The following is a 125,587-nucleotide window of genomic DNA, read 5'->3' as shown; positions in this document are numbered from 1 at the left end:
CAGCTCTGGTCCTATACATACAATGGGGGCAGCTATTCTCTGTGTCATCTCCCCAATATCCTTCCTCCTGGTCACTCCTGACCCCAGTCACTGGCCCCTATCACACAGACAGACGCAGCTCTGGTCCTATACATACAATGGGGGCAGCTATTCTCTGTGTCATCTCCCCAATATCCTTCCTCCTGGTCACTCCTGACCCCAGTCACTGGTCCCTATCACACTGACAGACGCAGCTCTGGTCCTATACATACAATGGGGGCAGCTATTCTCTGTCATCTCCCCAATATCCTACCTCCTGGTCACTCCTGACCCCAGTCACTGGTCCCTATCACACTGACAGACGCAGCTCTGGTCCTATACATACAATGGGGGCAGCTATTCTCTGTGTCATCTCCCCAATATCCTACCTCCTGGTCACTCCTGACCCCAGTCACTGGCCCCTATCACACAGACAGACGCAGCTCTGGTCCTATACATACAATGGGGGCAGCTATTCTCTGTGTCATCTCCCCAATAGCCTTCCTCCTGGTCACTCCTGACCCCAGTCACTGGTCCCCATCACACAGACAGACACAGCTCTGGTCCTATACATACAATGGGGGCAGCTATTCTGTGTCATCTCCCCAATATCCTACCTCCTGGTCACTCCTGACCCCAGTCACTGGCCCCTATCACACTGACAGACACAGCTCTGGTCCTATACATACAATGGGGGCAGCTATTCTCTGTCATCTCCCCAATATCCTTCCTCCTGGTCACTCCTGACCCCAGTCACTGGCCCCTATCACACAGACAGACACAGCTCTGGTCCTATACATACAATGGGGGGGGGGGGGGGCAGCTATTCTCTGTGTCATCTCCCCAATATCCTTCCTCCTGGTCACTCCTGACCCCAGTCACTGGCCTCTATCACACAGACAGATGCAGCTCTGGTCCTATACATACAATGGGGGCAGCTATTCTCTGTCATCTCCCCAATATCCTACCTCCTGGTCACTCCTGACCCCAGTCACTGGTCCCTATCACACTGACAGACGCAGCTCTGGTCCTATACATACAATGGGGGCAGCTATTCTCTGTCATCTCCCCAATATCCTACCTCCTGGTCACTCCTGACCCCAGTCACTGGTCCCTATCACACTGACAGACGCAGCTCTGGTCCTATACATACAATGGGGGCAGCTATTCTCTGTCATCTCCCCAATATCCTTCCTCCTGGTCACTCCTGACCCCAGTCACTGGCCCCTATCACACTGACAGATGCAGCTCTGGTCATATACATACAATGGGGGCAGCTATTCTGTGTGTTATCTCCCCAATAGCCTTCCTCCTGGTCACTCCTGACCCCAGTCACTGGCCCCTATCACACTGACAGACGCAGCTCTGGTCCTATACATACAATGGGGGCAGCTATTCTGTGTGTCATCTCCCCAATATCCTTCCTCCTGGTCACTCCTGACCCCAGTCACTGGTCCCTATCACACTGACAGACACAGCTCTGGTCCTATACATACAATGGGGGCAGCTATTCTCTGTCATCTCCCCAATATCCTACCTCCTGGTCACTCCTGACCCCAGTCACTGGCCCCTATCACACAGACAGACACAGCTCTGGTCCTATACATACAATGGGGGGGGGGGGGGCAGCTATTCTCTGTGTCATCTCCCCAATATCCTTCCTCCTGGTCACTCCTGACCCCAGTCACTGGCCCCTATCACACTGACAGATGCAGCCCTGGTCCTATACATACAATGGGGGCAGCTATTCTCTGTGTCATCTCCCCAATAGCCTTCCTCCTGGTCACTCCTGACCCCAGTCACTGGCCCCTATCACACTGACAGACGCAGCTCTGGTCCTATACATACAATGGGGGCAGCTATTCTCTGTGTCATCTCCCCAATATCCTTCCTCCTGGTCACTCCTGACCCCAGTCACTGGCCCCTATCACAATGACAGACGCAGCTCTGGTCCTATACATACAATGGGGGCAGCTATTCTGTGTGTCATCTCCCCAATATCCTTCCTCCTGGTCACTCCTGACCCCAGTCACTGGCCCCTATCACAATGACAGACGCAGCTCTGGTCCTATACATACAATGGGGGCAGCTATTCTCTGTGTCATCTCCCCAATAGCCTTCCTCCTGGTCACTCCTGACCCCAGTCACTGGCCCCTATCACACAGACAGACGCAGCTCTGGTCCTATACATAGAATGGGGGCAGCTATTCTCTGTGTCATCTCCCCAATATCCTTCCTCCTGGTCACTCCTGACCCCAGTCACTGGCCCCTATCACACAGACAGACGCAGCTCTGGTCCTATACATACAATGGGGGCAGCTATTCTCTGTGTCATCTCCCCAATATCCTACCTCCTGGTCACTCCTGACCCCAGTCACTGGCCCCTATCACACTGACAGATGCAGCTCTGGTCCTATACATACAATGGGGGCAGCTATTCTCTGTGTCATCTCCCCAATAGCCTTCCTCCTGGTCACTCCTGACCCCAGTCACTGGCCCCTATCACACTGACAGATGCAGCTCTGGTCCTATACATACAATGGGGGGGGGGCAGCTATTCTCGGTGTCATCTCCCCAATAGCCTTCATCCTGGTCACTCCTGACCTCAGTCACTGGCCCCTATCACACTGACAGATGCAGCTCTGGTCCTATACACACAATGGGGGCAGCTATTCTCTGTGTCATCTCCCCAATATCCTTCCTCCTGGTCACTCCTGACCCCAGTCACTGGTCCCTATCACACTGACAGACGCAGCTCTGGTCCTATACATACAATGGGGGCAGCTATTCTCTGTCATCTCCCCAATATCCTTCCTCCTGGTCACTCCTGACCCCAGTCACTGGCCCCTATCACACAGACAGACGCAGCTCTGGTCCTATACATACAATGGGGCAGCTATTCTCTGTGTCATCTCCCCAATATCCTTCCTCCTGGTCACTCCTGACCCCAGTCACTGGCCCCTATCACACAGACAGACGCAGCTCTTGTCCCATACATACAATGGGGGCAGCTATTCTCTGTGTCATCTCCCCAATATCCTACCTCCTGGTCACTCCTGACCCCAGTCACTGGCCCCTATCACACTGACAGACGCAGCTCTGGTCCTATACATACAATGGGGGCAGCTATTCTCTGTCATCTCCCCAATATCCTTCCTCCTGGTCACTCCTGACCCCAGTCACTGGCCCCTATCACACAGACAGACGCAGCTCTGGTCCTATACATACAATGGGGGCAGCTATTCTCTGTGTCATCTCCCTAATATCCTACCTCCTGGTCACTCCTGACCCCAGTCACTGGCCCCTATCACACAGACAGACACAGCTCTGGTCCTATACATACAATGGGGGCAGCTATTCTGTGTCATCTCCCCAATAGCCTTCCTCCTGGTCACTCCTGACCCCAGTCACTGGTCCCTATCACACAGACAGACGCAGCTCTGGTCCTATACATACAATGGGGGCAGCTATTCTCTGTGTCATCTCCCCAATAGCCTTCCTCCTGGTCACTCCTGACCCCAGTCACTGGCCCCTATCACACAGACAGACGCAGCTCTGGTCCTATACATACAATGGGGGCAGCTATTCTGTGTCATCTCCCCAATATCCTTCCTCCTGGTCACTCCTGACCCCAGTCACTGGTCCCTATCACACTGACAGACGCAGCTCTGGTCCTATACATACAATGGGGGCAGCTATTCTCTGTCATCTCCCCAATATCCTACCTCCTGGTCACTCCTGACCCCAGTCACTGGTCCCTATCACACTGACAGACGCAGCTCTGGTCCTATACATACAATGGGGGCAGCTATTCTCTGTGTCATCTCCCCAATATCCTTCCTCCTGGTCACTCCTGACCCCAGTCACTGGCCCCTATCACACAGACAGACGCAGCTCTGGTCCTATACATACAATGGGGGCAGCTATTCTCTGTGTCATCTCCCCAATATCCTTCCTCCTGGTCACTCCTGACCCCAGTCACTGGCCCCTATCACACAGACAGACGCAGCTCTGGTCCTATACATACAATGGGGGCAGCTATTCTCTGTGTCATCTCCCCAATATCCTTCCTCCTGGTCACTCCTGACCCCAGTCACTGGTCCCTATCACACTGACAGACGCAGCTCTGGTCCTATACATACAATGGGGGCAGCTATTCTCTGTCATCTCCCCAATATCCTACCTCCTGGTCACTCCTGACCCCAGTCACTGGTCCCTATCACACTGACAAGACGCAGCTCTGGTCCTATACATACAATGGGGGCAGCTATTCTCTGTGTCATCTCCCCAATATCCTACCTCCTGGTCACTCCTGACCCCAGTCACTGGCCCCTATCACACAGACAGACGCAGCTCTGGTCCTATACATACAATGGGGGCAGCTATTCTGTGTGTCATCTCCCCAATATCCTTCCTCCTGGTCACTCCTGACCCCAGTCACTGGTCCCTATCACACTGACAGACGCAGCTCTGGTCCTATACATACAATGGGGGCAGCTATTCTGTGTCATCTCCCCAATATCCTACCTCCTGGTCACTCCTGACCCCAGTCACTGGCCCCTATCACACAGACAGACGCAGCTCTGGTCCTATACATACAATGGGGGCAGCTATTCTGTGTGTCATCTCCCCAATATCCTTCCTCCTGGTCACTCCTGACCCCAGTCACTGGCCCCTATCACACAGACAGACGCAGCTCTGGTCCTATACATACAATGGGGGCAGCTATTCTCTGTGTCATCTCCCCAATATCCTTCCTCCTGGTCACTCCTGACCCCAGTCACTGGTCCCTATCACACAGACAGACGCAGCTCTGGTCCTATACATACAATGGGGGCAGCTATTCTCTGTGTCATCTCCCCAATAGCCTTCCTCCTGGTCACTCCTGACCCCAGTCACTGGTCCCCATCACACAGACAGACACAGCTCTGGTCCTATACATACAATGGGGGCAGCTATTCTGTGTCATCTCCCCAATATCCTACCTCCTGGTCACTCCTGACCCCAGTCACTGGCCCCTATCACACTGACAGACACAGCTCTGGTCCTATACATACAATGGGGGCAGCTATTCTCTGTCATCTCCCCAATATCCTTCCTCCTGGTCACTCCTGACCCCAGTCACTGGCCCCTATCACACAGACAGACACAGCTCTGGTCCTATACATACAATGGGGGGGGGGGGCAGCTATTCTCTGTGTCATCTCCCCAATATCCTTCCTCCTGGTCACTCCTGACCCCAGTCACTGGCCTCTATCACACAGACAGATGCAGCTCTGGTCCTATACATACAATGGGGGCAGCTATTCTCTGTCATCTCCCCAATATCCTACCTCCTGGTCACTCCTGACCCCAGTCACTGGTCCCTATCACACTGACAGACGCAGCTCTGGTCCTATACATACAATGGGGGCAGCTATTCTCTGTCATCTCCCCAATATCCTACCTCCTGGTCACTCCTGACCCCAGTCACTGGTCCCTATCACACTGACAGACGCAGCTCTGGTCCTATACATACAATGGGGGCAGCTATTCTCTGTCATCTCCCCAATATCCTTCCTCCTGGTCACTCCTGACCCCAGTCACTGGCCCCTATCACACTGACAGATGCAGCTCTGGTCCTATACATACAATGGGGGCAGCTATTCTGTGTGTTATCTCCCCAATAGCCTTCCTCCTGGTCACTCCTGACCCCAGTCACTGGTCCCTATCACACTGACAGACACAGCTCTGGTCCTATACATACAATGGGGGCAGCTATTCTCTGTCATCTCCCCAATATCCTACCTCCTGGTCACTCCTGACCCCAGTCACTGGCCCCTATCACACAGACAGACACAGCTCTGGTCCTATACATACAATGGGGGGGGGGGGGGCAGCTATTCTCTGTGTCATCTCCCCAATATCCTTCCTCCTGGTCACTCCTGACCCCAGTCACTGGCCCCTATCACACTGACAGATGCAGCCCTGGTCCTATACATACAATGGGGGCAGCTATTCTCTGTGTCATCTCCCCAATAGCCTTCCTCCTGGTCACTCCTGACCCCAGTCACTGGCCCCTATCACACTGACAGACGCAGCTCTGGTCCTATACATACAATGGGGGCAGCTATTCTCTGTGTCATCTCCCCAATATCCTTCCTCCTGGTCACTCCTGACCCCAGTCACTGGCCCCTATCACAATGACAGACGCAGCTCTGGTCCTATACATACAATGGGGGCAGCTATTCTGTGTGTCATCTCCCCAATATCCTTCCTCCTGGTCACTCCTGACCCCAGTCACTGGCCCCTATCACAATGACAGACGCAGCTCTGGTCCTATACATACAATGGGGGCAGCTATTCTCTGTGTCATCTCCCCAATAGCCTTCCTCCTGGTCACTCCTGACCCCAGTCACTGGCCCCTATCACACAGACAGACGCAGCTCTGGTCCTATACATAGAATGGGGGCAGCTATTCTCTGTGTCATCTCCCCAATATCCTTCCTCCTGGTCACTCCTGACCCCAGTCACTGGCCCCTATCACACAGACAGACGCAGCTCTGGTCCTATACATACAATGGGGGCAGCTATTCTCTGTGTCATCTCCCCAATATCCTACCTCCTGGTCACTCCTGACCCCAGTCACTGGCCCCTATCACACTGACAGATGCAGCTCTGGTCATATACATACAATGGGGGCAGCTATTCTCTGTGTCATCTCCCCAATAGCCTTCCTCCTGGTCACTCCTGACCCCAGTCACTGGCCCCTATCACACTGACAGATGCAGCTCTGGTCCTATACATACAATGGGGGGGGGGGGGGGGGGGCAGCTATTCTCGGTGTCATCTCCCCAATAGCCTTCATCCTGGTCACTCCTGACCTCAGTCACTGGCCCCTATCACACTGACAGATGCAGCTCTGGTCCTATACACACAATGGGGGCAGCTATTCTCTGTGTCATCTCCCCAATATCCTTCCTCCTGGTCACTCCTGACCCCAGTCACTGGTCCCTATCACACTGACAGACGCAGCTCTGGTCCTATACATACAATGGGGGCAGCTATTCTCTGTCATCTCCCCAATATCCTTCCTCCTGGTCACTCCTGACCCCAGTCACTGGCCCCTATCACACAGACAGACGCAGCTCTGGTCCTATACATACAATGGGGCAGCTATTCTCTGTGTCATCTCCCCAATATCCTTCCTCCTGGTCACTCCTGACCCCAGTCACTGGCCCCTATCACACAGACAGACGCAGCTCTTGTCCCATACATACAATGGGGGCAGCTATTCTCTGTGTCATCTCCCCAATATCCTACCTCCTGGTCACTCCTGACCCCAGTCACTGGCCCCTATCACACTGACAGACGCAGCTCTGGTCCTATACATACAATGGGGGCAGCTATTCTCTGTCATCTCCCCAATATCCTTCCTCCTGGTCACTCCTGACCCCAGTCACTGGCCCCTATCACACAGACAGACGCAGCTCTGGTCCTATACATACAATGGGGGCAGCTATTCTCTGTGTCATCTCCCTAATATCCTACCTCCTGGTCACTCCTGACCCCAGTCACTGGCCCCTATCACACAGACAGACACAGCTCTGGTCCTATACATACAATGGGGGCAGCTATTCTGTGTCATCTCCCCAATAGCCTTCCTCCTGGTCACTCCTGACCCCAGTCACTGGTCCCTATCACACAGACAGACGCAGCTCTGGTCCTATACATACAATGGGGGCAGCTATTCTGTGTCATCTCCCCAATATCCTACCTCCTGGTCACTCCTGACCCCAGTCACTGGTCCCTATCACACTGACAGATGCAGCTCTGGTCCTATACATACAATGGGGGCAGCTATTCTCTGTGTCATCTCCCCAATATCCTACCTCCTGGTCACTCCTGACCCCAGTCACTGGCCCCTATCACACAGACAGACACAGCTCTGGTCCTATACATACAATGGGGGCAGCTATTCTGTGTCATCTCCCCAATATCCTACCTCCTGGTCACTCCTGACCCGTCACTGGCCCCTATCACACTGACAGACACAGCTCTGGTCCTATACATACAATGGGGGCAGCTATTCTCTGTGTCATCTCCCCAATATCCTTCCTCCTGGTCACTCCTGACCCCAGTCACTGGCCCCTATCACACAGACAGACACAGCTCTGGTCCTATACATACAATGGGGGCAGCTATTCTGTGTCATCTCCCCAATAGCCTTCCTCCTGGTCACTCCTGACCCCAGTCACTGGTCCCTATCACACTGACAGACACAGCTCTGGTCCTATACATACAATGGGGGCAGCTATTCTCTGTCATCTCCCCAATATCCTACCTCCTGGTCACTCCTGACCCCAGTCACTGGCCCCTATCACAATGACAGACGCAGCTCTGGTCCTATACATACAATGGGGGCAGCTATTCTGTGTGTCATCTCCCCAATATCCTTCCTCCTGGTCACTCCTGACCCCAGTCACTGGTCCCTATCACACTGACAGACGCAGCTCTGGTCCTATACATACAATGGGGGCAGCTATTCTCTGTGTCATCTCCCCAATATCCTACCTCCTGGTCACTCCTGACCCCAGTCACTGGCCCCTATCACACAGACAGACACAGCTCTGGTCCTATACATACAATGGGGGCAGCTATTCTCTGTGTCATCTCCCCAATAGCCTTCCTCCTGGTCACTCCTGACCCCAGTCACTGGCCCCTATCACACAGACAGACACAGCTCTGGTCCTATACATACAATGGGGGCAGCTATTCTCTGTGTCATCTCCCCAATAGCCTTCCTCCTGGTCACTCCTGACCCCAGTCACTGGCCCCTATCACACAGACAGACGCAGCTCTGGTCCTATACATACAATGGGGGCAGCTATTCTGTGTCATCTCCCCAATAGCCTTCCTCCTGGTCACTCCTGACCCCAGTCACTGGTCCCTATCACACTGACAGACGCAGCTCTGGTCCTATACATACAATGGGGGCAGCTATTCTCTGTCATCTCCCCAATATCCTTCCTCCTGGTCACTCCTGACCCCAGTCACTGGCCCCTATCACACAGACAGACGCAGCTCTGGTCCTATACATACAATGGGGCAGCTATTCTCTGTGTCATCTCCCCAATATCCTTCCTCCTGGTCACTCCTGACCCCAGTCACTGGCCCCTATCACACAGACAGACGCAGCTCTTGTCCCATACATACAATGGGGGCAGCTATTCTCTGTGTCATCTCCCCAATATCCTACCTCCTGGTCACTCCTGACCCCAGTCACTGGCCCCTATCACACTGACAGACGCAGCTCTGGTCCTATACATACAATGGGGGCAGCTATTCTCTGTCATCTCCCCAATATCCTTCCTCCTGGTCACTCCTGACCCCAGTCACTGGCCCCTATCACACAGACAGACGCAGCTCTGGTCCTATACATACAATGGGGGCAGCTATTCTCTGTGTCATCTCCCTAATATCCTACCTCCTGGTCACTCCTGACCCCAGTCACTGGCCCCTATCACACAGACAGACACAGCTCTGGTCCTATACATACAATGGGGGCAGCTATTCTGTGTCATCTCCCCAATAGCCTTCCTCCTGGTCACTCCTGACCCCAGTCACTGGTCCCTATCACACAGACAGACGCAGCTCTGGTCCTATACATACAATGGGGGCAGCTATTCTGTGTCATCTCCCCAATATCCTACCTCCTGGTCACTCCTGACCCCAGTCACTGGTCCCTATCACACTGACAGATGCAGCTCTGGTCCTATACATACAATGGGGGCAGCTATTCTCTGTGTCATCTCCCCAATATCCTACCTCCTGGTCACTCCTGACCCCAGTCACTGGCCCCTATCACACAGACAGACACAGCTCTGGTCCTATACATACAATGGGGGCAGCTATTCTGTGTCATCTCCCCAATATCCTACCTCCTGGTCACTCCTGACCCGTCACTGGCCCCTATCACACTGACAGACACAGCTCTGGTCCTATACATACAATGGGGGCAGCTATTCTCTGTGTCATCTCCCCAATATCCTTCCTCCTGGTCACTCCTGACCCCAGTCACTGGCCCCTATCACACAGACAGACACAGCTCTGGTCCTATACATACAATGGGGGCAGCTATTCTGTGTCATCTCCCCAATAGCCTTCCTCCTGGTCACTCCTGACCCCAGTCACTGGTCCCTATCACACTGACAGACACAGCTCTGGTCCTATACATACAATGGGGGCAGCTATTCTCTGTCATCTCCCCAATATCCTACCTCCTGGTCACTCCTGACCCCAGTCACTGGCCCCTATCACAATGACAGACGCAGCTCTGGTCCTATACATACAATGGGGGCAGCTATTCTGTGTGTCATCTCCCCAATATCCTTCCTCCTGGTCACTCCTGACCCCAGTCACTGGTCCCTATCACACTGACAGACGCAGCTCTGGTCCTATACATACAATGGGGGCAGCTATTCTCTGTGTCATCTCCCCAATATCCTACCTCCTGGTCACTCCTGACCCCAGTCACTGGCCCCTATCACACAGACAGACACAGCTCTGGTCCTATACATACAATGGGGGCAGCTATTCTCTGTGTCATCTCCCCAATAGCCTTCCTCCTGGTCACTCCTGACCCCAGTCACTGGCCCCTATCACACAGACAGACACAGCTCTGGTCCTATACATACAATGGGGGCAGCTATTCTCTGTGTCATCTCCCCAATAGCCTTCCTCCTGGTCACTCCTGACCCCAGTCACTGGCCCCTATCACACAGACAGACGCAGCTCTGGTCCTATACATACAATGGGGGCAGCTATTCTGTGTCATCTCCCCAATAGCCTTCCTCCTGGTCACTCCTGACCCCAGTCACTGGTCCCTATCACACTGACAGACACAGCTCTGGTCCTATACATACAATGGGGGCAGCTATTCTCTGTGTCATCTCCCTAATATCCTACCTCCTGGTCACTCCTGACCCCAGTCACTGGCCCCTATCACAATGACAGACGCAGCTCTGGTCCTATACATACAATGGGGGCAGCTATTCTGTGTCATCTCCCCAATAGCCTTCCTCCTGGTCACTCCTGACCCCAGTCACTGGCCCCTATCACACTGACAGACGCAGCTCTGGTCCTATACATACAATGGGGGCAGCTATTCTCTGTGTCATCTCCCCAATATCCTTCCTCCTGGTCACTCCTGACCCCAGTCACTGGCCCCTATCACACAGACAGACACAGCTCTGGTCCTATACATACAATGGGGGGCAGCTATTCTCTGTGTCATCTCCCCAATAGCCTTCCTCCTGGTCACTCCTGACCCCAGTCACTGGTCCCTATCACACTGACAGACGCAGCTCTGGTCCTATACATACAATGGGGGCAGCTATTCTCTGTGTCATCTCCCCAATATCCTTCCTCCTGGTCACTCCTGACCCCAGTCACTGGCCCCTATCACACAGACAGACACAGCTCTGGTCCTATACATACAATGGGGGCAGCTATTCTCGGTGTCATCTCCCCAATATCCTACCTCCTGGTCACTCCTGACCCCAGTCACTGGCCCCTATCACACTGACAGACGCAGCTCTGGTCCTATACATACAATGGGGGGCAGCTATTCTCTGTGTCATCTCCCCAATATCCTTCCTCCTGGTCACTCCTGACCCCAGTCACTGGCCCCTATCACACTGACAGACGCAGCTCTGGTCCTATACATACAATGGGGGCAGCTATTCTGTGTCATCTCCCCAATAGCCTTCCTCCTGGTCACTCCTGACCCCAGTCATTGGCCCCCATCACACAGACAGACGCAGCTCTGGTCCTATACATACAATGGGGGCAGCTATTCTCTGTGTCATCTCCCCAATATCCTACCTCCTGGTCACTCCTGACCCCAGTCACTGGCCCCTATCACACACAGACAGACACAGCTCTGGTCCTATACATACAATGGGGGCAGCTATTCTCTGTGTCATCTCCCCAATATCCTACCTCCTGGTCACTCCTGACCCCAGTCACTGGCCCCTATCACACTGACAGATGCAGCTCTGGTCCTATACATACAATGGGGGCAGCTATTCTCTGTGTCATCTCCCCAATATACTTCCTCCTGGTCACTCCTGACCCCAGTCACTGGTCCCTATCACACTGACAGACACAGCTGTGGTCCTATACATACAATGGGGGCAGCTATTCTCTGTGTCATCTCCCCAATATCCTACCTCCTGGTCACTCCTGACCCCAGTCACTGGTCCCTATCACACTGACAGATGCAGCTCTGGTCCTATACATACAATGGGGGCAGCTATTCTCTGTGTCATCTCCCCAATATCCTACCTCCTGGTCACTCCTGACCCCAGTCACTGGTCCCTATCACACTGACAGACACAGCTCTGGTCCTATACATACAATGGGGGCAGCTATTCTGTGTGTCATCTCCCTAATATCCTACCTCCTGGTCACTCCTGACCCCAGTCACTGGCCCCTATCACAATGACAGATGCAGCTCTGGTCCTATACATACAATGGGGGCAGCTATTCTGTGTCATCTCCCCAATAGCCTTCCTCCTGGTCACTCCTGACCCCAGTCACTGGCCCCTATCACACTGACAGACGCAGCTCTGGTCCTATACATAGAATGGGGGCAGCTATTCTGTGTCATCTCCCCAATAGCCTTCCTCCTGGTCATTACTGACCCCAGTCACTGGCCCCTATCACATAGACAGACGCAGCTCTAGTCCTATACATACAATGGGGGCAGCTATTCTGTGTGTCATCTCCCCAATAGCCTTCCTTCTGGTCACTCCTGACCCCAGTCATTGGCCCCCATCACACAGACAGACACAGCTCTGGTCCCATACATACAGTACAATGGGGGGGGGGGGGGGGGGGCTTAGCGGCCAGAGTGCTGTAATCACATGCCAGAGCACGCGTACCGGCTGCTTCCATTGTGTATGCAGCTGATCGGTGAATAACAAAACAAACTAAGAACATAAAGCTGAAGTACGCGGTCGTTAGAATGCTAATTAGCCATGGAACAACACTCTGTCTATTAAATAGTTAAGTAGTCTGAATAAAATAATTTTATCTATAACAAATAAGACAACATGTAAGCGACTGCCCCTTTATAAAAATGTCCGACATCCCGCACAGCCGCCGAACACCGGTGTCATTACCTCTGTCAAGTGGCCAATTCTTTTTTTCAGTGTCACCCCCACATAACCTCACAATAACCACAGCAGCACTGCATCATGGGTACACAGTGTTACATCTATGTGGCTTTGTATGTCCAGTGCAGAAGTTACAGGAAGAAAGACGCGATATGATTGGTTGGTGTGGGCATCTTGGGGAACCGCGCACCATATGAAAAGAACAACAAAGGGAGAACGAACCTCGGGAAATGGACATTCTCTTTTTATTGTAGTGGTAATACTGAAAATTACTGACCAATGAAATTAAATAACAAAAATAAAATCTAACAGCAGCATTTTATGTACAATGATAAAGAAAATGATATAACTAATACAATTAGTGCAAAACATAATGAGTGGAATGTTACAGGAGCAGACTGGAGGGGACCGCCTAAGGTACCACGTTATTAATGCCGCATAAAAAGGTTTCTTTTGCTCTAGTTTAAATAAAGATTTATTCCAGTTTTTCCTACCAAGTCTGGCACAAATTATCTTCTTTTTCAAATCTCCCTGGATGGAATAGAAGTATGGCTGACAGCCATGTTGTGAGATAGAGAGTGAAGAAAAGGAACAATCTCATAGTGAGAACAGAGCTCAGAGGGTCTGCCACACAGTCTCTGCTCACTAAATCTTGTGACTGTGGTTGCTAAGGTAGCCATGTAGCATATGAGAAACCAGTCATTAATAGCAGTCTAAAGTAGAAAACAATGGGGTAAAAAGGTCATTATGAAGATAGAATTTCTAGACTGCCGCAGATTAAATAAGACCCCTCATATTCTTATCATGGGATTTCTGCTTTCCAAAGGCTGGCACAGAGATCTGTACAGGGCCAAGGGTCCTCAGGCTCCGGAGTATGGTGAGATGTACCCAAGCTTCTAAAGAGCACAACCAGAGAACTTGCCCATAGCAACCGGAGACTAGCTCTGACTTTATACAAAGTACTAGATAAATAATAGGTAGATGCTGTTGGCGCTATGAACACCATACGGTACGCCTCCTCCAACCATACACCACCGGCAATGCTCCCACTGGAGGTAACCTGCCATTTCACCAGTCCTGGGACAGGAATAATAAATAGATGATACAGCATACATACAGGATGGTCCAACAATACCAGACACCGGAACATACATACAGGATGGTCCAACAATACCAGACACCGGAACATACATACAGGATGGTCCAACAATACCAGACACCGGAACATACATACAGGATGGTCCAACAATACCAGACACCGGAATATACATACAGGATGGTCCAACAATACCAGACACCGGAACATACAATGACAACGCAACACACATACAGGATGGTCCAACAATACCAGACACAGGAACATACAATCACAGCGCAACATACATACAGGATGGTCCAACAATATCAGACACCGGAACATACAATGACAACGCAACACACATACAGAATGGTCCAACAATACCAGACACCGGAACATACAATGACAACGCAACACACATACAGAATGGTCCAACAATACCAGACACCGGAACATACAATGACAACGCAACACACATACAGGATGGTCCAACAATACCAGACACAGGAACATACAATCACAGCGCAACATCCATACAGGATGGTCCAACAATATCAGACACCGGAACATACAATGACAACGCAACACACATACAGGGTGGTTCAACAATACCAGCCACAGGAACATACAATGACAACGCAACACACATACAGAATGGTCCAACAATACCAGACACCGGAACATACAATGACAGCGCAACATACATACAGGGTGGTTCAACAACACCAGCGGAAAGGGATCATTCGTCAGACTGCATTTAGGTCTACAGTCATTAGGTCGACCCCACTAGGTCGACTGGCAGGAAGGTCGACCTGACTTAAGGTCGACATGGGCCAAGGTCGACATGACTTAAGGTCGAATTTGCATAAAGGTCGACATAAGGGAGGTCGACTGGTCATAAGGTCGACATGGGTTTTTCACTGTTTTTTGATCCGAATGTCGACACAGTCGACATGGACACAGTTGGCAATGAGAATCGGACCCTCGCATCGCTCGCGATGCTTCGGGCACGGTGCCTCGCTGCGCTCGGCACACTATTTTATTCTCCCACCACGCCCTAGTGGATGGTAGGGCATGAAATACCGCCTGTCGGCACATGTTGGCTCAAAAAACAGTGAAAAACCCATGTCGACCTTATGACCAGTCGACCTTCCTCATGTCGACCTTTATGCAAATTCGACCTTAAGTCATGTCGACCTTGGCCCATGTCGACCTTAAGTCATGTCGACCTTCCTGCCAGTCGACCTAGTGGGGTCGACCTAATGACTGTAGACCTAAATGCAGTCTGACGAATGACCGCATCCCATACCAGCCACAGGAACATACAATGACAACGCAACACACATACAGGATGGTCCAACAATACCAGACACCGGAACATACAATGACAACACAACATACATACAGGATGGTCCAACAATACCAAACACAGGAACATACAATGACAGCGCAACATACATACAGGGTGGTTCAACAATACCAGCCACAGGAACATACAATGACAACGCAACATACATACAGGATGGTCCAACAATACCAGACCCTGGAACATACAATGACAGCGCAACATACATACAGGATGGTCCAACAATACCAGACACCGGAACATACAATGACAGCGCAACACACATACAGGATGGTCCAACAATACCAGACACCGGAACATACAATGACAGCGCAACACACATACAGGATGGTCCAACAATACCAAACACAGGAACATACAATGACAGCGCAACATACATACAGGGTGGTTCAACAATACCAGCCACAGGAACATACAATGACAACGCAACATACATACAGGATGGTTCAACAATACCAGACACCGGAACATACAATGACAACGCAACATACATACAGGATGGTCCAACAATACCAGACACCGGAACATACAATGACATCGCAACACACATACAGGATGGTCCAACAATACCAGACACCGGAACATACAATGACATCGCAACACACATACAGGATGGTCCAACAATACCAGACACCGGAACATACAATGACAACGCAACACACATACAGGATGGTCCAACAATACCAGACACAGGTACATACAATGACAGTGCAACACACATACAGGATGGTCCAACAATACCAGACACCGGAACATACTATGACATCGCAACACACATACAGGGTGGTTCAACAATACCAGACACCGGTACATACAATTACAACGCAACATACATACAGGATGGTCCAACAATACCAGACACCGGAACATACAATGACAACACAACATACATACAGGATGGTCCAACAATACCAGCCACAGGAACATACAATGACAACGCAACATACATACAGGATGGTCCAACAATACCAGACCCTGGAACATACAATGACAGCGCAACATACATACAGGATGGTCCAACAATACCAGACACAGGAACATACAATGACAGCGCAACACACATACAGAGTGGTCCAACAAAACCAGACACCGGTACATACAAGGACAACGCAACATACATACAGGATGGTTCAACAATACCAGACACCGGAACATACAATGACATCGCAACACACATACAGGATGGTCCAACAATACCAGACACAGGAACATACAATGACATCGCAACACACATACAGGATGGTCCAACAATACCAGACACCGGTACATACAATGACATCGCAACACACATACAGGATGGTCCAACAATACCAGACACCGGTACATACAATGACATCGCAACACACATACAGGGTGGTTCAACAATACCAGACACCGGAACATACAATGACAACGCAACACACATACAGGATGGTCCAAAAATACCAGACACAGGAACATACAATGACAGCGCAACACACATACAGGGTGGTTCAACAATGGATGATCAAACACCAGAAAATATCAGTATAACTTAAGACAACATTTGTTTAAAGAGCCACCTAATCAGAAAAACCATTGTCTAACATTGGAGGTGGGGATAGGTTACACCCTGTCACCTGCCAGGCAGCGGTAAGGTAGAGATAGGATTCCCTGGCGTGTCATTTCAGAGACGTCTGGGCAGGAAGTTCCATGTGTACAGGGAAGACCTTCCCCCATCATCAGGCTCTTGCTGTAGATGCGCAGGAGGAGCAGCATTAGCTTTGGAAGCACGGACGACAGACCCCAGACCAGTCTTTTTAGAAGGAATATAAACATACAAAAAAACCGCACAAATAAAAAATGTGAGTTTCTGGAATTTTTACCAATAGTTTTGATGATGGGAAATGTGAAATTCATGAAGCAACCCCCAAAACAGAACAGAAGACAAAGGTCAAGCACCCAGCGGTACCCGGTCCCCAGAAGTGTCACATACTGTTAGCGTCCTGCTCAGCTGTGTAATAGTCCGTCCCACTGGTAGCTGCAGGGTCACAACCAACAGCGGACGCTGTACAACTCATACATTCCCCTATCAGGCTGTGACACACATCGCACACTAAGGACGGAACAGAAAAACACCACATTGTGTAAATGGCAGCGCAGATGATGGATATCGGCGCCCTGCGCAGCATGACAGCTACTCAGGATGACAGATTTCAGGGACATTTCAGTAAAAAGCTTCTGGTATTGGAAAAATAAATAAATCCTAAATGGATGGAGATTCCTATTCAGTGCCTTATCCATCACGTCTGCAGCCACTGTATAAGGAGAGGGGATTATGGAGAGCTCCGGTCTTCGTCATGGGCAGAAATAGATCACACCCTCTGGTTGCTGTGGTACTACAAGTTGCAGCATGCACAGTACAATTTTATAAGTGGAAACCCTCTAGCGCTTAAACATGAAAGATGGTACTTCCCTTTATTTAGCGTGGATACTTCTTTACAGACAGGTGTATGGGATTGTTCGTCCTTGTGATTCAACTCTCATAGATTTTTATAGTACATGTAAAAAATGGAGAGTACAGACATCAATATTCCACACTATATAATTGATTCTACACCCGTGCGAATGGATGGAGGCTGTGAAGTATTCTTTCTTCCACCCGACAAAGAAGGGGACAGACAGATGTAATCTGTAGGAGTGGTGCGTACCAAAACTCACATAAAAATGTGGCTGGTTCCACACATCAAGGTATCTTTAAATCTTAGGTGCGTACCCAACTCACAATTAGGAAGAATGATATCCTCACATAAAGGTATCTTTTAACCAAACGAAATAAAGAATTCTGTCAAAGGGGTGCGTACCCCAACTCACTGGTGCAAATGTTGTAGTACTCGCATCAAGGTATCTTTTGAGGCCACTCAGTTGATAGATCAGAAAGGTGCTTTAATAACTTCCACATCCAGAAGTGACAATATAAAATAAAATCAAACAGAGTGATCACTGTGACTGCCGTGTACAATAGAACAGTGGTGAAAACTTGGAGTCTACAACCTGGGGGGTCTTCCGGACGATCCAGCCAGGGAGTTGGTCAGTCAGAGTTCCAAGGTCCAGCAGTCATCCAGGGATCACCTTCCTCTCAATACACACAACGCGTTTCGATCCACTCTGGGATCTTTTTCAAGTGTAAAGAGGATCAACTCAGATGGGTTTATATACCCATGAACAGGAAGTGATAGGACTTCCTGTTTCCTGTGGTCCGCATAATCATTACAACGATTTACAATAATAAAAAGCATATAGTACATTCTTTCCTGTTACAGTCTTTAATAACATTAGCCCCAGGTCGATTATCCTATAAGAAATATTAATATAAAAGCACCAGCGTGCAGCAGACGCTGAAAGCCGCGATCCCGGAAGTGTAGTGCGTTCCACCGCACACACTTCCGCGTGTCAGCGTGGCCGGAAATTCGGCTGCCGCTATCCCAGAGCCAGAGACGTCATGACTCTGTTGTATGGATACGCGGCGCCCGCTGATGATGTGTGCGCTCCAGCGCATCACAACTGGGCTGGATATGCGGTTCAAGCCCACCTAGAATGGTAAAGCCGGCCGCGTCATATAGATACGCGGCGCCTGCTATTGATGTGTGCGTTCCACCACATCAGAAATATACGATAAGAAGTGTATGTGTTTATTAAAGCACAAACACTAGTCAAAAAGGTGCGATTAGGCACACAAAGTAAAGAGTAAATAAGTACAAAATATTGATAATTATTTATTAAAAAATTATTAAAAAACTGGAGATAAAAAATAGAGATAAAAAATCCTATTTGGAGAATTGACCATGGGCTGTACATAAAATACATAAAATCACATATAACATTTGATAATAACAAAGTGCGTTAGTGAAATTCATTAGTTCCTTCCAGATAGATGAAATGATATACTAGGGAAAAAAGAAAGGAGTTGAAACACATGCTCTGTCCGCCCATTTTAAAACTTCACATAATTGTTCCCCTACCTACATATCAGGTTTTTATGGGTTAAAAATGGTGAATTCAGATTTAAGAGATAAAGATGTGGCAAGCAAATTAGCAAAGGCGGAGATGGAATATATTTTCAAATTCAATACATTATCTCCAAGCGGCCACAATAGTGACTTTGAATTAAAGTGGTTTTTATGAACAGTTTCCATATTGTTTATGTGTTCATTATATGCATTCTGAGATATGTTTTCTTTTTTCCCTAGTATATCATTTCATCTATCTGGAAGGAACTAATGAATTTCACTAACGCACTTTGTTATTATCAAATGTTATATGTGATTTTATGTATTTTATGTACAGCCCATGGTCAATTCTCCAAATAGGATTTTGTATCTCTATTTTTTATCTCCAGTTTTTTAATAATTTTTTAATAAATAATTATCAATATTTTGTACTTATTTACTCTTTACTTTGTGTGCCTAATCGCACCTTTTTGACTAGTGTTTGTGCTTTAATAAACACATACACTTCTTATCGTATATTTCTGATGTGGTGGAACGCACACATCAATAGCAGGCGCCGCGTATCTATATGACGCGGCCGGCTTTACCATTCTAGGTGGGCTTGAACCGCATATCCAGCCCAGTTGTGATGCGCTGGAGCGCACACATCATCAGCGGGCGCCGCGTATCCATACAACAGAGTCATGACGTCTCTGGCTCTGGGATAGCGGCAGCCGAATTTCCGGCCACGCTGACACGCGGAAGTGTGTGCGGTGGAACGCACTACACTTCCGGGATCGCGGCTTTCAGCGTCTGCTGCACGCTGGTGCTTTTATATTAATATTTCTTATAGGATAATCGACCTGGGGCTAATGTTATTAAAGACTGTAACAGGAAAGAATGTACTATATGCTTTTTATTATTGTAAATCGTTGTAATGATTATGCGGACCACAGGAAACAGGAAGTCCTATCACTTCCTGTTCATGGGTATATAAACCCATCTGAGTTGATCCTCTTTACACTTGAAAAAGATCCCAGAGTGGATCGAAACGCGTTGTGTGTATTGAGAGGAAGGTGATCCCTGGATGACTGCTGGACCTTGGAACTCTGACTGACCAACTCCCTGGCTGGATCGTCCGGAAGACCCCCCAGGTTGTAGACTCCAAGTTTTCACCACTGTTCTATTGTACACGGCAGTCACAGTGATCACTCTGTTTGATTTTATTTTATATTGTCACTTCTGGATGTGGAAGTTATTAAAGCACCTTTCTGATCTATCAACTGAGTGGCCTCAAAAGATACCTTGATGCGAGTACTACAACATTTGCACCAGTGAGTTGGGGTACGCACCCCTTTGACAGAATTCTTTATTTCGTTTGGTTAAAAGATACCTTTATGTGAGGATATCATTCTTCCTAATTGTGAGTTGGGTACGCACCTAAGATTTAAAGATACCTTGATGTGTGGAACCAGCCACATTTTTATGTGAGTTTTGGTACGCACCACTCCTACAGATTACATCTGTCTGTCCCCTTCTTTGTCGGGTGGAAGAAAGAATACTTCACAGCCTCCATCCATTCGCACGGGTGTAGAATCAATTATATAGTGTGGAATATTGATGTCTGTACTCTCCATTTTTTACATGTACTATAAAAATCTATGAGAGTTGAATCACAAGGACGAACAATCCCATACACCTGTCTGTAAAGAAGTATCCACGCTAAATAAAGGGAAGTACCATCTTTCATGTTTAAGCGCTAGAGGGTTTCCACTTATAAAATTGTACTGTGTATCCTTGTTGTGAGGGGTGGTGACTCCTCAAATAAGTGTTTTGAGACCCACAAGCAGCTGCGCCCGAGGGTGATCCAAATTACTTCTTCTTTGTAAAGTTGCAGCATGCCTTTACCACACCAGCAGACCAAAGGGATACTTGAGGATATCCCTACACCAGTGGTAGCCAACTCCAGTCCTCGAGAGCTACCAACAGTGCATGTTTTCCAGCTCACCTCGCAGGTGCACAGGTGCGCTCATTACTGACTGACACATTATAAAAGATCCACAGGTGGAGCTAATTACGTCACTTGTGATTCTGTGAGGAGACCTGGAAAACATGCACTGTTGGTAGCTCTGGAGGACTGGAGTTGGCTACCCCTGACCTTGCCAGTACTTCCCATACACCCGGCCTCTGTGTAATCTTCCACACAACAGTCATTGGTGAAAGAACTAATGAGAACGGCTAATAGGCCTGATGACATGATGGACAACATGGAGCAGACATACCGTATGAATCAGACTGACAGAACAATGGGATGACATTTCCATGTCGTAACGTATCAGTCACAGCAGCACAGAGGACATCTGCAGGGCAAATGTTTGGGCATCTCTGGAATCAGGTACATCCTGAGTATGTGTCAGAAAAAAGTAGGAATCCCCCCTATGGTCCCCCTGACTGGTTGTGGTATACAGCACATGTACGATACACAGCCATTACTGCATACAGCACGCTGTAGTATCTATGGGCTGGTCTGGTGATGTCATACATGATCACATGTAATAATACAGCACATGTATGATACACAGCCATTACTGCATACAGCACGCTGTAGTATCTATGGGCTGGTCTGGTGATGTCATACATGATCACATGTAATAATACAGCACACGTATGATACACAGCCATTACTTCATACAGCACGCTGTAGTGTCTATGGGCTGGTGATGTCATACATGATCACATGTAATAATACAGCACACATATGATACACAGCCATTACTGCATACAGCACGCTGTAGTGTCTATGGGCTGGTCTAGTGATGTCATACATGATCACATGTAATAATACAGCACACGTATGATACACAGCCATTACTGCATACAGCACGATGTAGTGTCTATGGGCTGGTCTGGTGATGTCATACATGATCACATGTAATAATACAGCACACGTATGATACACAGCCATTACTGCATACAGCACGCTGTAGTGTCTATGGGCTGGTCTGGTGATATCATACATGATCACATGTAATAATACAGCACACGTATGATACACAGCCATTACTGCATACAGCACGCTGTAGTGTCTATGGGCTGGTCTGGTGATGTCATACATGATCACATGTAATAATACAGCAAACGTATGATACACAGCCATTACTGCATACAGCACGATGTAGTGTCTATGGGCTGGTCTGGTGATGTCATACATGATCACATGTAATAATACAGCACACGTATGATACACAGCCATTACTGCATACAGCACGCTGTAGTGTCTATGGGCTGGTCTGGTGATATCATACATGATCACATGTAATAATACAGCACACGTATGATACACAGCCATTACTGCATACAGCACGCTGTAGTGTCTATGGGCTGGTCTGGTGATGTCATACATGATCACATGGAATAATACAGCACACGTATGATACACAGTCATTACTGCATACAGCACGCTGTAGTGTCTATGGGCTGGTCTGGTGATGTCATACATGATCACATGTAATACAGCATACATATGATACACAGCCATTACTGCATACAGCACGCTGTAGTGTCTATGGGCTGGTGATGTCATACATGATCACATGTAATAATACAGCACATGTATGATACACAGCCATGACTGCATACAGCACGCTGTAGTGTCTATGGGCTGGTCTGGTGATGTCATACATGATCACATGTAATAATACAGCACACGTATGATACACAGCCATGACTGCATACAGCATGTTGTAGTGTCTATGGGCTGCTCTGGTGATGTCATACATGATCACATGTAATAATACAGCACACGTATGATACACAGCCATTACTGCATACAGCACGCTGTAGTGTCTATGGGCTGGTCTGGTGATGTCATACATGATCATATGTAATACAGCACACGTATGATACACAGCCATTACTGCATACAGCACGCTGTAGTGTCTATGGGCTGGTCTGGTGATGTCATACATGATCACATGTAATAATACAGCACACGTATGATACACAGCCATTACTGCATACAGCATGTTGTAGTGCAGAGGTTCTCAAATTCGGTCCTCAGTTTACATTTTCCAGGTTCACAGGTGCATTCAATACTCATTGACACATTGTAAAAGATCCACAGGTGGAGTGAATTATTTCACCTGGAAAATATGCCCTGTGTGGGGTCCCGCGGACCGAGTTGAGAACCTGTGTTGTTGTGTCTCCCGGGCTGGTCTGGGGATGTCATACATTGCTCACATGTAAACACACCAAGCGTCTCATCCCTCAGTCACTGAAGTGGTTATCGAGCAGCTGGGTCCATATAAAGTGCAGCGGAGGTCATCTACAAAGAGCGCGGGATACCCCACAAAAAGCGCGGGATACCCCACAAAGAGCGCGGGATACCCCACAAAGAGCGGACATGGCAGATGTGCACCTAGGTGAGAGCAGGAGTAAGCGCACCGAGCGCGTCTGCTTAGTCCAATGTCTGAGGGGACATGAAGGCTGCCTACGTTATTACACTGCCCCTAGGGGGCACACAGAATCACTTCTCCAGAGTGCAACCTGGAAACTAAACCAACGCCGCCGTTTACAAAGCGGCATTAACACTGTACAGCGGATGTTCCGCGCGTTGTAAACGACCTCCATATTAGGCAGCCATATTGTATCTCCATGATACTGCTAGAGTTGGTAGTGGCTTCCTCCGCTGTGGGAACATAAGAGGTTTACATTCTGCGTGCAGACCTGGCCTGCCAGCGGCTCCAGCTGTACCAGCCATGTGAGGGGGCGGAATGTGGCATCTGTAGGTGGCAGGGTCCATCTTACACGGGCATAGATGTCATGCTAATAGCAGCTTGCTCCCAGAATGCACAATAGCGGACACATGACCTTAGCGAGTACGAGGATGCAGTATTGGAGGATGGCATGACCGGTCCGGCACTGGGGTCGCCATGAGAACCCGCCTTCAACTCGGCAGAACTCAAGTTTGAAGTCTTTGGAAAGCTCAACCACCCAAATTAGGGCAAATGCGGGGTCATAGTTCATGGAGAGTCCTTAGGGAGGACGGTGGGATCAGGAGGTCATATAGTGCTGTCGCAGTCGCGCTTGTAGAGATTCATGGGTTAAATTATGCCGGGTTATAATGCCAACAATCTGTTACAGAAACAAAATCATCCATTAGTACAGAGCACACAGACTGTGCCACGGGAACATAACCAGCACCCGGCGAAATCATAAAGGGGGCAAACAGAATATATCTGCATGCAGGGAACAGATTGGCCACTTCTGTATTTAACTCTGCAATCATCATGTGAGCCACAGTGAGCATTAGGGCATTGGGATACACATAGGAGTTTGTCTCCCCCTCCTGGCCAACACTTTATACAGCAAGTCTGCAAATTCTCCCACAGCACTGATGATAAACGTATCATGCATTCACAGCGCTACACAGAGAATACACAAACCTTCACAGCAGTCCCTGCACCATAGGAATTGACAGTATAATCTCACTAACACACAGGGCCTGCATGCTATATACTGTATATAGCTGTGCATCAGTGGCATTCCTAGATATCACTGCCCACATGTACTCACCTCTCCCACTGCATTTACCACAGGTAGGTGTCTAAGCCCCATGGTCCTGAACAGGTTAAACACCTGCGAGGCATGCGTGTTAGGCGACACTGTGAATGGACATTGGTTCATGTAAGGAGCGACGTCCTGTGAAAGAGAGGAGACATTACCGCAAAATGTAGTGATGCAGAATCGTGTGACACTACACCCCATCATCACCAGGCTTCCCACACACCCTGCAGCTACTCTGTAATAGGCTGTGAGACTCTACACCCCATCATCACCAGACTTCCCACACACCCTGCAGCTACTCTGTAATAGGCTGTGAGACTCTACACCCCATCATCACCAGACTTCCCACACACCCTGCAGCTACTCTGTAATAGGCTGTGAGACTCTACACCCCATCATCACCAGACTTCCCACAGACCCTGCAGCTACTCTGTAATAGGCTGTGAGACTCTACACCCCATCATCACCAGACTTCCCACACACCCTGCAGCTACTCTGTAATAGGCTGTGAGACTCTACACCCCATCATCACCAGACTTCCCACACACCCTGCAGCTACTCTGTAATAGGCTGTGAGACTCTACACCCCATCATCACCAGACTTCCCACACACCCTGCAGCTACTCTGTAATAGGCTGTGAGACTCTACACCCCATCATCACCAGACTTCCCACAGACCCTGCAGCTACTCTGTAATAGGCTGTGAGACTCTACACCCCATCATCACCAGACTTCCCACACAGCTGCAGCTACTCTGTAATAGGCTGTGAGACTCTACACCCCATCATCACCAGACTTCCCACACACCCTGCAGCTACTCTGTAATAGGCTGTGAGACTCTACACCCCATCATCACCAGACTTCCCACACACCCTGCAGCTACTCTGTAATAGGCTGTGAGACTCTACACCCCATCATCACCAGACTTCCCGCACACCCTGCAGCTACTCTGTAATAGGCTGTGAGACTCTACACCCCATCATCACCAGACTTCCCACACAGCTGCAGCTACTCTGTAATAGGCTGTGAGACTCTACACCCCATCATCACCAGACTTCCCACACACCCTGCAGCTACTCTGCAATAGGCTGTAAGACTCTACACCCCATCATCACCAGACTTCCCGCACACCCTGCAGCTACTCTGTAATAGGCTGTGAGACTCTACACCCCATCATCACCAGACTTCCCACACAGCTGCAGCTACTCTGTAATAGGCTGTGAGACTCTACACCCCATCATCACCAGACTTCCCACACACCCTGCAGCTACTCTGTAATAAGCTGTGAGACTCTACACCCCATCATCACCAGGCTTCCCACACACCCTGCAGCTACTCTGTAATAATCTGTGAGACTCTACACCCCATCATAAGACTCCCCACACCTCCTGCAATTACTCTGTACAATAAGCTGTGAGACTCTACACCCCATCATCAGACTCCCCACACCTCATGCAATTACTCTGTACAATAAGCTGTGAGGCTCCTTACCACAATCATTCGGGGATTGAGGAGCGTCAAGTTAACATCATGAATGTCAGGGTAACGCGGATAATCCTCAGCCATCTCTGCTTGGGTGAGGCGAGGCTGGCTGGCGCTCTTAAGCAAATTACAAAAATACACATGAAATATAAACGATAAACATAAATTGATTAAATATTCTCTATTGAAGATTGAAAATAAGAACAATCCTTGTTAATCTGAGAGCATGAATCCAGGATAACGATCTATTACAGCGGTATATGGAGTACAGAGACACATACAGGGCAGTATTAATACTCTGTACAAACGTATGGCTGAACTTACAGACTGGTTCTCAGAGTAACACACTCCCCGAACTAGTAACGTGACCAGCTGGGAGCGGAGGATGAGACCGTGGAAGGTCAGAGGTCGGAATCGTTCCTCCATAGTCCATTCTTCACTAGGGGACTGGTCAGGGTATAGATTGGGATATGGGGTGTACCTGAAAGTAATGACAGGAAACAGATGACGTACAGTATGACGGTTCATGAGTTGTACAGAATGTGCTGTTTGCTTTACCTGCGCTCTAACATCTGCTGCAGCATGTCCTCTTTCTCGGCTGGTTCCTCTGTGGCCAGGTTCTCATCACACATATTACGGAGCTCGCTGGATGGATAGGACTTCATAGACTGACTGCGCTTCCTCTGCTCGCCTGCCCGGGTTAGGATGCTGGACTTCTGCACAAGAGAAGAACCCAATACTGTAATAAGGTGTCACCCCCAGACTGACCGCCCAGGGTGGACATGGGGCTATCCCTGCTAGCCTGCCCGGGTCAGGATGCTGGACTTCTGCACAAGAGTGGAGAACCCCATACTGTAATAAGGTGTCACCCCCAGACTGACCGCCCAGGGTGGACATGGGGCTTTCCCTGCTCGCCTGCCCGGGTCAGGATGCTGGACTTCTGCACAAGAGGAGAACCCCATACTGTAATAAGGTGTCACCCCCAGACTGACCGCCCAGGGTGGACATGGGGCTATCCCTGCTAGCCTGCCCGGGTCAGGATGCTGGACTTCTGCACAAGAGTGGAGAACCCCATACTGTAATAAGGTGTCGACCCCAGACTGACCGCCCAGGGTGGACATGGGGCTTTCCCTGCTCGCCTGCCCGGGTCAGGATGCTGGACTTCTGCACAAGAGGAGAACCCCATACTGTAATAAGGTGTCACCCCCAGACTGACCGCCCAGGGTGGACATAAGGCCTTCCCTGCTAGCCTGCCCGGGTCAGGATGCTGGACTTCTGCACAAGAGGAGAACCCCATACTGTAATAAGGTGTCACCCCCAGACTGACCGCCCAGGGTGGACATAGGGCTTTCCCTGCTAGCCTGCCCGGGTTAGGATGCTGGACTTCTGCACAAGAGAAGAACCCCATACTGTAATAAGGTGTCACCCCCAGACTGACCGCCCAGGGTGGACATGGGGCTTTCCCTGCTAGCCTGCCCGGGTCAGGATGCTGGACTTCTGCACAAGAGGAGAACCCCATACTGTAATAAGGTGTCACCCCCAGACTGACCGCCCAGGGCGGACATGGGCCCTTCCCTGCTCGCCTGCCCGGGTCAGGATGCTGGACTTCTGCACAAGAGGAGAACCCCATACTGTAATAAGGTGTCACCCCCAGACTGACCGCCCAGGGTGGACATGGGGCTTTCCCTGCTAGCCTGCCCGGGTCAGGATGCTGGACTTCTGCACAAGAGGAGAACCCCATACTGTAATAAGGTGTCACCCCCAGACTGACCGCCCAGGGCGGACATGGGCCCTTCCCTGCTCGCCTGCCCGGGTCAGGATGCTGGACTTCTGCACAAGAGGAGAACCCCATACTGTAATAAGGTGTCACCCCCAGACTGACCGCCCAGGGTGGACATGGGGCTTTCCCTGCTAGCCTGCCCAGGTCAGGATGCTGGACTTCTGCACAAGAGGAGAACCCCATACTGTAATAAGGTGTCACCCCCAGACTGACCGCCCAGGGTGGACATAGGGCTTTCCCTGCTCGCCTGCCCGGGTCTGGATGCTGGACTTCTGCACAAGAGGAGAACCCCATACTGTAATAAGGTGTCACCCCCAGACTGACCGCCCAGGGTGGACATGGGGCTTTCCCTGCTAGCCTGCCCGGGTCAGGATGCTGGACTTCTGCACAAGAGGAGAACCCCACACTCTGTAATAATGTGTCACCCCCAGACTGACATCCCAGGGCGGACTTGGGGCCTTCCCTGCTAGCCTGCCCGGGTCAGGAAGCTGGACTTCTGCACAAGAGGAGAACCCCATACTGTAATAAGGTGTCACCCCCAGACTGACCGCCCAGGGTGGACATGGGGCTTTACCAAATTACGGTAGGAATTAGCGTATTCTGACACGTATTCCTATTATTGTAATTTACTAATGTGAAATAACCTTCGTATTTTGTATTTTATGACCGTAACAAACTGTCGTATTGGTATTTTTTACAAAAGTAGGAATTAAAACACCATCGAAAGAACACGCCTTGAATTTAACATTACTATTTCAAAAACAGAACGTATACTAGCCATATTCTACTAGAAGTAAAAAAATACGCCTCAAAAATATGACTCCATACGGCATCGAAAAATACGACACCTTTGTAAATTAAGCTCCGTAACACGAATGTGTAAATGAAATACTCCACAGATAACAGTCGTATACAAAATAAGAATACGAATGAGACCGTCGTATTCTTAGTAAATTTTGCCCACTATATCTTATAATTGTTAGTGGTAACTCTCCACCCCCCAGACACTGACTTTGAACTTGATGTTGTTGCTAATCAGCTGGTTGCCTTTCATGAACTCCTTTTCATTTCCTCGGTTCTCAGTCACCACTGGGAAGGCGTGATGTGCGGTGGTGCGCAGGATGCTGACCAAGGACTGGATACGGGTGTGAGGGTACACATAGGTCAGATTGGGCTCCATGATGTCACTGGCTCTCAGCCTGCGGTAAGAACAATGTATAAGCAGCATGTTGTATATAGGGAGTACAGCAGCAGCGACACAGAGTGAGCTGTACAGACCCCAAAGCAGCTGGAAATGCTACAGGACACAATTATATTTCTACAGGCAACAACATGGTGTCTTCTCTGCAGACAACCAGTGCCCAGCGCATGATGCCTCAATACACCATGCAGTGCGAGATGCCTCATACATCCAGCCTCAGTACACCATGCAGCGTGATATACCTCATCCTCCAGCCTCAGTACACCATGCAGCGTGATATACCTCATACATCCAGCCTCAGTACACCATGCAGCGTGATATACCTCATACATCCAGCCTCAGTACACCGTGCAGCGTGATATACCTCATACATCCAGCCTCAGTACACCGTGCAGCGTGATATACCTCATATATCCAGCCTCAGTACACCATGCAGCGTGATATACCTCATACATCCAGCCTCAGTACACCGTGCAGCGTGAGATACCTCATACATCCAGCCTCAGTACACCATGCAGCGTGATATACCTCATAAATCCAGCCTCAGTACACCATGCAGCGTGATATACCTCATACATCCAGCCTCGGTACACCATGCAGCGTGATATACCTCATACATCCAGCCTCAGTACACCGTGAAGCGTGATATACCTCATACATCCAGCCTCAGTACACCGTGCAGCGTGATATACCTCATACATCCAGCCTCAGTACACCATGCAGCGTGATATACCTCATACCTCCAGCCTCAGTACATCGTGCACCGTGATATACCTCATACATCCAGCCTCAGCACACCGTGCAGCGTGATGTACCTCATACATCCAGCCTCAGTACACCATGCAGCGTGATATACCTCATATATCCAGCCTCAGTACACCGTGCAGCGTGATATACCTCATACATCCAGCCTCAGTACACCGTGCAGCGTGATATACCTCATACATCCAGCCTCAGTACACCATGCAGCGTGATATACCTCAAACATCCAGCCTCAGTACACCATGCAGCGTGATATACCTCATATATCCAGCCTCAGTACACCGTGCAGCGTGATATACCTCATACATCCAGCCTCAGTACACCGTGCAGCGTGATATACCTCATACATCCAGCCTCAGTACACCATGCAGCGTGATATACCTCATACATCCAGCCTCAGTACACCGTGCAGCGTGATATACCTCATACATCCAGCCTCAGTACACCATGCAGCATGATATACCTCATACATCCAGCCTCAGTACACTGTGCAGCGTGATATACCTCATACATCCAGCCTCAGTACACCATGCAGCGTGAGATACCTCATACATCCAGCCTCAGTACACCGTGCAGCGTGATATACCTCATACATCCAGCCTCAGTACACATGCAGCGTGATATACCTCATACCTCCAGCCTCAGTACACCGTGCAGCATTATATACCTCATACATCCAGCCTCAGTACACTGTGCAGCGTGATATACCTCATACATCCAGCCTCAGTACACATGCAGCGTGATATACCTCATACATTCAGCCTCAGTACACCATGCAGCGTGACTTACCTCATACCTCCAGCCTCAGTACACCATGCAGCGTGATATACCTCATAGATCCAGCCTCAGTACACCGTGCAGCGTGACATACCTCATAGATCCAGCCTCAGTACACCGTGCAGCGTGATATACCTCATACATCCAGCCTCAGTACACCATGCAGCATGATATACTTCATACATCCAGCCTCAGTACACCGTGCAGTGTGATATACCTCATACATCCAGCCTCAGTACACCATGCAGCGTGAGATACCTCATACACCCAGCCTCAGTACACCGGATGCAGCGTGAGATACCTCATACATCCAGCCTCAGTACTTTGTGAACACACTCAGAGAATCAGTCGCACACAGATAACACATTACCCAGTGCAGTCTCCTTATGTGACCTGGTCACACTGCGTTGTAACTAAGAAGCATTTTTGGATTAAAAAAATAAATATTCCTAATGCCAGAAGATTCAACAGCGCTGTGGCGAGCGGGAGGGTTATCTGCCTCGGCTGCAGCACAGATGTAAAACGATCTATCTCCTTATTATGTAATGTCATTAGTAACAGCTAGTGCCATACTTGTCCATTTCCTCCTCAGTTTCCCATTCCAACAGGGGCACGCCGCGGAGAACCACGTGGATATCATAAATGCCTTTGTTGAAAAAATCACCGGTCCACTTAGCCACCTTAATGGAAGAGATGAGTGGTTATTAGCGGCTTGTAGAACAGAACATGTATGCACAGGAGGGACACATATGTGACCTTAACACGGCACAGGGAGCAGGTGTCTTATACTGAAGGTTTTCAGACAACAGAAAAATGGTGGCAGAAGTTTGTCAGCATTATAATGTAATTCTATCCTAGTGGTCATAGAGGCCAATAATGTGAAAGACTCATGTCAACCGTAAGCTTGTGTTGACCTTCTGTCTATGTCGACCATTTCAAGTGCCAGCTCTGCGTATAAGTAGCCCTGTGTCATCTTCTCCGCGGGGCACACTGCAGCCGTCACCAGGGCATGTTTTATTCCTTACCATGAGCGTGATCATGATTGGTAATCCATACGAGATCTCATTGGTGGATTCAATGAGGATGACTGTGAGGCTGATGGTCATCCGCACTACGCCACCCAGGAATGCCGCCGCTCCAATCAGGGCAAACGTGCCAGAGTAGATATGAGTCATTCCCAAATAACTGGAAGAGACAAAAGGACGTCACACCCAAAGCCAACAACCCAGGAGGAACACTGGCTGGTACGGAAGCTACCTTTTCAGGAGGTTGGCAACCAAGCGACCAAAGGCTGCGCCACAAAGCAAAGAGGGCACGAACAGCCCGCTGGGCACAGAGATGCCGTAGGTCCAGCAGGACAGCAGGAAGTACATGCAGCAGAAGACGGACAGCGTGATGGGGCTAAACGTGCCTGGAACACAAGACACGTACAGATGCATCACATTACCGTCCTCCTGACTATCTGCCACCAGTAACAACAGCCAAAAACACACTGACCATCCTGGTGGAAGAGCTGCAAGATGGCCGACTCCTGAGGATTGAAGAAAAGGGTCGCCATGTCGTTGTAGGTGTCATTAGGACAGAAGAAAGTTCTGATGCTGGAATTCACTTCATCTGACGAGTAGACCTGAGGACACACAATGTACAATGAGCGACAGAAGGCAAGTCGTAGTTATGGGGAGAGCTAGCAGGGGAGGAGCATGCAAGCAGGAGGGAGGAGACAGTGAGACAGGCTTATGGGGAGAGCTAGCAGGGGAGGAGCATGCAAGCAGGAGGGAGGAGATCGTGAGACATGCTTATGGGGAGAGCTAGCAGGGGAGGAGCATGCAAGCAGGGGGGAGGAGACAATGAGACATGCTTATGGGGAGAGCTAGCAGGAAGGGAGCATGCAAGCAGGAGGGAGGAGACAGTGAGACATGCTTATGAGGAGAGCTAGCAGAGGAGGAGCATGCAAGCAGGAGGGAGGAGACAGTGAGACAGGCTTATGGGGAGAGCTAGCAGGGGAGGAGCATGCAAGCAGGAGGGAGGAGACCGTGAGACATGCTTATGGGGAGAGCTAGCAGGGGAGGAGCATGCAAGCAGGAGGGAGGAGACCGTGAGACATGCTTATGGGGAGAGCTAGCAGGGGAGGAGCATGCAAGCAGGAGGGAGGAGACAGTGAGACATGCTTATGGGGAGAGCTAGCAGGGGAGGAGCATGCAAGCAGGAGGGAGGAGACAGTGAGACAGGCTTATGGGGAGAGCTAGCAGGGGAGGAGAATGCAAGCAGGAGGGAGGAGACAGTGAGACATGCTTATGGGGAGAGCTAGCAGGGGAGGAGCATGCAAGCAGGAGGGAGGAGACAGTGAGACAGGCTTATGGGGAGAGCTAGCAGGGGAGGAGAATGCAAGCAGGAGGGAGGAGACCGTGAGACATGCTTATGGGGAGAGCTAGCAGGGGAGGAGCATGCAAGCAGGAGGGAGGAGACAGTGAGACATGCTTATGAGGAGAGCTAGCAGAGGAGGAGCATGCAAGCAGGAGGGAGGAGACAGTGAGACATGCTTATGAGGAGAGCTAGCGGGGGGGAGCATGCAAGCAGGAGGGAGGAGACAGTGAGACATGCTTATGGGGAGAGCTAGCAGGAAGGGAGCATGCAAGCAGGAGGGAGGAGACAGTGAGACATGCTTATGAGGAGAGCTAGCAGAGGAGGAGCATGCAAGCAGGAGGGAGGAGACAGTGAGACAGGCTTATGGGGAGAGCTAGCAGGGGAGGAGCATGCAAGCAGGAGGGAGGAGACCGTGAGACATGCTTATGGGGAGAGCTAGCAGGGGAGGAGCATGCAAGCAGGAGGGAGGAGACCGTGAGACATGCTTATGGGGAGAGCTAGCAGGGGAGGAGCATGCAAGCAGGAGGGAGGAGACAGTGAGACATGCTTATGGGGAGAGCTAGCAGGGGAGGAGCATGCAAGCAGGAGGGAGGAGACAGTGAGACAGGCTTATGGGGAGAGCTAGCAGGGGAGGAGAATGCAAGCAGGAGGGAGGAGACAGTGAGACATGCTTATGGGGAGAGCTAGCAGGGGAGGAGCATGCAAGCAGGAGGGAGGAGACAGTGAGACAGGCTTATGGGGAGAGCTAGCAGGGGAGGAGAATGCAAGCAGGAGGGAGGAGACCGTGAGACATGCTTATGGGGAGAGCTAGCAGGGGAGGAGCATGCAAGCAGGAGGGAGGAGACAGTGAGACATGCTTATGAGGAGAGCTAGCAGAGGAGGAGCATGCAAGCAGGAGGGAGGAGACAGTGAGACATGCTTATGAGGAGAGCTAGCGGGGGGGAGCATGCAAGCAGGAGGGAGGAGACAGTGAGACATGCTTATGAGGAGAGCTAGCAGGGGAGGAGCATGCAAGCAGGGGGGAGGAGACAATGAGACATGCTTATGGGGAGAGCTAGCAGGGGAGGAGCATGCAAGCAGGAGGGAGGAGACAGTGAGACATGCTTATGGGGAGAGCTAGCAGGGGGGAGCATGCAAGCAGGAGGGAGGAGACAGTGAGACATGCTTATGGGGAGAGCTAGCAGGGGGGGAGCATGCAAGCAGAAGGGAGGAGACAGTGAGACATGCTTATGAGGAGAGCTAGCAGGGGGGGAGCATGCAAGCAGGAGGGAGGAGACAGTGAGACATGCTTATGGGGAGGGCTAGCAGAGGAGGAGCATGCAAGCAGGAGGGAGGAGACAGTGAGACATGCTTATGGGGAGAGCTAGCAGAGGAGGAGCATGCAAGCAGGAGGGAGGAGACAGTGAGACATGCTTATGGGGAGAGCTAGCAGGGGAGGAGCATGCAAGCAGGAGGGAGGAGACAGTGAGACATGCTTATGGGGAGAGCTAGCAGAGGAGGAGCATGCAAGCAGGAGGGAGGAGACAGTGAGACGTGCTTATGGGGAGAGCTAGCAGGGGGGGGGCATGCAAGCAGGAGGGAGGGGACAGAGAGACGTACTTATGGGGAGAGCTAGCAGGGAAAGAACATGCAAGCAGGGGGGAGGAGACGTGAAACGTTTTTATGGTGAGAGCTAGCCAGCCAGCAGGATGATGGTAGATAGTGACATACTTATGGGGAGAGCTAGCAGGGGAGGAGCCGGCCAGCAGGAGGGAGGAGATAGTGATACGTACTTATGGGGAGAGCTAGTAGAGGAGGAGCCGGCCAGCAGGAGGGAGGAGATAGTAAGATGTAATTATGGAAAGAGCTAGCAGGGGAGGAGCATGCAAGTCGGAGCGAGGAGACAGTGAGATGTACTTATGGGGAAAGCTAGCAGTGGATGAGACGGCCAGCAGAAGTGAGGAGACAGTGAGAGGTACTTATGGGGAGAGCTAGCGGGGGAGAAGCATGAAAGCAGGAGGGAGGAGATAGTGAGAGGTACTTATGGGGAGAGTTAGTAGGGGAGGAGCCAGCCAGCAGGAGGGAGGAAATAATGAGATGTACTTATGGGGAGAGCTAGCAGGGGAGGAGCATTCAAACAGGAGGGAGGAGACAATGAGACATGCTTATGGGGAGAGCTAGCAGGGGAGGGGCATGCAAGCAGGTGGGAGGAGACAGTGAGATGTACTTATGGGGAGAGCTAGCAGGGGAGGAGCCGGCCAGCAGGATGATGGGGGAGATAGTGAGAGGAGAGGCACATATGGTATAGAACCAGGGATACAGGTGACAGCTAGGTAGAGGAGGAAGCACTAGTTACAGCAGATGGAGGCCATGCAAGATGAGAACTAGAGGATGGGTCTAGTGACAGATGATGGCCATTCTTGCTGGCAGGCGAGGATTTGCACTGTGCACATGGACTGGAGAAAGCAATGGAGCTAGAACACCACATAATTCCCAAACAGGAATCACCTGCGAGACGATGGAGCCATTATTCCAGTTAGTAGGAGGAGACAGCTTTCTACATTCTCCAAGAACCATTGATGACACAAAGACAATTACTGTGGTGACCAAAGAGACCAAGAGGCTTTCGCAAACCCTGGAAGACAGGAACTTTATATTACATAGGTGCTTGGGCCGAGACCCGGAGGTGGCGACAGGCCAAGAGACCCGGAGGTGGTGACAGAAATGCGGACAGAGACGTGGGCAGAGAGACCCGGAGGTGGTGACAGACGCGCAGGCAGAGAGACCCGAAGGTGGCGACAGACGCGTAAGGCAGAGAGACCCAGAGGTGGTGACAGATGTGCAGGCAGAGAGACCCGGAGGTGATGACAGAAATGCGGGCAGAGAGACCCGGAGGTGGCGACTGGCCGAGACCCGGAGGTGTCGACTGGCCGAGAGATCCAGAGATGGCGACAGGCCGAGAGACCCAGAGGTGGTGACAGACATGTGGACAGAGACGTGGGACGAGACACACAGAGGTGGCGACAGACGCGCAGGCAGAGATCCGGACAGACACGCAAGCAGAGACCCAGAGGTGGAGACGCGCAGGCAATAAGGGCAGAGGCATATATGTATGTTACTGACAGGAACACAGGCACACATACACGTATGTTACTGACAGGCAGATGCAGACTATTGTTCCCTCATTACAAACACACAGATACATGTAAGTTACTTATAGGCACATGCTATTATTCCCCAATTATACACACACACACACACACATACACGTATGTTGCTGACCAACACAGACAGACTAATTTCCTCAGTACACACACACACACACACACGTACGTTACTGACATTCCCTCATCACACACATACACGTATGTTACTGACAGGAACACAGACTATTATTTCCTCATCACATACACACGTATGATGTGTACCTGACCAGCTTGGGTTTGGGGTGCACATTCCTCATGCGGTACTTTGCCAGTCTCTTGTTCAGACAGTTGAACGTGGCTCCTAGCAGGCCCCCGATCACCCCCATGATGATAAAGAAGGCCAGGTCCAATACGGTCCACAGGTGACATTTCTTATCCGTGTCCGAGCACTGGAAAGTAACCAGCATCCCATATAATGAGAGGCCTACCTACAGTCACTGGTTGGCAGAAACACGCCATACGCCTACATCAGGACTGGAACACGCATGATGGAAAAGGCCTTTTATTTAACCCTTTGAGTGCCAAGTTAATTTGTCAAAATAGGTGTAAAAACTGCCCAGCAAACAATATGATTCATCATAATGTCACCGGTAATGTCACCTTATATAGGGAATAAAATCTGTATACATCATAATGACCTGTGATGTCACCTTATATAGGGAATAAAATCTGTATACATCATAATGACCTGTGATGTCACCTTATATAGGGAATATAATCTGTATACATCATAATGACCGGTAATGTCACCTTATATAGGGAATATAATCTATATGCATCCTAATGACCGGTAATGTCACCTTATATAGGGAATATAATCTGTATACATCATAATGACCGGTAATGTCACCTTATATAGGGAATATAATCTATATACATCCTAATGACCGGTAATGTCACCTTATATAAGGAATATAATCTTTTTACACAATATTCTTTTTACACAATATTATTTATTTGAATTTATATAACAAATGTGAGCGATGCTGGATTTTTTTGCTGAAATTTCAAATATCTCGCACAGAGATCTCAGCACTCAAAGGGTTAGAAAAAAATTCATAAAATTTGCTTTTTACACAATAATTTTCTAAATGATACAGATACGGACTATTATTTCTATAAGGCATACAAACCTTAAATTCCCCAAAATTGAGCAGTCCGGGCACTTGGAACGATCCCCAGCTTGAAAAGAGAATCCCGGAGCGGAAGAAATTGAGTGTGAAGGTGGCAGACATGGAACAGAAGAGCTGACAGTAACGGAGAATTAGCAGTGGTAGCGCCCTGTCCTACCCGTACATGCACGGATCATCCAGTACACGCAGTGTGACAGAGTAACACGGGATCACAGATCACTGGTGAGAAACCGCACAATGCTCTCCAACCCATTGTATGACACCGGCGAATAATGGTCTCTGGCCTGGATGCAGGACCTCAGATTCTGTCTGATACTGTAAATGTCTCCTACGTTATATGGGCACCAGAATAATAATCATTAGCGGGGTGTATATACACAGGACTCAGCTGCATTATGTTTTATACTAAATACAATCATCAGCTGCTTATATACCTATGACAATGGCAAACCAGTCAATCAGAAGTGAGCTCTTATATGTACAGCACAAGGCAGATAATAATAGCCGATGTCTCATTGGTTCCTGAGTCTGTACGGTGAAGCAATGTTAGTAAATACCCGTCATCGTGTCACTTTTATAGCTTTGTGGGAGGGGCAGAAACAGGAGCCCACATAGAACAACAGAGCAAGATGCCAGGTGCCACCGCTATGTCATCATTATCCTTCTCACCACTTTCCATGTCAGGCCCTGATTCCAGAAAGAGGATCCTTCTTCCAAGCTGAAGAGTGTCCCCCCGATAGGGGCCCCGAAGGCAGCAGCCACCCCAGCAGCAGCTCCTGCAGATACAAAGTCCCTCTTGTCCCTAAGAACAGAGCCAATAGCCATGGAGATGTTAGTACATACCCTCGGGTGCATTACAGTCCCACACGCCATTACTGCAACATCCAGCTGTTAGTGTACATTCAACTGCCGATAGAAAGGTGCCGCGACAGTGTTACACTGAGCCAATCAGGAGCAAGCTGGACGCTGACGTCAGAGGCTGGACATGACGAGCACAGTGGCTCCTGACAGTTCCTGCACTACATACAGTGGCACACGCAGAACCCCGCCACTGCCACACACAGCGCCATATGGGTGTATAGAGGTTATGGCACATGCAGAACCCCGCCACGGTCACGTACAGAGCCATATGGGTGTATAGAGGTTATGGCACACGCAGAACCCCGCCACTGCCACACACAGCGCCATATGGGTGTATAGAGGTTATGGCACACGCAGAACCCCGCCACTGTCACGTACAGTGCCATATGGGTGTATAGAGGTTATGGTACACGCAGAACCCCGCCACGCACAGCGCCATATGGGTGTATAGAGGTTATGGCACACGCAGAACCCCGCACTGCCACGCACAGCGCATATGGGTGTATATAGGTTATGGCACACGCAGAACCCCACAACTGCCACGCACAGCACCATATGGGTGTATAGAGGTTATGGCACACGCAGAACACCGCCACTGCCACGCACAGCGCCATATGGGTGTATAGAGGTTATGGCACAGGCAGAACCCTGCCACTGCCATGCACAGCACCATATGGGTGTATAGAGGTTATGGCACACGCAGAACCCCGCCACTGCCACGCACAGCACCATATGGGTGTATAGAGGTTATGGCACAGGCAGAACCCTGCCACTGCCATGCACAGCGCCATATGGTTGTATAGAGGTTATGGCACCCACTGAACACCACAATCTGATCACAGGTCATTTCAAGTCCTACCTGTCACTGCGGAAATACGGAAAGTCACAGCGAATCTTCTGGAAAGAAATACTCTGGAACTGAAAACAAATGTCACCGTAAGGAAAGGAACACGTCTGTCATTGAGTTTAGTTCTGGCTCAATACAAAGTCTGACAGTAAGTTATACCTCTGAGAGGGGATCTTATAATGACTAACTGCACAGCACTAGCACACGGACCTCTAGCAACATGGCTGCCATCCTGTAATACAGTAACTGCACAGCTCCAGCACATGGACCTCTAACAATATGGCTGTCGTCCTGTAATACAGTAACTGCACAGCTCCAGCACACCAACCTCTAACAATATAGCTGCTGTCCTGTAATACAGTAACTGCACAGCACCAGCACACCAACCTCTAACAATATAGCTGCTGTCCTGTAATACAGTAACTGCACAGCACCAGCACACTGACTTCTAACAATAGTGTAATACAGTAACTGTACAGCTCCAGCACACCAACCTCTAACAATATGGCTGTCGTCCTGTAATACAGTAACTACACAGCACCAGCACATGGACCTTTAACAATATGGCTGCACACTGCTGGACCATGTAAACCAGATATCTGTCCTGCACATTATAATTGTGCCCTGACCATTTGCTCCAGTAGGGACAAGTAATAAAAGCACAGATGGCAGGAGAGCAGGAAGATGGGTGTAATGCGTATTCCTAAACCCCAAAATACACAACCACCCCACACATGCAGACTGGATGCCTACCTGAGGTAACCCTGCTCCGACAACTGCCCCACTGTGGATCATCGGTCCCTCCTTGCCTACAAACAATCCTACCAACAAAAGAAGGATGAATCAGGTTACAGGTTCCACGTTTAGCGCCACGTCACAGGTTCCACGTTCAGTGCCAAGTCACAGGTTCCACGTTCATACTCACGCCTTCACACTCGTCCTGCTGTTGGCTATCAGGGTGGATAATCGCTCTTACCTGCGGACACACTGAACAAGACGCCCAAAGCTTTGCAGACAAGGGTCCTGAGCCGGACCACACCAGGGACCTTCACTCCATTCAGGTAACATTTAATCTCGGGGATCCCAGAACCACTCGCCACAGGCTAGATAATAGAAAGCAGATAGGGATTTGTATTGCCGCACTAGTAACCCTGCATACTGTATGCGCAGTGAATGTGCTTGTTCTCTGCTCAGAAGTCCATAAACAATACCTGAATGAGGACAAACAGGGTTGCGATGAATGCGAAAGTCAGGTTGAATCCAAGGAGTTCCAGTAAAGAGAGGGCAAGGCAGCCCCGGTCCGTACAGGCTTCCACAGCTGGGGTTACCGTGTCAAGGAAAGCCTAACTCCAATGTATAACAATGCAGAGACCGGTAATAAGGGACATGAGTGATCACAGGCACATTATGTCCACCTTAAATGTTAGTACCTATTACTTATGGACTCCCTAAACCAATGAGGTCTCCCTCTAGCATTAAACATGCCGAGCAGGGCTCTAGTGGGAATGCGGCTGCAGCCAGACAGACATGAAGGAGGGGACCATAGGAGCTTCAGTAACACACGCTCATGCTGGTCTTTCCTCAGGCCTACATAAGGAACACAAGACACAGGAATGTGTATACCCAGCACGGGGTGACAGGTGGCACCGTGGCCAGAAGGGGTGTAATTAGACCACCACCGCCGACAGGAAAGGATACAGCCTTGTACCACTCGGAACTTGAACTGGGAAAACAGGCGGACAAAGTAATCCACAAACAGCCCAACCTGGAGAAAGCAGAAAAACAGAATTACTCACGTGCGCACAATCATATGAAATACTCATTACAGCTCAGCTGACCCCCCCAAGCGTCATCTGACGTCAGCTGAAACCCCCCCCAAGCATCATCCGTCGTCAGCTGGTCCCCCCCCTAAGCATCATCCGTCGTCAGCTGATCCCTAGCGTCATCTGTCGTCAGCTGAACCCCCCCCCCCAAGCGCCATCTGTCGTCAGCTGATCCCCAAGCGCCATCTGTCGTCAGCTGATCCCCAAGCGCCATCTGTCGTCAGCTGATCCCCCCCCCCCAAGTGCCATCTGTCGTCAGCTGATCCCCCAAGTGCCATTTGTCATCAGCTGATCACCCCAACAGCCATCTGTCATCAGCTGATCCCCCCCCAAGCACCATCTGTCATCAGCTGCCCCCCTCAAGCACCATCTGTCGTCAGCTACCCCCCCCAAGCACCATCTGTCGTCAGCTGACCCCCCCCCCAAGCTTCATCTGCCATCAGCTGCCCCCCCCCAAGCACCATCTGTCGTCAGCTACCCCCCCCCCACCAAGCACCATCTGTCGTCAGCTGACCCCCCCCCCCCCCCAAAGCTTCATCTGCCATCAGCTGATCCCTCCCCCAAGCACCACCTGTTGTTAGCGGATTCCCCCAAGCGTCAGTGGCATACGGTATAATGCCGGCCATACATCAGATCAACTTTCCTCCAACCATACAACTAGTTGCTTGGATGGGATAAAAATCGGGTACTGTATGGGAGCAAATGTAATATTTACTTCAGAAATTTGCTCCCAAAATCTTGAAAATGACAAAAACTGTCGCTCAGACCCGGTACTGTAGTTTGATTTAAACAATTGGACTGAATGTTTTTGTCCATTTTCCTGGGTCTGTGAGCACATTTCTCATTGTCCTTTGCTCCCGTCCAGTACCAGATCTTTATTCCATACAAGCGACTAGTTGGACGGTTGCAGGAAAGTTGGTCTGATGTGTGGCCGGCAGAACAGAGGAGACAGAGAGAACGCCATTGCAAATGAAGGAATGAAATTCTCATTCTTTTATGGCAGCATTGACGGGATTACTGCAGCGCAGCAGGATCCCTATCACACCCAGGCGCCGTCACATGTACATTTTATAACCACCTGGAAGTAAATCAGGTTCTTACAAGCTTTAATAACATTGACTTTGGCAGGAGATTTATTTGTGTTACTCTGCAGCGCGCACCTGTGTTACACAAGTACCTGTACCACACGCTCCAAGTAGGTGAGAGGTTACCGCCAGCCTCCAGCGGCTAATGCACACAGGAGGAGGAAACGAGCGGGACACAGGAGCTGACAGACAGAACTCACACTGACCGTGCACTGCACTAGTGACATCAGCACTGCCGGCCGCACAGGTGTATGCTTCTACCTCTAATACACTGATGCAGAATAACAGAGTAATTACCAGTCCTGTGCACACAGGAGGAGGTAAGGAGCGGGACACAGGAGCTGACAGCCAGAACTCACACTGACCGTGCACTGCACTAGTGACATCAGCACTGCCGGCCACACAGGTGTATGCTTCTACCTCTAATACACTGATACAGAATAACAGAGTAATTACCAGTCCTGTGCACACAGGAGGAGGTAACGAGCGGGACACAGGAGCTGACAGCCAGAACTCACACTGCCTGTGACCGTGCACTGCACTAGTGACGTCAGCACTGCCGGCCGCACAGGTGTATGCTTCTACCTCTAATACACTGATGCAGAATAACAGAGTAATTACCAGTCCTGTGCACACAGGAGGAGGTAACGAGCGGGACACAGGAGCTGACAGCCAGAACTCACACTGACCGTGCACTGCACTAGTGACGTCAGCACTGCCGGCCACACAGGTGTATGCTTCTACCTCTAATACACTGATACAGAATAACAGAGTAATTACCAGTCCTGTGCACACAGGAGGAGGTAAGGAGCGGGACACAGGAGCTGACAGCCAGAACTCACACTGACCGTGCACTGCACTAGTGACGTCAGCACTGCCGGCCGCACAGGTGTATGCTTCTACCTCTAATACACTGATACAGAATAACAGAGTAATTACCAGTCCTGTGCACACAGGAGGAGGTAAGGAGCGGGACACAGGAGCTGACAGCCAGAACTCACACTGACCGTGCACTGCACTAGTGACGTCAGCACTGCCGGCCGCACAGGTGTATGCTTCTACCACTAATACACTGATGCAGAATAACAGAGTAATTACCAGTCCTGTGCACACTCCGATAGCAAACACCACGATCCAGCGCACCGCCTCGAGCCGCCTGGCTTTCTGTGAAGGACAGGACAACGTATATATATATATATATTATACATACACATGTAATAATGGGACACTCGGGCGCAGGGATTCTGTATGTTATGGAACAAGGAGGCAGCGATGTAGTAACACCTTGTCACCTAGGCCTCTGCACGGTATAGTGACATGGCCCCAGCATGGGACCAGCGCCTGAGGTAGGACATCGGCACTGAGAGATCAGATACATTGGCTAAAGCCGGGGCAGCCTGCAGCTCTGTCCGGTCTTCGGTCCGGAAACTGCAGAGCATTGTGGGAAACGGATGACATCAGCAACAGAGGAGAAATCTAGGTTATAATCAGAACACCTCAGTGAATACTTCTTTATTATTACTCCGCCCATAATACACTGAGCAGCAGGGAGGAAGATTATGCTGTCATTACCTTATGGCTAATGGCTTCCAGTACCTCCAGGTAAGGGTCATTGATGCATCGGTCGTAATCCAAACTCTGCATAACACACAAGATGGCACAGGTATTATTTATTACCAGATATTATATAGTGCACACATATTCCACAGCGCTGTACAGAGACTATTATTACCAGTTATTATATAGCGCACACATATTCCACAGCGCTGTACAGACTATTATTACCAGTTATTATATAGCGCACACATATTCCACAGCGCTGTACAGACTATTATTACCAGTTATTATATAGCACGCACATATTCCGCAGCACTGTACAGAGAATATTATTACCAGTTATTATATAGCGCACACATATTCCGCAGCGCTGTACAGATACTATTATTACCAGTTATTTATATAGTGCACACATATTCCGCAGCGCTGTACAGAGACTATTATTACCAGTTATTATATAGCGCACACATATTCCGCAGCGCTGTACAGAGATTATTATTACCAGTTATTATATAGCACACACATATTCCGCAGCACTGTACAGATATTCTATATGACCAGTTATTATATAGCGCACACATATTCCGCAGCACTGTACAGATATTATTTATTACCAGTTATTATATAGCGCACACATATTCCGCAGCGCTGTACAGAGAATATTATTACCAATTATTTATATAGCTCACACATATTCCGCAGTGCTGTACAGAGAATATTATTACCAATTATTTATATAGCGCACACATATTCCGCAGCGCTGTACAGAGACTATTATTACCATTTATTTATATAGCGAACACATATTCTGCATCGCTGTACAGAGAATATTATTACCAGTTATTTATATAGCGCACACATATTCCGCAGCGCTGTACAGAGACTATTATTATCAATTATTTATATAGCTCACACATATTCCGCAGCGCTGTACAGAGACTATTATTACCAGTTATTATATAGCGCACACATATTCCGCAACGCTGTACAGAGACTATTATTACCAGTTATTATATAGCGCACACATATTCCGCAGCGCTGTACAGAGACTATTATTACCAGTTATTATATAGCGCACACATATTCTGCAGCGCTGTACAGAGACTATTACCAGTTGTTATATAGAGCACACATATTCCGCAGCGCTGTACAGAGACTATTATTACCAGTTATTATATAGCGCACACATATTCTGCAGCGCTGTACAGAAACTATTATTACCAGTTATTATATAGCGCACACATATTCCGCAGCGCTGTACAGAGACTATTATTACCAGTTATTATATAGCACACACATATTCTGCAGCGCTGTACAGAGACTATTATTACCAGTTATTATATAGAGCACACATATTCCGCAGCACTGTACAGAGACTATTATTACCAGTTATTATATAGCACACACATATTCCGCAGCGCTGTACAGAGACTATTATTACCAGTTATTATATAGCGCACACATATTCCACAGCGCTGTACAGAGACTATTATTACCAATTATTTATATAGCGCACACATATTCCACAGCGCTGTACAGAGAATATTATTACCAGGTATTTATATAGCGCACACATATTCCGCAACGCTGTACAGAGACTATTATTACCAATTATTTATATAGCGCACACATATTCCACAGTGCTGTACAAGGACTATTATTACCAGTTATTTATATAGCGCACACATATTCCGCAGCGCTGTACAGAGACTATTATTACCAGTTATTTATATAGCGCACACATATTCCACAGCGCTGTACAAGGACTATTATTACCAGTTATTATATAGCGCACACATATTCCGCAGCCCTGTACAGAGAATATTATTACCAGATATATTATATAGTGCACACATATTCCGCAGGGTAACACCACAGGACACGCCTCCCCCACATCCTCACTAGCCAATGTGTAACCAAGGGGCAAAGTAACACCACAGGCTACACCTCCCACATCCTCACTAGCCACTGTGTAACCAGGGGGTAGGGTAACACAACAGGCCACGCCTCCACCACATCCTCACTAGCCACTGTGTAACCAGGGGGCAAAGTAACACCACAGGGCACGCCTCCCCCACATCCTCACTAGCCACTGTGTAACCAGGGGGCTGGGTAACCCCACAGGGCCACGCCTCCCCCACATTCTCACTAGCCACTGTGTAACCAGGGGGCCGGGTAACCCCACAGGGCCACGCCTCCCCCACATTCTCACTAGCCACTGTGTAACCAGGGGGCCGGGTAACCCCACAGGGCCTCGCCTCCCCACATCCTCACTAGCCACTGTGTAACCAGGGGGCAAAGTAACACCACAGGCCACACCTCCCACATCCTCACTAGCCACTGTGTAACCAGGGGGCAGGGTAACACCACAGGACACACATCCCCCACATCCTCACTAGCCACTGTGTAAATACTACCAATAGTGACCCAACCCACACTGAGCAGTAAAGCATTTGGGACACTTACTTCATAATCCTTACGTGGCAGGATCTCCTCATCCTCCTCACGGGTCTCCCCCAGAATGGTCTGCAAAACACACATGAAAGACACAGTGATTATTGATGTGTAACAATGTGCTGCTAGACCACCCCCACAGGGTCCATCTGACCCCCTATACCCTGTGCATGGTACAGGACCTGTAATAAAGGATCAGTATCCACCTTGTATTGGGGGGTGAAGATGTTGATCTCCCAGGAGGTCATGTGATCATAATAGCTGGATACAAGCTGGCACTGTGCGTGGAGTCCTGTGTTACACATTCCTCTAATACTGTACATTCCTTGAGAGGAAACGCTGCAGCTGCTGCAGAACGCTACCAATTTCTGGTATGTGTTTTGCATGTGTGTATAGAGGATTGTAGATGTTAACTCTGCCAGGTATGTTCTGTAATAAAGCTGCAAATTACTTGTGACTCGAGGGATCGAATCGAATGTCACGCAAAACACATTTGATCTGTACTACAGGTTGAGTATCCCTTATCCCACTGGTTCCCAAACTGTGTGCCTAGGCACCCTGGGGTGCCTCAGGACACTTGCAGGGGTGCCTTGGGTTGGTGGACCATGATCAATTCATATTATTTATGGTCAATGTACCAGGCAAAACCAGTGCTGGTGGCTGCCAATCATAATATATGTGGACAAACAGAAGCAAATCCTGTCCCTCACCAGATATATGTGACATATAAACACAATGCACTTAATAATATGTTTTTCCTGAATTTCTTGATAAGAAATATTTGGCCTAGGGGTGCCTTGGAAATATTTTGATGCTCTAGGGCGCCGTGATTCAAAAAGTTTGGGAACCTCTGCCTTATCCAAAAAGAATTTTGCATAATGGATTATTCCGTATTTTGGAATATTTTTATATTTTGATGAGGTATCTTGCAGTAATGTTGTATAAACACATGGAATACACATATATTTTATTTGTGCATAAAACAAAAGTTTGTGTCCTATCTCAGGTAACTGCATTTCAATGCCAAGCAATCATTTTCTTACATATATTTAGTGCCAGTTACACATCCTGTCCCCCCCAGTAGTGCCGGTTACACATCCTGTCCCCCAGTAGTGCCGGTTACACATCATGTCCCCCAGTAGTGCCAGTTACACATCATGTCCCCCAGTAGTGCCAGTTACACATCATGTCCCCCAGTAGTGCCAGTTACACATCATGTCCCCCAGTAGTGCCAGTTACACATCATGTCCCCCAGTAGTGCCAGTTACACATCATGTCCCCCAGTAGTGCCAGTTACACATCATGTCTCCCAGTAGTGCCAGTTACACATCATGTCTCCCAGTAGTGCCAGTTACACATCATGTCCCCCAGTAGTGCCAGTTACACATCATGTCTCCCAGTAGTGCCAGTTACATATCATGTCTCCCAGTAGTGCCAGTTACACATCATGTCTCCCAGTAGTGCCAGTTACACATCATGTCTCCCAGTAGTGCCAGTTACACATCATGTCTCCCAGTAGTGCCAGTTACACATCATGTCCCCAGTAGTGCCAGTTACACATCATGTCCCCAGTAGTGCCAGTTACAGTCCAAGTACCTTTTTAGCAAAACAAAAAAACATTACATTCTGGAAACTATGGATAAGGGGTATTTGGATAAGGGGTATTTGGATAAGGGGTATTTAACCTGTACATAGTTTTGCCTGCAGAATTTATTTTTCTATTTGATTTCAGTGCCGCTGGGCTGCGCATCCAGATCGAATCGGCATCGAATGCTGCTGGAAACCGTTCAATGTCCACTTGTTTCGGATTTGTTTTTTCTTATATAAGCAAAATCAACTAGAGAAATAGAGCAAATGGAATCTGGTGTATGAGGAATAACATGTACACATAGAGGCTGATCTACCTCTGTTCTACATGTATATATCTGCCCAGGGAGACTGATAGCCTGAGTACATGAGGGCGGACAGACATTCTAATGTCTTCAGGACAGGAACAGTGTGCTATCCTGCAGGAATACTGCCCAATCACTGGCCAAGAACTAGTGACATCACAGAGGCATGAGGCAGTGATGCACCTGGTGCGGTCTACGATGGGTCGCAGCCACTATTGCGGCAGATTCTTCTTGTCCTGCAGAGGCGGATGTATAGTCCCCTGTATGTAGCAATGGCCTATAGGGGACATACAGTATACTATAATGTGCAATTACCTTATAGGAACACATATACAGAGGTATGAGGGAAGCAGTCACCACATAGACATATATACTGCGATAACAAGAGCCTGACGCAGTGCGAGCCAAGGGGCGTATTCACACCTGACCGATACTGCGACCAGATAGCCCCCTGCCCTGTACAAGTCTGTTCAGCAAAGCCATTCACAACATACATCTAATGATTCTCAGTCTGGGCCAGTGTGCGTAACTCTGACCCACCCCATGCAGTTCCTGTTCCCTGCCTGGGGTGTCGCTGTCTGCTGTGGTGTTTCTAGCACAGGTCTAGTTTGTAGATCAGCGCTGATCCCGTGACAGCCAGGTGCTGAAGGTTTGGATGTACTCCCTGAGTAAGCAGGTCTGGATGTAGAGGCAGACGGATCGGAAAGGCCACCGTTGTCGCATTGTCCGACTGGACCTGCACAGGGCGACCCTGGAGCCAGGGTTGCGCCAGGCCAAGGGCCCGCAAGACTGCCGTCAGTTCTAGGACATTGATTGACAGTTGGGATTCTCATGCATTCCATAATACCTGGAAAGATCGTTGTAAAGTCACCGCTCCCCCAACCGCAGAGGCTGGCATCCGTGGTGAGAAGAGTCCACTGGTGAACACAAAATGGTATCCCTGCACTTCAGACCCAAATAGCAATAGCCACAAGGGTGGTTGTTCTACCATGGCCTCAGCTACCAAGCAGATGCCAGGGCAGGCCTAGCCACCGCACTGGAAGTGGTATAAATGAGGGGGAGCATAGCTTTACGACATGTGCGTCTACCCTGGGGGCCGTTTCCCAACGGACTCTATCCTCCTGAGGGAGGGGGTAAAGGGAGGCAAACCTTCTAGGAAGTGTAAACTCTCTATTGGACATCTCTCAGGCCTCTGAGAGGGTATCCTCCAAGTCCTTAGACTTGGAGAATACGGCCAGGGTCTGCTTAGGACATTTAAAATTAGGGCCGGAGGATCAGGGTGGTTCGGCTGGGTACTGTAAATTCAGGGGCTCTTTTACCGTTGTGACCAAGGCCGCCACACCAATGCGTAACAAGGCGTCCCCCTTGAAGGGGTATCCTCCTTGTCATCTTCCAGTTCCCCTTCCTCATCATCCTGCTCATCCTCCTCTGTACCTGTGTCATGATAAAGGAATCAGTAGCCCTGACTGGAACCTTGCTGTTAGCAGTCCTACCCTGTAAGACAGGGGTTCCCAAACTTTTTTGAATCACGGCTCCCTAGAGCATCAAAATATTTTCATGGCACCCCTTGGCCAAATGCTTTTTTTTTGAGAAATTAAAAAAAAAATTAAATGAAGTGCATTGTGTTTATATGTCACAGTTATCTGGTGAGGGACAGGATTTGCTTCTGTTTGTCCACATATATTATGATTGGCAGCCACCAGCACTGGTTTTGCCTGGTACATTGACCATAAATAATATGAATTGATCCTAGTCCACCAACCCAAGGCACCCCTGCAAGTGTCCTGAGGCACCCCAGGGTGCCTAGGCACACAGTTTGGGAACCACTGCTGTAAGGGTTTCTGGAGACCCTGTACAGAGGCAGGAAAACCACTTACCCAAGGGGGTTCCACCACAGGGGGAGGGGGGGGGGGGGCAATACCAGGGATGAGGGTGGCCTTACAGGCTGCTGTGACGGTGCAGTTGTGAGCTGATCTACCAGCTGCGCCATCATCTGAGTAAGAGACGTGGCCCAAGCAGGCTCCTGAGACGCGGGTGTAGCTGTGGGAGCGGTGCCTGCACATTTTATCTGCTTGCATATAAGCCGTCCTGGACATAGTCCATGGGGGATAGGCCAGCATTAAACAATGTACAAGACCTTAATGCAGGGGCCCCAGTGTCACTAATACTGCTATCCCTGGAAGACATTTTTACTGAGACCGGCAGCTTAACGGGAGACAGCTAACACAGTATCCTTCTGACAGGCAGTGATGGTGTACATACAGCAAGCATACAATGCATACAAGGCAAAGAGAAATGTCACTCAGCTCCTTAAGCAGCTACAGTATGGCTGACTGGAGCATAAAACTCTGTAACCTGTGTCCTGTGAGGAGGGGTACAGGGAGGACTGGCCCAGGCAGCAGATAACCTGACAATATCAGAGGGACTGAGAGGTCCCAGAGTAGTCTTGCGCTGCCTCCTCACCCAACAAAAATACCCTGAGTATTACCCATACCCTTATGTCAGGGAATTCGCAGGTGTGATCAGGGAGGGGCAGGTAATATGCAGGCGTGCCCAGGTGTGATCAGGGAGGGTCAGGGAATACGCAGGTGTGCCCAGGTGTGATCAGGGAGGGGCAGGTAATACACTGGCGTGCCCAGGTGTTATCAGGGAGGGTCAGGTAATATGCTGGCGTGCCCAGGTGTTATCAGGGAGGGTCAGGGAATACGCAGGCGTGCCCAGGTGTGATCAGGGAGGGGCATGTAATACGCAGGCGTGCCCAGGTGTGATCAGGGAGGGTCAGGGAATACGCAGGTGTGCCCAGGTGTGATCAGGGAGGGGCAGGTAATACGCTGGCGTGCCCAGGTGTGATCAGGGAGGGGCAGGTAATATGCTGGCGTACCCAGGTGTTACCAGGGAGGGTCAGGGAATACGCAGGCGTGCCCAGGTGTTATCAGGGAGGGTCAGGGAATACGCAGGTGTGCCCAGGTGTGATCAGGGAGGGGCAGGTAATATGCTGGCGTGCCCAGGTGTTACCAGGGAGGGTCAGGGAATACGCAGGCGTGCCCAGGTGTGATCAGGGAGGGTCAGGGAATACACAGGTGTGCCCAGGTGTGATCAGGGAGGGGCAGGTAATATGCTGGCGTGCCCAGGTGTTATCAGGGAGGGTCAGGGAATACGCAGGTGTGCCCAGGGAGGGGCAGGTAATATGCAGGCGTGCCCAGGTGTGATCAGGGAGGGTCAGGGAATACGCAGGCGTGCCCAGGAGTGATCAGGGAGGGTCAGGGAATACGCAGGCGTGCCCAGGTGTGATCAGGGAGGGTCAGGGAATACGCAGGCGTGCCCAGGTGTGATCAGGGAGGGGCAGGTAATACGCTGGCGTGCCCAGGTGTGATCAGGGAGGGGCAGGGAATACGCAGGCGTGCCCAGGTGTTATCAGGGAGGGTCAGGGAATACGCAGGCGTGCCCAGGTGTTATCTGGGAGGGTCAGGGAATACGCAGGCGTGTCCAGGTGTTATCAGGGAAGTCAGGGAATACGCAGGCGTGCCCAGGTGTGATCAGGGAGGGTCAGGGAATATGCAGGCGTGCCCAGGTGTGATCAGGGAGGGTCAGGGAATATGCAGGCGTGCCCAGGTGTGATCAGGGAGGGTCAGGGAATATGCAGGCGTGCCCAGGTGTGATCAGGGAGGGTCAGGGAATATGCAGGCGTGCCCGGGTGTTATCTGGGAGTGTCAGGGAATACGCAGGCGTGCCCAGGTGTTATCTGGGAGTGTCAGGGAATACGCAGGCGTGCCCAGGTGTTATCAGGGAGGGTCAGGGAATACGCAGGCGTGCCCAGGTGTGATCAGGGAGGGTCAGGGAATACGCAGGCGTGCCCAGGTGTGATCACGGAGGGTCAGGTAATACGCAGGCGTGCCCAGGTGTGATCAGGGAGGGTCAGGTAATACGCAGGCGTGCCCAGGTGTGATCAGGGAGGGTCAGGGAATACGCAGGGGCGCCCAGGTGTTGTCGGGGGATAGAATCGCCTGCCCCTGCAAGAAAGAGGCCGGCTCCATCTGTACATTGCATCGCATCCTCTTCCAGTGCCAAAATCACATGGCACCTGTAAAGTTCAAAATGAACAGCACATGAATACTGGTGCGTCTATGGGCACCTTTATTCAGATCTGATTGCAGTATAAATTTGTTTGGAAAATGGACAAAACCATGTGCTCTGCAGGTGGGGCAGTTAACATTAACTGTTGGTAGCTCTCGAGGACTGGAGTTGGCTACCACTGGTGTAGTGCGTATGCTCAATATCGCTAGTGATGTACTGCAGACACATAAAGAATATAGGCATGCTGCATGTCAATTTAATCAGCAGAAGCAGCTTGTGTGTTATATTTGTCTACTTTTGCAAATACGACATTTTAATGGTAAAAAAAAGCATAACAAAGTCAACGCTACCGAGTCATATGTATGATGTGGGGAGAGGGGAATACTTTGTAGGGAAGGGGGTGTAATTGGTGGGTATAAGGGGGTGGGGGATAAAGTGCGGGGAATGGGGGGGTACCACAAGTGGCAAGGGGTAGATGCTGGGTGTAATGAGTGGACAGAGGGTTATCACATGTGGGCAGGGGGGAGATGCTGGGTGTAATGAGTGGGCAGAGGGGTATCACATGCGGGCAGGGGGGATGCTGGGTGTAATGAGTGGGCAGAGGGGTATCACATGCGGGCAGGGGGGGATGCTGGGTGTAATGAGTGGGCAGAGGGGTATCACATGTGGGCAGGAGATGCTGGGTGTAATTGGTGGGCAGAGGGAACATGCTGGGTGTAATGGGTGGGCAGAGGGGTATCACATGTGGGCAGGGGGGAGATGCTGGGTGTAATGGGTGGGCAGAGGGGTATCACATGTGGGCAGGGGGAGATGCTGGGTGTAATGGGTGGGCAGAGGGGTATCACATGTGGGCAGGGGGAGATGCTGGGTGTAATGGGTGGGCAGAGGGGTATCACATGTGGGCAGGGGGGACATGATGGGTGTAATGGGTGGGCAGAGGGGTATTATGTGTGGAGAGATGCTGGGTGTAACAGTCCCATAGACCCGTGGTCCTCTCACCAGCTCCTCCGGGGTGCGGCTCTCCCGGTCCCCACAACAGCAGCAGCAGCATTGCGACCCCCCACATGCCGCCATCTTCCTGGCTGTCACCCCCGGAGTCGCCGGTCACATGACAACAACAGCCGCTGACTGAGGCAGCATCTGGCTGAACACGCCCAGCGCGTCACGTGTCCTCAATGGCACGGACTGCGGAGACATCGCCACGCCCCCGATGGGTGGAGCTGAGTGTGCGCTCAGGATCCAGCGCTGCTGTGAGGTCACGAGCAGATGGATGCGCGCACACGGCGGCCGGGAGCGCGGTTAGTTTGGGATCACCCTGATAGCGGCGACTACGGAGGAGGTGAGAGCCGGGACGGGAGCGGGAATCCCTGTGTAATCCCTGTGTGACCGGGGGACTGCTGTGTGTCTGTGGTGCACCCGGAAGCTGTGTCATTGCCGCCCTGCTGGGACATGTAGTGCTCTCACAGCTGGGAGACCACGTTGCTGCCAGTGAATGAATGAGCTGATGTATTTACGCTGTATCCCCTCCCCCTGTGTAACACCCTCCCCTGTGTATCGCTGTATCCCCTCCCCCTGTGTAACACCCTCCCCCTGTGTAACACCCTCCCCTGTGTATTGCTGTATCCCCTCCCCCTGTGTAACACCCTCCCCTGTGTATCGCTGTATCCCCTCCCCCTGTGTATTGCTGTATCCCCTCCCCCTGTGTAACACCCTCCCCTGTGTATCACTGTATCCCCTCCCCCTGTGTATTGCTGTATCCCCTCCCCCTGTGTATCGCTGTGTCCCCTCCCCTGTGTATCACTGTATCCCCTCCCCCTGTGTATCACTGTATCCCCTCCCCCTGTGTAACACCCTCCCCTGTGTATCACTGTATCCCCTCCCCCTGTGTAACACCCTCCCCTGTGTATCGCTGTATCCCCTCCCCCTGTGTAACACCCTCCCCTGTGTATCGCTGTATCCCCTCCCCCTGTGTATCGATGTGTCCCCTCGCCCTGTGTATCGCTGTATCCCTTCCCCCTTTGTATCGCTGTAGCCCCTCCCCTGTTTGACACTGTCCCCTCCCCCTGTGTAACACTGTATTTATTTATTTATTAACAGTTTCTTATATAGCGCACACATATTCCGCAGCGATGTACAGAGAATATTTGAACATTCACATCAGTCCCTGCCCCAGTGGAGCTTACAATCTATATTCCCTACCACATGTACACGCACACACAGACATTCTAGGGTTAATTTTGTTAGAAGCCAATAAACCTATCTGTATATTTTTGGATTGTGGGAGGAAACCGGAGTACCTGGAGGAAACCCACGCAAGCACGGGGAGAATATACAAACTCCGCACAGTTAGAGCCATGGTGGGGATCGAACCCATGACCTCAGCGCTGTGATGCAGTAATGCTAACCATTACACCATCCGTGCTGCCCTATAGCGGGCATCCCCTCCCCCTGTGTAACACTGTATCCCCGCCCCCTGTGTAACACTGTATCCCCGCCCCCTGTGTAACACTGTATCCCCTCCCCCTGTGTAACACTGTATCCCCTCCCCCCTGTGTAACACTGTATCCCCTCCCCCCTGTGTAACACTGTATCCCCTCCCCCCTGTGTAACACTGTATCCCCTCCCCCCTGTGTAACACTGTATCCCCTCCCCCCTGTGTAACACTGTATCCCCTCCCCCCTGTGTAACACTGTATCCCCTCCCCCCTGTGTAACACTGTATCCCCTCCCCCCTGTGTAACACTGTCTCCTCCCCCTGTGTGACACTGTCTTCTCCCCCTGTGTGACACTGTCTCCCTTCCCCCTGTGTGACACTGTCTCCCTTCCCCCTGTGTGACACTGTCTCCCTTCCCCCTGTGTATCACTGTATCTCTTCCACCTGTGTAACGCTGTCTCCTCCCCCTTGTGTAACGCCGTATCCCCTCCCCTTGTGTATCGCCGTATCTCCTCCCCTTGTGTATCGCCGTATCTCCTCCCCCTTGTGTATCACCCTGTCTCCTCCCCCTGTGTATCACAGTGTCTCCTCCCCCTGTGTATCACTGTATCCCCTCCCCTTGTGTAACACTGTCTCCCATCCCCCTTGTGTAACACTGTCTCCCCTCCCCCATGTGTAACACTGTGTCTCCTCCCCCTGTGTAACACTGTGTCTCCTCCCCCTGTGTAACACTGTGTCTCCTCCCCCTGTGTAACTCTGTGTCTCCTCCCCCTGTGTATCGCTGTATCCCCTCCTCCTGTGTATCGCTGTATCCCCTCCTCCTGTGTATCGCTGTATCTCTTCCCCCTGAGTAACACTGTATCCCCCTTGTGTATTGCTTTATCCCCTCCCCTGTGTAACGCTGTGTCTCCTCACCCTGTGTTTCACTGTATCCCTGCCCCTTGTGTAACACTGTGTCCCCTCCCCCATGTGTAACACTGTGTCCCCTCCCCCATGTGTAACACTGTGTCCCCTCCACCTTGGTGTGCAGGCAGGGGGTGGTGCACACCTCCTCCCTCATTTGCATTGCTATGGATCACATACGCTAGGGGCCACAGGTTCTCAAAGTCGGTCCTCAGGACCACACATGGTGGATGTGTCAGTCATTAATGATTGCACCTGTTGGTTGACCTGGAAACCTGAACTGTGTGGGGTCCTGAGGACTGAGTTTGAGAACCACTGCCCTAGGCTATTTTTAGCTGCTTATGAAATGCGATCCATAATGAATCTGGCCACAAAGTGCCAGCCGTTGCTCTCCACAGGCCTGGGGAAGCCAACTCCAGACCTCGAGAGCTACCAACAGTTCACGTTTTCCAGATCTCCTCACAGAAGTCAAGTAATTAGCTCCACCTGTGACTCTCCTAAAATGATTCTTTTATTATTATTATAATTTTATTTATAAGGCGCCACAAGTGTTTCCAGCGCCGTACAAAGGAACAGTACAGGGAGACAAAACTTGGCATAACACTGAATAAATAACAAAAATAGAGTACAAGTAAAGAGCACCACAGCTGAGTACACATTACAGCTTAAATATAAGTAGTGAGGACTCAATAACATACAACTAGAGGCTAGAGGCCAATGATGGAGATGAGTATGTGGACGAAGATGGTCACTGAGTGTTTGGGTATAGGAGAGTAATGAGTGCACCTGTGCAGCAGCTTGGTTGTTTGGAAAAGGTGACCCGTTAGTAGCTCTCGAGGACTGTAGTTGGCTACCACTTTGGGGCTCTTGGATATATGCCAGACTATGAATAGCCCTCGCGTGGCACAGATGTTCCTGGGACTGTTGCCCTAGTTGGCAGGGTGGACTGTTTGCCTTCAGTCAGCCTCATGTAGTGTTTTCTATGATTGTGCTATAAGAGGATTGGGTCTCCACCAATTCCCACATTATTATGTCATTTTCAGATTGTTCAGGGTGCGGCCTGTGCAATGGCCTATGGGTGCGTACTATGGGTATATCCTCTGTGCCAGGAGGGTATAACACCGTGCCTATGTCCCTCTGACAATGATAAGAGGTTACACACCACTAAGCTGTGGGCGAGGACTATGGGTATATCCTCTGTGCCAGGAAGGTATAACACCCTGCCTATGTCCCTCTGACACCGATAAGGTTACACACCACTAAGCTGTGGTACCATGTGCTGTGGGTGCGTACTATGGGTATATCCTCTGTGCCAGGAGGGTATAACACCCTGCCTATGTCCCTCTGACACTGATAAGGTTACACACCACTAAGCTGAGGTGCCATGTGCTGTGGGTGAGGACTATGGGTATATCCTCTGTGCCAGGAGGGTATAACACCCTGCCTATGTCCCTCTGACACTGATAAGGTTACACACCACTTAGCTGTGGTACCATGTGCTGTGGGCGAGGACTATGGGTATATCCTCTGTGCCAGGAAGGTATAACACCGTGCCTATGTCCCTCTGACACTGATAAGGTTACACACCACTAAGCTGTGGTACCATGTGCTGTGGGTGCGTACTATGGGTATATCCTCTGTGCCAGGAAGGTATAACATTGTGCCTATGTCCCTCTGACACTGATAAGGTTACACACCACTAAGCTGTGGTACCATGTGCTGTGGGTGCGTACTATGGGTATATCCTCTGTGCCAGGAAGGTATAACACCGTGCCTATGTCCCCCTGACACCGATAAGGTTACACACCACTAAGCTGTGGTACCATGTGCTGTGGGTGCGTACTATGGGTATATCCTCTGTGCCAGGAAGGTATAACACCGTGCCTATGTCCCTCTGACACTGATAAGGTTACACACCACTAAGCTGAGGTGCCATGTGCTGTGGGCGAGGACTATGGGTATATCCTCTGTGCCAGGAGGGTATAACACCGTGCCTATGTCCCTCTGACACTGATAAGGTTACACACCACTAAGCTGTGGTACCATGTGCTGTGGGCGAGGACTATGGGTATATCCTCTGTGCCAGGAAGGTATAACATCGTGCCTATGTCCCTCTGACACTGATAAGGTTACACACCACTAAGCTGTGGTACCATGTGCTGTGGGCGAGGACTATGGGTATATCCTCTGTGCCAGGAAGGTATAACACCGTGCCTATGTCCCTCTGACACTGATAAGGTTACACACCACTAAGCTGTGGTACCATGTGCTGTGGGTGCGTACTATGGGTATATCCTCTGTGCCAGGAGGGTATAACACCGTGCCTATGTCCCTCTGACACTGATAAGGTTACACACCACTAAGCTGTGGTACCATGTGCTGTGGGCGAGGACTATGGGTATATCCTCTGTGCCAGGAAGGTATAACATCGTGCCTATGTCCCTCTGACACTGATAAGGTTACACACCACTAAGCTGTGGTACCATGTGCTGTGGGTGCGTACTATGGGTATATCCTCTGTGCCAGGAAGGTATAACACCGTGCCTATGTCCCTCTGACACTGATAAGGTTACACACCACTAAGCTGTGGTACCATGTGCTGTGGGCGAGGACTATGGGTATATCCTCTGTGCCAGGAGGGTATAACATCGTGCCTATGTCCCTCTGACACTGATAAGGTTACACACCACTAAGCTGTGGTACCATGTGCTGTGGGCGAGGACTATGGGTATATCCTCTGTGCCAGGAAGGTATAACATCGTGCCTATGTCCCCCTGACACTGATAAGGTTACACACCACTAAGCTGTGGTACCATGTGCTGTGGGCGAGGACTATGGGTATATCCTCTGTGCCAGGAAGGTATAACATCGTGCCTATGTCCCTCTGACACTGATAAGGTTACACACCACTAAGCTGTGGTACCATGTGCTGTGGGTGCGTACTATGGGTATATCCTCTGTGCCAGGAGGGTATAACACCGTGCCTATGTCCCCCTGACACTGATAAGGTTACACACCACTAAGCTGAGGTGCCATGTGCTGTGGGCGAGGACTATGGGTATATCCTCTGTGCCAGGAGGGTATAACATCGTGCCTATGTCCCTCTGACACTGATAAGGTTACACACCACTAAGCTGTGGTACCATGTGCTGTGGGTGCGTACTATGGGTATATCCTCTGTGCCAGGAAGGTATAACACCGTGCCTATGTCCCTCTGACACTGATAAGGTTACACACCACTAAGCTGAGGTGCCATGTGCTGTGGGCGAGGACTATGGGTATATCCTCTGTGCCAGGAAGGTATAACACCCTGCCTATGTCCCCCTGACACTGATAAGGTTACCCACCACTAAGCTGAGGTGCCATGTGCTGTGGGCGAGGACTATGGGTATATCCTCTGTGCCAGGAAGGTATAACACCCTGCCTATGTCCCCCTGACACAGATAAGGTTACACACCACTAAGCTGTGGTACCATGTGCTGTGGGCGAGGACTATGGGTATATCCTCTGTGCCAGGAAGGTATAACACCGTGCCTATGTCCCTCTGACACTGATAAGGTTACACACCACTAAGCTGTGGTACCATGTGCTGTGGGCGAGGACTATGGGTATATCCTCTGTGCCAGGAAGGTATAACATCGTGCCTATGTCCCTCTGACACTGATAAGGTTACCCACCACTAAGCTGTGGTACCATGTGCTGTGGGCGAGGACTATGGGTATATCCTCTGTGCCAGGAGGGTATAACACCGTGCCTATGTCCCTCTGACACTGATAAGGTTACACACCACTAAGCTGTGGTACCATGTGCTGTGGGCGAGGACTATGGGTATATCCTCTGTGCCAGGAAGGTATAACACCGTGCCTATGTCCCTCTGACACTGATAAGGTTACACACCACTAAGCTGTGGTACCATGTGCTGTGGGCGAGGACTATGGGTATATCCTCTGTGCCAGGAGGGTATAACACCGTGCCTATGTCCCTCTGACACTGATAAGGTTACACACCACTAAGCTGTGGTACCATGTGCTGTGGGTGCGTACTATGGGTATATCCTCTGTGCCAGGAGGGTATAACACCGTGCCTATGTCCCCCTGACACTGATAAGGTCACACACCACTAAGCTGTGGTACCATGTGCTGTGGGCGAGGACTATGGGTATATCCTCTGTGCCAGGAAGGTATAACACCGTGCCTATGTCCCTCTGACACCGATAAGGTTACACACCACTAAGCTGTGGTACCATGTGCTGTGGGTGCGTACTATGGGTATATCCTCTGTGCCAGGAGGGTATAACATCGTGCCTATGTCCCTCTGACACTGATAAGGTTACACACCACTAAGCTGAGGTGCCATGTGCTGTGGGCGAGGACTATGGGTATATCCTCTGTGCCAGGAGGGTATAACACCCTGCCTATGTCCCTCTGACACTGATAAGGTTACACACCACTAAGCTGTGGTACCATGTGCTGTGGGCGAGGACTATGGGTATATCCTCTGTGCCAGGAAGGTATAACACCGTGCCTATGTCCCTCTGACACTGATAAGGTTACACACCACTAAGCTGTGGTACCATGTGCTGTGGGCGAGGACTATGGGTATATCCTCTGTGCCAGGAGGGTATAACACCGTGCCTATGTCCCCCTGACACTGATAAGGTTACACACCACTAAGCTGTGGTACCATGTGCTGTGGGCGAGGACTATGGGTATATCCTCTGTGCCAGGAAGGTATAACACCGTGCCTATGTCCCTCTGACACTGATAAGGTTACACACCACTAAGCTGAGGTGCCATGTGCTGTGGGCGAGGACTATGGGTATATCCTCTGTGCCAGGAAGGTATAACACCGTGCCTATGTCCCTCTGACACCGATAAGGTTACACACCACTAAGCTGAGGTGCCATGTGCTGTGGGCGAGGACTATGGGTATATCCTCTGTGCCAGGAGGGTATAACACCGTGCCTATGTCCCCCTGACACTGATAAGGTTACACACCACTTAGCTGTGGTACCATGTGCTGTGGGCGAGGACTATGGGTATATCCTCTGTGCCAGGAAGGTATAACACCGTGCCTATGTCCCTCTGACACCGATAAGGTTACACACCACTAAGCTGTGGTACCATGTGCTGTGGGTGCGTACTATGGGTATATCCTCTGTGCCAGGAGGGTATAACACCCTGCCTATGTCCCTCTGACACTGATAAGGTTACACACCACTAAGCTGTGGTACCATGTGCTGTGGGCGAGGACTATGGGTATATCCTCTGTGCCAGGAAGGTATAACATCGTGCCTATGTCCCTCTGACACTGATAAGGTTACACACCACTAAGCTGTGGTACCATGTGCTGTGGGCGAGGACTATGGGTATATCCTCTGTGCCAGGAGGGTATAACACCGTGCCTATGTCCCCCTGACACTGATAAGGTCACACACCACTAAGCTGTGGTACCATGTGCTGTGGGTGCGTACTATGGGTATATCCTCTGTGCCAGGAGGGTATAACACCCTGCCTATGTCCCTCTGACACTGATAAGGTTACACACCACTAAGCTGTGGTACCATGTGCTGTGGGTGAGGACTATGAGTATATCCTCTGTGCCAGGAAGGTATAACACTGTGCCTATGTCCCCCTGACACTGATAAGGTTACACACCACTAAGCTGTGGTACCATGTGCTGTGGGCGAGGACTATGGGTATATCCTCTGTGCCAGGAAGGTATAACACCGTGCCTATGTCCCTCTGACACTGATAAGGTTACACACCACTAAGCTGTGGTACCATGTGCTGTGGGTGCGTACTATGGGTATATCCTCTGTGCCAGGAAGGTATAACATCGTGCCTATGTCCCTCTGACACTGATAAGGTTACTCACCACTTAGCTGTGGTACCATGTGCTGTGGGTGCGTACTATGGGTATATCCTCTGTGCCAGGAGGGTATAACATCGTGCCTATGTCCCTCTGACACTGATAAGGTTACACACCACTAAGCTGTGGTACCATGTGCTGTGGGTGAGGACTATGGGTATATCCTCTGTGCCAGGAGGGTATAACACCGTGCCTATGTCCCTCTGACACTGATAAGGTTACACACCACTAAGCTGTGGTACCATGTGCTGTGGGCGAGGACTATGGGTATATCCTCTGTGCCAGGAAGGTATAACACCGTGCCTATGTCCCCCTGACACTGATAAGGTTACACACCACTAAGCTGTGGTACCATGTGCTGTGGGCGAGGACTATGGGTATATCCTCTGTGCCAGGAAGGTATAACACCGTGCCTATGTCCCTCTGACACTGATAAGGTTACACACCACTAAGCTGTGGTACCATGTGCTGTGGGCGAGGACTATGGGTATATCCTCTGTGCCAGGAGGGTATAACATCGTGCCTATGTCCCTCTGACACTGATAAGGTTACACACCACTAAGCTGTGGTACCATGTGCTGTGGGCGAGGACTATGGGTATATCCTCTGTGCCAGGAAGGTATAACACCCTGCCTATGTCCCTCTGACACTGATAAGGTTACACACCACTAAGCTGTGGTACCATGTGCTGTGGGCGAGGACTATGGGTATATCCTCTGTGCCAGGAAGGTATAACACCGTGCCTATGTCCCCCTGACACTGATAAGGTTACACACCACTAAGCTGAGGTGCCATGTGCTGTGGGCGAGGACTATGGGTATATCCTCTGTGCCAGGAAGGTATAACACCGTGCCTATGTCCCCCTGACACTGATAAGGTTACACACCACTAAGCTGTGGTACCATGTGCTGTGGGTGCGTACTATGGGTATATCCTCTGTGCCAGGAAGGTATAACACCCTGCCTATGTCCCTCTGACACTGATAAGGTTACACACCACTAAGCTGAGGTGCCATGTGCTGTGGGCGAGGACTATGGGTATATCCTCTGTGCCAGGAGGGTATAACATCGTGCCTATGTCCCTCTGACACTGATAAGGTTACACACCACTAAGCTGAGGTGCCATGTGCTGTGGGCGAGGACTATGGGTATATCCTCTGTGCCAGGAAGGTATAACACCGTGCCTATGTCCCTCTGACACCGATAAGGTTACACACCACTAAGCTGTGGTACCATGTGCTGTGGGTGCGTACTATGGGTATATCCTCTGTGCCAGGAGGGTATAACACCGTGCCTATGTCCCTCTGACACTGATAAGGTTACACACCACTAAGCTGTGGTACCATGTGCTGTGGGCGAGGACTATGGGTATATCCTCTGTGCCAGGAGGGTATAACACCCTGCCTATGTCCCCCTGACACTGATAAGGTCACACACCACTAAGCTGTGGTACCATGTGCTGTGGGCGAGGACTATGGGTATATCCTCTGTGCCAGGAAGGTATAACACCGTGCCTATGTCCCTCTGACACTGATAAGGTTACACACCACTAAGCTGTGGTACCATGTGCTGTGGGCGAGGACTATGGGTATATCCTCTGTGCCAGGAAGGTATAACACCGTGCCTATGTCCCCCTGACACTGATAAGGTTACACACCACTAAGCTGTGGTACCATGTGCTGTGGGCGAGGACTATGGGTATATCCTCTGTGCCAGGAAGGTATAACATCGTGCCTATGTCCCCCTGACACTGATAAGGTTACACACCACTAAGCTGAGGTACCATGTGCTGTGGGCGAGGACTATGGGTATATCCTCTGTGCCAGGAAGGTATAACACCCTGCCTATGTCCCCCTGACACTGATAAGGTCACACACCACTAAGCTGTGGTACCATGTGCTGTGGGCGAGGACTATGGGTATATCCTCTGTGCCAGGAAGGTATAACACCGTGCCTATGTCCCTCTGACACTGATAAGGTTACACACCACTAAGCTGAGGTGCCATGTGCTGTGGGCGAGGACTATGGGTATATCCTCTGTGCCAGGAGGGTATAACACCGTGCCTATGTCCCTCTGACACTGATAAGGTTACACACCACTAAGCTGTGGTACCATGTGCTGTGGGCGAGGACTATGGGTATATCCTCTGTGCCAGGAGGGTATAACACCCTGCCTATGTCCCTCTGACACTGATAAGGTTACACACCACTAAGCTGAGGTGCCATGTGCTGTGGGCGAGGACTATGGGTATATCCTCTGTGCCAGGAAGGTATAACACCGTGCCTATGTCCCTCTGACACTGATAAGGTTACACACCACTAAGCTGTGGTACCATGTGCTGTGGGCGAGGACTATGGGTATATCCTCTGTGCCAGGAAGGTATAACATCGTGCCTATGTCCCTCTGACACTGATAAGGTTACACACCACTAAGCTGTGGTACCATGTGCTGTGGGCGAGGACTATGGGTATATCCTCTGTGCCAGGAGGGTATAACACCGTGCCTATGTCCCTCTGACACCGATAAGGTTACACACCACTAAGCTGTGGTACCATGTGCTGTGGGTGAGGACTATGGGTATATCCTCTGTGCCAGGAAGGTATAACACCGTGCCTATGTCCCTCTGACACCGATAAGGTTACACACCACTAAGCTGTGGTACCATGTGCTGTGGGTGAGGACTATGGGTATATCCTCTGTGCCAGGAAGGTATAACACCGTGCCTATGTCCCTCTGACACCGATAAGGTTACACACCACTAAGCTGTGGTACCATGTGCTGTGGGTGCGTACTATGGGTATATCCTCTGTGCTAGGAGGGTATAACATCGTGCCTATGTCCCTCTGACACTGATAAGGTTACACACCACTAAGCTGTGGTACCATGTGCTGTGGGTGCGTACTATGGGTATATCCTCTGTGCCAGGAAGGTATAACACCGTGCCTATGTCCCTCTGACACTGATAAGGTTACACACCACTAAGCTGTGGTACCATGTGCTGTGGGCGAGGACTATGGGTATATCCTCTGTGCCAGGAAGGTATAACACCGTGCCTATGTCCCTCTGACACTGATAAGGTTACACACCACTAAGCTGAGGTGCCATGTGCTGTGGGCGAGGACTATGGGTATATCCTCTGTGCCAGGAGGGTATAACACCGTGCCTATGTCCCTCTGACACTGATAAGGTTACACACCACTAAGCTGTGGTGCCATGTGCTGTGGGCGAGGACTATGGGTATATCCTCTGTGCCAGGAAGGTATAACACCGTGCCTATGTCCCTCTGACACTGATAAGGTTACACACCACTAAGCTGTGGTACCATGTGCTGTGGGTGCGTACTATGGGTATATCCTCTGTGCCAGGAGGGTATAACACCGTGCCTATGTCCCTCTGACACTGATAAGGTTACACACCACTAAGCTGTGGTACCATGTGCTGTGGGCGAGGACTATGGGTATATCCTCTGTGCCAGGAAGGTATAACACCGTGCCTATGTCCCTCTGACACTGATAAGGTTACACACCACTAAGCTGAGGTGCCATGTGCTGTGGGCGAGGACTATGGGTATATCCTCTGTGCCAGGAAGGTATAACATCGTGCCTATGTCCCTCTGACACTGATAAGGTTACCCACCACTAAGCTGTGGTACCATGTGCTGTGGGCGAGGACTATGGGTATATCCTCTGTGCCAGGAAGGTATAACACCGTGCCTATGTCCCTCTGACACTGATAAGGTTACACACCACTAAGCTGAGGTGCCATGTGCTGTGGGCGAGGACTATGGGTATATCCTCTGTGCCAGGAAGGTATAACACCGTGCCTATGTCCCTCTGACACTGATAAGGTTACACACCACTAAGCTGAGGTGCCATGTGCTGTGGGTGCGTACTATGGGTATATCCTCTGTGCCAGGAAGGTATAACACCGTGCCTATGTCCCTCTGACACTGATAAGGTTACACACCACTAAGCTGTGGTACCATGTGCTGTGGGTGCGTACTATGGGTATATCCTCTGTGCCAGGAAGGTATAACACCGTGCCTATGTCCCTCTGACACTGATAAGGTTACACACCACTAAGCTGTGGTACCATGTGCTGTGGGCGAGGACTATGGGTATATCCTCTGTGCCAGGAAGGTATAACACCCTGCCTATGTCCCTCTGACACTGATAAGGTTACACACCACTAAGCTGTGGTACCATGTGCTGTGGGCGAGGACTATGGGTATATCCTCTGTGCCAGGAAGGTATAACATCGTGCCTATGTCCCTCTGACACTGATAAGGTTACACACCACTAAGCTGTGGTACCATGTGCTGTGGGTGCGTACTATGGGTATATCCTCTGTGCCAGGAAGGTATAACACCGTGCCTATGTCCCTCTGACACTGATAAGGTTACACACCACTAAGCTGTGGTACCATGTGCTGTGGGCGAGGACTATGGGTATATCCTCTGTGCCAGGAAGGTATAACACCGTGCCTATGTCCCTCTGACACTGATAAGGTTACACACCACTAAGCTGAGGTGCCATGTGCTGTGGGCGAGGACTATGGGTATATCCTCTGTGCCAGGAGGGTATAACGCCGTGCCTATGTCCCTCTGACACTGATAAGGTTACACACCACTAAGCTGAGGTGCCATGTGCTGTGGGTGCGTACTATGGGTATATCCTCTGTGCCAGGAAGGTATAACACCGTGCCTATGTCCCCCTGACACTGATAAGGTTACACACCACTAAGCTGAGGTGCCATGTGCTGTGGGCGAGGACTATGGGTATATCCTCTGTGCCAGGAAGGTATAACATCGTGCCTATGTCCCTCTGACACTGATAAGGTTACCCACCACTAAGCTGAGGTGCCATGTGCTGTGGGCGAGGACTATGGGTATATCCTCTGTGCCAGGAAGGTATAACATCGTGCCTATGTCCCCCTGACACTGATAAGGTTACACACCACTAAGCTGAGGTGCCATGTGCTGTGGGCGAGGACTATGGGTATATCCTCTGTGCCAGGAAGGTATAACACCCTGCCTATGTCCCCCTGACACTGATAAGGTTACACACCACTAAGCTGTGGTACCATGTGCTGTGGGCGAGGACTATGGGTATATCCTCTGTGCCAGGAAGGTATAACATCGTGCCTATGTCCCCCTGACACTGATAAGGTTACACACCACTAAGCTGTGGTACCATGTGCTGTGGGTGCGTACTATGGGTATATCCTCTGTGCCAGGAGGGTATAACATCGTGCCTATGTCCCTCTGACACTGATAAGGTTACACACCACTAAGCTGTGGTACCATGTGCTGTGGGCGAGGACTATGGGTATATCCTCTGTGCCAGGAAGGTATAACATCGTGCCTATGTCCCTCTGACACTGATAAGGTTACACACCACTAAGCTGTGGTACCATGTGCTGTGGGCGAGGACTATGGGTATATCCTCTGTGCCAGGAAGGTATAACATCGTGCCTATGTCCCTCTGACACTGATAAGGTTACACACCACTAAGCTGTGGTACCATGTGCTGTGGGCGAGGACTATGGGTATATCCTCTGTGCCAGGAAGGTATAACACCGTGCCTATGTCCCCCTGACACTGATAAGGTCACACACCACTAAGCTAAGGCCTGAGGTGTCACATATCAGGAGACATCAGGAATAGCAGCACCTCTCCCCATCCATATCGGGACTGTGGCTCTGTGGCTGGTAGAATGAGGCAGGATGGATAGTAATAATACTGTGTGTGTGTGTGTGTGTGTGTGTGTGTGTGTATATATATATATATATATATATATATATATATATATATGCAGCCATTTTGTGGGCAGAGCTCTGTGTGCAGTGACATCACTAGCCGCTGGCAGTACACAATATGGCTGCCTGCACTCTGTGCGTAGTGACGTCACTAGCCGCTGGCAGTACATAATATGGCTGCCTGTGCTCTTTGCGTAGTGACGTCACTAGCCACAGGCAGTGCACAATATGGCAGCCCACACTGTGCATAATGACGTCACTAGCCGCTGGCAGTACACAATATGGCTTCCCGCGCTCTGTGCGTAGTGACATCACTAGACGCCGGCAGTACACAATATGGCTGCCCGCTCTCTGTGCGCAGTGACATTACTAGCCACTGGCAGTACACAATATGGCTGTCTGTGCTCTGCTACCTGTCACCTATATATGAGGTGTACACCCTATATGCGTACTACATATGCATTCCTCCTTCTAGTAATGGGTATAGGTGGCTGTCACCCGTGTCCCTCTCTGCTACCTGTCACCTATATATAAGGTGTACACCCGATATGCGTACTACATATGCATTCCTCCCCCTAGTAATGGGTATAGGTGACTGTCACCCATGTCCTTCTCTGCTACCTGTCACCTATATATAAGGTGTACACCCGATATGCGTACTACATATGCGTTCTTCCTTCTAGTAATGGGTATAGGTGACTGTCACCCGTGTCCCTCTCTGCCACCTGTCACCTATATATGAGGTGTACACCCGATATGTGTACTACATATGCGTTCCTCCCCCTAGTAATGGATATAGTTGGCTGTCACCCGTGTCCTTCTCTGCTACCTGTCACCTATATATGAGGTGTACACCCGATATACGTACTACATATGCGTTCCTCCTCCTAGTAATGGTTATAGGTGACTGTCACCCGTGTCCCTCTCTGCTACCTGTCACCTATATATGAGGTGTACACCCGACATGCGTCCTACATATGTGTTCCTCCTCCTAGTAATGGGTATAGGTGACTGTCCCCCGTGTCCCTCTCTGCTACCTGTCACATATATATGAGGTTTACACCCGATATGTGTACTACATATGCGTTCCTCCTAGTAATGGGTATAGGTGACTGTCACCCGTGTCCCTCTCTGCTACCTGTCACTTATATATGAGGTGTACACCCGATATACGTACTACATATGCGTTCCTCCTCCTAGTAATGGGTATAGGTGACTGTCACCCGTGTCCCTCTCTGCTACCTGTCACCTATATATGAGGTGTACACCCGATATACGTACTACATATGCATTCCTCCTTCTAGTAATGGGTATAGGTGGCTGTCACCCGTGTCCCTCTCTGCTACCTGTCACCTATATATGAGGTGTACACCCGATATATGTACTACATATGCGTTCCTCCTAGTAATTGGTATAGGTGTCTGTCACCCGTGTCCCTCTCTGCTACCTGTCACCTATATATGAGGTGCACATCCGATATACGTACTACATATGCGTTCCTCCTTCTAGTAATGGGTATAGGTGACTGTCACCCGTGTCCCTCTCTGCTACCTGTCACCTATATATGAGGTGTACATCCGATATACGTACTACATATGCGTTCCTCCTTCTAGTAATGGGTATAGGTGACTGTCACCCGTGTCCCTCTCTGCTACCTGTCACCTATATATGAGGTGTACACCCGATATACGTACTACATATGCGTTCCTCCTTCTAGTAATGGGTATAGGTGGCTGTCACCCATGTCCCTCTCTGCTACCTGTCACCTATATATGAGGTGTACAACCGATATACGTACTACATATGCGTTCCTCCTCCTAGTAATGGGTATAGGTGGCTGTAACCCGTGTCCCTCTCTGCTATCTGTCACCTATATATGAGGTTTACACCCGATATACGTACTACATATGCGTTCCTCCTCCTAGTAATGGGTATAGGTGACTGTCACCTGTGTCCCTCTCTGCTACCTGTCACCTATATATGAGGTGTACACCCGATATGCGTACTACATATGCGTTCCTCCTCCTAGTAATGGGTATAGGTGACTGTCACCCGTGTCCCTCTCTGCTACCTGTCACCTATATATGAGGTGCACATCCGATATACATACTACATATGCGTTCCTCCTAGTAATGGGTATAGGTGACTGTCACCCGTGTCCCTCTCTGCTACCTGTCACCTATATATGAGGTGTACACCCGATATGCGTACTACATATGCGTTCCTCCTCCTAGTAATGGGTATAGGTGACTGTCACCCGTGTCCCTCTCTGCTACCTGTCACCTATATATGAGGTGCACACCCGATATGCGTTCCTCCTCCTAGTAATGGGTATAGGTGACTGTCACCCGTGTCCCTCTCTGCTACCTGTCACCTATATATGAGGTGCACATCCGATATTTGTACTACATATGCGTTCCTCCGCCTAGTAATGGGTATAGGTGACTGTCACCCGTGTCCCTCTCTGCTACCTGTCACCTATATATGAGGTGTACAACCGATATACGTACTACATATGTGTTCCTCCTCCTAGTAATGGGTATAGGTGACTGTCACCCGTGTTCCTCTCTGCTACCTGTCACCTATATATGAGGTGCACGCCCGATATACGTACTACATATGCGTTCCTCCTCCTAGTAATGGGTATAGGTGACTGTCACCCGTGTCCCTCTCTGCTACCTGTTACCTATATATGAGGTGTACAACCGATATACGTACTACATATGTGTTCCTCCTCCTAGTAATGGGTATAGGTGACTGTCACCCGTGTTCCTCTCTGCTACCTGTCACCTATATATGAGGTGCACGCCCGATATACGTACTACATATGCGTTCCTCCTCCTAGTAATGGGTATAGGTGACTGTCACCCGTGTCCCTCTCTGCTACCTGTCACCTATATATGAGGTGTACAACCGATATACGTACTACATATGTGTTCCTCCTCCTAGTAATGGGTATAGGTGACTGTCACCCGTGTTCCTCTCTGCTACCTGTCACCTATATATGAGGTGCACGCCCGATATACGTACTACATATGCGTTCCTCCTCCTAGTAATGGGTATAGGTGACTGTCACCCGTGTCCCTCTCTGCTACCTGTCACCTATATATGAGGTGTACAACCGATATGTGTACTACATATGCGTTCCTCCTTCTAGTAATGGGTATAGGTGACTGTCACCCGTGTCCCTCTCTGCTACCTGTCACCTATATATGAGGTGTACAACCGATATACGTACTACATATGTGTTCCTCCTCCTAGTAATGGGTATAGGTGACTGTCACCCGTGTCCCTCTCTGCTACCTGTCACCTATATATGAGGTGTACAACCGATATACGTACTACATATGTGTTCCTACTCCTAGTAATGGGTATAGGTGACTGTCACCCGTGTCCCTCTCTGCTACCTGTCACCTATATATGAGGTGTACACCCGATATACGTACTACATATGCGTTCCTAGTAATGGGTATAGGTGACTGTCACCCGTGTCCCCCTCTGCTACCTGTCACCTATATATGAGGTGTACACCCGATATACGTACTACATATGCGTTCCTCCTCCTAGTAATGGGTATAGGTGAATGTCACCCGTGTCCCTCTCTGCTACCTGTCACCTATATATGAGGTGTACACCCGATATGTGTACTACATATGTGTTCCTCCTCCTAGTAATTGGTATAGGTGACTGTCACCCGTGTCCCTCTCTGCTACCTGTCACCTATATATGAGGTGTACAACCGATATACGTACTACATATGTGTTCCTCCTCCTAGTAATGGGTATAGGTGACTGTCAACCGTGTCCCTCTCTGCTACCTGTCACATATGAGGTGTACACCCGATATGTGTACTACATATGCGTTCCTCCTGCTAGTAATGGGTATAGGTGACTGTCACCCGTGTCCCTCTCTGCTACCTGTCACCTATATATGAGGTGCACACCCGATATGCGTACTACATATGCGTTCCTCCTTCTAGTAATGGGTATAGGTGACTGTCACCCGTGTCCCTCTCTGCTACCTGTCACCTATATATGAGGTGTACACCCGATATACGTACTACATATGCGTTCCTCCTCCTAGTAATGGGTATAGGTGACTGTCACCCGTGTCCCTCTCTGCTACCTGTCACATATATATGAGGTGTACACCCGATATACGTACTACATATGCATTCCTCCCCCTAGTAATGGGTATAGGTGACTGTCACCCGTGTCCCTCTCTGCTACCTGTCACCTATATATGAGGTGTACACCCGATATGCGTACTACATATGCGTTCCTCCTCCTAGTAATGGGTATAGGTGACTGTCACCCGTGTCCCTCTCTGCTACCTGTCACCTATATATGAGGTGCACATCCGATATACATACTACATATGCGTTCCTCCTAGTAATGGGTATAGGTGACTGTCACCCGTGTCCCTCTCTGCTACCTGTCACCTATATATGAGGTGTACACCCGATATGCGTACTACATATGCGTTCCTCCTCCTAGTAATGGGTATAGGTGACTGTCACCCGTGTCCCTCTCTGCTACCTGTCACCTATATATGAGGTGCACACCCGATATGCGTTCCTCCTCCTAGTAATGGGTATAGGTGACTGTCACCCGTGTCCCTCTCTGCTACCTGTCACCTATATATGAGGTGCACATCCGATATTTGTACTACATATGCGTTCCTCCGCCTAGTAATGGGTATAGGTGACTGTCACCCGTGTCCCTCTCTGCTACCTGTCACCTATATATGAGGTGTACAACCGATATACGTACTACATATGTGTTCCTCCTCCTAGTAATGGGTATAGGTGACTGTCACCCGTGTTCCTCTCTGCTACCTGTCACCTATATATGAGGTGTACACCCGATATACGTACTACATATGCGCTCCTCCTTCTAGTAATGGGTATAGGTGACTGTCACCCGTGTCCCTCTCTGCTACCTGTCACCTATATATGAGGTGCATCCCCCGGGAGAGCGATGAGTCAGCGACTAAAGTCTGTTGGTGACACCAGCGAGGAATTGCTGTCATATTGCAGAGACGGTCCTGTTACCAGCAACAGCAGAGGACGGACCCTCCGCACACGGATGCTATGCAGGAGCTGCTCTGTAATATTACATGTATGTAGTGATATAAATGGGATGAGACTCGCTGCTGTTCCCAGTAGCAATAAAGCCGATTCCAGCTGTCATTTAACATTAAGGTTTGAATAAATGGCGGCTAGATTCTGGTTGCTATGGGCAATGTCACCACTTTCTTTTTCTTTTTCAGAAGGTTTGGTATATCATTCCCTGTAGTACAGTGGCCAATGTTGTGCTGTAACCCACATCAATCAGGTATGTCTGCTTTCTCTTGTCTGATTACATTGGTCAAAAGTAAAGTATAGGATTGCCATGGGCTACAGGCTGTGTAATGTGTGTGTTTGTGTGTGTGTGTGTGTGTATGCGTGCATGGGGGGGTGGAAAGATACATAGAGATATAACCCTGTACTGACCCAATCTTGTGGTTCCATGGCTGCTAGTGTGTTCTGTACAAATGTCATAGTGTAATGATAATCTGCGCCTGCTACTGATCCCATAGCCGCCCCACACCTACAGCTACAACGTGAACTGTGTGGGGTCCTGAGGACCGAGTTTGAGAACCACTGCTATAATGGAAAAGTAATAATGTGTTCCCTGGATTATTCTTTCCTTGAATGTCAGGAAAGTATAAGTGAGTTGCTCTCCGGATGCCTCCATATTTCCGTGACTGCACGTCCCGCACATTGATCCATACTGAGCCAGGAAGAATACTAAGATGTCACTGTGATACTACTTTCAGACCACAAATGCCGTGTCGCACACGGGATTAGGACACGGGTCCCATCCCCTGAGCAACACGGCATATGCAGTCTGAAAGTTCCGACACCAACACGGCATATTGCCGAGTCGGTGACGTCACATTGGGTGGAGCTGGGTGGGCGGCGCGTCATCGGGGGCTCTGGAGGAGGCAGTACTTGGAGCTGACAGTGCTGCCTCCTCCATACTGTGAACGGGACACGGGTCGCTCGACCCATGCACCCGTTCACACTGCACTTGACACGGGTCATAGCCGTGTTCAACCCTGGTCAATACCAGGGTTGAACACCCGTGTTGCTCGACCTGTGGTGGCCTTTTGTTTTCAGACCGCACCTTGACCCGTGTTGGGGCCGCAAAAACACGGCAATAACCCGGGTCTAGAGTGTGGTCTGAAAGCGGTATTATAGACCACTTGTTCCCATCCCCAACAGTTATGTCAGCGCCGGAGGCTGTGCACAGAATGGAGCAACACTTACATTTCCCTGTAGGGCGCCATCTAATGACCGACGGCACACAAAACACTTTATCCCCCCATAGAGGTGAGGAGCAGCATTAGCCTTGCACTATACAATGACTAATTCTCCATTCTCTCTCCTCTCCATAGAGTTTGCCTTACAGACCTCATAATGGTGAACGCCAACAGCACAGACAGCGGCAGCGCAAGCTGCAGTAGCACAGAGAACTCCAAGGAAAGCTCCCGATGCTCCACTCCCGTCCTAGACGTAGAGCGACATGAGCGGCTGCGGGATAAAATGCGTCGGCGCATTGAAGCTGGAGACAAGTGGTTCTCACTGGAGTTTTTCCCACCACGTACGGCCAGCGGCGCCGTAAACTTACTCTCCAGGTGGGTGGCGCATACAAGACTATGTATGACAACATAGAGGGTATTATGACATCACACCGGCGCAGGAATGGCCCAAATGCGACTTCACCAGCCCCTACTGTTACCTTGTCCTGTCTCACGTGTGTCTCAGGGTGTTACTGTTACCTTGTCCTGTCTATATGTGTGACGTCTGTCCCGCGTGTGTCTCAGGATGTTACTGTTACCTTGTCCTGTATGTGTGATGTCTGTCTCGCATGTGTCTCAGGATGTTACTGAGGGTATGTGTGACATCTGTCTCGCATGTGTCTCAGGATGTCACTCATGTTCCCGTGCATCTCACACGATGTCATGTTGCAGGTTTGACCGCATGGGATCTGGAGGTCCCCTCTTCATAGACGTGACCTGGCACCCTGCCGGAGACCCTGGTTCTGACAAGGACACCTCCTCCATGGTCATTGCCAGTACAGCTGTCAACTTCTGTGGGCTGGAGACCATCCTGCACATGACCTGCTGTCACCAGGCCAAGGAGGAGATCACAAAGCATCTTCAGAAGGCAAAACACCTTGGCCTGAAGAATATAATGGCTCTCAGAGGGGGTAGGAGCACACAATCCTGTAGTCTATATAATAAAATCTACTGCTGATAGAAATTATGTCAACACGTTGGAATGTAATGACCTCTAATGTGGAGAGCACGATCACATGACCTAATAAGAGCTGGAGCATTATACCATGGCACAGTATGAACAGGGGGCACTGTAATGTGGCATAATGTAAACGGGGCATTGTAATGTGTAGGGAACTACAATGTAACCTAATAAGAGTTGTGACACTATAGTGTGGCATAGTAGGTACTGGGGCACTATAATGTAACCTACTAAGAGTAGGTACTGAGGCACTGTAATGTTGCACAGTATGGACAGGGGTCACTGTAATGTGGCATAATGTAAACGGGGCATTGTAATGTGTAGGGAACTACAATGTAACCTAATAAGAGTTGTGACACTATAGTGTGGCATAGTAGGTACTGGGGCACTATAATGTAACCTACTAAGAGTAGGTACTGAGGCACTGTAATGTGGCACAGTATGGACAGGGGGCACTGTAATGTGGCATAATGTAAACGGGGCATTGTAATGTGTAGGAAACTACAATGTAACCTAATAAGAGTTGTGACACTATAGTGTGGCATAGTAGGTACTGGGGCACTATAATGTAACCTACTAAGAGTAGGTACTGGGGAACTGTAATGTGGCACAGTATGGACAGGGGGCACTGTAAATGTGACATCACGTAAACTAGGGCAATACTATGGGGCATAACATGAATAAATGCTGTGGTGAGGTGTGTATAGAAGTACTGGGACAGGAAATACTTCAATATGCTGCTAAGGAACCCATAAAGCTCCAGAGGGCAATGCAGAGGGGTGACTGAGATGTAGTACCCACCTCTAGAGGGCAGTGCACACAGGTGAGTAGTGCGGAGTGTCCACCTCTAGAGGGCAGTGCACACAGGTGATTGGTGCATAGTGTCCACATCTAGAGGGCAGTGCACACAGGTGATTGGTGCATAGTGTCCACATCTAGAGGGCAGTGCACACAGGTGATTGGTGCGGAGTGTCCACCTCTAGAGGGCAGTGCACACAGGTGATTGGTGCGGAGTGTCCACCTCTAGAGGGCAGTGCATACAGGTGATTGGTGCGGAGTGTCCACCTTTAGAGGGCAGTGCATACAGGTGATTGGTGCGGAGTGTCCACCTCTAGAGGGCAGTGCATACAGGTGATTGGTGCGTAGTGTCCACCTCTAGAGGGCAGTGCACACAGGTGATTGGTGCGTAGTGTCCACCTCTAGAGGGCAGTGCATACAGGTGATTGGTGCGTAGTGTCCACCTCTAGAGGGCAGTGCATACTGGTGACTAGTGCAGAGCGTCCACCTCTAGAGGGCAGTGCATACAGGTGATTGGTGCGTAGTGTCCACCTCTAGAGGGCAGTCCACACAGGTGATTGGTGCATAGTGTCCACCTCTAGAGGGCAGTGCATACAGGTGATTGGTGCGTAGTGTCCACCTCTAGAGGGCAGTGCATACAGGTGATTGGTGCGGAGTGTCCACCTCTAGAGGGCAGTGCACACAGGTGATTGGTGCATAGTGTTCACATCTAGAGGGCAGTGCATACAGGTGATTGGTGCATAGTGTCCACCTCTAGAGGGCAGTGCATACAGGTGATTGGTGCATAGTGTCCACCTCTAGAGGGCAGTGCATACAGGTGATTGGTGCGGAGTGTCCACCTCTAGAGGGCAGTGCACACAGGTGATTGGTGCATAGTGTCCACCTCTACAGGGCAATGCATACAGGAGATTGGTGCGGAGCGCCCACCCATAGGGGGCAGTGCATACAGGAGATTGGTGTGGAGCGCCCACCTATAGGGGGCAGTGCATACAGGGGATTGGTGCATGGCGTCCACATGTAGGGGGCACTTGTCCCACAGCCAGTATCACTAGGGGACAGAGACACCCTTTGGTGGCCGGCAGAGGTCCACGTTGCGTAGCTCCAGCACTTTCCTTCTATTGGGACCTTGTGTCTCTTTAATAACTGGCCTCTTTGTTCCATGGTAGATCCTATCGGTGAGGAGTGGGAGGAAGAAGCCGAAGGGTTTAACTATGCGGTAGATCTGGTGAAGCATATCCGCCAGGAGTTTGACGACTACTTTGACATCTGCGTTGCAGGTAATGAATGCGTTTCATCCACTTCCTGCCTGGACAGGTTGCTGGTGATAAAGGGATTATGGTGTGACGTGTACGTTGTGTCTCTGACCAGGTTACCCCAAAGGTCACCCCGAGGCCGAGAGCTACCAGCAGGATCTCCTGCACCTGAAAGAGAAGGTGGTCGCTGGTGCCGACTTCATTATCACTCAGCTCTTCTTCCGCTCTGCAACGTTCTTACAGTTTCTGGCGGATTGCAGAGCAATCGGCATCACCTGCCCCATCTTGCCGGGTATCTTTCCTATTCAGGTGAGCGCTTCGCCCTAGAACAGGGCTCCGACCTCATTTACATGTAAAAGTGGAAAGTAACATTCCCATGAAGTCTGCTTGTATAATTACCCAGAAGTCCATTGTTTGCCTTCTGCTATCCCATATGCCTCTATCTAGATCCATTGTTCTCCTGCTAACCCAAATAAGGTGCGATAATTCCCGACATTATATCCTCATTAGGACCGTGCAGAGGTCTGGAGAGGAGTCATGACAGATAGTAGAGAAATAGAACGTAGCGTCCGGCATTCGCATATCGTCATCCAGCATTCGCACATTGTCGCTCAGCGCCTGGCATTCGCACATCACCATCCAGCATTCGTACATTGTCGCACAGCGTCTAGCATTCGCACATTGTCGCACAGCGTCTGGCATTCGCACATCACCATCCAGCATTCGCACATTGTCGCACAGCGTCTGGCGTTCACACATTGTTGCGCAGCGTCTGGCATTCGCACATCACCATCCAGCATTCGCACATTGTTGCGCAGCGTCTGGCATTCGCACATTGTCGCTCAGCGCCTGGCATTCGCACATCACCATCCAGCATTCGTACATTGTCGCACAGCGTCTAGCATTCGCACATTGTCGCACAGCGTCTGGCATTCGCACATCACCATCCAGCATTCGCACATTGTCGCACAGCGTCTGGCGTTCACACATTGTTGCGCAGCGTCTGGCATTCGCACATCACCATCCAGCATTCGCACATTGTTGCGCAGCGTCTGGCATTCGCACATTGTCGCTCAGCGCCTGGCATTTGCACATCACCATCCAGCATTCGCACATTGTCGCACAGCGTCTGGCATTCGCACATTGTTGCGCAGCGTCTGGCATTCATACATCACCATCCAGCATTCGCACATTGTTGCGCAGCGTCTGGCATTCGCGCATTGTCGCTCAGCGCCTGGCATTTGCACAATGTCGCGCAGCGTCTGGCATTCGCACATCATTATCCAGCATTCGCACATTGTCGCGCAGCGTCTGGCATTCGCACATTGTCGCCCAGCGTCTGGCATTCGTACATCACCATCCAGCATTCGCATATTGTTGCGCAACGTCTGGCATTCGCACATTGTCGCGCAGCGCCTGGCCTTTGCACATTGTCGCGCAGCGTCTGGCATTCGCACATCACCATCCAGCATTCTCACATTGTCGCGCAGCGTCTGGCATTCGCACATTGTCGCGCAGGGTCTGGCATTCGCACATTGTCGCGCAGCGTCTGGCATTCGCACATTGTTGCGCAGCGTCTGGCATTCGCACATTGTCACGCAGCCTCTGGCATTCGCACATTGCCGCGTAGCGTCTGGCATTCGCACATTGTCGCGCAGCGTCTGGCATTCGCACATTGTCGCGCAGCGTCTGGCATTCGTACATTGTCGCGCAGCGCCTTGCATTCGCACATTGTCGCGCAGCATCTGGCATTTGCACATTGTCGCGCAGCGTCTGGCATTTGCACATTGTCGCGCAGCGTCTGGCATTCGCACATTGTCGTGCATGTGTGTGTAAGATAGCATGCATTTCCTCCTACATAACCTCCTAGGTTACACTTTCAGAGCTTGCTTAGTTGTATGGGAATTGCAGGCACAAATTGCGCAGGGGGAGGGACATTGCGCTGAGCAAGCTGATCTGGCCGTGTCTCATAGCGGTAGTAGGTAGTGCTGACTACGCAGCGCACCATGCCACTTCTGGTCGGACATATAGAAGAAGCTAATCATTGGACACATCATTTCATGCACTTTTGAAGCCTTGCACTTTGAAAGCAGCTGGGCACTTTACTTGGACGCACCTGCACTTTTCCTGGGGACATGTACAAACCAAGCCATCTGCGGTGGTGCTGCAGACTTACTATGGAAGTAAAGCCCACCGCAGCCCGTTTATATGGTGAGATAAATTGTCCATCATTAAATGTCTCCTTGAAAGTGTGATTTCATCTGACAAGTGTATACCAAGTATATGAATTTATTTCATTTTTCGTTTTCAAAATTGAATAAACCTGGGGTAATGTAACCAATCAGAGCTTAGCTGTCCCTTTCTAGAATGCAATCGAAAAAATGCTGGCTAAAATCTGATCAATTGCTACTGGCAACAACACCACTTGTCCCCCCGGTAATCTTCCGGACAATCATGGCGGATCTGAGGCTGGCTGTGATTGGACTGGCTGCCTATGGTCCCCTGTGCCCGTGTAACGCTTGCACATGTGCGGGAGCAGTTCTGCTATTGGGTGACTGTATTCTCCTCCCACAGGGCTATTGCTCCTCCCCCTGCGCCCGCGTAATGCTTGCACATGTGCGGGAGCAGTGCTGCTATTGGATGACTGTATTGTCCTCCCACAGAGCTATTGCCCCTCCCCCTGCGCCCGTGTAACGCTTGCACATGTGCGGGAGCAGTGCTGCTATTGGATGACTGTATTGTCCTCCCACGGGGCTATTGCTCCTCCCCCTGCGCCCGCGTAACGCTTGCACATGTGCGGGAGCAGTGCTGCTATTGGATGACTGTATTGTCCTCCCACAGAGCTATTGCCCCTCCCCCTGCGCCCGTGTAACGCTTGCACATGTGCGGGAGCAGTGCTGCTATTGGATGACTGTATTGTCCTCCCACGGGGCTATTGCCCCTCCCCCTGCGCCCGTGTAACGCTTGCACATGTGCGGGAGCAGTTCTGCTATTGGGTGACTGTATTCTCCTCCCTCGGGGCAATTGCTCCTCCCCCTGTGTCCGTGTAATGCTTGCACTTGTGCCGGAGCAGTTCTGCTATTGGATGATGACTGTATTCACCTCCCACAGGACTATTGCTCCTCCCCCTACGCCTGTGTAACGCTTGCACATGTGCGGGAGCAGTTCTGCTATTGGGTGACTGTATTCTCCTCCCTCGGGGCAATTGCTCCTCCCCCTGTGTCCGTGTAATGCTTGCACTTGTGCGGGAGCAGTTCTGCTATTGGATGATGACTGTATTCACCTCCCACAGGACTATTGCTCCTCCCCCTACGCCTGTGTAATGCTTGCACATGTGCGGGAGCAGTTCTGCTATTGGGTGACTGTATTCTCCTCCCTCGGGGCAATTGCTCCTCCCCCTGTGTCTGTGTAATGCTTGCACTTGTGCGGGAGCAGTGCTGCTATTGGATGATGACTGTATTCACCTCCCACAGGACTATTGCTCCTCCCCCTACGCCCGTGTAACGCTTGCACATGTGCGGGAGCAGTTCTGCTATTGGGTGACTGTATTCTCCTCCCTCGGGGCAATTGCTCCTCCCCCTGTGTCCGTGTAATGCTTGCACTTGTGCGGGAGCAGTTCTGCTATTGGATGATGACTGTATTCACCTCCCACAGGACTATTGCTCCTCCCCCTACGCCCGTGTAACGCTTGCACATGTGCGGGAGAAGTTCTGCTATTGGGTGACTGTATTCTCCTCCTTTGGGGCAATTGCTCCTCCCCCTGCGCCCGTGTAACGCTTGCACATGTGCGGGAGCAGTGTTGCTATTGGATGATGACTGTATTCACCTCCCACAGGACTATTGCTCCTCCCCCTACGCCTGTGTAACGCTTGCACATGTGCGGGAGCAGTTCTGCTATTGGGTGACTGTATTCTCCTCCCTCGGGGCAATTGCTCCTCCCCCTGTGTCCGTGTAATGCTTGCACTTGTGCGGGAGCAGTTCTGCTATTGGATGATGACTGTATTCACCTCCCACAGGACTATTGCTCCTCCCCCTACGCCTGTGTAATGCTTGCACTTGTGCGGGAGCAGTGCTGCTATTGGGTGACTGTATTCTCCTCCCACAGGACTATTGCTCCTCCCCCTACGCCTGTGTAACGCTTGCACTTGTGTGGGAGCAGTGCTGCTATTGGGTGATTGTATTCTCCTCCCACAGGGGTATTGCTCCTCCCCCTGCGCCCGTGTAATGCTTTCACATGTGCGGGAGCAGTTCTACTATATGGTGACTGTATTCTACTCCTACAGGGCTATTGCTCCTCCCCCTGTGCCCGTGTAACGCTTGCACATGTGCGGGAGCAGTGCTGCTATTGGATGACAACTGTATTCTCCTCCCACAGGGCTATTGCCCCTGCCCCTGCGCCCCGTGTAACGCTTGCACATGTGCGGGAGCAGTTCTGCTATTGCGTGACTGTATTCTCCTCCCACGAGGCTATTGCTCCTCCCCCTGCTCCCGTGTAACGCTTGCACATGTGCGGGAGCAGTGCTGCTATTGGCTGACTGTATTCTCCTCCCACAGGGCTATTGCTCCTTGCGACAGCTGGTGAAACTCTCCAAACTTGAAGTACCACAAGAAATAAAGGACGTTATCGAGCCCATTAAGGACAATGATGCCGCCATAAGGAATTACGGCATTGACCTGGCAGTGTCTATGTGCCGGGAGCTGCTGGACAGCGGGCTGGTGCATGGGCTGCACATATATACGCTGAATCGGGAGGTGGCCACTATTGATGTATTACGGCGCTTGGGAATGTGGCAGGAAGATCCGAGGTGGGTGATAGTTGTGTGCTGGGGTCATCCTTGTCCCTGCCTGCTGTATTTGGGAAACCTGTAGTAAGGCAGGCAACCGGCTGCTCTAGTACAATGCTGCTTGGGATGTCAAGTGGCCGCCCGCTGGGTGTCCTGACCGAAACATCAACCAGCATACCAGTAAGTGTGTATACTGAATAGGGCCCTCCGTGGGCATGTCTGTCCGGTGTGTACCCAGCCTTCGTATTTACACATCAAAATTAATTAAATGTTTTTAAGTGTATAAAAATTTACCAGCCTCCTGTCCCATCCCACCATGTGTCCCTCCAGCCTCCTGTCTCCCCATGTGTCTCTCCAGCCTCCTGACTCCCCCCACCCCCATGTATCTCTCCAGCCCCCTGACACCCCCCCATGTGTGTGTCTCCAGCCTCCTGACCCCCTTCTCCAGCCTCCTAACCACCCCATGTGTGTTTCTCCAGCCTCCCGACCCACATGTGTCTCTTCAGCCTCTTGTCCCCCCATGTGTGTCTTCCCAGCCTCCTGACCCCCCATGTGTGTCTTTCCAGTCTCCTGACTCCCCCCCCATGTGTCTCTTCAGCCTCCTGACTTACTTCACGTGTGTCTCTCCAGCCTCCTGACCCACCCCATGTGTGTCTCTCCAGCCTCCTGACCCCCCCCCATGTGTGTCTCTCCAGCCTCCTGTACACCCATGTGTGTCTCTTCAGCCTTCTGTCCCCCCCATGTGTTTCTCCAGCCCCCATATGTCCCTCCCCCCTTGTGTTTCTCCAGCCTCGTGTCCCGTCCCTGTCCCCCCATGTGTCTCTCCAGCCTCATGCCGCCCCCCCCCCCCCCCCCACACACACACACACACATATCCTCCTTACCTGTTACCGGTGTGGTTCGTAGTCCTCCTGCCTCTGCAGTAGAAGACATTGCAGATTGGGATCCATCCACACATATTGGCGATGGCACAAACCTTATTAATTTTTTAACAGGTTGTCTTGTGGTTGAGTGTCCCTTGTTGCTGATTGCTGAAGATTTGTGTTATTCTCCCATCAGGCGACCGCTGCCCTGGGCTGTGAGTGCTCATCCTAAGAGGAGAGTGGAAGACGTCCGCCCAATCTTCTGGGCCTCTCGTCCAAAGAGCTACATCCACAGGACTCAGGAGTGGGACGATTTCCCCAATGGACGCTGGTATGTCTCGTAGTCAAGAGAACCTCAGCTGGCCACACAGGAAATGTACACAGACACTTACGGGAATTTTTATGTTTTGTCCTTGCACAGGGGTAACTCTTCTTCTCCGGCCTTCGGGGAGCTGAAGGACTATTACCTCTTCTACCTGAAGAGCAAATCCGCCCGCGGTCAGTTACTGAAGATGTGGGGTGAGGAGCTGAGCAATGAGGAAAGTGTGTTCGAGGTGTTCACCAGCTACATAACCGGAAACCCCAACTGCAAAGGCCAAAAAGTAAGTTCTGTCTTGGTAAAGTCATTTCTCTTACACATTATTAGACCCTGTCCTACCCGTCAGCAGGTGCCCCGAGCTCTTACCTGGTATCCCTTTGCTGTGCTTGCAGGTGACTTGTCTACCTTGGAACGATGACCCATTAGCACAAGAGACCAATCTGCTGAAGGACGAGCTGGAGAAAGTGAATAAAAGAGGAATCCTGACCATTAACTCCCAGCCTAATGTCAATGGAAAACCTTCCACGGACCCTATAGTTGGCTGGGGGCCTAGCCGCGGTTACGTCTTTCAGAAGGTATGGAAGCCACTATACTGCACAACCTGTTCCGGCTATGTGCTTGCCGATATGGAATACCGGGGATGCCGGAACCCTATACAATTGGACCAGTGTATGTGTGTGGTCACGTATGTGCAGCTGGCCCATGTGTCATCCGTATATAGAATAATATATTACAGGAGACAGATTGGTATACACTAAGCTGATAAATCGAACACATCTGGGTCTGTATGCCGATGATAGAATTGTAGTGTACAATCCTGGGGTGGGGGATCACATCTAGGATTTAGTCCAAGGAGTCTAGTTACAACAGGTTGTACTTGATGGACCTTACCTACTATGTTCCAGTGTGTAGTCGCTGGGTGATGTCATTGCTATTACTATGTTCCATTGTGTATTCTGGGTGATATCACTGCTATTACTATGTCCTCTGTGTTGTTGCTGGGTGATATCACTGCTATTACTATATCCTCTGTGTAGTTGCTGGGTGATATCACTGCTATTACTATATCCTTTGTGTAGTTGCTGGGTGATATCACTGCTATTACTATGTTCTCTGTAGTTGCTGGGTGATAGCACTGCTATTACTATGTTCTCTGTGTAGTTGCTGGGTGAAATCACTGCTATTACTATGTCCTCTGTGTAGTTGCTGGGTGATATCACTTATATTACTATATCATCTGTGTTGTTGCTGGGTGAAATCACTGCTATTACTATGTCCTCTGTGTTGTTGCTGGGTGATATCACTGCTATTACTATATCCTTTGTGTAGTTGCTGGGTGATATCACTGCTATTACTATGTCCTCTGTGTTGTTGCTGGGTGATAGCACTGCTATTACTATGTTCTCTGTGTAGTTGCTGGGTGATATCACTGCTATTACTATGTCCTCTGTGTTGTTGCTGGGTGATATCACTGCTATTACTATGTCCTCTGTGTTGTTGCTGGGTGATATCACTGCTATTACTATATCCTTTGTGTAGTTGCTGGGTGATATCACTGCTATTACTATGTCCTCTGTGTTGTTGCTGGGTGATAGCACTGCTATTACTATGTTCTCTGTGTAGTTGCTGGGTGATATCACTGCTATTACTATGTCCTCTGTGTAGTTGCTGGGTGATATCACTGCTATTACTATGTCCTCTGTGTTGTTGCTGGGTGATATCACTGCTATTACTATATCCTTTGTGTAGTTGCTGGGTGATATCACTGCTATTACTATATCCTCTGTGTTGTTGCTGGGTGATAGCACTGCTATTACTATGTTCTCTGTGTAGTTGCTGGGTGATATCACTGCTATTACTATGTCCTCTGTGTAGTTGCTGGGTGATATCACTGCTATTACTATGTCCTCTGTGTTGTTGCTGGGTGAAATCACTGCTATTACTATGTTCTCTGTGTAGTGTCAGGGTTATATCACTGCTATTACTATGTCCTCTGTGTTGTTGCTGGGTGACATCACTGCTATTACTATGTCCTCTGTGTAGTTGCTGGGTGATATCACTGCTATTACTATGTCCTCTGTGTAGTTGCTGGGTGATATCACTGCTATTACTATGTTCTCTGTGTAGTTGCTGGGTGATATCACTGCTATTACTATGTCCTCTGTGTTGTTGCTGGGTGATATCACTGCTATTACTATGTTCCAGTGTGTAGTCGCTGGGTGATGTCATTGCTATTACTATGTTCCATTGTGTATTCTGGGTGATATCACTGCTATTACTATATCCTCTGTGTAGTTGCTGGGTGATATCACTGCTATTACTATATCCTTTGTGTAGTTGCTGGGTGATATCACTGCTATTACTATGTCCTCTGTGTTGTTGCTGGGTGATAGCACTGCTATTACTATGTTCTCTGTGTAGTTGCTGGGTGATATCACTGCTATTACTATGTCCTCTGTGTAGTTGCTGGGTGATATCACTGCTATTACTATGTCCTCTGTGTTGTTGCTGGGTGAAATCACTGCTATTACTATGTTCTCTGTGTAGTGTCAGGGTTATATCACTGCTATTACTATGTCCTCTGTGTTGTTGCTGGGTGACATCACTGCTATTACTATGTCCTCTGTGTAGTTGCTGGGTGATATCACTGCTATTACTATGTCCTCTGTGTAGTTGCTGGGTGATATCACTGCTATTACTATGTTCTCTGTGTAGTTGCTGGGTGATATCACTGCTATTACTATGTCCTCTGTGTTGTTGCTGGGTGATATCACTGCTATTACTATGTCCTCTGTGTAGTTGCTGGGTGATATCACTGCTATTACTATGTCCTCTCTGTTGTTGCTGGGTGATATCACTGCTATTACTATGTCCTCTGTGTAGTTGCTGGGTGACATCACTGCTATTACTATGTCCTCTCTGTAGTTGCTGGGTGACATCACTGCTATTACTATGTTCTCTGTAGTTGCTGGGTGACATCACTGCTATTACTATGTCCTCTCTGTAGTTGCTGGGTGACATCACTGCTATTACTATGTTCTCTGTAGTTGCTGGGTGACATCACTGCTATTACTATGTCCTCTCTGTAGTTGCTGGGTGACATCACTGCTATTACTATGTTCTCTGTAGTTGCTGGGTGACATCACTGCTATTACTATGTCCTCTCTGTAGTTGCTGGGTGACATCACTGCTATTACTATGTCCTCTCTGTAGTTGCTGGGTGATATCACTGCTATTACTATGTCCTCTGTGTTGTTGCTGGGTGACATCACTGCTATTACTATGTTCTCTGTGTAGTTGCTGGTTGACATCACTGCTATTACTATGTTCTCTGTGTAGTTGCTGGGTGATATCACTGCTATTACTATGTTCTCTGTAGTTGCTGGGTGATATCACTGCTATTACTATGTCCTCTGTGTAGTTGCTGGGTGATATCACTGCTATTACTATGTCCTCTGTGTAGTTGCTGGGTGACATCACTGCTATTACTATGTTCTCTGTAGTTGCTGGGTGACATCACTGCTATTACTATGTCCTCTCTGTAGTTGCTGGGTGATATCACTGCTATTACTATGTCCTCTGTGTTGTTGCTGGGTGATATCACTGCTATTACTATGTTCTCTGTAGTTGCTGGGTGATATCACTTATATTACTATGTCCTCTGTGTTGTTGCAGGGTGATATCACTGCTATTACTATGTTCCATTGTGTAGTTGCTGGGTGATATCACTTATATTACTATGTCCTCTGTGTTGTTGCAGGGTGATATCACTGCTATTACTATGTTCTCTGTAGTTGCTGGGTGATATCACTGCTATTACTATGTTCTCTGTAGTTGCTGGGTGATATCACTGCTATTACTATGTTCTCTGTAGTTGCTGGGTGATATCACTGCTATTACTATGTCCTCTGTGTAGTTGCTGGGTGACATCACTGCTATTACTATGTTCTCTGTAGTTGCTGGGTGACATCACTGCTATTACTATGTTCTCTGTAGTTGCTGGGTGATATCACTGCTATTACTATGTTCTCTGTAGTTGCTGGGTGACATCACTGCTATTACTATGTTCTCTGTAGTTGCTGGGTGACATCACTGCTATTACTATGTCCTCTGTGTAGTCTGGGTGATATCACTGCTATTACTATGTCCTCTGTGTTGTTGCTGGGTGACATCACTGCTATTACTATGTTCTCTGTGTAGTTGCTGGTTGACATCACTGCTATTACTATGTTCTCTGTGTAGTTGCTGGGTGATATCACTGCTATTACTATGTTCTCTGTAGTTGCTGGGTGATATCACTGCTATTACTATGTCCTCTGTGTAGTTGCTGGGTGACATCACTGCTATTACATGTCCTCTGTGTAGTTGCTGGGTGACATCACTGCTATTACTATGTTCTCTGTAGTTGCTGGGTGACATCACTGCTATTACTATGTCCTCTGTAGTTGCTGGGTGACATCACGGCTATTACTATGTTCTCTGTAGTTGCTGGGTGACATCACGGCTATTACTATGTTCTCTGTAGTTGCTGGGTGACATCACTGCTATTACTATGTTCTCTGTAGTTGCTGGGTGACATCACTGCTATTACATGTCCTCTGTGTACAGGCGTATCTGGAGTTCTTCACATCCAGCGAGATGGTTACTGCCCTTATCAAAGTCCTGAAGAGATATGAGCCTCGTGTGAACTATCATATAGTGAATGTGCAGGTGAGTTATCTGTGCATTGTGTGCACCTTGTTACTGCCACGTCAGCGGGGACCCAGCGTGGTATCATAGTGCCCCATATACATCGCCTTATGTCCCTCTAACAGCCGGAACTTTCCCTGTATCGGCTTACTGTGCCCAGCACCGGGTACACAGGTGGGGGCAGAGGGAGGCACAGCCATGGCTACCAGACTGGGGGATCCCTGTATGTATCTGGCAGCTTAGACCCCCCATGTGCAGTAGCTGCTTCCATTAGTTGCTGATTATGTAGCACAGTTTGGGGGTCTCCTGTATACATCCCTAAGGGACCAGTGACACCAATAAGATACAGTTCAGTTGAATTGGGGAAAGATGTTCAATGATGTATGTAACGTTCTCATTTGCTCCAGGGTAAGAACATTACGAATTCCGCGGACATGCAGCCGAACGCCGTAACGTGGGGAATATTTCCTGGGCGGGAAATCATCCAGCCTACGGTGGTGGATCCTGTCAGCTTTATGTATTGGAAGGTAAATAATGGGTTCTACCGAATTGATCGCGTGATGATCACAGACACTGAATGTTAGCGGCACACTATGGGTCCAATAAGTCACTGGGCAAATGGTGGCACTATTCCACCCCCCCCCCCTCTGTTATTGGGGCATTGCGTACACACCACAACGCTTGGTTATGCGTGGTACAACCATGTACAGTGTGTAGAAGCCTGTTGCGTGGTAGGGTAGTTGCTACGTGTAATATCTGTGGCCTTTTCTGCAGGATGAAGCCTTTGCCTTGTGGATCGAGCAGTGGGCGAAGCTGTACGAGGAGGAATCTCCGTCCCGAATGATCATTCAGTACATCCACGATAACTATTTCTTGGTGAACCTGGTGGACAATGACTTTCCCCTGGAGAACTGTCTGTGGCAGGTCATTGAGGACACCTTCCAAGAACACGATAATCCCACGGAGCAATGACAGACAGTGTCCTGCTGCTAATACCCACTACCTCGTGAAATATGGAACCGACCAGTGCCACCAGTCCCCCTCCCCCACTGAGGTGGGACATGGCACAGCAATGGACATCCATGCAATGGCCTCCGCACCTACTCCTGACTCTCATGTTATGTCCTCAGGATACAGTGTGGCTTCTGTGGAACTGGGACACATGAATAGATTTATAGATAGGTGAAGGTAACTGTCACAGTTTCTATTACTATATTATAGGGGCTTATTTTCTGCAAACCTATGTGTTGTCTCTGCCCTCTGTGTGGCTGGGTTTCTGGTAACTATATAACCATCACAGCCTGGCTGACCGACCACGTGCCCCCATGGCAAGGACACTGCTTAGGGGTGACTGAATACGTGTACCCCAGAGCAGACCGCACTCGTGTACCAGCAGTCTTGCAGCAAAATGTATTTATTAGGATGTTTTGTTTCGGTCACAGACTCCCAGCGTAAATGAGGATATGTCTGTGCTTTCCTGCTGAGCGGGGGGGTAGCAGTATGGAAGGTAAGGGTTGTCCATTTGTGTGCATCAGTCCATATACCATAGTGACCTTATGATGTAAGCTTCTGGAGGGAAAGGTATCTTTATATATATATTTTTTAACATGTTTTGTACAACATAATATAGCTGAAAGTTGTGACTTGAATGTAGGCCTTGGTGAAATGCGTGCTTTATGTGTAGGCATTGGTGAAACGGCTGCATACTGTGCTGGGTAGGCCTTGGTGAAACGCGTGCCTACTGTGCTGGGTAGGCCTTGGTGAAACGCGTGCCTACTGTGCTGGGTAGATCTGGTCAAAACACGTGCATACTGTGCTGGGTAGGTCTTGGCGAAACGCGTGCAAACTGTGTCGGCCCGATCTTGGTGAAATGCGTGCCTACTATGCTGGGTGGGCCTTTGTGAAACATGCCTATTGCTAACACTAAGAGAGAGGAATTCGGTTTAGTAGAGTAGCCCACAGGTGTCGGATAATCGTCTTTGCCATTTTTGTTTCCACCCTCTGTAGATGTGTGAGGGAATGTACACAAGCATTGGAATAGGCCGTAATGTGCACAGTCAGCCACCACAGGAATGTTTGGCAGCATTGTATGCATAATTTAAAAGTGACCCCCCCCCCCAAATAATGCTAAATAGTGGGGTATCTGGGTCATAGGCCAACCCTACTTAGGTACATAGTCAACAGGTCAAACCCATATGGCTCACACACATAGGATCTACAGTTGCAAAAGGTCGATATGCTATGACTCAACAGGAGCAAATGGCCAGCGTGACAATGGTTGTGTCATGGTTTATTTATAAAAATTAGATAATATACATTTATTTTTTATTTTTCACATTCTACCATCCACATGGACCACGAATAGGAATAGTAACCTGCCAGGCGTGGTGGGCGAGCGTGGTACACTTGTTGGGGTGTTATTGTGAAAAAAAATGGTTAAAAACCCAAACTTTAAAAAAAATTATTATCAACCTTTTTGTTTCAACCATTTTTATGTTGACCTAACTACCCTGTGGCCCTGTTGACCATGTACATGTCGCCAATTCTTGGTTGACCCATCCCCAGTGTCAGAGTAAAGGCCCCCATACACTGGGCCAATCTGTCCTCAGGACAATTCGGACCAGTTTGCCCAGAGCTTCCCGGGAGGCTCACATGCGATCTGGCACTTGTGCCATTTCTATGCATGTAATACTTCTGGGAAGATGCTGCGGGGGGCGGGCAGCGGGGTCCAGCCAGCTGGTGGTGGTGGTGGCGGTTCATCCGAGCAGCGGCGGCTGGGAGCTATAGTTTAGGCAATTTTTTTTGGGCAGCGGGGCGGGATGTGAATGCTGAAATTTTTAAATGACTAGACGGACACTGATTGGCTGAGAGAATTCTCTCAGCCAATCAACGTCCGGCCAGTCATTTCAAATTATTCAGTAGCCGCATCCCACCGCAGGCAAAATGTGGCTACAAGATCCGAACCCAGCCCCCGCCGTCGGACGAACCCTGCTGCCCGCCAGTATGAGTTGCCCGCCCCTCGTCACCACCACCACCAGCTGGCCGGATCCTGCTGCCCGCCGCACGCGGAGGGGGAGGTCAGGTGGTCGGACAGCCAGCAGTTTTGACCACCAGCTCAGGTCCAATGCGCACAGGACCGCACATCGGAACTGAGGGGGCATCAAACTGAGCTGATTTGGGTCAATTTCACGTTCCAATTTGTCTAAATCAGCTCAGTGTATGGGCACCTTTAGGATTGCATCACACTCTTCTATACACTTCATACTACACATACATTGTATCGTGGATAAACAGTGACCCCTACAGGCAATAAGCAGTAACACCCGCCACGGATCATGTAGCGCTACTGCCTTGTGGCCCAGTGTGGGGGCATAACCTGTGTCGCCGCTCTGATGTAGGGGCGCAGATCGTGTCGGATAAATCATGTTTTTGTTATTTGATGGAAAACTGATGTAATGGGGAAAATTTGGGATACGATTTAATGAGAAGTTTCTACAAATAAATGTGTGAAGAGATTTTATTTTATTTGGCTGTTTGTGAATTTACTTTCATCTGCGCTAATTATCCAGCTCTGCCGACCGTCAGTAAATTTACTGTCCATATCTCAGTCCATCACTAAGGCACACGGATGCAGGATGGATCTGAGATCACATGGTATCCCTTCTGGGCACCATAATGTGCTGAGTGTCAGTAAATAATGTCAGGTCACAGAGGAGGCCGCCTGGTCTAGCCCAGGCTACAGGTGATGAATCTGCACTGCAGAACTCTTCTTCTTCATCCTCATCATCCTTCTGGAGAAGTGAAGGTTGTTTGGCAGATGGCATCAGGATTGGGGCACATGGTGGGAATCCTCTTCTTCATCACTGGTGGAGTCCATGGTCTTCCTCTGGAGGATGGAGAATTCCCTGTGCTGCCTGGACGTCGGAAGTTCCATGCCCATGTAGAGGGCATGGAACTTTGAGCTGAAAGATAGTGACTTTCAGCTCAAAGTCGCCCAGTGTGTATGGGCCTTAAGTATAATCACACAGCGATGGTTTCCAGTGTAATAATGATGTAAGTGTAATACCTCCTTCTGGCCAATAGATGTCAGTATCCCACACTACACCATATACAACCTCTGCTCACATTCCCACTCTGATGCTGGCCACACATCAGGGATACGGTCCCTAGATTCACCACTAAATGACGACAGCGATGGGTGGTTGACACAAGCATTAGGTCAGAAGGTTGGCGTGAGTTTTTCACTTTTTTTTTCTTCAAAAAATGGGGTATTTCATGCCCTACCATCCACTAGGGCGTGGAGGGAGAATAAAATAGTGTGCTGAGCCATGCGAGAGGATGGGGTGCACTTTTTTAGTGTCCATGTGGACTGTGTCAACATTTGGGTAAAAAAAAATAGGATTTTGGGTACCTACCGGTAAATCCTTTTCTCGTAGTCCATATGGGATACTGGGTTGTATACTATGGGGTAGAGATCCTCCGCAGGAGAGACAGGCACATTAAAGCTTTTAGTGTGGGTGCACTGGCTCCTCCTCTCTACCCTCCCTCCACTAGTCAGTTAATGAAAAACTGTGCCGAAGGAGAGCTATGTGAGGAGGTATGTGAACAATAATTGTGGTGAGATTCTCACAGCACACCCAAACCAAAATTACAAAAGTAGGTGAACCATAACAACACTTCTGGGATCACCAATAAACCTTATAGAAGGTCCATATATATATATATATATATATATAGATATATATTGACAAGGCAACAAGCCTGAACAGTGTAAGGAACAGAACCATTACAGCAGAAAGCCGCACAGAGGCGGGCTCCCAGTATCCCATATGGACTACGAGAAAAGGATTTACCGGTAGGTACCCAAAATCCTATTTTCTCTACCGTCCAATGGGATACTGGGTTGTATACTATGGGGAGGTCCCAAAGCTACCAGAACGGGCGGGAACGTGCGGAGTCTGCTGTAAACCCGCTTGTCCGAACTGGGAATCCTCCCTGGTCAGGGTGTCAAATCTGTAAAACTTGACAAAAGTGTTACTCCCCAACCAAGTTGCGGCCCTGCACAGTTGCATGGCCGAGACACCTCGGGCAGCCGCCCCAGAGGTCCCAAGAGATCTGGTGGAATGGGCCTTTAATGCTTGGGGAAGGGCCAAACCAGTCGATGCATAGGACAGTTGTATGGTGCAACGAATCCAACGGGCTATGGTCCTGGTAGACGCAGGAGAACCCTTCTTTTGCGCATCCTACAAAACAAACAGGCTATCCGACTTGCGAAGTCTAGCCGTGCGTTTTACATACGCCTTAAGAGTATGCACCACATCCAAGGAAAGTGGAATGCACCACATCCAAGGAAAGTGGAATATCAGGATGTACCGCGCTGGAAGGAACCACAATGGGTTGGTTCAAGTGGAAAGCGGACACAACCTTTGGCAGGAACTGCGGCCTGGTCCTGAGTTCAGCCTTATCCTAGTGGAACACTAGGTAAGGACTCTGACAGGACAATGCCCCAAGCTCAGACACACGCCTGGCTGAGGCAAGGGCCAAAAAGGACAACAGTCTTCCAAGTAAGGTGTTTTAATTTCACCTGTTCCAAGGGAACAAACCAGGCAGACTTGAGAAAGGTGAGGACCATATCCAAGTCCCAAGGCGCGGTAGGTGGCACAAAAGGAGGCTGAATCCTCAGCACCCCCTGCAGGAAGGTGTGGACCTCCGGCAACAGCGCCAGTTTCTTCTGAAAGAATACTGACAGAGCCGAGATCTGTACTTTCAAGGATCCCAACCAAAGGCCCCAATCCAAACCTGCTTGAAAGAATCTTAACAATTGTTAAGACGAAGTACCGCTGGCGGCAAGGCATTTCTTTCACACCAGGCTATATACTTCTTCCAGATTCCATGGTAGTGAGAAGCCGTGACTGGTTTCCTGGCACGCGTCATGGTTGTGATAACAGAGGGATGCAGGCCCTTAAGGCCTAATATCTGCCGCTCAAACTCCAGGCCGTCAAACGCAGCCGCGGTAAGTCCTGGAAGACAAACGGTCCCTGAAGGAGAAAATCTTCTCTTTGAGGAAGACGCCACGGGTCCTCGACCAGCATGGCCTGAATGTCCCCGTACCAGGCCCTTCGAGGCCAGTCTGGAGCCACTAGAATGGCTTCTACTTTCTGGTGCCGAACCCTTTTTAGCACCCTTGCCAGCAAGGGTAGCGGTGGGAACAGGTACACCAACTGGAAGTCCCATGTCCAAGTCAGGGCAACCACTGCTGCTGCTCCTCGGTCCCTGGTCCGGGCACCGTACCTGTCCAGCTTGTGGTTCGACCGAGAGGTCATCAGGTCGATCTGAGGGAGCCCCCAAAGATCTACGAGGTCCTGGAACACCTGATGGTGGAGTCCCCACTCTCCGGGGTGGAGATCGTGACGACTGAGGAAGTCCGCCTCCCAGTTGTCGACTCCTGGAATAAAAATTGCCGACAGGGCCTTTACATGGCGTTCTGCCCAGGAGAATATCCTGTTGGTTTCTCTCATACAGGGCATGCTCCTTGTCCCTCCTTGGCGGTTGATGTAAGCAACCGTAGTTGCATTGTCCAACTGGACCTGTACCGCCCTGCAGCATAGGCTCCGCCTGTAGGAGGGCATATTGAACAGCCCTCAGTTCCAGGTTGTTTATGTGCAACCTGGCTTCCATCGGAGACCAACGGCCTTGCAGGCGAACTCCCTGTATCACGGCTCCCCAACCCCGAGGCTGGCGTCCGTGGTGATCAGGACCCAGTCCTGTATCTGGAAGCAGCGACCTGCCAATAGGTTCTGCGAATCTAGCCACCACTGAATGGAGATTCGGGTCTGTGCAGACAGGCAGATCCTTCTGTGCATCTGCTGAGGGGATCCCGACCACTTCGTGAGGATGTCCAGCTGAAAAATCCTGGAGTGGAACCTGGCATACTGGATGGCTTCGAAGGAAGCAACCATCTTGCCCAAGAGCCTCAGGCACAGGTGCACTGAGACCCAAGGACTTGATAGAACCTCTCTTACCAAGTCCTGCAAGGCTGAAGCCTTCTCGGGCGGCAGGAACACCTTCTGCTCCTCCGTGTCCAGAGTCATTCCCAGGAATACCATCTTCCGGCTCAGGATCAACGAGGATTTTGGTATATTTAAAATCCAGCCATGTTCCCTCAGCCCTGCATCGTCAGAGCTAACGCACTTCTCAGGGCCTCCTCCGAACCTGCCTTGATCAACAGGTCGTCCAGGTAGGGTATGACATTTACCCTCCAGAGCCTGAGAAGGAGCATCCTCTCTGCCATGAGCTTGGTAAAGATGCGCAGGGCAGTTGACAGCCCGCAAGGTAGCGCCTGGAACTGGTAATGGCTGTTTCCCAAAGAAAATCTTAGGAAGACTTGATGGGGAGGCCAAATTGGGACGTGTAGATAGGCGTCCTTGACGTCCACAGCAGCCCTCTTTCCAGGGAGGTAATCACCAACCTGAGGGACTCCATTTTGAATCTGAACACCTGCAGAGAAGGGTTCCGAGACTTTAAATTCAAAATGGGCCTTACTGAACCATCTGGTTTGGGGACAAGGAACAGATTTGAGTAATAACCCTGACCTTGTTCCTGTCTTAGTACGGGTATTATGACCTCGGACAAGAGGAGCTTTTGAATGGCCCCCTGAAGGAGCGCCTGATCCTCCAATGAGGCTGGAAGGGCCGACTTGAAGTATCTTTGAGGAGGAGGCCCGGCAAACTCCAGCCTGTAGCCTGCTGAAATTAGATTCCTGGCCCAGGAGTCTAGGCAGGAGGCATCCCACTCCTTGCTGAAGTGCAACAGACGGGCCCCCACCTCGAGATAGTCCCGTGGTGGGTGTACCCGGTCATGCTGCTGGCCTGGAGGCAGCAGGGGCGGTGGAACGGTCCCGATGGCCTGAGGGGTTGTGCTTTCTGAACTTCCCTCTTGTGCCTCTGCTAGCGTTAGAGGCGCCTCTGGCCTTAGGGCGGAACTTGGACCCGCGAAAGGACTGCTGGGAGGGTCCAGTGAAAAGGGCGTTTTGCAGCCGTGGGGGCTGATGGGAGGAAGGTGGATTTCCCTGCTGTAGCCTTAGAAATCCAATCATCCAGCTCACTGCCAAAGAGCCTTTCCCCGGTGAAGGGTATGCTTTCCACACTCTTCTTGGAACCCACATCAGCCACCCACTGGCGCAACCACCGAGCCCGCCTAGCCGACACAGCCATAGCAGAATTCCGCGCATTTATAGCGCCCAATTCCTTTTGCGCTTCGCACAATATCCATGCGGTATCCTGAATGTGGCGCAGGTTTTCCCCAATCTGAGCCACGGACATGTCCCCCAACAAACCCTCTTGGATCTGCGTGGACCAAGTATAAATGGCCTTAGCCATCCAGCAACTTGCCAGCACCGGGCGTTGTGAAGCCCCGCTGGCCGAAAACATAGACTTTTGCATTGCCTCAAGTCTCCTATCTGCACCATTCTTGAGTGTGGACACCCCAGGGACAGGTAACAGCACCTTCTTGGAAAGGTGTGAGACAGAGGAATCCACCGCTGGCGGTTCCTCCCTTTCTTCCTACCAGCAGGATCAAAAGGACATGCATTAGTGAAGCGCTTTGAAAGCTGGAATCTCTTTTCAGGGTTCTGCCAAGCACTCTTAAAAGCACTTTCTAACTCAGCCTGTTCTGGGAAGTACACCGGCTGTTTTCTCTGGGTCATGAAGGAGTCTCCCTCAGAGGATTCCTCCATAGGAAGCGCTAACGCCTCCCTAATGGCCTTAATCAGAGGCAAAGAGCCAAGAGCCAAAGACTGCTCCTGAACAATCTCTTGTTCATTCTGCTCCTCTCCCTCATCAAGGATGTCATCATCGTCAGAATCAGGGGCCATTGCAGTAGCAGGCCGCTTAGGAGGCTGAGCAGGGGGAGGGGTGAGGGTATCAACCCTGGCAGACAACATGGCTAACTCCCTTTGTACCCTCTGCGTCTGCTGTGTATTGGCAGAGAGCTGGGAAGCAGCAGAGTCCATCAGCGTTTTTATGCTGCTGGCCCAGGCAGGCTCTTGACTATCAGCCTGAGACCCATCCACAAGTTGTGGGGGCACCCCACTGACCTGAGAGGTCACTCCACTGGGTTGTGGAAGCATACACGGCTCACAGGTGACCTGTGACTGTGAAGCTGGTATAAACCTTGTGCTGCACACCATGCATGTTAGCTTTTTCACCATGATGAAGCAACAGGACACCCCCAGCAGCGTACCCACGCATACACATCAACACTGAAACTGATGTACTGTAATCTATCACAGTATAAGTGTAATGCAGCCTTGTTTAAAGACTATGTATGTGGACAAGTGGTTAATTAGCCAGTGGGGAGACTCAGAGCAATATTGAGGGGACCAGTACACCCAAAACCTTAACTCACGGATTGTAGTGAGCTGGTAGCACAAAACACACAGTGATATATATCAACACAGTGTAATAACAGAGCTAAGCAACGCTGCTGCGCTGTTAAACTTGCTGTCTCTGCCGCTGCTGCAAGGATCACATCCAACCACGCCGCTGAGGTGCTGTAATGGCGACCTCTGGAAGCGTGAAGAAGCAGGCAGCAGAGACAGAGCGTGCCCAGCAGAGCCTGGTCCCGCTCTGAGTGAAGCCCCGCCCCCTTTGCACGGAGCTGGCGCTTCCAGTATATTTATACTGGCATATGCATCGTTTTTCACATAAAATGCATCGTTTTTCACATAAAATGTTATAAAAACCTGCTGGGCATCCCTGGTGGTCCAGCGGCATTACCCTATGCCAGTCTGATGAGGGGGTTTCGCGCGGTCCCTGCGAGAGGGCCGCCGCCATCTTGCCGCACGGAGCAGTTGGGGTGTCCCCATGTGGGACCCCCAACCTGTACTCACCACAGACGTCTTCGGACCAGTCAGGGGGTGTGCGGCAGCTGGGGGGCCTGCTCGCTACAGCGCAATGCTGTGCGGTGACAGGCCCCAACTCAGGACAGATTGTCCTGCAGCAGGGTCGTCTCTGACCTTAAGAGGTCGTGGCCTGACCCTTCCCCTGACACCCTCGAAGTAGGACAGCTGCCTGGTCAAAGCAGCGCCCCAAAATAATAAACTAAATAAAACTTTGAAGAAAACTCTGGAGCATCCAGAAGCACTGCCTCTCCTGAGGCACATTTTTCTAAACTGACTAGTGGAGGGAGGGTAGAGAGGAGGAGCCAGTGCACCCACACTAAAAGCTTTAATGTGCCTGTCTCTCCTGCGGAGGATCTCTACCCCATAGTATACAACCCAGTATCCCATTGGACGGTAGAGAAAAGTGAAAAACTCCATGTTGACCTTCCCCATGTCGACCAAATGCTGCTGTCCACCTAATGACCATGTCGACCTTCAAGCATGTTGGCCTAGTTGCTGTCTGTCCAATGATCCATACCCTATATAAGAAGTGATTGGACCTGGACATCTGTGATGTCATTTGGGACCTTCCCTCTCACTGCGCTGTACAGAGCTATCGCGTCCTTACACCGTGGACAGTCGCTGCACCCATTCTAAATACGCCACTGGCCTGGAGAGCGAGAGCCGGTGATGCCGCAGCAGCCAATCAGCTGCTCACTGTCATGTCACTGGCTGGGGTGGTAAAATGACAGTTAGGAGCCAAGTGGCTTAGTACATCTGCCCCCTTAGAATTGTGCCAGTAACACAGGACACCAGCAGATGCCTCTGTATTACATGGAGGGGACTGTTATCTTCTTATTCCCACACCCAGCGCTGGCATCTGTCACTGCACAGACAAAAGGGACAATGACCCCTGTATAATGTCCCCAGCTGGGCCAGGACTCTACACCAGCCAGTAACTGGGTGCGATGGCTTCATTCTCTGTGTACTTTTACAATACTAATTATTGGGAAGATGAAGTTGGTTTAATTCCATTTACTTACAGTTAAAATGATTGCGCCGGCCATGTGCAAACTAGGGCTTCTGCTATTGCTAATGTAACATACATACATATATATATATATATATATATATATATATATATATATATATACCTTCCTGAGGCGGCACTCCGTTCGGCTTAGGGAAGAAAGTAGGAATAATAGGCTGGTGCCTTCCAAACAAAGGAGCGGTGACCCGGTCCCTGGATATAACAGGTAGATGGGGGCGGCGGCACTCAGCAACAATAAAGACGATAAAACAGCAAGTGACTTGCCAACGTTTCAAAGCCGTGTGGCTTCTTTATCAAGGCAACTGTGAAGAACTGTTCTTCACAGTTGCCTTGATAAAGAAGCCACACGGCTTTGAAACGTTGGCAAGTCACTTGCTGTTTTATCGTCTTTATTGTTGCTGAGTGCCGCCGCCCCCATCTACCTGTTTATATATATATATATATATATATATATATATATATATATATAATCGCAGCCAGACGTCAGGGCGTTGCTGCAGTCTTGCTTGCTGGATTTAAAGGGACAGTAATACTAAATAGAAAATGGGTGTGGATCGTTTGGTCTACAACAACTAGGTCGACAAGCATTGGGTCGACACCACTAGGTCGACATGGGTCTAGGATGACACAAGCATTGGGTCGACATGGGCTAGGTAGACAGTCAAAAGGTCGACATAGGGTTTTTCACTATTTTTTTTTACCTGAATGTCAACATGGTCACAGTTTGAAGTGCACCGCATCCCCTCGCATCGCTCGCAATGCTTTGGCCACTATTTTATTCTCCCACCACGCCCTAGTGGATGGTAGGGCATGAAATACCACCTGTCGGCACATGTTGGCTCAAAAAACAGTGAAAAAGCCCATGTCGACCTTTTGACTGTCAACCTAACCCATGTTGAACTAATGCTTGTGTCAACCTATTTCCATGTCAACCTTCCTGCATGTCGTTGTTGTAGACTTAATGACTGTATTCCATAGAAAACATATGTGGTATGTATACCGCAATTACAATCCATAGCAAATCTAGGGACAAGACCTAAATCCCCCCCCCCCCCAAATTGTGACCTCTTACGCAGCTGGTACCTATGTATCCCAGCCTGGATGTACCCCCGCAGGTTCTAACGGTTCCTTATTCACAATAGGATCATTGTAACACTAAAACCTGCTCCCACAGCTTAGATCTCGCTGCCAGCATGTGTATGTTCCTCGTCTGGCTTATATTAAGCACACGGTGCAGTACATGTACAATATTTCATATTTTTATTGTTCCTTAATAAATGTTATTTTTAATTGATTAAGGGGCTTATTCTGATTTACTCGCCCCCCTGCGCTTTCGTGTGGGGGACTGATGTTTGCTAATGTGCATGAGCATCTCTGCACAAATGCTGGGTGCGAGCGGGCACGTCGAAATACTAGTTCGCTATCCCATTCGCAACGACCAGTGTCGACGGAGGGTGTGGGGTGGCGGCGAAGGGACAAATGTCCAGCATTTCATGGGCGTTCCCATAGTAATGAGGCAGTGATGCGGCTGCCAGGGGCGGGCAGCTTATATCACCAGATGCCAGCTGCCCGCCCTGTTCCCGTACAGGGAACACGCGAAACAGAGGCACCTGAGAGTTTCTTAGTTTTGCGAGTACGCTCCAAATTATTCAATGGTCAGCGATTTGGTCCACGCACCCAAGGCTCCGAATGGATGTTTGTACAAAAACCACAGCGAGTGGGGGGTGGGCGGCTGAACAGGTGGCGTTAGAATCACACGCAGCGCTGCAAAATGTGCAGCACTTTGTGTGAACCTGAATAAGGTCCTAAATCTGCATGTTGAATCCATACTGTTAATGAAGTGGGGTTAGCCCATTGTGCACAGTATAGCGGGTGGCATTGGCATTGTTCCCTGTCTGGAGGGTCCCAGAGCTGTCAGAGTATTGATTTATGTCCCCAGCACAACCTTATCAGATGCTCAGCGCCAAGTGATGTCGGGCCTCTACACAAAGCAGTGTGATATGTGCAGCTGCTGACACTGCTCCTGCATAATGAGACCTCACCCCTCCCCCCCAGTGTCCCCCACCTACACTGATAGTGCTCCTGCATAATGAGACCTCACCCCTTCCCCCCCCTCCCAGTGTCCCCCACCTACACTGATAGTGCTCCTGCATAATGAGACCTCACCCCTTCCCCCCCCTCCCAGTGTTCCCCACCTACACTGATACTGTGCCTGTATAATCAGTCCTCCCCCACCTACACTGATACTGCTCCTGTATAATCAGTCCTTCTCCCCCAGTGTCCCCCACCTACACTGATAGCGCTTTTGTATAATCAGTCCTTCCCCCACATACCTCCCCAAGTATCCCCCACCTATACTGACACTGCTCCTGTATAATCAGTTCCCCCCACCTACACTGATAGTGCTCCTGTATAATCAGTCCTTGTCCCCCCACACACACCACCCCCAGTGTCCCCCACCTAAACTGATACTGCTCTTGTCCCCCACCCTGGCCTTCTGGCTAGGGTATCTTTATTATTTATTTCTCTTCCCCCTCTCACGTTTGTCACTTTTCACGTTCCTTGTTTTTTGTAGTTTTGTCACGTTTTTTTGGGTAGTGTGGTCGACCCTTTCGGGCGTTCCTTTTTCCCAATGTGCCGAAGCTCTCGCCTTTTGGGGAGAGCTTCGTGCCCCCCGAGGACGACCCCGAGCCGCAAGGCGGAGGGAAGTCTACTGAGGGTCTCTCCAAACCTTCGGGTGCGGAGGACCCACTGTCCTAACCCTTCCGGGGGTTGAGGAATGAGGGTCTCTCTAAGCTTCGGCGAGGAGGACCCACCGTTCCCTATTTTCCCCTCTTCGGCCTTATGGTTGAGAGGGGTTAGGGGAAAAACGGGGCCCTGTCTCCTTCGGGAGACGGACCCACTTCGATCGCACGCCCCCCTTTGCACGTGTTTAGGCACAGCACTGGTGGTAGGGAGCACACCTCGGGCTCCTGAGTTTTTTCAAACTCATCAGTCCTTCTCCCCCAGTGTCCCCCACCTACACTGATAGCGCTTTTGTATAATCAGTCCTTCCCCCACACACCTCCCCAAGTATCCCCCACCTATACTGACACTGCTCCTGTATAATCAGTCCCCCCCCCACCTACACTGATAGTGCTCCTGTATAATCAGTCCTTGTCCCCCCACACACACCGCCCCCAGTGTCCCCCACCTAAACTGATACTGCTCTTGTATAATCAGTCCTTAACCCCCCCCCCCCCCGCATCTACACGGATACTGCTCCTGTATAATCAGTCCTGACCCCTCCCCCCAGTGCCCCCCACTTACACTGATACTACTCCTGTATAATCAGTCCTGACCCCCTCCCCCAGTGTCCCCCACCTACACTGATACTGCTCCTGTATAATCAGTCCTGACCCCCTCCCCCAGTGTCCCCCACCTACACTGATACTGCTCCTGTATAATCAGACCTTACACCTCCCCCAGTGTCCCCCACCCCAGCTTCACTGACCCTGCTTCTGTATCAGACCTTACACCTACAGAACAGTAATTATTTTACTTTCAGTTTCGTTTTTATTACAATGCATTTTCCTAAGCGCTGCACTGCCACCTGTGTAGTTTAATGGCACCCGATATATCGGCTGATATATCAGATGTGATATCGGCCAATATAGCGATGCGAACCGAACCGATTTTTGACCTGTTCATAACCCCACTATCCACTATGCATGGAGTTGATTTTATATAGTGTGGCGAGCCACCGAGCCCAAAGCGTGGCGAGGGGACGCGGATCACTGTGCTAGCCACATTATATAAAATAATTATGAACAGGTCAAAAATCGGTTCGGATCACATAGATATATTGGCCGATATTGCATCTGATATATCGGGTGCCGTGAAACTACACAAGTACCGGCAGCTGAGATGTACTAACTCTACAGAATGAGTCCCTCCTACCCCAGCTACACTGACCATGCTTCTGTACAGACAATCAGACATTACACCCCCCATGTCCCCTCATCTACACTAACCCTGCTTCTGTATAGACAATCTCCCCCCCCCCCCCAACATCTGGAGGGCGGCCACAGGTTGAAGACCCATGCCATAACCCATCACATGTGTAGTCAGCAGACAGCACATATATGGCAGCATTGTGGAGGCACAGAGTGATGGGAGGAGTCTGATATACCATAACCCATCACATGTGTAGTCAGCAGACAGCACATACATGGCAGCATTGTGGGGGCACAGAGTGATGGGAGGAGTCTGATATACCATAACCCATCACATCACACGTGTAGTCAGCAGACAGCACATACATGGCAGCATTGTGGAGGCACAGAGTGATGGGAGGAGTCTAATATACTATAACCCATCACATCACACGTGTAGTCAGCAGACAGCACATACATGGCAGCATTGTGGGGGCACAGAGTGATGGGAGGAGTCTGATATACCATAACCCAACACATCACACGTGTAGTCAGCAGACAGCACATACATGGCAGCATTGTGGGGGCACAGAGTGATGGGAGGAGTCTGATATACCATAACCCATCACATCACATGTGTAGTCAGCAGACAGCACATACACGGCAGCATTGTGGGGGCACAGAGTGATGGGAGGAGTCTGATATACCATAACCCAACACATCACACGTGTAGTCAGCAGACAGCACATACATGGCAGCATTGTGGGGGCACAGAGTGATGGGAGGAGTCTGATATACCATAACCCAGTGATTTTCAACCTTTTTACCTTGCGGCACACTAAATAAGACTTTAAAATTGCCAAGGCACACCACAAGATCCCCACAGGGCAAAACACATTGGCCACCACAGGAGAAAAACAAACCTATTGGCCCCCACATTAAAAACAATCATACTGGTCCCCACAGGTAACAAAAATAAAATACATTTGCCCTTTACATGAAAAGAAGAGACCAGTAAATAACAGTTGAACTGGCGGTGGCTGTAAATGGGTTTGGGCATCTCTAGATGTGGGGGCACACTAGAGAACAGCTCAAGGCACACTAGTGTGCCACGGCACACTGGTTGAAAAACACTGCCATAACCCATCACATCACATGTGTAGTCAGCAGACAGCACATACATGGCAGCATTGTGGAGGCACCGAGTGATGGGAGGAGTCTGATATACCATAACCCATCACACCACACGTGTAGTCAGCAGACAGCACATACATGGCAGCATTGTGGGGCACAGAGTGATGGGAGGAGTCTGATATACCATGACCCATCACATCACACGTGTAGTCAGCAGACAGCACATACAACCTGTGGCCCTCCAGATGTTGTGAAACTACATGTTCCAGCATGCATTGCCACATTTTTTCCTATTAGAGAGCATGCCGAAACTGTCAGGGCATGCTGGGACACGTAGGAGCCCCTGGATTGGTGAGGCGCGGAGCCCCTGGATTGGTGGGGCACGGAACTCCTGGATTGGTGGGGCACGGAACCCCTGGATTGGTGCGGCTGGGGTGCGGAGACCCTGGATTGGTGGGGCGCGGAGCCCCTGGATTGGTGGGGAGCGGGGCCCCTGGATTGGCACACTATTACATCCTGGGTCACACTCACTAATCTCATCACTAACATTGTTCCTTTAATATTTCATTCCATTCCTCACTTCTGTATAACTCTCTGTACATAGCTTCGGCTTCCTAACACTTATATTTGTTAACCCTTTAGTTCTCTCACTGGACTTTCTGGCTTATGCAGATTTTTGGGGTGCCACATGCTGCAATTAGCAATATTGACCTCCAATACTCAGAGAAGTATTGACGGACAGCTTGGGGCTTACCTATGGATTTGCAAATGTAACCAAGAACTCGGAATTCTATGTATAAAAGTGTTTTTTTCTTACTTTGAGGATAATGACGACTTGTCACACACTAGGCGTAATCACTACTGACATGGCGTGTGTTTGGGGAGGGGTCATATTTGGAATCTAATGCCTCCCCCAGTTCCTCGGTACTGTCAGGGAGGACCCCAGGGAATAGGGGGATTTTCGGCCTCAGTCCTACTATACTAATTATGATCTAATCTCTGGCAGAGGTGCTGGGAGACCTCGCTGCGTTCCTCCCTCTGTGTGCGGGAAGGGGTGTAATGAGCACTATTATTCTGCTTTTCTCAGAGGCCTGACAGCTGACGGCTGAGGGAAACCATGAGTGGCCTTATTATTTTACCTCCTGATCCCAAAGCCTCTCCAATGTCCTGCAGGTCAGAACCAGTGTGTGACAGTTATTAGCAGGACAGAGCCGCCGTGAGACGCAGTAATTAGCAGGACAGAGCCGCCATGAGACGCAATAATTAGCAGGACAGAGCCGCCGTGAGACGCAGTAATTAGCAGGACAGAGCCGCCGTGGGACGCAGTAATTAGCAGGACAGAACCATTGAGACGCAGTAATTAGCAGGACAGAACCATTGAGACGCAGTAATTAGCAGGACAGAGCCGCCATGAGACGCAATAATTAGCAGGACAGAACCACTGAGACGCAGTAATTAGCAGGACAGAGCCGCCGTGGGACGCAGTAATTAGCAGGACAGAGCCGCCGTGGGACGCAGTAATTAGCAGGACAGAACCATTGAGACGCAGTAATTAGCAGGACAGAACCATTGAGACGCAGTAATTAGCAGGACAGAGCCGCCATGAGACGCAATAATTAGCAGGACAGAGCCGCCGTGGGACGCAGTAATTAGCAGGACAGAGCCGCCGTGGGACGCAGTAATTAGCAGGACAGAACCATTGAGACGCAGTAATTAGCAGGACAGAACCATTGAGACGCAGTAATTAGCAGGACAGAGCCGCCGTGGGACGCAGTAATTAGCAGGACAGAACCACTGAGACGCAGTAATTAGCAGGACAGAGCCGCCGTGGGACGCAGTAATTAGCAGGACAGAGCCGCCGTGGGACGCAGTAATTAGCAGGACAGAGCCGCCGTGGGACGCAGTAATTAGCAGGACAGAGCCGCCGTGGGACGCAGTAATTAGCAGGACAGAGCCGCCGTGGGACGCAGTAATTAGCAGGACAGAGCCGCCGTGGGACGCAGTAATTAGCAGGACAGAGCCGCCGTGGGACGCAGTAATTAGCAGGACAGAGCCGCCGTAATTAGTAGGACAGAGCCGCCGTGGGACGCAGTAATTCGCAGGACAGAGCCGCCGTGAGACGCAGTAATTAGCAGGACAGAACCGCCGTGGGACGCAGTAATTAGCAGGACAGAACCGCCGTGGGACGCAGTAATTAGCAGGACAGAACCGCCGTGGGACGCAGTAATTAGCAGGACAGAACCGCCGTGGGACGCAGTAATTAGCAGGACAGAGCCGCTGTGGGACGCAGTGATTAGAACGATCGGGAGAGTTTTCTGCTCTCAGCGAACACTTATCCTCTGGAGAAACGTAACAACGTGTAACACAAAGCAGCCATTAAATATTCACGTCCAGTAACCAAATATTCTCCTTACGCAGTAGATTCTGCATCATTACACGCCGCTCAGTTCTGCGCACACCGAGGAATACGAGCAAGAAGGAAACAGGATGAGTGAGGTCTACATATAAATGTAACATTTGTAAACGGGTTACTATTACCACAGCTGAAATGTGCGCGGAATACACAACATTTCCATAATGACTGGCGCAGCGCATACGCTATTTCCATATCGACAGACGCAGCGCTGCACATGCGCCATTTCCATAACGTCAGACGCAGCGCATGCGCCATTTCCATAACGACAGACGCAGCACATGCGCCATTTCCATATCGACAGACACAGCGCTGCACATACGCCATTTCCATAACGACAGACGCAGCGCTGCACATGCGCTTTTTCCATATCGACAGACACAGCGCTGCACATACGCCATTTCCATATCGACAGACGCAGCGCTGCACATGCGCCATTTCCATAACGTCAGACGCAGCACATGCGCCATTTCCATAACGACTGACGCAGTGCTGCACATACGCATATGGGAGCACCAGGGCCAAGCCCACCAACCCTCTGGCTGGGAGCATCAGGACTGCCCCTGGGCGGGGCGGGGGGGGGGGGGGTGCAGCCTCAGTAGGCACATTTCCAGCAGACATATTTGCTACCCACTTTCTCGCACCCACCTGTAAGTGATACAATACAGTAATTTCTATCAAAGCGTTTTTTTAATCCTTCAAAAGGCACAGAATATATTATATATCAAAGTACAGAATATTCTCTTATAATACAGACATAATACTGCAGCGAACATTTACACACAGGAATAAGGCCCAGGGAACATTGTGAACAATTTATATCCCATTACATTACAAGGCAAGAAGATTGGCTACAGTGAAAGCTGCAATGTCATGAGCCGCTAACTAGGTACAAGTGACATCACTGACACCATCTAGACTGAGCTGCCGTGTCATGAGCTCCAGCCTATCAGCTAACTACATACTAGTGACATCACTAGCACCATCTACACTGAGCTCCATGTCAGGAGCTCCAGCCTATCAGCTAACTACATACTAGTGACATCACTAGCACCATCTACACTGAGCTCCATGTCATGAGCTCCAGCCTATCAGCTAACTACATACTAGTGACATCACTAGCACCATCTACACTGTGAGCTCCGTGTCATGAGCTCCAGCCTATCAGCTAACTACATACTAGTGATATCACTAGCACCATCTACACCAGATATTCCCAACCACGGTCCTCAAGGCACACCAACAGTGCAGGTTTTTGTGATATCAAGGCTTCAGCACAGATGGTTTAATCAGAATCCCTTCAGATACGAATTAAATCACCTGTGCTCAAGCCTGGATATCTACAAAACCTGCACTGTTGGTGTGTCTTGAGGACCGTGGTTGGGAATGCCCTATCTACACTGTGAGCTCCGTGTCATGAGCTCCAGCCTATCAGCTAACTACATACTAGTGACATCACTAGCACCATAATCGGTACTGTATGTCCACACTTACATATTCCTTTCACAGTACTGGACGCACAGGGTGACTGAGTGGCGTTGCAGCTCCTAGAACATGGTTGCGATGCTTTGTCATAATGATGGGGTGGGGGTGGGGGTGGGGGTGGGGGGGGGACACTATAACTATGTACAACTACTTATATACAGCCTGGCTTTCACATTAGTCAGCTGCAGTTATTATGACTGTACAGTAATTAGCCGACAATGTAGAATCTTAACGGGATGCGGTCACCTGTAACTGTACACAGCACATGAGGAGTAATATGCATAATCCGGAGTAATCCAGGCGAGTATCCAGATTCCAGCCGATCACATTTCTGGGGTCTCACATTATATAAATTACAAAGCAGCACCTCCGTGTAGAGGTGCACCGGGCACCGTCAGTACAGGGCAGAGGCGAGGCACGGCAATGTCACTAGTTCCTGAGTGTGACTGCTACTGTACTGCGCCCGCTGCTGGTGAAGGAGATGGCGGAAGAAGAGTCTAGATGGGCAGCATGGGTAAAGGCACCACACCGGTACAAGCATGGGTCCAGAGCTCAGGCTGGCCGTGCGGGGTCAGTGCCAGAGGCTGCATCGTTCAGCTCTCAGTAACGAGATGGCATCTTGTCTGGTTCAGCGGCTGCGTCTGGATGATCAATCGTTTGGTAATTGCTGCGATCTCGGGACACCGTGAGGAACCCTGAAGGCAGGAGAGAGAGAGCACAAGGCAAGATGATCAATGCCAAGCACACACTGTGGGGATTATTCTGATTCACTCGGAAAGGCACAATCACTCTCTAATTGACAAAACCATGTGCACTGCAGGTGGGACTGATGTAACATGTGCAGAGAATTAGCTTTGGGTGGGGGTATACTTCAAACGGATATCTATATTGCAGTGTACAAATAAAGCAGTCAGTATTTACCCTGCACAGAAACAATAAAACACCCAAATCTAACTCTCTGCACATGTTACATCTGCCCCACCTGCAGTGCATATGGTTTTGTCCATTAGAGAATGTCACACACACACACACACACACACACAAGGATCCCGCCCGAGTATAGAAGTACATCTGTAATGGAGATTAATTCATGGTAACAGTTCCTAGTAATAGACTACTCGCACAGTGGTTCCCAAACTTCTATAAATCAAACGCCTTGAACAACAGAAATTCCATGTGTACAGCCATGGCTAAAGTTTTGAAAATTATACAAATATTAACCTTTGCTGCCTTGGAAATGGAAATTCATATAAATTGCAAAGTCCCTCTTTGCCATGACAACGAATTTGGGGCCCGATTGACAGTTGATCACGGATGTGTGAATTTGCAATCCATTCAATAACGGAATAGCAACAATAGCAATCAAATAGCAACAGAAGTTTTCTAATCACAATTCCCTCACAATTTTCTGAGCGTCATTAAAAAAAAAACGCAGTCGTTTTAAAAACGTCCACACCTGGTTCGGTCAGCCCGTCTCTGCTGCAGAGTTGTGGACGGGACAGACGTGAATGGTGTATGGATGTCCGACGGGATTGTGGATTGCTAACTTTTCTCTATTCACTTGCAGATTTGCATGGGGTGGGTTTTCATCCTGTCTGGGCGGCAACGAACTACTTGCAGCAATAAGGTCTGAATTAGGCCCTTAATCCCACAAACAACATTTTTACTGCATTTCAGCCTTGCCACAAAAAGGACACACTGGCATCATGTAAATGATTCTATCATGGACAGAGATGAGAGTGCCGACGAGGACAAGGCTGAAGAACATTTGGTCATGCTGATTGAGTTAGAATAATAGACTGGTAGCTTTAAAATATAGGAGGTGCTTGCAATCATTGTTCTTCCGGTTATCCATGGCGACCTGCACGGAAACATGTGCAGTCATTATTGCTTTGCACAAAAAGGGCTTCACAGGCAAGGATATTGCTGCTAGTAAATCAGCCATTTATCAAATCATCAAACTTCAAAAGGAGAGAGATTAAAATAGTTGAGAAGGCGGCTTGAGGGCGCTCCTAAAGTTGATTCAGCTGCAGGATCTGGACACCACTACTGCAGAGCTTGCTCAAGAATGGCAGCAGGCAGGGGTTAATACATGTACAAACACAGTGAGGCAGAGACTTTTGGAGGGTGGTGTGGTGGAAATAGGCCACTTCTCTCCAGGAAAAACCATCAGGGGCAAAGTGATAATCTCTAAAAAGGTACAGGGATTGGCTGCTGAGGACTGGGGTAAAGTAATTTTCTCTGATGAATCCTCTTTCAGATTGTTTGGCGCATCTGGAAAACCGGCAGATGTTACACAGGTAAGTGTCAGGGGGGAGAGAGACACTGACACAGGTGATAACTGGTACCGCTGACATGGGAGTCGGCCGGCAGATTTTACACAGCCAAGTGTCAGATGCGGGGGGAGAGAGACACTGACACAGGTGGTAACTGGTACCGCTGACATGGGAGTCGGCCGGCAGATGTTACACAGCCAAGTGTCAGATGCGGGGGGAGAGAGACACTGACACAGGTGGTAACTGGTACCGCTGACATGGGAGTCGGCCGGCAGATGTTACACAGCCAAGTGTCAGATGCGGGGGGAGAGAGACACTGACACAGGTGGTAACTGGTACCGCTGACATAGGAGTCGGCCGGCAGATGTTACACAGTCAAGTGTCAGAGATGTGGGGGGGGGGGGGGGGGGGGGGGAAGAGACACTGATGTCCAAAGAGACAGAAGCAGGGATGAGAGCGGGACTCCATAGTCACGCAGATATTATATGGTCCCCTATCAATGGTGTCCCTGTATTACCTGGTGACTGATCAGCGCTTACAGGAGGTATAAATACAGGAGCAGATTATCGGGCGCCGGAGATGGGATTCACCAATATGTTACTCTCCTGTGTGTAAGGTGAGGAGTTACACCAGGGCTGGGAAATTGCGGCCCTCCAGATGTTGATGAACTACACATCCCAAGATGCTTTGCATTAGTTTTTGCTATGTGGCCATGCTGAAACTGATGCAAGGCATGCTGGGATGTGTAGTTCAACATCTGGAGGGCCGCAATTGCCCAGCCCTGAGTTACACAGTATAGGGGAATGGATAATTACTCTCAGGGACGCCACCACAGAAACAACTTACAGTCAGGTCCATCAACAAAATTCTCATATTTTGGGCTGTATACACCACAATGGATTTGAAATTAACCAAACAATTGAGGGTATTTACATCCAAATCAGGTGACTGGTGTAGGAATTACAACGGTTTCTATATGTGTCTCCTACTTTTTAAAGGGACCAAAAGTAATGGGACACATAAAACAATCCTAACTCAAACTTTTACCTTTTAATACTTTGTTGCAAATCCTTTGCAGTCAGTTACAGAAGTCTGGAACGCATTGACACCACCAGACGCTGGGTATCATCCCTGGTGATGCTCTGCCAGGCCTCTACTGCAAAGGTCTTCAGTTCCTGCTTGTACTTTTATTTTCCCTTCAGTACTTTTATTTTCCCTTCAGTTTTGTCTTCAAGTGAAATGCTCAATGGGATTCAGGTCAGGTGACTGACTCGGCCATTGCAGAACATTCCACTTGTTTGCCTTCAAAAAAACCTCTTTGGTTGCTTCTGCAGTATGCTTCGGGTCATTGTCCACCTGCACTGTGAAGCCGTCCAATGAGTTCTGAAGGATTTGACTGAATATGAGCAGATAATATTGCCCGCAACACTTCAGGATTCATCCAGTTGGCAGCCATACATGCCCACGCCATGACACTACCACCACCATGCTTCACTGATGAGGTGGTACATGTTGGATCATGAGCACTTCCTTTCCTTCTCCATACACTTCTCTTCCCATTAATCTGGTACAAGTTGATCTTTGTCTCATCTGTCCATAGGATGTTGTTCCAGAACTGTAAAGGTATTTTTAGATGTTGTTTGGCTCACCAATGGGTTACATCTTGTGGTGAACCCTCTATATTCCCTCTTGTGAAGTCTTCTCTTGGTTGTTGACTTTGACACAGATACGCTACCTCCTGGTGTGTGTTCTAGATCTGGCCAACTGTTGTGAAGGGGTTTTTCTTCACCAGGAAAGTAATTCTTCTGTCATCCACCACAGTTGTTTTCCATGGTCTTCCGGTGCTGCATTTTTAAGAATGTTCCAAACAGCAAAAACATTAGGTGTGGCCAAAGCAACCATCTGAAGGATTTCTTTAGATTTTTCAGCCCAATGATGGCTTCACTGATAGTGACAGCTCTTTGGATCCAGTATTGAGAGTCGACAGCAACAGATTCTAAATGTAAAGGTAACACCTGGAACCAACTCCAGACCTTTTACCTGCTTCATTGATGATGAAATAACGAGGTAATAGCCCACACCTGTCCATGAAATAGCTTTTGAGTCGATTGTCCCATTACTTTTGGTCCCTTAAAAAGTGGGAGGCGTATATATAAACGGTTTTAAATCTTACACCATTCACCTGATTTGGATGTAAATACCCTAAATTTAAACGAGTCGAAAGTGGTGACTGAGCTGCTTTAAACGGTTATAGGTGAAATTACAGTGATCATCTTCCCATAAAATGTGTGTAAAAAAAATTTAATAAAAAAAACTTCCCTTATATTGCATATCTTCACCTAGAACAGGCTTTCCATATTAGTCATGGGTAGAGGAACCATACATTACAACAAAAAAAAAAAAGTCACAATTACAAAAACTCCAAAACCACACAAATGGTACAGATGGGATTTTACCAGATGTTGGTGGATAAAAATCACCTGTAAGATTATCTTTGTGAGGTATCCTGGGTTCTCCGGAAGAAACCACCTCCAGGTCCTTTTTAAAGTACACCAGCACTGGAACCCTCCTCTGTAATTTAAACACTCCAGTCCTTAGCTGGACATCTGGTAAATCCCATCCGTACCATTGGCGTGGTTTGGGAGTTTTTGTAATTGTGAAAAATTTCTTATGGTGTTCAATAAATGTGTGTTTTACCCTATTGTAGTATACCTTATTCAATACCGTATCTTTTTGATACGGTTCCTCTACCCATTACTGATACGGAGAGCCTGTTTTAGCCGAAGATACAGTACGCAATATAAAGGGAAGATTTGGTTTACACATATTATGGGAAGACGATCACTGTAATCTCACCTGTAACAGATTATACCAGCGCACAGTCACCTGACTTTCTATTCATTCACGGTTTCAAGTTACCTGGAGAGTAACATTAGGTACGAGCGCTGCAGGTATAGAAATTCATTCAGCGCCCAGAACTCTATATTATACCGTCAAATTAAAGCTGAAAGGCTGCAGTTTTTTTTTTTTTTTTTGGGGGGGGTTTAAATACATTTTTATTGAAAAGATTTTCAGGTGTACAATAAGTAAGACAAATGAAATACATTTTTTTCGAAGGAAGCGTTGTCTGATCAATGGAGAAACATTGGTAATAAACAGTACAACGTGTAATTGGCGGTATTAAAAAAGAAAAAAAATAGACATTTGGGAGTAAACAGCAGCATAGTCAGGTAGAACCGTTGGCTTATCATTAAGAGGCTATGAATTGAAGAAGGTGAGAAATACGATTTAACACACACACACACACACACACATATATAGAATATGGGAAGGTGGAAAAGTGTATGTGTGTGGGGGAGGGGGGGGGGGGGGGGAGGAGACAAGACATTGAAGACTGACAAAGAGGGGTCTGAATGAGTCCAGTGAACTGTATCGGGGGTTGCGATTGAACTAGTTGATAGTAGCCATTATCAGATTTCCATGTGATCTCTAAATGCTGATATAATTGGTCTCTTGGTAGCTGAAAGTCTGCAGTTAGAGCACATCTTGTTTGTTTCATTTCAAACCCATTGTGGTGGTGTATAGAGCCCAAAATGAGAATTTGTGTCGATGTCTCAATATGGTCCTGACTGTATATATTACATGTTGCTTATACACCACGAGTGCGCCATGAAGTCACTAGAAGCTAGTGACATCACCGAGAGCTCAGTCACTAGTAACCAGTGACTTCACTGAGAGCCCAGTCACTAGGAGCAAGTGACATCACAAAGAGTGCAGCCTATCCATTCACTAGGAGCTAGTGACATCACAGAGAGTCATATTAAAACCAGGCATGTCCACACTATGGCCCTCCAGCTGTTGTGAAACTACACATTCCAGCATGCCTTGCCATAGTTTTAGCATTCCCTAATAGTAAAACTGTGGCAATGCATGATGGGACTTGTAGTTTCACAACATTTGGAGGGTCATAGTTTGGACATGCCTGTATTAAACCTTCCATGAACCCAAATGGCAGGAGCCCAATGCCTCTGACTGGCACTGTTCAGGAACCCCCTCCAAAGCGAATTGCCTTGTAGACCGTAGGTGTCTGTGTACATGTATGTGGGCGTGTCTGTGTACATGTACGTGTGTACACATGTGTGGGCATACGTGTGTGGGAAGAGGTTGGCAGAGCCTGCTCCATTGGTCACTCACTGCCTACCCTCCTTTACAGCGTGAGTGCACGCCTGTGTACAGCTACAAGCCTTGGGGTGAGTAAGCTCACTTACCTAAATTGATGGTGCAGTCTCCTCCTCGCTCTACATACATGTGGTATGTGAAGAAACAGGAGAGGGGCTTGAGTATCAGACTGAGAATCGCCATACCGCCACTAAAACGAAATAGGTCCCGCGCTGGGGTCTTTTCCGATGCAATTTCTGCAGCCGTAAAGTAAAGGGCAAGGAGCAATATATCCAGGACCATGGTGGTGGCCAGCCCGACCAGGAACTGCAGGGGAGACACTGGTCAGTACAGTCATGTCACAGCCCAGGGCATGAAGGAAGTGGGGATTCTTCTTACCATAAAGATTGCGTCCACCGAGTCTCTCTGCATGATTGCCCAGATGCCCATGGCCAGGACCGAGAAGTTCGCCAAATAATAGGCATTCGGAAGCCACTGGTAAATACAGGCACTGTGGAACACAAAGCAAATCCTTCTGAAGATGCATTGCCGCAACCACACGAAACGTTCCAGCATCGCCACAACCACACCACGCAAAATGTTACGGCATCATCACAACCACACCACACGAAACGTTCCAGCATCGCCACAACCACACCACGCAAAATGGTACGGCATCATCACAACCACACCACACGAAACGTTCCAGCATCGCCGCAGCTACACCACATGAAATGTTACAGCATCACCACAACCACACCACACAAAACGTTCCAGCATCACCACAACCACACCACATGAAACGGTACGGCATCGCCACAACCGCACCACACAAAACATTCCAGCATTGCCACAACCGCACCACACGAAAAATTCCAGCATCGCCACAACCGCATCACACGAAATGTTACGGCATCACCACAACCACACCGCATGAAACCATCCAGCATCGCCACAACCACACGAAACGTTCCGGAGTCGCCGCCATATGAAGCGTTCTGGCATCACTGCGAGTATACAAGGCGAGTCTCCCATATTCATTGTGTAAGATGACAGCGGCTGTGTGTAAGGTGTATATGACACAAACACACAATGTAGTTAGGCTGGGTTCCCTCATCACAGTAGGCAAATACAGACATATCTGCAACACTTCTGACACCAGCGTTTTGGGAGACTCCGCCGGTCCTTATGTATGTAACATGAGGTGGTGCAGGGGGCTTATTTACTAACACCCAGCGCATCTGATGTGTGATGTGCAGGGAGGGCAAGGATTTCACTAGCGTGCGCGCGCACACACACACACCCCTGGCACACGTATTGGGAATCCGTACCCATATACTGCATGTCACGGTAATAGGCACATATTGGCAATGTGAGTGCCCTGTGGTATTGCCCGACCCCACCCTCCGCCACCATTAGCAACGACACGAATGCCCACAGTAATATCACCATCCACGCAGGCATTCTGTACAGGACAGGACGGGAGCGGTACTTACAATACTGACAGCAGCCAGTGCACGAAGACAATCGCCTGCGGGGGGAGAAAGGTTCAGGTTACAGAACAATACAGCGCAATGTCTCTTCCCTATGCAGCCTGATTATCCCTTATCAGAAATGCTCGGGACCAAAAGAATTTTGGATAACGGATTATTCCGTATTTCAGAATATTTTTATATTTCAATGATGTATCTTGCAGTTATGTTGTATAAATACATCAAACGCATGAAATACACACAAATATATTTTATTTGTGCATCAAACAAGGTGTCAAAACATAAAACAAAGTTTGTGTCCTATCTCAAGAACTGATCTTGAAAGCTAAAAGGTGCCCATACAGGGTGCGTTTTCACCGTGCGATGCGCGCTGCCGCGGGCATCTCATCGCACAGTACAAAAAGTATGTGCTGCACAAAATCGCATTGCACGCAAAACGCATGTGATGCGATCCATCCCTTAACGGGTGCGATCATCGCACCGTGTGTGTGGGCACCTTACACATCATATACCCAGTAGCGCTGTTGCAGACGCCCCCCAGTAGCGCCAGCTACAGACGCCCCCCAGTAGCACTGTTAGCAAGAAATTTTTTTGTCACTTTCTGGAACGTCTGGTTTTTGGAATAATTTGGATGTTATTTTGGACAACCTGTACCATGCAAATCGCCTAGTATGTATGGGCCATAAGGCCAGCGGGGGTCAGAGATAACCAATCACAGGAAGCGCCTCATTGTGCTGCGGAATATGTACTGATAACAGCAAACGCTGACTGGGAGCAGAGCAGGAAAACCTGGCCCTGCTGCTTATGTGTAACATATGTGCTGCCTTGTGGTTGATCACCCGGACCACATGACAAATCTGCAGGGGATTACTCACCATTACGCCATCAGTCTGCAGCAAGAACACGGATGCCACTATTGCTGTACTCAGTTCTCAGCTACACAAGGAGGAGACAGCGGACGGCTGCACAGGAGGACACAGTGGACAGGCTGCACTGCCTGCCAAACAAGACTCTGAGGTCTATGTACTAAGTCTAGGAGAGAGATAAAGTAACTGCCAACCAGCTCCTAGCTGCCATGTTACAGGCTGCGGGGTCTATGTACTAAGCCGTGGAGAGTGATAAGGGGGGGTAGAGTGATAAAGGGGGGGTAGAGAGATAAAGTCACAGTGAGCGCCATTGTCAGCTCTATCACACCGGAGAACATTAGTGACAGGCATGCCATCTCCCCTCCTGCGGCAGAAGTGCGGATAGGCGGGAGCATTGCTGGGGGGCACTGCCACCACCCACTCACAGGTAGTATCTGTGTGACATAACATGTGATGTCCCGGACATTCTGTAATGGAGTCTCATTTCCCCTATTGTGTGCAGTCAGGCACTAGGGGAAGTGACCCCACAGGGTGACAACACAGTTCTGCTATATCCTACTTACAGGCAACTATATACAAAGCGCACTCTGGGGCAGACGTGCTAAGCGCTAAACAGTGATAGGAGAGTGATAAAGTAGCAGCCAAATAGTTCATATCATTTATCAAATGCAGCCTGTAGTAGGGAGGAGTGAAATGGCTGCTACTTTATCTTTCTCTCTCTCTCCAAGATTTAGTATATATCGACCTCTGCCCCTGTACACACATACGTGACACCCTGCATGGTCTCCACACAGGATAATAACAGTGTCACCTGCACGTCACACATTCCTCCTGCACCAGGAACACCTGAGCCACCCTCACCTGGGGCCTGCAGCACTGCCAGTATGTGTGCACCAGTGCGCCCTCATTTATATACCGACAGCATACGTACCCACTACACCCCCTGTCCCTCCAGTGTAGCCCCCCCTCTCTCCCCCTCCAGTGTAGCCCCCCTCTCTCCCCCTCCAGTGTAGCCCCCCTCTCTCCCCCTCCAGTGTAACCCCCCTCTCTCCCCCTCCAGTGTAGCCCCCCTCTCTCCCCCTCCAGTGTAGCCCCCCCTCTCTCCCCCTCCAGTGTAGCCCCCCCTCTCTCCCCCTCCAGTGTAGCCCCCCCTCTCTCCCCCTCCAGTGTAGCCCCCCCTCTCTCCCCCTCCAGTGTAGCCCCCCCTCTCTCCCCCTCCAGTGTAGCCCCCCTCTCTCCCCCTCCAGTGTAGCCCCCCTCTCTCCCCCTCCAGTGTAACCCCCCTCTCTCCCCCTCCAGTGTAGCCCCCTTGTCCCTCTTTTCTCCTCCCAGTGTAGCCCCGTCTCCATCTTTTCCCCAGTGTAACTCCCTGTCCCCCAATCTACCTGTCCGCCTTTCTCCCCCAGTGTAGCCTCCTGCCCCCCCTCCAGTGTAGCCTCCTGCCCCCCTCCAGTGTAACCCCCTGTCCCCATATATTCCCCAGTGTAGCCCCCTGCCCACCAATCTACCTGTCACCCTTTCTCCCCCAGTGTAGCCCCCTGCCGCCCTCTCTCCCCCCCAGGCGTAGCCCACCTGCTCCCTCTCTCCGGTGTGGCCCCCCTCTCTCTCTCCCCCCGGTGTAGCCCACCTGCCCCGTCTCTCCTGTGTAGCCCCCGCCCCCTCTCCCCGGGTGTCTCACCTTCAAGTTCACCGCCGGCAGCTCCATGTCTCACTCTCCACTCTGCGCTCTGCGCTACACCGCTATAGCCCGCCAGGGGGCGGGGCCCGGGATCATGTGACAGTGCGAGTGCAGTCATGTGACACCCGAGCGGGGGACTCGTTGCTATGTTACGGCGTCCGGTGTGTAGTCAGTGGCACTACAAGTCCCAGCATGCGCTGCCACATGGAACCTGTAAAAGGTGGGGGGCAATATTGTGGTCCACTGACCCCTCCCTTATACCCCCACCGGCCCATAGTTACCCCCCCCCCCACCCCCTTCTATACCCCAAGCAGCCTGTATACATACTTCCCAAAATGACACAATGCTGTGCTCCTGGTCCTGGACTTCCCTCGTCATTCATTGGTATAAGGATATAAAACCTGTGTGACAACAACAACATTCTTTTCAATTAACCTATGGAAGTCCAGGAACAGAGCATTGTGTCCCTCCTGGAGAGGGTCATGTTACTTATTCCCCTGACCCACCCTGATACCTCCACCATTTCTGCCACCTAATTACCGCCTCCCCTACCCACATTAGGCAGAGACAGGGCAAGTGATAGGGTACTTGAGATCCCCCTGCAAACTAAAATGCTTTTCTGCAAGAATTAAAGTGCAGGGCCAATGTGGATGTTAAAATGTTCCAGGCTTCCAGCTCACCATGGGCCTTATTCTGGTTGCGGCGGCTAAACGTACGTACGTTCCGTATCAGCGTACATTTACCGTACGCGGACGTTGAGCGAAAGTCCACCCACAAAACATCCGCATACGGACGGCCACAAACACCGACAAAGGGGAGTGGCGTACACTTGAGCATACGCCACCGTACACGGACGGATCACCGCTTATACACAGACAACTGGCGTACAACAGAGCGTACGCCACCGTTTACGGACGGGACTCGCCTGTTTTCAATGGAAAACTCAGCGTATGTCACCGATCGTGAGAGTTAGCGTACGTCCGTGCACACTGGCATACCCTTCACATATATGGCCCTCATAATCTAGCCTTTCAACTATGATTAAGACAATTAAATGATTTATTCTTATTGTTGTTCAATTATTGTTTTATGTATTTTTATCAAAATGGAAAAAAAATTGTTTGTATTCGAGTGAAAACGTTGACACATGTCGACTTGTGTAGATTGAGTATGCTGCTGTTTAAAGTATATGAAAACACTTACTGAATGTGTGTAAATGGTTACCAAATAACTACCTTGGCATATATAAGCAGGTCTTAAAAAGAATCTTAACTAAAATGAAACCAACCTTTACATGTAGAGAAGTGTAGAAAGATATGCTTCCAATGTGTTTGAGGGCTGTGTGTGTGGCTTGCATGTAGTGAAATAATGGTTTGGACTTAATAGGCTGCAGCATTGCTTATTACATTCAGGTGTATGTGTTTGAGTAGTAATCAGCGTTAATTAGCAGACCCAGGCGACCGCTCTCATGCGGTATCTCTAGGGGTGGTCAGGAGCAATCTTTGGCGGCCGCCTGTTTTGTGTCCGAAATGCACGTTGCTTTCGCCGATCGAGCGGTAGTAGCACCGTACATTTTTTGTGCACACCCCCGTGTACGCCCATGTTTACGCCCAGTTTTCCTCATTATTTCGGCCGCTCCCCTCAACACGCCCCTATGCCACCCACAATGACCGTACTCTTGCGGACAGGTTTTTTTGCACGGAAAGAACTGTCCGTGAGCGTTGTGGAGTCATCTCGCCTGCGCATTGCGGAAGGTACGCATGCGCAGATAAAAAAAAAAAACAGAACGTGCGCTTACAGCCCAGCCGCCCGAACCAGAATAAACCCCCATGAGAGGTGGTGTCCCCGTTCCCCCTCAGTTTAACTGCTGCCCCTGAAAAATAGACCAACGTTTCGGGGCCAAATGCGCCCCTTTTTTAAAGGTCAACAGGTGACTTCTATATATATTTATATCGTCTCCTCCCCTGCATTTACCTCTATATATATTTATATTGTCTCCCCCTGCATATATATATATTGTCTCCCCCCTGCAATTATAACACATAAACTTGCCATCGGTAATCCTTATGCCCCGCCACTTTAATAACTTATCTAAACTTAACTAACTTATACTAAAATAAAGAGACAGACACAAGTGCTGGCGTTTCAATATGAATGTCAAATTTATTATTGACAACTATTTATATATATTGATCTTATAAAAGAGGGTGGCGGCCCTAAAGAACGGTCATAGAGAAAAGAAGGGTAAGATGACATCACACCATTCACACAGCGTTGGTGTTCAACTCTCCCACGCAACCCACCCGTGCGGATGGTGCAGCCCATCCCCTGTCCAAGGGGCATGGGCTCGTGGCGTATCATTGAGGGGAGAGCGCACCCCACTATCCTCATATCAGCATTTGAACAAGGACCGTTCTTTACCGCCGCCAAGAAGGATAGAAAAATAGGGAGGGAGGGTGGGGAAATTCGGACCAGAGAGGCAGATCACCTGACCCTCTGGCTATTCCTAACTGCAGTAACTCCTCCCCTGCTCCCTAATTGGCTATTTGCTGCAGCATCATAGCCCCCTTAACAAACACAACTTAAAGTGCAGGCATCTGGGATTCCTTCAGCAGTTTATGGCACCTCTAGCTTAATCAGCCCTCGGTTCTCTTAAACTTGCCATCGGTAATCCTTATGCCCTGCCACTTTAATAACTTATCTAAACTTAACTAACTTATACTAAAATAAAGAGACAGACACAAGTGCTGGCGTTTCAATATGAATGTCAAATTTATTATTGACAACTATTTATATATATTGATCTTATAAAAGAGGGTGGCGGCCCTAAAGAACGGTCATAGAGAAAAGAAGGGTAAGATGACATCACACCATTCACACAGCGTTGGTGTTCAACTCTCCCACGCAACCCACCCGTGCGGATGGTGCAGCCCATCCCCTGTCCAAGGGGCATGGGCTCGTGGCGTATCATTGAGGGGAGAGCGCACCCCACTATCCTCATATCAGCATTTGAACAAGGACCGTTCTTTACCGCCACAAGCCAAGCCTTAGGCTGCAGCACCGCCACCCTAACGCTCAGCACTTCTACCTAACAACCATAACTTCAACTAAAAACCTCTAAACAGGTCGTCCAGGAATATCTCCATTCCTTCGGGACTTAGATGGACACCGTCCGGCCTATACAGGGAACCCCGCTTATAGACGATGGAGTCATGCCTGATGACACCACCGCTATTCGCCAACAGGTATCGCTGCACCGCAGCATTGACCTTTCTCCGTGCGCCATCCAAGCGGGGCCCTGACCTGGCTGTCCTCCAGACCCGCCTGGGGATCATGGAGGACCAGACCAGGCGGCAGCAGGGGAGCGTCTGGGCTATAATATGCAGGTCCCTGATAATAATTGACCGCAACTCTAAGGCAGTGCATCGGCCTAGATCGTTTCCGCCCAGGTGCAAAATTAGCACCTCAGGGACTCCAAAGTCCCGCACTGACCGTAGCAATAAGCCCTGCAACGCTCCCCAAAGCATGCCACGCACTCCCAACCATCGAACCATTCGAGCTTTTGCACGCATACTCCCACTCAAACTTTCACACGCTTTTGATGCCCAGTGGACAAACGAGTGTCCCATCACCCACACCGTCTTGACGTCCCTGCGACCTGCAAGATGTAAACAGGTTAGGACGCATGCCATTACATCTCGCCACTCCCAACAAATCAAACACACTGGAGAGGGAGAGAAGAGAAAGGAACCGTAGCCGACCAGACCTTGAGGCACACTGCACAGAAAACCCCCGGAGTAAACTATCCAGGACGCCATGTCAAATTGTAATTCAGCCGAATTGTGCCCCCGGGGGAAAGTGGACCACCTCAAGACTCCCGCTAAAGTGAGACGAGTACTTATGCGTCCAGTCGGCTACAGTCACGCAGTTGGACAGTTAGACCAGGCCGAATGTATCTGCGGAATGCTGCCGAACGCCATCGACCCAGAGACTGTATCTCTGCGTCGGATTGACCCCCAGCAGCGGCAGATGTGGCCGCCCCAATCCGAAAAGAGTGTGTTCCAAACTCCCTCGGATCAAGGCCAAGCGAGACCAGGGCACGCCCCAAAACATGGCAGAACTGGTATTTGGTCAACGAGGAACCATCCAAGTGCATTAGCCACGCCCCCGGGCAGTCGGGCCGCAACAGGGCGTAGGAACTTGCCATCGCCACTGGGCATATCCCTTCCACCGGGCACGGCTGCAATGACAGCCATTGACCTCTCCCAGCCTGGTCCGTCTTGGAACGCCGGACCCGGCACCAAACCAAGTCGACCTGAATCACTACGTCCTCTATCGACAGAGGCGAAGGCCGCTGCCTTGACGGGGCTACCAGCTCGCCAACCCTGAAAGCTCCGTGGAAAGCCATAGCATATGCTAGGCGAAACAGCTGGACCTCATAATCGGAATGACAGATATCCCTCACCGCCCCCAATAAAGGAGGCAGCAGGGACACGTCTATGGGCCGCCTGCTATCCGGAGCCACAGGGCAAGCGCGGCGCCAGCCCCTCAAGGCTCTAGACACCACGAAAGACCGGCCGGGGTCCGATCTCCCATACAGCGATGAGAAGAACGACACACCGGCCAACAGCCGTCTCACGGCCGACACAGTCTGCCCCCCGGAGTACAAACTCCACACAAAAGCCGTCATTGCATCACTCGGGGCCTTACCTGCTTGGGATGCGGACAGTCTGAATTGTTCCCATTCCAGCCAGCCAGCTTGGTAACAACGCAGCGTCCTGGGGGCAATAGCCCGCATGGCTAGTTCCTCCATGCCTGCCTGATGACCTGCCAAACATAAGGAGGACAGAGCTCACCATTCAATTCGGCCCCTGGCGCCAGGGACCAAAACCTAGCCCAGTCACGTCTGGACAGGGCATCGGCAATCGAGTTGTCCACCCCTGGCACGTGCCTGGCAACAAAATGCAAGTTAATCTGCAAACATTTTAAAACAAGGCGGGCCAACAAACGTACTACCGGCAGCGAAGACGAGCTCTGCTTATTGATGGCCTGCACCACCCCCAGGTTATCACACCAGAAAGTGATGCAGGCATCGCGCAAGCGGTCGCCCCAAAGTTCTAAGGCCACCACTATTGGGAACAGTTCCAGCAGTAGCATGTTCCTGGTGAGCCCTTCCTCGGCCCATTCGTCCGGCCATGTCGCAGCGCACCAGGATCCATGCAGGAACGCGCCGAAACCAATACCCCCCGCGGCATCGGTGTATAGCTGCAAATCCCTACTGTTACTTGCAGGGCTAGGCCACAACAGTACCCCGTTGAATTCGCGCAGGAAAACTTCCCACACTCTAAGGTCTCTCTTGAGCTCTGCGTTCAGGCGTACAAAGAACTGGGGCCTATTGGGGCCGGACATGGCGAGTTCTAGTTTTCGGCAGAAGACCCGGCCCATGGGGATAACCCGGCACGCGAAGTGGAACAGTCCCAGTAGGGACTGGAGCTGGCGCACCCTGAGCTTGCCAGAGGCCAGGGACTGGGAGATCGCCCCCCGCAGCCGTGCAAGCTTATCGGAGGGCAACCTGCAGCACCCGGCCTGCGTGTCAATCTCAATACCCAGGAAAGACAGGCACGTAGTCGGCCCCTCTGTCTTGTCTGCCGCGATGGGGACTCCGAAGTAGCCAAACAGCTGTTGCATTGCGTTCAGGAGAGCCCCGCAACGTGGGGAATCAGCCGGGCCAACGCACAGGAAGTCGTCCAGATAATGGGCGACCCCTGTCTCGCCCGAGCTCTCCGTGACACACCAATGCAGGAAGCTGCTAAAGCATTCGAAGTAGGCGCAGGACACTGAACAGCCCATGGGCAAGCAACGATCCACGTAAAACCCGGAAGGCAGCTTGAACCACATGAACCGAAAGGAGTCGGGGTGCAGGGCGAGTAATCTAAATGCTGACTCCACGTCCACCTTGGCCAGCAGCGCCCGCTTCCCAAAGCTGCGCACTATCGTCAAAGCCTCTTCAAAGGATTGGTATCGTACATGACACAACTCCGCCGGAATTGCATCATTCACTGATAGCCCCGGGGGGTGGGATAGGTGTTGTATCAGACGGAACTTGCCCTGCTCTTTCTTGGGCACCACCCCCACCGGGGACAGGACCAAATTCTGAACCGGGGGTTCAGGAAATGGGCCCACCATCCTCCCTAGGCTTACTTCCTTTGCCACCTTCTCTAGGACTACGTGGGGCATATCGATGGCAGATTTCAGGTTTCTAGGACACCCAGATGCCACCTCTCCACGGATGGGGAGACGGAATCCTTGCGAGAAACCTGTGGCCAGAAACTGTGCCTCCTCCCTGAGGGGGTACCGCTCCAGCCAAGCGGCCAGGCGGTCACCCCTCACCGGAGAAGGAGCCTTACTGAGGAGGGGCTGGAGCCGGGGCTGCTCCAGCATTATTCCTGGCAGCCCCGCCTGCTTGCTTGGAGCGCGGGCAGTCCTTGACCGAGTGCCCTCCCCAGCACTTGGAGCATTGATGTTTAAATCTGCAGCGAGCACCCGCTGCGCATCCTGCCCCATTAAAAGCAAAGCATCTCCCAGCTGCCTGCCCTCCACCTGCGCCCCCGCGAAAGGACGAAGGGCCCCTGCGCGGGACCGCCGGCGCTGCCGGGGCCGCGGATGCAGCAGTCGCGGTGGTCGAAGCCGATGGCTTCTTACCCATCCAGACCTCGACATCCTTGGCCCCGAGAGCCATGATCTCGCAACCCGACTGCTTTCGCCGGAATTGCTCATCATAGGCCCGCCATACGCTCTCGCCATCATCCATGTACATGGCATGCATCATGTGAATGTACCTTATCACATTCATATGTTCCTGGGGCCTGGTTTCCAAATAGCAAGCCGCGAACATGAATAGTCCCACTTGCCACCTCTGGTACGTGCAATAAGCAGCCTCCCCTATGCCCCCTCTGCGCTTCGCTACGCGATAATCTTTCTCATCTTGGGCAGTCATGGTGAAAAAGCTCACGTACTTGCCCTCCCTGATGCGGTCCCTGACGCTACGCCGCAGGCCTCTCAGCACCGCGGTATTTTCGCAATGTACTACCTGTCCCCTGGGGAACAGCGGGGAGCCTGAGTCACCGCTAGAGGACTGGGATCGCCTGCGGCGTCTCCCAGAACGGCGGTGCCTGCGTCTGGACCTATGACCCCCTTCCTCACCGGACGTCACTGATTCGGACCCCGATGACGAGGAGGTATGAGAACGTCTACGCCTGCGCTTTTTGTGTGTGCTAGAGGACCCACCTGGAACAGCTCCTGCTGTGGACGCTCCTGTGGACCCCGAAGGACCGGCCACCTCTGTCGGCCCTGCTGCCTCGACACCCGCCAGCCGTTGCGGTGTCACTGCTGGGCCCAGGGACCGCGGAAGGAATGGAACCCGTTGCCGCGGGTGAAAAACCAAGGGCAGCCATCACGTGAGCAGCAGGCCCTCCGTCAGCCATACTACCAGCAGAAGGGATAGCGGGGGGAAGGGACCCCGGTCCTGTCCCGGTGGGTGGTGCCGGCAGCTGACCCGCCTGCGGTGTCAGCATAGCCACTAGCTGTCGCACCACAGCCATGTCAACAGCCGGTGAAGACATTTGCGCAGTGGGAGGGGCTGGAGCAGCGATGTTAGACTCCGCACCCTGTGATGGCCTATGGCCCTGTGGCAACAGGCGGGCCCTGCTGAGCCACCTCCTTCTAGCTCTCTGCAGGGGAGTCATGGGGGGCCCCGCCAGCAGGCGCCGTGGGGTTGCTGGCAGTGGAGCTGTAGCTCCATCAAGCGCTACGCTGATAATGGCAGGAGCTCCCTGCGCCCCCCTCCCCGCCG

At 50.1% G+C, this 125,587-nt stretch overlaps 3 protein-coding genes and 1 long non-coding RNA gene across 8 annotated transcripts in view; 2 read left to right on the top strand and 2 right to left on the bottom strand.

Annotated features, from left to right (window-relative positions):
- Window positions 1-21,271: 21,271 nt before the first annotated feature.
- CLCN6 (Cl-/H+ antiporter 6) lies at window positions 21,272-53,569 on the bottom strand. 3 transcript variants are annotated; one of them, XM_083163457.1, is made up of 23 exons: window positions 53,411-53,569; window positions 46,458-46,517; window positions 44,007-44,072; window positions 43,533-43,598; window positions 41,225-41,291; window positions 40,738-40,844; window positions 40,503-40,629; window positions 40,280-40,347; window positions 39,539-39,597; window positions 38,488-38,620; window positions 37,819-37,932; window positions 36,908-37,074; window positions 35,988-36,114; window positions 32,634-32,763; window positions 32,394-32,547; window positions 32,162-32,321; window positions 31,710-31,816; window positions 29,409-29,595; window positions 27,175-27,332; window positions 26,941-27,097; window positions 26,626-26,733; window positions 25,144-25,269; window positions 21,272-24,702 (listed from the first exon to the last, which is right to left on the bottom strand). In XM_083163457.1, exons 1-23 carry the CDS (start codon window positions 53,483-53,485, stop codon window positions 24,622-24,624), a joined length of 2,604 nt encoding a protein of 867 aa, XP_083019583.1. In that variant the 5' UTR covers window positions 53,486-53,569; the 3' UTR covers window positions 21,272-24,621. The 3 variants fall into 3 exon arrangements, with proteins under 3 accessions (XP_083019583.1, XP_083019585.1, XP_083019584.1); XM_083163459.1 differs by lacking the exons at window positions 21,272-24,702; window positions 25,144-25,269; window positions 26,626-26,733; window positions 26,941-27,097; window positions 27,175-27,332 and adding an exon at window positions 27,958-28,002; XM_083163458.1 differs by lacking the exons at window positions 21,272-24,702; window positions 25,144-25,269; window positions 26,626-26,733; window positions 26,941-27,097; window positions 27,175-27,332 and adding an exon at window positions 28,567-28,779.
- Window positions 53,570-53,624: 55 nt separating this feature from the next.
- Window positions 53,625-90,912, top strand: MTHFR (methylenetetrahydrofolate reductase). Of its 2 annotated transcripts, XM_083163461.1 has the most exons (13): window positions 53,625-53,750; window positions 72,647-72,711; window positions 73,817-74,056; window positions 74,393-74,631; window positions 76,646-76,756; window positions 76,848-77,041; window positions 81,287-81,537; window positions 82,576-82,710; window positions 82,801-82,981; window positions 83,091-83,273; window positions 87,307-87,408; window positions 87,795-87,914; window positions 88,162-90,912. In XM_083163461.1, the coding sequence occupies exons 3-13, from the start codon at window positions 73,839-73,841 to the stop codon at window positions 88,357-88,359; spliced, it is 1,932 nt and encodes a 643-aa protein (XP_083019587.1). In that variant the 5' UTR covers window positions 53,625-53,750; window positions 72,647-72,711; window positions 73,817-73,838; the 3' UTR covers window positions 88,360-90,912. The 2 variants fall into 2 exon arrangements, with proteins under 2 accessions (XP_083019587.1, XP_083019586.1); XM_083163460.1 differs by lacking the exon at window positions 72,647-72,711 and having other exon boundaries at window positions 53,633-53,750.
- Window positions 90,913-106,450: 15,538 nt separating this feature from the next.
- Window positions 106,451-117,861, bottom strand: AGTRAP (angiotensin II receptor associated protein). 2 transcript variants are annotated; one of them, XR_014464107.1, is made up of 6 exons: window positions 117,736-117,861; window positions 115,195-115,229; window positions 114,098-114,209; window positions 113,809-114,025; window positions 106,868-107,959; window positions 106,451-106,725 (listed from the first exon to the last, which is right to left on the bottom strand). XR_014464107.1 is itself a non-coding variant. In XM_083163456.1 (5 exons), exons 1-5 carry the CDS (start codon window positions 117,760-117,762, stop codon window positions 107,865-107,867), a joined length of 486 nt encoding a protein of 161 aa, XP_083019582.1. In that variant the 5' UTR covers window positions 117,763-117,861; the 3' UTR covers window positions 106,451-107,864. The 2 variants fall into 2 exon arrangements, 1 of the variants encoding a protein (XP_083019582.1); XM_083163456.1 differs by having other exon boundaries at window positions 106,451-107,959.
- LOC146043063 (uncharacterized) overlaps window positions 117,854-125,587 on the top strand; it is a 23,844-nt gene continuing 16,110 nt past the window's right edge. Inside the window, exon 1 of the long non-coding RNA XR_014464108.1 lies at window positions 117,854-117,955. This is a non-coding gene — a long non-coding RNA (uncharacterized LOC146043063). The remainder of the gene's footprint in view (window positions 117,956-125,587) is intronic.

This window comes from Crinia signifera, chromosome 19, assembly GCF_055691185.1.
Source record: "Crinia signifera chromosome 19, ASM5569118v1, whole genome shotgun sequence".
NCBI lineage: Eukaryota > Metazoa > Chordata > Amphibia > Anura > Myobatrachidae > Crinia > Crinia signifera.
Note: the sequence above shows the minus strand (reverse complement) of the source record. Positions and strands in the feature narration are given on the sequence as shown.

Excerpts from the sequence above, each read along its gene's own strand:
- CLCN6 (XM_083163457.1), bottom strand. The coding sequence starts at position 53,485 with ATGGCGGCATGTGGGGGGTCGCAATGCTGCTGCTGCTGTTGTGGGGAC. Across the intron at positions 41,292-43,532 it reads TCGGAGTGTGCACAGGACTG|GTTGGGCTGTTTGTGGATTA; the intron begins GTAATTACTCTG and ends TGCTTTCTCCAG. Across the intron at positions 25,270-26,625 it reads TCAATCCCCGAATGATTGTG|GACGTCGCTCCTTACATGAA; the intron begins GTAAGGAGCCTC and ends TCTCTTTCACAG.
- MTHFR (XM_083163461.1), top strand. The coding sequence starts at position 73,839 with ATGGTGAACGCCAACAGCACAGACAGCGGCAGCGCAAGCTGCAGTAGC. Across the intron at positions 82,711-82,800 it reads GATTTCCCCAATGGACGCTG|GGGTAACTCTTCTTCTCCGG; the intron begins GTATGTCTCGTA and ends GTCCTTGCACAG. Across the intron at positions 87,915-88,161 it reads TCAGCTTTATGTATTGGAAG|GATGAAGCCTTTGCCTTGTG; the intron begins GTAAATAATGGG and ends CCTTTTCTGCAG.
- AGTRAP (XM_083163456.1), bottom strand. The coding sequence starts at position 117,762 with ATGGAGCTGCCGGCGGTGAACTTGAAG. Across the intron at positions 114,026-114,097 it reads CGGTGGACGCAATCTTTATG|TTCCTGGTCGGGCTGGCCAC; the intron begins GTAAGAAGAATC and ends TCTCCCCTGCAG. Across the intron at positions 107,960-113,808 it reads AGACTGCACCATCAATTTAG|GGTTCCTCACGGTGTCCCGA; the intron begins GTAAGTGAGCTT and ends TCCTGCCTTCAG.